Here is a 144,179-nt window from a genome sequence, read left to right on the forward strand (position 1 = left end):
TTTGAGACATAGGCCACCAACCTGGCGGAGATGGTGGAGTAACATGCCCAGAGATTCAACTTCATCGTGGGAGATTTCAATGATTTTGAAGGCGTTGGTCTCAAGGGCATCAATATATGCAAAGGATGAGGTGCCAGCCCAAAGGGTTCAGTAATACTCAAATGAGCTACGGATGAAGGCCTTGTAAGTTGATAAAAGTTTAGATGTGCCAAGTATATACTTGGCACGACAAAGGACACCCAGATGGCGGCTGGCTTTGAAGGCCAACTTGATTATGTTGTCTTACCAAGAGAGATCATGGCTGATGGTGAAGCCCAGAAATTTGAGAGACTAAAATTATTCAAGAGGTTTGTAAAGGAAGTAGATGGGAAGGTTCTCCCGACAGTCTTTTCGGAGAGAGAGAGAGAGAGAGAGAGAGAGAGAGAGAGAGAGAGAGAGAGAGAGAGAGATAGAGATAGAGATAGAGAGAGAGAGAGAGAGAGAGAGAGTGTTAGAGTGACAGAGAGAGACAGACAGACAGAGAGAGAGAGAGAGAGACAGACAGACAGAGAGAGAGACAGAGACAGAGAGACAGACAGAGAGACAGACAGGGAGACAGACAGAGACAGAGAGACAGACAGAGACAGAGAGACAGACAGAGAGGCAGAGAGACAGACAGAGAGGCAGAGAGACAGACAGACAGAGACAGACAGAGAGACAGACATAGAGACAGACAGAGAGAGAGGCAGAGAGACAGACAGAGAGAGAGACAGAGAGGCAGAGAGACAGACAGACAGAGAGACAGACAGACAGAGAGACAGAGAGGCAGAGAGAGAGACAGAGAGGCGGAGAGACAGACAGAGAGGCACAGAGACAGGCAGAGAGGCAGAGAGACAGACAGAGAGACAGAGAGGCAGAGAGACAGACAGAGAGGCAGAGAGACAGAGAGACAGAGAGAGACAGACAGAGAGAGAGAGAGAGAGACAGACAGACATTCACCAGCATTGAAAGACATATTCCAAGTGTTGGAGCAGTTCATGATTCCATGAATGAGATTAAGAAAGGATTCCAAGACTTTTCTTATATTTTGAACGAAGCTGATGGGCTTGTATTTAAGAGGATCTGATTTTGTACCATTTTGTTTAAGGTAGTGATGTTTGCCGACTTCCAAGTACACGGGCGCACGGTGATCGAGGGCAAATGATAGTCAAGGGTTGCCAGAAACTTCTCTACCTTTGCTCAGGTGAGAAAGAAGTGTCCAGGAGCAATTTGCTGTTCGTGCGCATGGTGGTACAGAGAGTGAGGGGTTGGGTCGTCCAAATATAGAAACAAACACAGAATTGAGGCATTCGCCCTTCTCGCGAGTGGTGTCGGCTGTGGTGCCATTTGAAGAAAGGGAAGGGATGTAAGGGGGAGAACACACCAGAGACAGATTTAACAAGGTACCACCAGGTTTCATTTCACAAACTGTCTGATCTCCAGAGGACATTACTTTAGTATTTCAATTTCCCTGACTTTCCCAATATATTTCCTATTTATTGCCGACATCATTATTTGTGTGCATTTTGATCCCAACATTATTGAAATCTCACGAGGATGAGGCCAAATCATTAGGGTAGCTGCACATCGCAGGCAGGTCGGGCCCTCTCTGAGAAAACGTGGGGGGGGGGGGGGGGGTTAACCCCTCTGCTCTTTCTCCACTTTCCGACCCTCTCCAGTTCCTCCAGGATGCACGCGTTCTTCCAGTGACTCCTTTTTTCTTTTTTTTGTATACAAGATCGAGGCTCGTGTAAGAGCTAACATCAATCACAAAAAAACAAACTGACACATAAAACATACAATAAAGGGAGCGGGAGACAAGATGGGGGGGGGGGGAGGAGGGGGGAGGGAAGCACACAAGTACAACAAAACCCTAAAATCTGGCTCTTTAAACCCTAAAATCTTCTGGGTTAAACCCCTAAAATCCGGATTTCCGGACTCTTTTATTCCTCTTATCTAACATTTGCCTACCTGAAATGGTTCAATCCCACTCACCTTCAAGCAACAAGTGCACCACCATCTCCTGTCACCCAGCATCCTTAACCCCATTAACCCTCCCTAACCCAACCCTTTTACTAGCAGGTTGCTGCATTTTGTCCCCTCCTCTCTCCTGTTCTACTGTTTGTTCATTCCTGTGCTTGTTGGGTCTAAATTAAATCCCACTGCTTGCCTGACCCCATGTTGTTGCCTATGGCTGCTGGTTGCATCATTCCTGGAAGCGCGGCTGTGGCGATGATGCAGTGCCCCCTATTGCCAGTAAACTAGTACTCACTTTTCCGACCTCGAAAGGATGACGAGCTGAGTCAAACCCACCTGGTGTTATTTCAACGGTGCGACAGGGGCTCAAACTCAAGACCCAAAGGCCTCCAGCCGGCTACCTTAATCGTTAAGCGAACGCCAGGCTTGCGTGACCCCGTGAAAAATAGTAAGAAAACATTGCCTCCCATTTCGGTGTCAATAAAGTAATTAAAAGACACCAGGTAAAATGGTTGTCATACAACAGAGAAATAGTAAGATTTGATGGTGAAAAAAAAGATTATTGGCGAGATGGGTCAATCGAAGATTGGGGAAATGGACGAAAATCGAGCGAGGGCCTCCAGATAAGGAGGTGGAGCCTTCCAGACAAGGAGGCGGAGCCAGGCTGTCAAGGCGGAGCTAGAAAGAGCATGGGCGTGGCAACGAAGAGCATGGGCGTGGCAACGGTCCCGTTCATCTTCAGGACGCCAAAGACACCGTCTCAGTTCCGCACACTGGGGATTGTTTCCGCTGTCCGTCTCGCCAGATTTGTTTCCAATGTGTCTGTCTCCTCATATCTGTCCCATCCTCAACCGCTCGTTCCAGTGTTGCGAACTCCGTGTCGATCCCTCTTCTCAAGCACGCCTGACAGTGAGTTACTCCCACGTGTTGTATCTACATGTCTAACTGCTTGGTTCAGTTTGTCACGTGTACTTGTTTATTCTGTAAAATTGCAGACATTCCAAATCAAGAACATGCAATCTACCTGAGTAGAGCGTGCTTGTCTTTTTACTCTTTAGCTGTCTCCGCGACTTGATAATCCCTGGATTATCGTCTATACCCTGACAGATTACTGCATGGAGCTTTGCTGATTGTGTCCTTGTACTGGTCTGTGTGTATATATATATATATATATATATATATATTATATATATATATATATATATATATATATATATATATATATATATAAGTAGTGTATATATGTTGCTTCTGGGACACTCTCATTTTCCCATTGACTTACATGTTAATTTTTCCCCTCCCTCATTGCCCCTAAACACCTCTATTTCTCTCACCCTGTTCTTTACGAACCTTCTAACCTTTTGACATGTTATCCTTATTCATTAGACCACTTAAACAATGGTCCTTCTGTGTGAACCTGTGATCCTTCTGACCTTATGGACCTTTTAACCTTTTACTCTTAATATCATCTGGTGAATCATCTTTGACCCACTCACACAACGACCCTACAAATATTTGTTTATGTGTGGGAAATAATTTAATTCTCCTACAACTCTCCTCACCGTCTAATACATTAACAAAAAATATGTTTGAGTTTGGTTCTTTATCAAGATATTTTAACTGAGCTAAAATAAAATGATAAACCTCCCTCAATGTTCTTGTCTGAGCGCCTCCTCTCCCACATACCATTTTTAAATTAATGTATATATTTTCCTGACAACCATCAAAGTTTTCCGTCCACTCAAAAATATTTTTATCTTTTTTACCCAACTCACCGGTATTTAAATTAATTCTCTTATTTGTTTTGTGAACTTTTTTACCAGTTGCCTTTTCAATTATACCTATTTGATATTTTTCACATTCATTATGTTTTCCATTTATATACCAAGGTTGATTACACCTCCACTCTTTAGTCTGGTTGATACTTGGTTCTATCATTTATATAATAGTAAAAAAGGCGGCGGTAGCCCGTTAAAATCCCCAACCCCCCCTTTTTAACTTATCACTTATATATATCTTATCACTTATATATATCTTATCACTTATGTATATCTTATCACTTATATATATCTTATCACTTATATATATCTTATCACTTATATACTTATATAACCATAAGGGAGACTATCAATTCCATTTTCTAAAATAAACCTCTTATCATCAAAAGCCCCCAATGCTTTCTTATTTATCTCTTCTGAATATAATTGATGTTTATAACTTCTTATTCCATTAATCTTTCTAAACTCTTCTTTCTTTGTTGTTAAACAGTTATAATAATCCTTAAAGTTTATTGTTTCTTTAATAACATTTTTCTTTACACCTTTTAACTTCTTATCAGTCTTTTCAACGTTATTCACAATGTATTTATAAGCATAAGCCTTTGACCTCAATCCCACAAATTCACTCATAACATTTACTCCTAATTCATCCTTGAACTTTCCAATCACCTTTTTATTTTTAGAAGAGAACAACTCACTCTCTGGACTGTAATTACTCATGTCATAGATATTAATGTCTCTTTTCATGTCTGAATAAACATCGTTGGTATTAATTTTCAAAATAAAACTATCTGTATCCATATAAAGTAGATTAACATCATTTTGATATTTCTTCCTCAAGTTATTATAAAAGTAATCATACATTAATGACTTTGATAAATCAAGAATTGTTGTTCCAATATAAATAGGTTTGTTCATTTCAATACTCTCTTTAATCAAATGGATCGCACAAAAGTTCTCAGTAAAGACCTCAGCTCGAGTAAAACTCGGTCTATTAATTAATTTTGATGCTTGTTCCCAAGATGTTGATAGTCTGATATTTTGTCTTTTCCTCACATTCTCCATAGTCTTACCAAAGACCGCATTATTCATCAATTTATAAAAGTCTTTCTCAAAATCTGTTTTTGACTCTGTTCTTCTTTGTGTATTAAAATCAATGTACCCCTTTAACCAATGACTTTGATTGAACTTTAGAACCCTATGGATCTTCTCTACTCATAGACCTTTTGATAAATATTGTCGCAAATTTCTTTGGTGTAGAACATAATTTTTCTTGTTATATAATGTAGTAAGTAATTTTTCTGTTGATTCACCTATATCAAACGATCGTTGATAATCACTCAACCATTCTTTCTTTGGACTTTCTTTCTCACAAGCAAATGGGAGATCTTTGTGTAGGTTATGGAGTTCCTCTGGATATTTTAAATCAATTTCAAAATAATAACCAACTTTTTCTTCATCCAATTCTTTTTGTGTAGAGATACATACATCTTGTAAAACGTTGTTGTAGTCTTTTTCCTTTACCCATCTAAGTTTTCCATAAGGAAGAGCCTGAGACATTGCCCAGCCATACAGGTTGTTCGCGTCATAGTACATCAAGTAAGAACTCTCTTTCGTTGGATCATAATTTGGAAGATATTTGTTATTTGCTTTTGCGTATCTACTCGAGCAGACTTGTGAAATTCCACCTCTTTTTGCCTTTTCAATCATCAAAAGCATATCAACATCGGTTATCAAATCCAAAACTTGTTTTGTCATTTTCAACATCGCACTCCAGGCCAATTCAGGTGCTGTGTAGTAGTGAGCAGGATCCAATCCATATCCAGTGCGACAAACAGATCTAAAGGCTTCAAATACATCGGCCAATAAAAAGCACATCAGTTTTGAGATACAAATCGTGATACTCGCCAAGATTCTTGATGTTATATTTTTCCCAAACATTTTGTGCGTGTACATAATCTTTATCAGATATATTACTGTTGTTTAATTTGTTATAGAAATTTTCTTTTGAAGGAAGTTGTGTTTCATTGAATCTCTCAAATGAGTCCATATAGTCATAGGGGTAAATTCCCTTTTGTGTTAGAAAATCTTTATCTAAAAAATACTCTGAAAGACATGGAAACTCTTTTAGATTTTGAACCAAGTTAGCCAATGGACTTGCCATGAATTTAAATGTATCAAGAAATCTGATATGAGTAATAGGAGATGTGTGAATTGTTTTTGTGAATGAAATGTATTTCTGATCCGTGTTTGGAATTGCTGAGATACTTCCAGAAGTCTTTGAGAGTTCCTTGATAAATAGATGTGTATCATAATGAGCGTTGTTATGAAGAAAGACAGGAATGAAAGAGGGGAGGTGATAATTAATATTACAACTTTGATGAGCCGGACCTCTATATTTACCAGTGAGATGACAATGGTCTCTAACCTTTAGACCTTTACCAATTTTCTCCTCACAAATATGACAGACATTGTTTTTTATAAATTCCCTTTTTTCTTTACTTGTTAAGGACATTGGTTTATTGGTTTCTCTCATTATCTTGGTTAATCGAACACAGTCTTTTTCTAGTTGTTTCACAAACTCCTCTGGGGTATTTGAGCCTCTATACATCTCTAACTTGTTATATTTATCACCAACGGATGATTTGATATAATAACAAAAACCACAAGGAGTATGTTTTTGATATTTATTTGTGTATGATTCTTTTGGATCTGGAGAAGCAGTATCAATTTTTTCTAAAATACTTTCAAAATCAGCATATATAACAAATGGATGTTTTATTGTTTTCTTTTCATCTTTGAATGTGATCTTTGAGTCTTTTTTAGGCATGTTGATTACCGTTGATTTATGTTCACCACAATAATTTGAATGTTTATCTAATCTTTCTTGTGTATGGAAGAAGTTAAGACAACGCATACAAATATATATTTTATTTGTTCTTTTACATACTTGTGGTTTTATTAATTTAGCAATATCTTTGATGTATGTATAATGTGAATTTTCCTCTGAATTAAAATATAGAAGATTAATATGAGTTTGTTTACAATTGTCAGAAAGCTTTAAAACCTGAATGTTGTTTGTTTCTGTTAGACCATAAACATTAACTGATAAATTATTCATCTTTTCAAATTTAGGAATATCATTTAAAGTCATCGGAAACTTTAGATCTTTCGTATTTAATGTATTCTCATATTTTTTATAATGAGATACTCTTTCATCATGAAAATGTGGAGGATGTAAGTGTGCTAAAATAGACCAGAGAAAACATTTATTGTCTTTATTTTTGATATTGATAACTGCTTTTCTATTTTTGATAACACTGGGTAAATCAATGTAAGAAGAAGCTTTTAGAGGATCTGATTTAAGAATATGAATGTCTATGTAAATAATTTTTCCTATATTGAATCCACTTCCTACGATTGAATTATCCACATCTTGCTCTTGTTTAATAAGTTCATCATAGACTCCTGATGTTTTAAAATCTTGATATGAAGATATAAAGTGTGGCTCAGTTCTCATGTATGGTGTATCTATAACTCCTTTATCCTTTGTCATTTCTAATTTTACCCCCATATAAAATTTAAGTGGTTTCATTTCTTTTAGTGTTTTTTCAATCAATGTTTGAACAGCAGGTTTGACTATTTCTACAGCATCAACTATAGACTTTGGTTCAGGAGGTTTGAAGTTAAAGATTCGAATCCTGATATGTCTTTTGAAAGCACCATCAGTATTTTTAATAGTAAACAATTTTGACAAGTGTTTGTTAGTTTTAAGATGGGCTTTAAACCCCTTCTTGAGGATGGTTGTTTTACAGACCTTACAATGTTTTGTTTTAGGTGGAAGAGGGGAAAGTTTGTTAAGAATGTTGTATGTATGTTTTGCGGTGAGAATATGTTGTTTATAATATTTTACTTCCTTCTCGCAAGTATCACAATAAACCATATTTATAGCGTGAGAAAACGTGGTGTTTTATATATATCACTGTGCTTAAAATAAAACACTTTTGAGCTTTACAGCTCCGTTTTATATATATCGCTGGGCTTAAAATAAAACACTTTTGAGCTTTACAGCTCCGTTTTATATATATCGCTGTGCTTAAACTAAAACACTTTTTCACTCAGAATCATCTAAGTCATAACTATCACATGAATACTCAGAATCATACTCAGAGTCATCAATAAAGCTACTCTCATAACTATCATTTGAGCACAAACTATTCGTATCATAACTATCATCTGTGTTCAATGAAATACTATCATAACCATCGTCCGAGTTCAATGAAATACTATCATCACTATCGTCCGAGTTCAATGAAATAGTAAAATCTTCACTGCTGTAATGACTCATATTTAATTAGCAGAAAAAACCTTTCCATCTATACCAATATACTTTCTTTCATTAACGGATTCAATCTCTACATTTTTAATATCAAAAGTTATCTTTAAATAATCTCTAACTATCATAGAACAAAATGACATTTCACCAGAAATATTAACATCATTCATTTTACTTAGATCTACACCCTTTGGATTATTAAAGTAAATACAAATTTCTCCACGAGTATTGTTGATGGTCTTATCATTCTTTTTCAAAGTATCGTGATCAATCACTTTTTCAAGCTTTGAATAAATTGCCAGGAGTAGAGGAGAAACTTTTGTTAGATTTACTTTAATGGATGTCTTTCCAGGTATAGTTAGAGCTCTTCCTTTAAATGAAATAGAGGGGCTCATGTTATTTTCCATAACTGGTTTTACCCAAAAATTTCCATATTTATCTTTGTTCAATTTAACATCTTTGACATATTTTTCTATATCTTTCACCGAAGTAGAGATTGATTGAAATTTGTCTTTTGTGCTTTGAAACATTGTATTTATTAATGAATAAACTTGCGTTTAGTTTAAGTAAAAATTTACCATATAAATATGATAAGTTCTGAAGGATATTTAGAATTTCCAGACTCTCCATATGATAAATTAGAGAATTGTCCGGCTTGTGATAGAATAGGGCTTAATAATGAGGGTTCATATAAACAATGTATTTTCTGTGATTTAATTTTAATTAATGATAATAAAAAATATAAAAATATATATAACTCTTTTAAATTAGAACCAAAAATGAATTACTTTACAAGATTAATAAGAGAGATGAATGTTAAGTATTGTGATGATAATACACCATTTCTTTCAAGGGAAGAGACTATTTGTATTGAGGAAATGTATAAGGGTTTAATGATATTTATTATTCAAAATAATTTTAATGGAAATGTTAATACAAGATACTATATAAATAAAATAATGAATTATTTTGAAATTAAACCCGAACTCAGGATAAAATATAGAGTTTCTAAAATAGCTCAAAAAAAGTTAGATGACTTGTTTTCCAAATATATAAATGAATGATTTTTTACCCGTTTGGGAAAATAAGATAAAATTTAATAACCATAAAAACATTCCAAATTCATTGAGATGTCTAATAGTTGGTTCAAGCGGATGTGGAAAAACCTGTTTACTTTTAAAGATGCTCCTTGGTCCTAATTTTTTAGATTATGATAATTTAATAATTTTTACAAAGTCTAGTTTTCAACCCGAGTATCAACTACTCTCACAGGGTTTTAATGCAGGTCTTAAAAAGGAAGACATTATCGGTTTATTTAAACTTCAAAACAAACTAAATGATTATAATATTGAAGATATAATACAATTATTTTGTGATACACAGAAATCAAAATCGAAACCAAAACCCATAACTTGTATTCTCAGTGATAATACGGATGATATACCTTCACCTCAAGATTTAGATAAATCAAAAAAGAACCTCGTCATCTTTGATGATTGTGTTAATGAGAGAAACCAAACAGTAATGGATAGCTACTATACAAGAGGGAGACATTCTTCTTGTAATTGTATATATCTTAGTCAATCATATTTTCAACTCCCTCGACGCTCAATAAGAAACAATGCCAATACTTTTATTTTATTTAAGTTAATGATGAATAAATGATGAATTTATGTTATGATGAATGTTATGATGAAAAAAAGTTATGATGAATAAATCCTCAATCAATAGATGTAAATAATTTTTGGAGAGATAATTGCTCTACGTTATGTAGTAAAAAAGAATTTGAAAATTATATGAAACACACGATTGAAAAATATAAATATATTGTTGTGAAACAAGATAAGATATTAAAGGATGTATTTTTATTTTAAACATAATTACATATATAAATGATAACTATTATTATTAATGTTGTGGGTAAATCTGCTTCAGGAAAGAACTTTCATAAATCTAAACTCTTGAATAGTAAAAATGAAAAGATTGTAAGTTTTTTTAAAAAACACCCTATGATTCGTTTTGTGAGTACTACAACCAGAGCAAAGCGACCAGGAGAAGTAGAAGGGAAAGATTATTACTACATTTCAATGGAGGAACATATGCGATTGAGGAACGAAGGTCAAATATTTGAGGAGGTCTCTCTTGGTTCTACAAAATATTCACATTGTAAGAGTGAGTTAAATAAAGTAAAATCTAATGGTCTTGGGATTTTAGAAACTAATCCTGAAGGAATGAGACAAATTATTAAACAATTGTGTGGTGATGGAGTTAAGATTTTATCATTCGGTTTTGATATCGATGAGGAGACTCAACGCAAACGTATGAAAAGCAGAGATACAAGTATTAGTGAAGAAGAAATAACAACTCGTATTAATACCAATAAAGAATTTGATGAAATATTTAAAGAAAAGGATTTATTTCAACACATTTACTATAATGACAAAGAAAAGGAAAATTTTCCCATTGACCTTTACAATTCATTAAATGATATTTTTCAATAAATAAATACAGAAAATGAATACCGAAGAAAGAGTAAGAAAGTTTAAAGAACATCAAGAGTTGGTTTCAAAAGTTGTAAAGCAACAGGAAGAGATAAAGAAGAAACGGAGACAGAAACTAACTGGTGAAGAAGCCTTTGAAAGAAAACAAGAGAAATTTTTTAAACCGCTTTTAAAAACTCAACACCCTACAGTTCCCACGGTAGAATTTACTCCGAAAAAACTTCAAATGCTCAAAGATTTTAGGCAGATAACAAAACAAGAACTTGGAAAATTAGAATATAATGATGAAGAATTATTTCAGAAACTTGAGGAGGTAAATCAACCCCCTAATTATGTAGTGGAAGCTCTTCAAAACAATGAATATTTGGCAGATTCAAAAACCAGAGCAGGTCTCATTCCAACAGAAGAACCAGCAGTGTTCCATCTTGTGAAAGAAAAGGTATTGATATTTAATGATGAATTGATGTTCTTGAGTTCTACTCAACCAAATGTTAAATTAACTCCAAGATTAATGTTTCTTCTAACAAACCCCGGATTCAGCGGTTCAAAATATTTTGAGGAACCACTTGATATGGAAAGAGAGGAAGATAGGGTATATATTGAGTTGCTAAATGCACTTGATTATGGAGTTTCTGTTGCTGGTAAAAGTAAGAAGAATGAGAAGGAGAAACATATTATTGATGCTTTAAGTAAGCTTGGTTCGGGTGTTAGTTTTCTTCCAAATGACCCATCACAATTAGTTAAAAGGCTATTATTGTTGTTAGGTAGTAAGAAGGCTGGAAACAACAATTGTTTTAATGAATCCTCAGCCATTTTAGATCAGTTGATGAATATGAAAATAATTAATAAATGTCAATACAAAGATATTTTATTAGATATTAAATAAGATGAGAAGCACAATTCTTAGTTTTAATTTCACAACGAGTGATTACACAGCTTCATTCCCTTACCCACTACAACTTGACCCCCTTACCTCATATGAGGCATCTTTGTTGTCAATGGAAACTTACAATACCCTTTTTAATATCACAGAGAAAAACAACAAGTTTAGTTATAATCCAGGAAGTGGATATAAAACTATAACCGTTTCACCTGGAGCTTACGAGATTTCTCAAATATCTTCAGAAGTCTCTCGCCTTATGAAAGAAAAAGGTGATGAACCAAAAAATATTGTAATAGATATTCAAAAACACACTTCAAAATCAACTATTAAACTTAAAAATAATTATAAAGTTGATTTCATGATTGAAAATTCGTTTAGAGAGCTATTGGGTTTCTCTTCAAAAAAGATTGAAAATAACGGGACGTTTTACAGTGATAATGTTATCCAAATATCCTCCGGTATAAATTCAGTATTAATTCATTGTGATTTGATTGATGGTGCTTATAACGATGGAATAAGAACAAATACAATATTTTCATTCAGTGCATACTCAACCCCGATTGGTTATAAATTTAATATGGAACCAAAAAACTTGTCTATTTACCTGTGTCAGGAAAAACCATATACAGAGTAAATTTTAGGATAACCGACCAAGATAATCGTATGATATCCTATAATGATGAAATTATATCCATCAGAATTCACCTACGTGAAGTTTTTCAATAAATAAATAATGGTTATTGTGAGAAAACATGAGTTGGGAAAATATAAAAAAATTACAGGGGAGGGCATGTACCTTTCACCATACTATACAAGGTATGTGGGTAAAGGATACTATAAACCTAAGAGACAACGAGGTGTAGGTCATCAATTTCGAAATAAAGGAGATGGGATAATTGATACTCTAATGGGTATTGGTTCAACCATCCTTAAACATAAAGACCTAATTGGTTCAACTGCTTCTGCCGTGGGCTCCGTTGCGGGTGCTATAAAGAGTATAAAAGATGCTCAAAAGGAGTCTCATAAATTACAAGCAATCAAAGAAATAAAAAAAGGTAAAACTCAACTATCTTCACAAGAACGACAAAAAATCATTAAAATACTTGGGTCAGGGTTTCAACGATTTTAATACTATATAAATACAAGTATGGAAGCGATTGATAGTATCTATGATTTGGATGATACAATTATCATTTCAAACTCCACAAAAAAGGAAGACTATTTTAAGGTAAATGCTATAACAGGAACAGACTGGAATTCAAACGGAACAAAAAGTTTTGAAATAAATAATCAACAAACTTACTTGAATATAGCTGATAGTTTCTTGCTGTGTAAATTTAAATTCACTAAGGCTGCGAATAATACTAATGCTACACTCGTAAATGATTTCTTCTGGAAAATGTTTGACAGTGTCCGCCTGTATATTGGAACACAAGAGGTTGAAGCGGTTGATTATGTCTCTGCTACATCTGAAATGATGAAATTTACACTATATTCGTTTAGTGATAGAATGGGTAAGGGAGCTGTTGAAGGTTTTATTCCTGATATGTCAACGGGAACAAATGCTGACCCCGGTTATAGTCAAAGGAAGGCAATGTATAATGATGACACAAAACCAGAGAATAGTTTTACCGTAGCAGTACCTCTGAAAGGTATATTTGGATTTTGTGATTATGACAAAGTTTTGTATGGTCTTAAAATTAGATTTCAACTACAAAGGAATGATAATGTAAATAGATTGCTTTTTGGGGCTCAAAATGCTTTTGGTGATAATAATAAATTTGTTATTAATGATTTGTGTTGGTATATTAGTGAATATACTCCTAATCTTAAAACGGAAGAGATGTTAAATAGAAGACTTAACTCAAAGAAACCACTAAATGTATCATACCTTAAAAGAAGATGTCAACACGTTAAACTGGAACACACTACCTACACTTGGAATTTAGGTGTTCTTCACGGAAAGCCACGATACCTATGGCTCATTTTTAAGAAACCAGATGGAGATGAAGGCACTGATAAGAATAATGCGCTGAGTGATAATGCTAAGGTGAAACAACTTCGGGTTTCTCTTGATGGCACATTTTATCCGCGAGATAGATTGGAAATTGATTGGGAAAAAAATGATTATGCGAAAGCCTACAAGTCCTACCAAAAGGTGTGTGAAAGTAATGGTAATAATGATCCTATTTTGGATATGGTTGCGTTTCAAAAACTTTATACAATCTACGCAATTGACCTGAGTTCTCAAAAGGAAACTATAAAGTCTAATCGAGTGGATACTTCTCTATACATTGAAAGAGGGGAGAGTGAAGAGGTTAATGCATATTGTTTGCTTTTGGAGGAAACAGAATTACAGATTAATACAGATAATGGTGTTATGATTAATATCACATAGGTTTTTTCTCATAAATAAATGGTTGGGGTATATGTTAATCAAATCAATCTTAATAAATTAACATCTTGTATTCAAAATCAAAAGCCTTGTATTATTAATGTTAATACAATTCAAAGAAAAGGAGCTGTAAGAATTAATGTTTTACTCACACACACACAAGTAAAAACACTAAATGATGTTGGATCTCTTAAAATTAAAATGACGAAACCTATGTTAAAGAAATATTCAATAGACGAGTCAAGAGGAGGATTTCTCCCATTTCTAATTCCTTTATTTGCTGGTTTAAGTGCGGCGGGAGCATTGACTGGTGGTATTTCAGCAGCGGTAAAAACTGCTAACGAAAGGAAGGCACAACTAAAAGCTCAAAAAGAATTGGAAAGACATAACAAGGAGTTGGAGAAACAAATTAGTGGAAGTGGTGTAATTGTAGATTTTGCTCAAAAACTTGAAAGTCTACCTGATAAAGCTAGATTGTTGGTTGGAGATATGCTTTCCTCTATCGCTCAAGCGGGTGTTAAACTAACTAAACGGGGTAATGGATTGTATCTTTCTCATAAATAAATGGATAAATGGTTTAAACAATTTGGAAAGAATACAACGTCAAATATAGAACTAGCTAAGTATTGTAAAACACTAAAAATTGATAATGTGGTTATTTGTATGAGAGATGAATTAATACATATAAATAAGAATACAAAGAATATTATTATGAATTTAGACACACAGAATGGTTCTCATTGGGTTTGTATTCATAATAGTCAGGATAAATATTATTTTGATAGTTATGGTATGCCACCACCTGTTGAAGTAATACAATTCTTACAGAATGGTGTTTATCAAACATTTCAAGTTCAAGAAATTAATTCTAAATGTTGTGGTCAATTATGTTTATATGTATTATTTCAACTCAACAATAATGAAAATTTTTATGATATCATTTTTAATCTAATATAAATGACTTATGTTGGAAAAGATGGTTCTATCTTTGGAAAATCCTCTCAGGATATTGATTTATCAAATTATTATACAAAGGCACAGGCTGAACGACAAAAATATAGTGTAAGTAAAAATATTAATATGAAGAATACTTATAAATTAATCAATTATCCAAACCCTACAGATGCGAATGACTTAATTAGATTAAGTGATTTATCACAATATATATATTTTTAAAGAAAACAGCATGTTTTGTTAAACAAGTAAAATTTACAACCACAACACCTGGTTATACTGACCATACACCTTTCCTCATTGAATTTAACTACCTGCTTACAATTGAATTTTATAAAGAAGGACATATAGTTAATATGCAAATTAATAAATGGGGGTATGATATGCCTGATTTAGGGTATAATTGGTCTTTTTCAATAAACATAGAAGACCTACATGATTTTAATCAGTCTCGTAAAGAAGAATATTATCCACTTGGTGAGGATAAGGATTTATGTGGAAGTACAATTAATAAACAACAAATACATGGTTTTAAGAAAAGAAAAATATATGATAGTATAGTGATGGTTAGCATGACAAAGAAGGAAGGTCATGAGATAAGGATAGAAAGCCAAGGAATACAAACCAATTTGGTAGTGGGAAGATGGGGTGGTATTACCTGTCATAATATTAATCTCACATATATTTCTGATACATAAATGGCAGGAAGAAGACTACAAGAGAATTATAATTTTTGTATTCAAGGATACCTACAAGAAAAGGGTGCTCGGTATTACATACCTTACGATTTGGAGCATATACATGGGAATTTTGTCATTAAAAACTGGCCTTATACTGATATTGTTAAACCCACAAATAGAGACATGTTTAAAATATTAAATAAAAATGAACTTCTCAAAGTTATGAAATATAAAACTCTTTTAGAAATCGTCAACAAATCTTATTGGTATCCTATTATGAGAAAAATAATTATAGATACAAGAATATCTCAAAATCCAGATGAGTATATGTATAATATTCTTTGGGGCTCAAACTCAAGGGTAGCAAGGGATGAGGAAGGAGTTGAAGAAGAGAAGGAGGAAAGAGAGAAAAGAGAGAAGGAGGAGAGGGAACAAAGAGAGAGGGAGGAGAGGGAGATGGAAATCAGAGCGATTCAAAAAAGAGTGGATGTATTACAGCAAGAAGATCAATCTCAACTCACCGAAGAGGAAAATAAAGAAAGAATGAATGCTGTGAAAATATTGATATCAAAAATTGCTAAGATAAATGAGGAAGGAGTTAAAGAAGAGAAGGAGGAAAGAGAGAAAAAGGAGGAGGAAAGGGAGAAAAAGGAGGAGGAGAGGGAGAAAAAGGAGAAGGAGGAGAGGGAGGAAAGGGAGCAAAGAGAGAGGGAGGAAAAATATAAAAAGATGGAAATCAGTGAGATTCGTAAAAGATTGAGTGTATTACAGCAAATAAATCAATCTCAACGCACCGAAGAGGAAATTAAAGAATTAACAACTCTTATGAAGATAATGGTTTCAAAAATAACAACGTCAATGTCTTCAATTTCAGGGAGGAGATTTAAACGAGAAAGTGGTGAAGAAGAAGAAGAAGAAGGAAAAGATTATGTGATTGATGATGTTGGTGTCATTGACTTTAGTTAGTTTTTATTTGTAAATAAATGGAGGAGAGAGTGAAGGCATTCCTTAGGATTCTTTATGTTTTAAAAATAAAGATTGAAATGTATATGTTGAAAACCAAAAAGGTTTTGATACTCTGTCGGAATTTTTCTGATAAATAAATATGAGTTATTGTCTCAAATGTAAAAAGAAAACTAAATCTAAAAATATCTCTTATGTTAAAGCTAAAAATAATAGAGTTTATCAAAAAGGAATATGTCAAGTATGTGGCTCTAAAAAGTGCCAATTCATCTCTCCTAAAAGAGGAGGAGACATACAAAAGTTTCTGTCAGGAAGTAAATTTACAACAACTGGAATTCCAGGGGAATTACACCTTCCAGGGTATTCTTTCTGTGGTCCAGGAACAAACTTGGATAAAAGATTAGATGAGGCTGACAATCCTAAACCTTGGTCTAAACCTACAAATAGGGTTGACGAAGTGTGTATGAAGCATGATATTGCTTATGGGAAAACCACTACGTTGACTGAAAAACATAAAGCCGACAGCGAAATGTTGTATAATTTGTCTTTGATACAAAATCCAACGTTGAGAGAGAAAGTTGATAGGTTTATTGTGAGAAATTTGATAAATGCTAAATTTAAACTTGGTCTTGGTTATTCCTCAAAAAACTATTAGGCTCTAATGATGTCATCAAGACTGAGGAGCTTTTGGCTGAAGAATTACACAAACCTATAATCACAAAGTTTAAAAGAAGGAAGGTTTATTCTAAATACACTGACCACATATGGTCCGCTGATTTAATTGAACTGAATAATGACAGGGGATACAGGTATGCTTTAACCGTTATTGATTTGAGGAGTAGATTTGCCTGGGTTGTCCCTTTAAAAAATAAAAGGAGTGATACTTTAATGTTAGCCTTTAAGCTAATATTTGATCGGGATAAAAGGAAACCAAAGAAGTTATGGACTGATGAGGGAACAGAGTTCTATAACAAAATATTCATGAAATTTCTTAAGGGGAAGGGTATTAAATTATACAGCACCTTTAATGAAGGAAAGGCAGTTGTTATTGAGCGTTTTAATCGTACTTTAAAAGAGAAATTATATAAAAAATTCACACAACTCGGTTCTCAAAAATGGGTGTATTTAATTCAGGATATTGTAGATAATTACAATAATACAGTTCATTCATCAACAAAATCAAAACCATCAGAAACATTTACAAAATTAGAATATGAAAAGGAGATTAATTTGAGAAAGCCCAAGTTCAAAGTTGGTGATATTGTAAGAATATACAAATGGAAAAGTCATTTTGAGAAAGGTTATACACAAAAATGGACTCGTGAATTATTTAAAATCATTGATGTAATGGATACAGTCCCTTGGACCTACAAATTATATGATTTAAATGGAGAAGAAATCTTGGGTTCATTTTACTCGCAAGAATTACAAAAAACACAAGTAAGCAGGTAATACCCTTGAAAATAATAAATAAATAAATAAAATGTAATGGGGATACGTTTTTAAATCTGTGAACCCCAAACACAGAATCCCACAACTTTTTAGTTGGGGCTTAACTTTTGTGTGTGTATAATGGGGATACGTTTTTAAATCTGTGAACCCCAAACACAGAATCCCACAACGTTTCAGTTGGGGCTTAACTTTTGTGTGTGTATAATGGGGATACGTTTTTAAATCTGTGAACCCCAAACACAGAATCCCTCAACTTTCCAGTTGGGGCTTAACTTTTGTGTGTGTGTGTATGTGTGAGTGAGTCATAATAATATACAAACCCTAACCCAACCCCATCCCTAACCCAACCCCATCCCTAACCCAAACCCATCCCTAACCCAACCCCATCCCTAACCCAACCCATCCCATACCCAATCCCATCCCTAACCCAACCCCATCCCTAACCCAACCCCATCCCTAACCCAACCCCATCCCTAACCCAACCCTAACCCAACCCCATCCCTAACCCAACCCATCCCTAACCCTCACATTCAAAATCCCAACCCTAACCCAATCCCATCCCTAACCCAACCCCAACCCTAACCCTCACATTCAAAATCCCAACCCTAACCCAACCCCATCCCTAACTCAACCCCATCCCTAACCCTCACATTCAAAATCCCACCCTAACCCAATCCCATCCCTAACCCAACCCCATCCCTAACCCAACCCTAACCCAACCCCATCCCTAACCCTCACATTCAAAATCCCACCCAAACCCTAACATAATCTTTCTTTTCTTCTTTTTTTAAATACGTATTTCTTTTTTTTTTTTTTCCTCTTCTTCCAATTCTGTCTTTCAAGGCTTTCAAGTTTGAAGAAGTAGAAATGGGAAGAAAGAATTTTCCAGCATTTTCTTCCTCGAACTTTCTTGATATTGCTTAAATCAAGCGTCATTAAATAAAGAACATTGTTCATTGCTTTAGAATCCAAAGAGTCTCCAAGAGGAACCCCACAGGTAGAGTCTCCAAAATAAAACCAACTTTCCAAGTTCCCAAGGTATAACCACATTCCTGTTGAGCCTCCAAGATAGGTATCACATTCCGAGTCATCAAAACAAAACCCCCATTCCGAGTCTCCAAAAATATAACCATCTTTCCAAGTCCCCAAGGTAGAACCACAATTTTCAGAAATATTGGGGGTTTCCATGATAAGTCTCACATAGTATAACTGCGGACCATCAGGGAAAACTTCCCTTTCCCAATTTTTTAGGGTTTCTATGATGTGTCTCACATAGTATAACTGCGGACCATCAGGGAGAACTCTCCTTGCCCAATTTTTTAGGGTTTCTATGATGTGTCTCACATAGTATAACTGCGGACCATCAGGGAGAACTCTCCTTGCCCAATTTTTTAGGGTTTCTATGATGTGTCTCACATAGTATAACTGCGGACCATCAGGGAGAATTCCCATTTCACAATTTTTTAGGGTTTCTATGATGTGTCTCACATAGTATAACTGCGGACCATCAGGGAGAACTCCCCTTTCCCAATTTTCAGAAATTTATGGGTCTCCAATGTATGACTTGTATTCTGGCTCATCAAGGTAGAACTTGTTCAGTGGGTTTTGTTTTGATAACTCACAACAAGTATCATCATGGTAAAACTCTTTTTCAGGATTTTGTGGATCTCCAAGGTATAACTCTTTGGCTGGGTCATCAAGGTAGAACTCGTTCTGGGGGTCTTGGTTGTTCAAAATGTCTTCAAACAAAAAAATAACTTCATCCCAAGTTGTGTTAAAAGCAGAATTTTCATTTCGTATCTCAGATACAATTTCCTGTGAAAGAAAATAACAATGTATTAATTTAATACAATATTTATATTTGTATAAATCAAGCTCTATGAATATTAAAATAAACTTTGTTAACTCTTACACGAGTCTCATCTAAAAAAAAAAAAATTAAAATAAATAATTAAATTAATAATTAATTAAATAAATAAATAAATAAACAAACTTACCTCCATTGATAAGAGGTTCGAGTCCAGTTCATCAATCTGAAGGTTGAGTTCTACACAGGTAGTAGGACTCCAAGCAATAGCAAAGTTATCCCATTCCATTTCGGCATAGTAGTCCATTCTCAAGTGAAGCAGAAAGCGTGTTTGAAAAAGCCTGTGTGGTCGGTGCCTTTTATAAGGACTGGGTGTGTCATTTCCTGTGGAAATTCCCTGGGCGTGTCTTAACTGGAAATGATGTGATGGGAATTCCCTGAAAATGATGTAATGTATTACCTGGAAATGATACAATGCCAAAGAGTTTATAAAGTGGGTGGGGCTTAGCAAAAGTGGGTGGGGCTTAGCAAAAGTGGGCGGGGCTTCGCAAAAGTGGGCGTGGCTTAACAAAAAGGGGCGGGTTTACCAAAAAGTGAACGGAGCTTAACAAAAGGTGGACAGAGCCTACCAAAAAGTGTGTGGCACTGGAGGCACTCAAACAAGACCATTGAGGGAGGTTTACCATTTTATCTTAGCTCAGTTAAAATATCTTAATAAAGAACCAAACTCAAACATCTTTTTTGTTAATATATTAGATGGTGAAGGGGAGTGGCAAGAGAATTAAATTATTTCCCACGCATAAACAAATATTTGTAGGGTCGTTGTGTGAGTGGGTCAAAGATGATTCACCAGATGATATTAAGAGTAAAAGGTTAAAAGGTCCATAAGGTCAGAAGGATCACAGGTTCACACAGAAGGACCATTGTTTAAGTGGTCTAATGAATAAGGATAACATGTCAAAAGGTTAGAAGGTTCGTAAAGAACAGGGTGAGAGAAATAGAGGTGTTTAGGGGCAATGAGGGAGGGGAAAAATTAACATGTAAGTCAATGGGAAAATGAGAGTGTCCCAGAAGCAACATATATACACTACTTATATATATATATATATATATATATATATATATATATATATATATATATATATATATATATATATATATATATATATATATATGTCAAGGGTTGCCAGATATATGTCAATCCCGTCCCATATATATATATATACAGCGCGTATCAAAAAAAAAGTAATCCGAATTCAAGGGATTAATATGCAAAGGTTATTTATTTTGGCAATTTACATGTGGTTTTCCAATTATGAGGAGATCCTCAGCTTTCCATTGATGCCTTTCATGCATCATTGCTGTCACACATGACCGAGTACATGTTCATTGAAAATGACAAGTTCAAATCGCATTTTTACAAGTTTGGCTAATCGATGCAAGTCAGGATAATTGGTGCAAAATAAACGTCAGATGTGAACTTTTCTCAGGAACGATTGGCCTTTATGCACCCACACATTCAACATGTCCACCTCCCCTTTCAACACAAAGCTCACAGCGGCGGAGCATGCCCTGAACTGCTCGTCTCACCATAGCCGGGTCATTGCGCAAAGCATCCACTTCATGTCGAATATGGCCCTGCAATTCGTCAAGATCACAGGGAGGAGTTACGAACACCTTGTGCTTTAAATGTCCCCAAAGGAAATAATCACATGGTGTGAGGTCAGGTGACCTTGGCGGCCATTCCACTGCATGGTTGAGGGCGATGACTCGGTCTCCAAAGAGTTCCCTCAGTCGATCTTGGACAGCAATAAGACGATGTGCTGGGGCGCCATCTTGGGCCCACCAGAGATATCTGAAGACACCACGAACCTGTCGCTCAAAGTTCTCCTCCAGCTGCGGTAAAACTTCATCATTGATCATCTGCAGATACAGTCACGTGAAAAAGTAAGTACACCCCTTGTAAAGTTTTGACTTTTTCAACATATTTCAACATACAGCTATTTGACCTTCATTTCAACAATATTGATAGATAAAGGTGATATAATACAACAAATATCATTAGTAGGGTCAATATACGAAAAAAACTCACCTAACCCCCAAAATATTGATACAAAAGGTTTTTGAATGGATTCTGGTACCATTGGGCATGCTAAATAACATACTAAAAATCTAGTAACATCTGACTTCCGGAAAGGGGTCATTTTCAACATGGCGTCCAAGATGGCCGCCGGGAGCTTAAAATGGCCATATCTCAATTATTATTCAACCTAGAAAGGTGGTTTTGGTGTCTAACCCTAGGTTTTAGGGCCCAAGGAATCCAATTGAATCAATACAATTACCATCAGTTAATTATTTATTGACAAGTCCAAGATGGCATCCCAAGGTGACATCCTGATCCACTAAAATGGCTCTGTCGAATAGTAGTCAACCTAGAGAGATTTTTTCAGTGTGTATACCTAGGTTTAAGGCACCCAATAAATCATCAAAATTACTTAAATAAGCACAAAGTAATCAGGTAATCCAGTAAGCCAGGTTTACCAGCCCATTAGGCATTTGTTGTCTTATACAGTTAGTCGCTATTCATCGTCTTTCCGGAGGTTGTCAGTGCATATCCAAGAACATTATGGGTATTGACCTTGCCGTCCATGGTGAAAGCAGCTTCATCGCCGATAACGAGATACCGCAGGAGATTGACATCTGCTTCGCAATGTGCTATCAACCATCTGGCAAGCACCAGCCTCCTGGCAAAATCCCCTGGCGTAAGTTGATGCCGGATGTGAATCCGATATGGATGTTGGTGGAGGTCCAGTCTTGTGATTCGGTTGAATGTTGCCAAAGGCAATCCCGTCCCATTTCGTCTTGCGCTGGTATCCCTAGGATGCTCCAAAACGTGCTGCCTTACTGCTGCAATGTTCATTTCCGATTGCCCAGTGCACCTCCGACCAGAATTCCCCTTGTTGTGGCCCAGCTAATGTCTTAATGTCCAATGAGGCTGGTGCCATGCTCTTGGTATTTTCTAACATTCGTCCAGATGGCTTTGGCTGCTGGAGGCTCCCGTTCTGGGAAACGTTCCCTGAACGCATCACGAGTTCACTGCAAACTTCAAGTTTGGTGAAAGGTTGGAACCACGAAGGTCTGCTGTTCAGTCGTATGTTGAACCATCTTTTCAATGACTCAGACTGTCTCTAAACCCATACACTGTAGGCCCCTCTTAAATACCCATCTTAAACAAAGGATGATGCAACCGACGATTGCCAGACCAGCTTAACAATTTTACGTAATCAACTTGGCAGTCGACAAGTAATGCGTCCATTTAAAACTGTCTTGCACCGATTAGCCAAACTTGTAAAAATGCGATTTGAACTTGTGATTTTCAATGAACATGTACTCGGTCATGTGTGACAGCAATGATGCATGAAAGGCATCAATGGAAAGCTGAGGATCTCCTCATAATTGGTAAACCACATGTAAATTGTCAAACTAAATAACCTTTGCATATTAACTCCTTGAATTCGGATTACCATTTTTTTGATACGCACTGTATATATATATTCCCAGTGTGTACCCTGGTTAGAATAGGTACACCGTATCCCTGCGTGTCGTAAGAGGCGACAAAGAGGGTTGGCGTCAGGAAGGGCATCCGGCCATCAAAACATTGCCTCAAAAAGAGAACCATGACAATTACAACTACATATGGGCAGGGTACAGCCCGAAGTGGAGATCGGTTTCTGAGGTTTGGGACATGGAATGTAGGGACAATGACAGGGACATCAGGAGAAATGGTGGAAGTATTGGTCAGAAGAAGAGTGGACATATGTTGTGTGCAAGAGACGAGATGGAAGGGAAGTGGTGTGAGAATGGTGAAGGGTAGGCAGGGACAGAAATTCAAGTTTGTGTGGCAAGGGTGCCCGGAGGGCGTGAATGGTGTTGGTGTCCTGTTTTCTGAGGAGTTTGTAGACAGTGTGGTGAGTGTGACTAGAGTGAGTGATAGGTTAATGATGGTGAAAATGATGATTGGAAAGCTCTTGGTGAACGTCATCTCGGGATATGCTCCGCAGGTTGGTCAGAGCGATGAAGAGCAGGACAAGTTCTGGTGTGCGATAGAGAAGCTGATGGAAAACGTGAAAGATGAGGAAGTTGTTGTTGTAGGAGGAGAGTAGTGTATATATGTTGCTTCTGGGACACTCTCATTTTCCCATTGACTTACATGTTAATTTTTCCCCTCCCTCATTGCCCCTAAACACCTCTATTTCTCTCACCCTGTTCTTTACGAACCTTCTAACCTTTTGACATGTTATCCTTATTCATTAGACCACTTAAACAATGGTCCTTCTGTGTGAACCTGTGATCCTTCTGACCTTATGGACCTTTTAACCTTTTACTCTTAATATCATCTGGTGAATCATCTTTGGCCCACTCAAACAACGACCCTACAAATATTTGTTTATGCGTGGGAAATAATTTAATTCTCTTGCCACTCCCTTCACCATCTAATATATTAACAAAAAAGATGTTTGAGTTTGGTTCTTTATTAAGATATTTTAACTGAGCTAAGATAAAATGGTAAACCTCCCTCAATGTTCTTGTTTGAGCGCCTCCAGTGCCACACACTTTTTGGTAGGCTCTGCCCACCTTTTGTTAAGCTCCGTCCACTTTTTGGTAAACCCCGCCCACTTTTTGGTAAACCACGCCCACTTTTTACTAAGCCACGCCCACTTTTTGCTATGCCCCGCCCACTTTTGCTAAGCTCCGCCCACTTTTGCTAAGTCCCACCCACTTTATAAACTCTTCAGCATTGTATCATTTCCAGGTAATACATTACAACATTTTCAGGGAATTTCCATCACATCATTTCCAGTTAAGACACGCCCAGGTTTGCCCAGGGAATTTCCACAGGAAATGACACACACCCAGCCAGCCCTTCTTATAAAAGGCACCGACCACACAGGCTTTTTCAAACACGCTTTCTGCTTCACTTGAGAATGGACTACTATTCCGAAATGGAATGGGATAACTTTGCTATTCCTTGGAGTCCTACTACCTGTGTAGAACTCAACCTTCAGATTGATGAACTGGACTCGAACCTCTTATCAATGGAGGTAAGTTTGTTTATTTATTTATTTATTTATTTAATTTTTTTTTTTTTTTTTTTTTTTTTAGATGAGACTCGTGTAAGAGTTAACAAAGTTTATTTTAATATTCATAGAGCTTGATTTATACAAATAAAAATATTGTATTAAATTAATACATTGTTATTTTCTTTCACAGGAAATTGTATCTGAGATACGAAATGAAAATTCTGCTTTTAACACAACTTGGGATGAAGTTATTTTTTTGTTTGAAGACATTTTGAACAACCAAGACCCCCAGAACGAGTTCTACCTTGATGACCCAGCCAAAGAGTTATACCTTGGAGATCCACAAAATCCTGAAAAAGAGTTTTACCATGATGATACTTGTTGTGAGTTATCAAAACAAAACCCACTGAACAAGTTCTACCTTGATGAGCCAGAATACAAGTCATACATTGGAGACCCACAAATTTCTGAAAATTGGGAAAGGGGAGTTCTCCCTGATGGTCCGCAGTTATACTATGTGAGACACATCATAGAAACCCTAAAAAATTGGGAAACGGGAATTCTCCCTGATGGTCCGCAGTTATACTATGTGAGACACATCATAGAAACCCTAAAAAATTGGGCAAGGAGAGTTCTCCCTGATGGTCCGCAGTTATACTATGTGAGACACATCATAGAAACCCTAAAAAATTGGGAAAGGGAAGTTTTCCCTGATGGTCCGCAGTTATACTATGTGAGACTTATCACGGAAACCCCCAATATTTCTGAAAATTGTGGTTCTACCTTGGGGACTTGGAAAGATGGTTATATTTTTGGAGACTCGGAATGGGGGTTTTGTTTTGATGACTCGGAATGTGATACCTATCTTGGAGGCTCAACAGGCATGTGGTTATACCTTGGGAACTTGGAAAGTTGGGTTTATTTTGGAGACTCTACCTGTGGGGTCCATCTTGGAGACTCTTTGGATTCTAAAGCAATGAACAATGTTCTTTGTTTAATGACGCTTGATTTAAGCAATATCAAGAAAGTTCGAGGAAGAAAATGCTGGAAAATTCTTTCTTCCCATTTCTACTTCTTCAAACTTGAAAGCCTTGAAAGACAGAATTGGAAGAAGCGGAAAAAAAATAAAATGAAATACATATTTTTAAAAAAGAAGAAAAAAAAGATTATGTTAGGGTTTGGGTGGGATTTTGAATGTGAGGGTTAGGGATGGGGTTGGGTGAGGGATGGGGTTGGGTTAGGGTTGGGATTTTGAATGTGAGGGTTAGGGTTGGGGTTGGGTTAGGGATGGGGTTGGGTTAGGGTTGGGATTTTGAATGTGAGGGTTAGGGTTGGGGTTGGGTTAGGGATGGGGTTGGGTTAGGGTTGGGTTAGGGATGGGGTTGGGTTAGGGATGGGATTGGGTTAGGGATGGGGTTGGGTTAGGGATGGGGTTGGGTTAGGGATGGGGTTGGGTTAGGGATGGGTTGGGTTAGGGATGGGGTTGGGTTAGGGATGGGTTTGGGTTAGGGATGGGTTTGGGTTAGGGATGGGGTTGGGTTAGGGATGGGGTTGGGTTAGGGTTTGTATATTATTATGACTCACTCACACATACACACAAAAGTTAAGCCCCAACTGAAAAGTTGTGGGATTCTGTGTTTGGGGTTCACAGATTTAAAAACGTATCCCCATTATACACACACAAAAGTTAAGCCCCAACTAAAAAGTTGTGGGATTCTGTGTTTGGGGTTCACAGATTTAAAAACGTATCCCCATTATACACACACAAAAGTTAAGCCCCAACTAAAAAGTTGTGGGATTCTGTGTTTGGGGTTCACAGATTTAAAAACGTATCCCCATTACATTTTATTTATTTATTTATTATTTTCAAGGGTATTACCTGCTTACTTGTGTTTTTTGTAATTCTTGCGAGTAAAATGAACCCAAGATTTCTTCTCCATTTAAATCATATAATTTGTAGGTCCAAGGGACTGTATCCATTACATCAATGATTTTAAATAATTCACGAGTCCATTTTTGTGTATAACCTTTCTCAAAATGACTTTTCCATTTGTATATTCTTACAATATCACCAACTTTAAACTTGGGCTTTCTCAAATTAATCTCCTTTTCATATTCTAATTTTGTAAATGTTTCCAATGGTTTTGATTTTGTTGATGAATGAACTGTATTATTGTAATTATCTACAATATCCTGAATTAAATACACCCATTTTTGAGAACCGAGTTGTGTGAATTTTTAATATAATTTCTCTTTTAAAGTACGATTAAAACGCTCAATAACAACTGCCTTTCCTTCATTAAAGGTGCTGTATAATTTAATACCCTTCCCCTTAAGAAATTTCATGAATATTTTGTTATAGAACTCTGTTCCCTCATCAGTCCATAACTTCTTTGGTTTCCTTTTATCCCGATCAAATATTAGCTTAAAGGCTAACATTAAAGTATCACCCCTTTTATTTTTTAAAGGGACAACCCAGGCAAAGCTACTCCTCAAATCAATAACGGTTAAAGCATACCTGTATCCCCTGTCATTATTCAATTCAATTAAATCAGCGGACCATATGTGGTCAGTGTATTTAGAATAAACCTTCCTTCTTTTAAACTTTGTGATTATAGGTTTGTGTAATTCTTCAGCCAAAAGCTCCTCAGTCTTGATGACATCATTAGAGCCTAATAGTTTTTTGAGGAATAACCAAGACCAAGTTTCAATTTAGCATTTATCAAATTTCTCACAATAAACCTATCAACTTTCTCTCTCAACGTTGGATTTTGTATCAAAGACAAATTATACAACATTTCGCTGTCGGCTTTATGTTTTTCAGTCAACGTAGTGGTTTTCCCATAAGCAATATCATGCTTCATACACACTTCGTCAACCCTATTTGTAGGTTTAGACCAAGGTTTAGGATTGTCAGCCTCATCTAATCTTTTATCCAGGTTTGTTCCTGGACCACAGAAAGAATACCCTGGAAGGTGTAATTCCCCTGGAATTCCAGTTGTTGTAAATTTACTTCCTGACAGAAACTTTTGTATGTCTCCTCCTCTTTTAGGAGAGATGAATTGGCACTTTTTAGAGCCACATACTTGACATATTCCTTTTTGATAAACTCTATTATTTTTAGCTTTAACATAAGAGATATTTTTAGATTTAGTTTTCTTTTTACATTTGAGACAATAACTCATATTTATTTATCAGAAAAATTCCGACAGAGTATCAAAACCTTTTTGGTTTTCAACATATACATTTCAATCTTTATTTTTAAAACATAAAGAATCCTAAGGAATGCCTTCACTCTCTCCTCCATTTATTTACAAATAAAAACTAACGAAAGTCAATGACACCAACATCATCAATCACATAATCTTTTCCTTCTTCTTCTTCTTCTTCACCACTTTCTCGTTTAAATCTCCTCCCTGAAATTGAAGACATTGACGTTGTTATTTTTGAAACCATTATCTTCATAAGAGTTGTTAATTCTTTAATTTCCTCTTCGGTGCGTTGAGATTGATTTATTTGCTGTAATACACTCAATCTTTTACGAATCTCACTGATTTCCATCTTTTTATATTTTTCCTCCCTCTCTCTTTGCTCCCTTTCCTCCCTCTCCTCCTTCTCCTTTTTCTCCCTCTCCTCCTCCTTTTTCTCCCTTTCCTCCTTCTCCTTTTTCTCTCTTTCCTCCTTCTCTTCTTTAACTCCTTCCTCATTTATCTTAGCAATTTTTGATATCAATATTTTCACAGCATTCATTCTTTCTTTATTTTCCTCTTCGGTGAGTTGAGATTGATCTTCTTGCTGTAATACATCCACTCTTTTTTGAATCGCTCTGATTTCCATCTCCCTCTCCTCCCTCTCTCTTTGTTCCCTCTCCTCCTTCTCTCTTTTCTCTCTTTTCTCCTTCTCTTCTTCAACTCCTTCCTCATCCCTTGCTACCCTTGAGTTTAAACCCCAAAGAATATTATACATATACTCATCTGGATTTTGAGATATTCTTGTATCTATAATTATTTTTCTCATAATAGGATACCAATAAGATTTGTTGACGATTTCTAAAAGAGTTTTATATTTCATAACTTTGAGAAGTTCATTTTTATTTAATACTTTAAACAAGTCTCTATTTGTGGGTTTAACAATATCAGTATAAGGCCAGTTTTTTATGACAAAATTCCCATGTATATGCTCCAAATCATAAGGTATGTAATACCGAGCACCCTTTTCTTGTAGGTATCCTTGAATACAAAAATTATAATTCTCTTGTAGTCTTCTTCCTGCCATTTATGTATCAGAAATATATGTGAGATTAATATTATGACAGGTAATACCACCCCATCTTCCCACTACCAAATCGGTTTGTATTCCTCGGCTTTCTATCCTTATCTCATGACCTTCCTTCTTTGTCATGCTAACCATCGCTATACGATCATATATTTTTCTTTTCTTAAAACCATGTATTTGTTGTTTATTAATTGTACTTCCACATAAATCCATATCCTCACCAAGTGGATAATATTCTTCTTTACGAGACTGATTCAAATCACGTAGGTCTTCTATGTTTATTGAAAAAGACCAATTATACCCTAAATCAGGCATATCGTACCCCCATTTATTAATTCGCATATTAACTATATGTCCTTCTTTATAAAATTCAATTGTAAGCAGGTAGTTAAATTCAATGAGGAAAGGTGTATGGTCAGTATAACCAGGTGTTGTGGTTGTAAATTTTACTTGTTTAACAAAACGTGCTGTTTTCTTTAAAAATATATATTGTGATAAATAACTAAATCTAATTAAGTCATTCGCATCTGTAGGGTTTGGATAATTGATTAATTTATAAGTATTCTTCATATTAATATTTTTACTTACACTATATTTTTGTCGTTCAGCCTGTGCCTTTGTATAATAATTTGATAAATCAATATCCTGAGAGGATTTTCCAAAGATAGAACCATCTTTTCCAACATAAGTCATTTATATTAGATTAAAAATGATATCATAAAAATTTTCATTATTGTTGAGTTGAAATAATACATATAAACATAATTGACCACAACATTTAGAATTAATTTCTTGAACTTGAAATGTGTGATAAACACCATTCTGTAAGAATTGTATTACTTCAACAGGTGGTGGCATACCATAACTATCAAAATAATATTTATCCTGACTATTATGAATACAAACCCAATGAGAACCATTCTGTGTGTCTAAATTCATAATAATATTCTTTGTATTCTTATTTATATGTATTAATTCATCTCTCATACAAATAACCACATTATCAATTTTTAGTGTTTTACAATACTTAGCTAGTTCTATATTTGATGTTGTATTCTTTCCAAATTGTTTAAACCATTTATCCATTTATTTATGAGAAAGATACAATCCATTACCCCGTTTAGTTAGTTTAACACCCGCTTGAGCGATAGAGGAAAGCATATCTCCAACCAACAATCTAGCTTTATCAGGTAGACTTTCAAGTTTTTGAGCAAAATCTACAATTACACCACTTCCACTAATTTGTTTCTCCAACTCCTTGTTATGTCTTTCCAATTCTTTTTGAGCTTTTAGTTGTGCCTTCCTTTCGTTAGCAGTTTTTACCGCTGCTGAAATACCACCAGTCAATGCTCCCGCCGCACTTAAACCAGCAAATAAAGGAATTAGAAACGGGAGAAATCCTCCTCTTGACTCGTCTATTGAATATTTCTTTAACATAGGTTTCGTCATTTTAATTTTAAGTGATCCAACATCATTTAGTGTTTTTACTTGTGTGTGTGTGAGTAAAACATCAATTCTTACAGCTCCTTTTCTTTGAATTGTATTAACATTAATAATACAAGGCTTTTGATTTTGAATACAAGATGTTAATTTATTAAGATTGATTTGATTAACATATACCCCAACCATTTATTTATGAGAAAAAACCTATGTGATATTAATCACAACACCATTATCTGTATTAATCTGTAATTCTGTTTCCTCCAAAAGCAAACAATATGCATTAACCTCTTCACTCTCCCCTCTTTCAATGTATAGAGAAGTACCCACTCGATTAGACTTTATAGTTTCCTTTTGAGAACTCAGGTCAATTGCATAGATTGTATAAAGTTTTTGAAACGCCACCATATCCAAAATAGGATCATTATTACCATTACTTTCACACACCTTTTGGTAGGACTTGTAGGCTTCCGCATAATCATTTTTTTCCCAATCAATTTCCAATCTATCTCGCGGATAAAATGTGCCATCAAGAGAAACCCGAAGTTGTTTCACCTTAGCATTATCACTCAGTGCATTATTCTTATTAGTACCGTCCTCTCCATCTGGTTTTTTAAAAATGAGCCAGAGGTATCGTGGCTTTCCTTGAAGAACACCCAAATTCCAAGTGTAGGTAGTGTGTTCCAGTTTAACGTGTTGACATCTTCTTTTAAGGTATGATACATTTAGCGGTTTCTTTGAGTTAAGTCTTCTATTTAACATCTCTTCCATTTTAAGATTAGGAGTATATTCACTGATATACCAACACAAATCATTAATAACAAATTTATTGTTGTCTCCAAAAGCATTTTCAACCCCAAAAAGCAACCTATTTACATTATCATTCCTTTGTAGTTGAAATCTAATTTTAAGACCATACAAAACTTTGTCATAATCACAAAATCCAAATATACCTTTCAGAGGTACTGCTACGGTAAAACTATTCTCTGGTTTTGTGTCATCATTATACATTGCCTTCCTTTGACTATAACCAGGGTCTGTGTTTGTACCCGTTGACATATCAGGAATAAAACCTTCAACAGCTCCCTTACCCATTCTATCACCAAACGAATATAGTGTAAATTTCATCATTTCAGATGTAGCAGAGACATAATCAACCGCTTCAACCTCTTGTGTTCCAATATACAGGCGAACACTATCAAACATTTTCCAGAAGAAATCATTTATGAGTGTAGCATTAGTATTATTCGCAGCCTTAGTGAATTTAAATTTACACAGCAAGAAACTATCAGCTATATTCAAGTAAGTTTGTTGATTATTTATTTCAAAACTTTTTGTTCCGTTTGAATTCCAGTCTGTTCCTGTTATAGCATTTACCTTAAAATAGTCTTCCTTTTTCGTGGAGTTTGAAATGATAATTGTATCATCCAAATCATAGATACTATCAATCGCTTCCATACTTGTATTTATATAGTATTAAAATCGTTGAAACCCTGACCCAAGTATTTTAATGATTTTTTGTCGTTCTTGTGAAGATAGTTGAGTTTTACCTTTTTTTATTTCTTTGATTGCTTGTAATTTATGAGACTCCTTTTGAGCATCTTTTATACTCTTTATAGCACCCGCAACGGAGCCCACGGCAGAAGCAGTTGAACCAATTAGGTCTTTATGTTTAAGGATGGTTGAACCAATACCCATTAGAGTATCAATTATCCCATCTCCTTTATTTCGAAATTGATGACCTACACCTCGTTGTCTCTTAGGTTTATAGTATCCTTTACCCACATACCTTGTATAGTATGGTGAAAGGTACATGCCCTCCCCTGTGATTATTTTATATTTTCCCAACTCATGTTTTCTCACAATAACCATTATTTATTTATTGAAAAACTTCACGTAGGTGAATTCTGATGGATATAATTTCATCATTAAAGGATATCATACGATTATCTTGGTCGGTTATCCTAAAATTTACTCTGTATATGGTTTTTCCTGACACAGGTAAATAGACAAGATTTTTTGGTTCCATATTAAATTTATAACCAATCGGGGTTGAGTATGCACTGAATGAAAATATTGTATTTGTTCTTATTCCATCGTTATAAGCACCATCAATCAAATCACAATGAATTAATACTGAATTTATACCGGAGGATATTTGGATAACATTATCACTGTAAAACGTCCCGTTATTTTCAATCTTTTTTGAAGAGAAACCCAATAGCTCTCTAAACGAATTTTCAATCGTGAAATCAACTTTATAATTATTTTTAAGTTTAATAGTTGATTTTGAAGTGTGTTTTTGAATATCTATTACAATATTTTTTGGTTCATCACCTTTTTCTTTCATAAGGCGAGAGACTTCTGAAGATATTTGAGAAATCTCGTAAGCTCCAGGTGAAACGGTTATAGTTTTATATCCACTTCCTGGATTATAACTAAACTTGTTGTTTTTCTCTGTGATATTAAAAAGGGTATTGTAAGTTTCCATCGACAATAAAGATGCCTCATATGAGGTAAGGGGGTCAAGTTGTAGTGGGTAAGGGAATGAAGCTGTGTAATCGCTCGTTGTGAAATTAAAACTAAGAATTGTGCTTCTCATCTTATTTAATATCTAATAAAATATCTTTGTATTGACATTTATTAATTATTTTCATATTCATCAACTGATCTAAAATGGCTGAGGATTCATTAAAACAATTGTTGTTTCCAGCCTTCTTACTACCTAACAACAATAATAGCCTATTAACTAATTGTGATGGGTCATTTGGAAGAAAACTAACACCTGAACCAAGCTTACTTAAAGCATCAATAATATGTTTCTCCTTCTCATTCTTCTTACTTTTACCAGCAACAGAAACTCCATAATCAAGTGCATTTAGCAACTCAATATATACCCTATCTTCCTCTCTTTCCATATCAAGTGGTTCCTCAAAATATTTTGAACCGCTGAATCCGGGGTTTGTTAGAAGAAACATTAATCTTGGAGTTAATTTAACATTTGGTTGAGTAGAACTCAAGAACATCAATTCATCATTAAATATCAATACCTTTTCTTCCACAAGATGGAACACTGCTGGTTCTTCTGTTGGAATGAGACCTGCTCTGGTTTTTGAATCTGCCAAATATTCATTGTTTTGAAGAGCTTCCACTACATAATTAGGGGGTTGATTTACCTCCTCAAGTTTCTGAAATAATTCTTCATCATTATATTCTAATTTTCCAAGTTCTTGTTTTGTTATCTGACTAAAATCTTTGAGCATTTGAAGTTTTTTCGGAGTAAATTCTACCGTGGGAACTGTAGGGTGTTGAGTTTTTAAAAGCGGTTTAAAAAATTTCTCTTGTTTTCTTTCAAAGGCTTCTTCACCAGTTAGTTTCTGTCTCCGTTTCTTCTTTATCTCTTCCTGTTGCTTTACAACTTTTGAAACCAACTCTTGATGTTCCTTAAACTTTCTTGCTCTTTCTTCAGCATTCATTTAGTATTGAAAAATATCATTTAATGAATTGTAAAGGTCAATGGGAAAATTTTCCTTTTCTTCATCATTATAGTAAATGTGTTGAAATAAATCCTTTTCTTTAAATATTTCATCAAATTCTTTATTGGTATAAATACGAGTTGTTATTTCTTCTTCACTAATACTTGTATCTCTGCTTTTCATACGTTTGCGTTGAGTCTCCTCATCGATATCAAAACCGAATGATAAAATCTTAACTCCATCACCACACAATTGCTTAATAATTTGTCTCATTCCTTCAGGATTAGGTTCTAAAATCCCAAGACCATTAGATTTTACTTTAATTAACTCACTCTTACAATGTGAATATTTTGTAGAACCAAGAGAGACCTCCTCAAATATTTGACCTTCGTTCCTCAATCGCATATGTTCCTCCATTGAAATGTAGTAATAATCTTTCCCTTCTACTTCTCCTGGTCACTTTGCTCTGGTTGTAGTACTCACAAAACGAATCATAGGGTGTTTTAAAAAAAAACTTACAATCTTTTCATTTTTACTATTCAAGAGTTTAGATTTATGAAAGTTCTTTCCAGAAGCAGATTTACCCACAAGGTTAATAATAATTGTTGTCATTTATATATGTAATTATGTTTAAAATAAAAATACCTCCTTTAATATCTCATCTTGTTTCACAACAATATATTTATATTTTCCAATCGTGTGTTTCATATAATTTTCAAATTCTTTTTTACTACATAACGTAGAGCAATTATCTCTCCAAAAATTATTTACATCTATTGAATTTAACTTAAATAAAATAAAAGTATTAGCATTATTTCTTATTGAGCGTCGAGGGAGTTGAAAATATGACTGACTAAGATAAATACAATTACAAGAAGAATGTCTCCCTCTTGTATAGTAGCTATCCATTACTGTTTGGTTTCTCTCATTAACACAATCATCAAAGATGACGAGGTTCTTTTTTGATTTATCTAAATCTTGAGGTGAAGGTATATCATCCGTATTATCACTGAGAATACAAGTTATGGGTTTTGGTTTAGGTTTCTGTGTATCACAAAATAGTTGTATTATATCCTCAATGTTATAATCATTTAGTTTGTTTTGAAGTTTAAATAAACCGATAATGTCTTCCTTTTTAAGACCTGCATTAAAACCCTGTGAGAGTAGTTGATACTCGGGTTGAAAACTTGACTTCGTAAAAATTATTAAATTATCATAATCTAAAAAGTTGGGGGTAAGGAGCATCTTTAAAAGCAAACAGGTTTTTCCACATCCGCTTGAACCAACTATTAGACATCTCAATGAATTTGGAATGTTTTTATGGTTATTAAATTTTATCTTATTTTCCCAAACGGGTAAAAAATCATTCATTTATATATTTGGAAAACAAGTCATCCAACTTTTTTTGAGCTATTTTAGAAACTCTATATTTTATCCTGAGTTCGGGTTTAATTTCAAAATAATTCATTATTTTATTTATGTAGTATCTTGTATTAACATTTCCATTAAAATTATTTTGAATAATAAATATCATTAAACCCTTATACATTTCCTCAATACAAAGAGTCTCTTTCCTTGTAAGAAATGGTGTACTATCACCATAATGCTTAACATTCATCTCTCTTATTAATCTTGTAAAGTAATTCATTTTTGGTTCTAATTTAAAAGAGTTATATGTTTTTTTATATTTCTTATTATCATTAATTAGAATATAATCACAGAATAAACATTGTTTATATGAATCCTCATCATTAAGCCCCACTCTATCACAAGCCGGACAATTCTCTAATTTATCATATGGAGAGTCTGGAAATTCTAAATATCCTTCAGAACTTATCATATTTATGTGGTAAATTTTTACTAAACTAAATGCAAGTTTATTCATTAATAAATACAATGTTTCAAAGCACAAAAGACAAATTTCAATCAATCTCTACTTCGGTGAAAGATATAGAAAAATATGTCAAAGATGTTAAATTGAACAAAGATAAATATGGAAATTTTTGGGTAAAACCAGTTATGGAAAATAACATGAGCCCCTCTATTTCATTTAAAGGAAGAGCTCTAACTATACCTGGAAAGACATCCATTAAAGTAAATCTAACAAAAGTTTCTCCTCTACTCCTGGCAATTTATTCAAAGCTTGAAAAAGTGATTGACCACGATACTTTGAAAAAGAATGATAAGACCATCAACAATACTCGTGGAGAAATTTGTATTTACTTTAATAATCCAAAGGGTGTAGATCTAAGTAAAATGAATGATGTTAATATTTCTGGTGAAATGTCATTTCGTTCTATGATAGTTAGAGATTATTTAAAGATAACTTTTGATATTAAAAATGTAGAGATTGAGTCCGTTAATGAAAGAAAGTATATTGGTATAGATGGAAAGGTTTTTTCTGCTAATTAAATGAGTCATTACAGCAGTGAAGATTTTACTATTTCATTGAACTCGGACGATAGTGATGATAGTATTTCATTGAACTCGGACGATGGTGATGATAGTATTTCATTGAACACAGATGATAGTTATGATACTAATAGTTTGTGCTCAAATGAAAGTTATGAGAGTAGCTTTATTGATGACTCTGAGTATGATTCTGAGTATTCATGTGATAGTTATGACTTAGATGATTCTGAGTGAAAAAGTGTTTTAGTTTAAGCACAGCGATATATATAAAACGGAGCTGTAAAGCTCAAAAGTGTTTTATTTTAAGCACAGTGATATATATAAAACACCACGTTTTCTCACACTATAAATATGGTTTATTGTGATACTTGCGAGAAGGAAGTAAAATATTATAAACAACATATTCTCACCGCAAAACATACATACAACATTCTTAACAAACTTTCCCCTCTTCCACCTAAAACAAAACATTGTAAGGTCTGTAAAACAACCATCCTCAAGAAGGGGTTTAAAGCCCATCTTAAAACTAACAAACACTTGTCAAAATTGTTTACTATTAAAAATACTGATGGTGCTTTCAAAAGACATATCAGGATTCGAATCTTTAACTTCAAACCTCCCGAACCAAAGTCTATAGTTGATGCTGTAGAAATAGTCAAACCTGCTGTTCAAACATTGATTGAAAAAACACTTAAAGAAATGAAACCACTTAAATTTTATATGGGGGTAAAATTAGAAATGACAAAGGATAAAGGAGTTATAGATACACCATACATGAGAACTGAGCCACACTTTATATCTTCATATCAAGATTTTAAAACATCAGGAGTCTATGATGAACTTATTAAACAAGAGCAAGATGTGGATAATTCATTCGTAGGAAGTGGATTCAATATAGGAAAAATTATTTACATAGACATTCATATTCTTAAATCAGATCCTCTAAAAGCTTCTTCTTACATTGATTTACCTAGTGTTATCAAAAATAGAAAAGCAGTTATCAATATCAAAAATAAAGACAATAAATGTTTTCTCTGGTCTATTTTAGCACACTTACATCCTCCACATTTTCATGATGAAAGAGTATCTCATTATAAAAAATATGAGAATACATTAAATACGAAAGATCTAAAGTTTCCGATGACTTTAAATGATATTCCTAAATTTGAAAAGATGAATAATTTATCAGTTAATGTTTATGGTCTAACAGAAACAAACAACATTCAGGTTTTAAAGCTTTCTGACAATTGTAAACAAACTCATATTAATCTTCTATATTTTAATTCAGAGGAAAATTCACATTATACATACATCAAAGATATTGCTAAATTAATAAAACCACAAGTATGTAAAAGAACAAATAAAATATATATTTGTATGCGTTGTCTTAACTTCTTCCATTCACAAGAAAGATTAGATAAACATTCAAATTATTGTGGTGAACATAAATCAACGGTAATCAACATGCCTAAAGAAGGCTCAAAGATCACATTCAAAGATAAAAATAAAAAGATCAAACATCCATTTGTTATATATGCTGATTTTGAAAGTATTTTAGAAAAAATTGATACTGCTTCTCCAGATCCAAAAGAATCATACACAAATAAATATCAAAAACATACTCCTTGTGGTTTTTGTTATTATATCAAATCATCCGTTGGTGATAAATATAACAAGTTAGAGATGTATAGAGGCTCAAATACCCCAGAGGAGTTTGTGAAACGACTAGAAAAAGACTGTGTTCGATTAACCAAGATAATGAGAGAAACCAATAAACCAATGTCCTTAACAAGTAAAGAAAAAAGGGAATTTATAAAAAACAATGTCTGTCATATTTGTGAGGAGAAAATTGGTAAAGGTCGAAAGGTTAGAGACCATTGTCATCTCACTGGTAAATATAGAGGTCCGGCTCATCAAAGTTGTAATATTAATTATCAACTCCCCTCTTTCATTCCTGTCTTTCTTCATAACAACGCTCATTATGATACACATCTATTTATCAAGGAACTCTCAAAGACTTCTGGAAGTATCTCAGCAATTCCAAACACGGATCAGAAATACATTTCATTCACAAAAACAATTCACACATCTCCTATTACTCATATCAGATTTCTTGATACATTTAAATTCATGGCAAGTCCATTGGCTAACTTGGTTCAAAATCTAAAAGAGTTTCCATGTCTTTCAGAGTATTTTTTAGATAAAGATTTTCTAACACAAAAGGGAATTTACCCCTATGACTATATGGACTCATTTGAGAGATTCAATGAAACACAACTTCCTTCAAAAGAAAATTTCTATAACAAATTAAACAACAGTAATATATCTGATAAAGATTATGTACACGCACAAAATGTTTGGGAAAAATATAACATCAAGAATCTTGGCGAGTATCACGATTTGTATCTCAAAACTGATGTGCTTTTATTGGCCGATGTATTTGAAGCCTTTAGATCTGTTTGTCGCACTGGATATGGATTGGATCCTGCTCACTACTACACAGCACCTGGATTGGCCTGGAGTGCGATGTTGAAAATGACAAAACAAGCTTTGGATTTGATAACCGATGTTGATATGCTTTTGATGATTGAAAAGGCAAAAAGAGGTGGAATTTCACAAGTCTGCTCGAGTAGATACGCAAAAGCAAATAACAAATATCTTCCAAATTATGATCCAACGAAAGAGAGTTCTTACTTGATGTACTATGACGCGAACAACCTGTATGGCTGGGCAATGTCTCAGGCTCTTCCTTATGGAAAACTTAGATGGGTAAAGGAAAAAGACTACAAAAACGTTTTACAAGATGTATGTATCTCTACACAAAAAGAATTGGATGAAGAAAAAGTTGGTTATTATTTTGAAATTGATTTAAAATATCCAGAGGAACTCCATAACCTACACAAAGATCTCCCATTTGCTTGTGAGAAAGAAAGTCCAAAGAAAGAATGGTTGAGTGATTATCAACGATCGTTTGATATACTAGGTGAATCAACAGAAAAATTACTTACTACATTATATAACAAGAAAAATTATGTTCTACACCAAAGAAATTTGCGACAATATTTATCAAAAGGTCTAAGAGTAGAGAAGATCCATAGGGTTCTAAAGTTCAATCAAAGTCATTGGTTAAAGGGGTACATTGATTTTAATACACAAAGAAGAACAGAGTCAAAAACAGATTTTGAGAAAGACTTTTATAAATTGATGAATAATGCGGTCTTTGGTAAGACTATGGAGAATGTGAGGAAAAGACAAAATATCAGACTATCAACATCTTGGGAACAAGCATCAAAATTAATTAATAGACCGAGTTTTACTCGAGCTGAGGTCTTTACTGAGAACTTTTGTGCGATCCATTTGATTAAAGAGAGTATTGAAATGAACAAACCTATTTATATTGGAACAACAATTCTTGATTTATCAAAGTCATTAATGTATGATTACTTTTATAATAACTTGAGGAAGAAATATCAAAATGATGTTAATCTACTTTATATGGATACAGATAGTTTTATTTTGAAAATTAATACCAACGATGTTTATTCAGACATGAAAAGAGACATTAATATCTATGACACGAGTAATTACAGTCCAGAGAGTGAGTTGTTCTCTTCTAAAAACAAGAGAATCCTCTTGGATTGCGCTGAGGTTCGGGCATGGAATTTCTAGGAGGAAGTATAATTTGTATGCAATGAAAGTACATGTAATATGGGATCGAGTAAGATCGAGTAAGCTTCACCAGTGCGCGTGCGCGAATTTACGTCACGTCGGCAGCGAGAAGGCGTTCCCCAACACGAACCAATCAGGAACTGCCACGCCCACTTATATGATCTCAGAATTCCTGTGACAGGAATTAGCGTTACACTGGCTGGAAGTCATTCGCTAGAGGCGCTTCCTCAGCGCCAATCACCAGTGCGCGTGCGCGAATTTACATCACGTCGGCAGCGAGAAGGCGTTCCCCAACACGAACCAATCAGGAACTGCCACGCCCACTTATATGATCTCAGAATTCCTGTGACAGGAATTAGCGTTACACTGGCTGGAAGTCAATCGCTAGAGGCGCTTCCTCAGCGCCAATAAAAAGGTGATTGGAAAGTTCAAGGATGAATTAGGAGGAAATGTTATGAGTGAATTTGTGGGATTGAGGTCAAAGGCTTATGCTTATAAATACATTGTGAATAACGTTGAAAAGACTGATAAGAAGTTAAAAGGTGTAAAGAAAAATGTTATTAAAGAAACAATAAACTTTAAGGATTATTATAACTGTTTAACAACAAAGAAAGAAGAGTTTAGAAAGATTAATGGAATAAGAAGTTATAAACATCAATTATATTCAGAAGAGATAAATAAGAAAGCATTGGGGGCTTTTGATGATAAGAGGTTTATTTTAGAAAATGGAATTGATAGTCTCCCTTATGGTTATATAAGTATATAAGTGATAAGATATGTATAAGTGATAAGATATATATAAGTGATAAGATATACATAAGTGATAAGATATATATAAGTGATAAGATATATATAAGTGATAAGTTAAAAAGGGGGGGTTGGGGATTTTAACGGGCTACCGCCGCCTTTTTTACTATTATATAAATGATAGAACCAAGTACCAACCAGACTAAAGAGTGGAGGTGTAATCAACCTTGGTATATAAATGGTAAACATAACGAATGTGAAAAATATCAAATAGGTATAGTTGAAAAGACAACTGGTAAAACAATTTACAAAACAAATAAGAGAATTAATTTAAATACCGGTGAATTGGGTAAAAAAGATGGAAATATTTTTGACTGGACGGAAAACTTTGATGGTTGTCAGGAAAATATATACTTTAATTTAAAAATGGTATGTGGCACTGGAGGCGTTCAAACAAGAACATTGAGGGAGGTTTACCATTTTATCTTAGCTCAGTTAAAATATCTTAATAAAGAACCAAACTCAAACATATTTTTTGTTAATATATTAGATGGTGAAGAGAGTGGCAAGAGAATTAAATTATTTCCCACACATAAACAAATATTTGTAGGGTCGTTGTGTGAGTGGGCCAAAGATGATTCACCAGATGATATTAAGAGTAAAAGGTTAAAAGGTCCATAAGGTCAGAAGGATCACAGGTTCACACAGAAGGACCATTGTTTAAGTGGTCTAATGAATAAGGATAACATGTCAAAAGGTTAGAAGGTTCGTAAAGAACAGGGTGAGAGAAATAGAGGTGTTTAGGGGCAATGAGGGAGGGGAAAAATTAACATGTAAGTCAATGGGAAAATGAGAGTGTCCCAGAAGCAACATATATACACTACTGAGGAGACCTAAATGGACATGTGGGAAGGAGTATGGATGGTTTTGAGGGAGTTCATGGGGGTTACGGATTTGGTGTAAGAAATGGAGAAGGTGAAAGGATTTTGGAGTTTGCTGATGGAGCTGATTTGTTGATTTGTAATACTCAGTTCCAGAAAGGGGATAATAAGCTTGTTACATACACGTCAGGTGGGTCGACGACAACCATTGACTACCTGATGGTGCGGAGGCGAGATAGGGGGCACCTCTGGGACACAAAGGTGATCCCGGGGGAGGAGGCTGTTTCGCAGCACCACTTGGTTGTCTGCGACATAAGGGTGAAAGGTGTGAGGAGAGCTCGGCGGGTGAAGTACCAACCGAGAATGAAGGTGTGGAGGCTGAAAGAAGTGTCAGTAAGGGAGGCATTAAAAGAGAGGCTGAGTAGGGTAGAGGATGATGTGGTTGAGCTTGTTGTTGAGCTGGTTGGATGTCAATGAAAGATAGTCTGTTGGGAGCCGTTGGTGAGGTATGTGGATGGACAAAAGGACCTCCGAGGCACTCGGAAACATGGTGGTGGGATGATGAAGTTGCAAAGAGGATTGACGAGAAGAGGAAGAAGTTCAAGGAGTGGCAGAAGGCGAAGGGTACGGGAGCAGAAAAAGCAGTGCATGAAAGTTATAAGGCAGCCAAGAAGGCTGCAAAGAAAGAGGTAGCAAAGGCGCAGGAGGCATGTAGGAAAATGTTCGGAGAACGCTTGGATTCGGAAGAGGGTCAGAGAGCGGTATTCAGGATTGCAAAGCAGATAGCGAAAGAGAGGTGTGATGTGATGAGGATGAGTTGCTTGAAGGATGAAGTGGGACAAATCGTTGTGGACCCAGATGGAATTAAAGGAAGATGGAAAAGATATATGGAAATGCTGTTGAATACAGAGAATGAATGGGATGGCAACATAGAGAGTAACCCAGTTTTAGGACCGGCAGAGAAGATAACTGAGAAGGAAGTTGAGGAAGCGATAAAAGCAATGAAGAGTAGAAAAGCGGGAGGGCCGACGGGAGTTGTGGGAGATATGTTGTGAAGAGAATGACAGAGATCTGTAATCTGGTGGTGAAAGAAGGCCGCATTCCAGTGAATTGGGAACTGAGTACCCTCGTCCCTCTATACAAGGGGAAAGGTGACCCTCTGGAGTGTGGCTCGTACCGAGCGATAAAGTTATTGGAGCATGGAATGAAGGTATTGGAAAGGGTGTTGGAGAGGAGGATAAGGAAGAAGGTGAAGATCGACGAAATGCAGCTTGGATTTATGCCAGGAAGAGGAACGACAGACGCGCTCTTTATTGTGAGGCAGTTGCAGGAGAAGTACATGGAGAAGAGGAAGAAGTTGTTTCTTGGGTTTGTTGATCTGGAGAAAGCATTCGATAGGGTTCCACGCGAAGTATTGACATGGGCATTGAGGAAGTTAGAAGTGGAAGAATGGTTGATCAGAGTAGTGATGGCAATGTACAAAAGAGCACGCACTGCTGTAAGGACGAAGGACGGGAACAGTGGTGAGTTCGAGGTGAAGGTGGGAGTGCATCAGGGGTCGGTACTAAGTCCACTACTATTTGTAGCTGTGATGGAAGTGCTGGCTCAGAACGTAAAGGAGGGTTTACCATGGGAGTTGTTGTATGCAGATGATCTGGTGTTGATTGCGGAAAGTATGGATGGAATGAAGGAAAAGATGAACAAGTGGAAGGAATATATGGAGACAAAAGGTCTGAAGGTGAATATAGGAAAGACGAAGGTGATGGCAAGTGGTAAAGCATGTGGTGAGGTGGAAAGAACTGGTAAGTGGCCATGTGCTGTGTGCAGGAAGGGTGTCGGAGTGAACTCCATTCAATGTACAATGTGCGCTGAGTGGGTTCATCAAAAATGTAGTGGTCTGAGAGGGTCATTAACCAGTGTGGCAGCTACATTGAAATGTAAGGTGTGCACAGAGGGAGCTGCAGATGGAGGAAATGTTGAGTTGGATCTTGGAGACGGCGTGAAGCTGGAAGGTGTGAAAACATTTTGCTACCTCGGAGACATGCTGAATGGAGAAGGTGGATCAGACTCGGCAACGGTTGCTGGAGTGAGATGTGCATGGAAGAAGTTTCGGGAACTGAGTGGCGTGCTGATGAGGAGGGGAGTGTCGTTGAAGCTGAAGGAAAAGGTGTATGCTGCATGTGTGAGAAGTGTTATGATTTATGGGAGCGAGACATGGGTCATGAATGTAGAGCAGCAACGAAGGCTGGAAAGGGTGGAAATGCGAATGGTTCGGTGGATGTGCGGAGTATCGTTGAGAGAGAGGAAGACAAATGATGAATTGCGAAAGATGATGGGAATAGAGCCTGTGATGGATGCTGTGAAGAGAAACAGTTTGAGGTGGTTTGGTCATGTGTTGAGAAAGACCGAGAAAGACTTGGCTAAAGATGGTGGAAGAAGAAATGCAGGCAAGGGGGTTAACAAGGAGAGATGCAGAAAATAGGGCAAAATGAAGAAGATTGTCATGGGGACCGCAAGGCTAACCCCCGCTCTAGCAGGGAAAATGGCCTTAAAATGCATGTTGTTGTTGTTGTTGTATATATATATATATATATATGTGTATATATACATGTGTATATATATATATATATGTGTGTATAGATTATATATATATATATATATATATATATATATATATATATATATATATATATATATATACACAAAGAATTAAGTTAAGCACCCCTACACAACGAATTAAGGTAAGCACCCCCTAATATATATTCTTTGTGTATATGTATACATTGGCATATATTCTAAGGTATGTGAGATCAAATAATGATTGGTATGACATTAGCAATTATCCATTGATGAAATGCAGATGAGTGCACTCATCTGTGACGCCCATCGCTCGTGCAGCACGTGTTATCATCCACGTGGTCGTGATTTTCTGTAAATGCACTATCATCACGGGTTATTGCAAGTCACGCCTGAGCTCGTGTGGGGGTTACATGGTCATTTTCTCGTAATGGTGGCTCGTAGACGGTTGTCGGACGGAGAACGATGGCGGATAATAGGCATGATCGAGTCCGGAATGTCCAGAAAAGCTGTAGCTCGAACGTTTGGTTACCACCATTCGATGATCAGTCGGTTGGTGCAGAAACACCAGGAAACGGATGCGGTGAAGGACCGCTCAAGGTCTGGAAGACCTCGCGTGACAACAGTCCGCCAAGATAGAGCGCTTTTGAGACTGGTGCGACGATATCCCTTCGCCTCGAGCCATTTCCTGAAGGACAACTGGCTGCCCAACAGAAGGCTATGTCACCGTACCGTGAGGAACCGCCTGAAATCGGCCGGTTTAAGGTCAAGACGAGTGATCAAGCGTCCAAGGCTACTCGAACGACATCAGAGGGAGCGTTTGGCATGGTGCCTAGCGCGACGTGGATGGAACATCCGGTCTTGGAGGCGAGTTCATTGGTCGGATGAAAGCCGGTTCTTGCTGTACGTGACAGATGGGCGTGTTCGGGTGTGGCGCCACAAAAACACCGCGTATGCACCTAAAAACATTCAACCAACGGTACCCTTTGGTGGTGGCTCGATTATGGTCTGGGGATGCTTCTCCCATGACTGTAAGTTGGACCTGATAACTGTGCGAGGTAACCTCAACGGAGAGCGATATGCCGAGGAAATCCTGAATACCACCGTAATCCCGCACTTCGATGACCACACCCTCGCCAGCAGACCCATCTTCATGGATGACAACGCCAGGCCTCACCGTGCGAGACGCGTCCGAGCCTTGCTGGAGCAAGGTGCTGTGACAACCATCCCCTGGCCTGCGTACAGTCCTGACCTGAACCCCCTCGAGCACGTTTGGGACATGTTGGGACGACAAATTGCGAAGATGGTCCCTCCAATAGCCAATCTGGATGAATTGGAACGTGCATTACATCGGGAATGGAACAACCTGCCACAGCAACGCATACGACGGCTTACAGGGTCTATGAGACGTAGGGTTGAGTCAGTGATCCGATCACGTGGGTCCTACACACGTTATTGACGCAAAGATCGCTAGAGGTCTTCTCAGAACAATGACTGTACGTTAGAAAACATAAACGTCATCCACACTGTCCGTGATGGACCTATAGCTCCATACTTAAATTGAGGTGCAAATATGCCTAAAATTCCCAAAAAATTTCACCTTTAATTATTCAGAATAAAATATTGAAAACGGCATGATTGTTATGTTTTTATGTGACCATAATATCACTTCTCCAGAAAATATAGCAATATCATGGGTATATTACACTGTTTTGACGACAACAAACTTGTAATGTGCGAGGTTGTAAAAAAACGGGGGGGGGGGGGTGCTTAACTTAATTCTTTGTGTATATATATATATATATATATATATATATATATATATATATATATATATATATATATATATATATATACAGTATATATATATATATATATATACATTGTTGCAGTTTTGAGAACCCACACTTGTTGTAAATATCACATCATTAAAGGTTAAAGGTAGCACCCCATAGATCGGCCACACGCAACACGTAGGTCACCATAGGACATCAGTTATTCCTTAGTATGTGTTTAGATAAGGCATTTTCCAATAGTTGAATCTGCGTTGTATCAATCAAATAAGAAGTAGGCCCTTTCGTCCATTTTGCAGCCTCGCTCCAAGTGACGCCATTAGGCGTGCTCCAGTCTGTGCCCCATGGCCCTTCCCAATTTGTTACGCGCCTTTGTTAGCAACGTTCGCTGCCCTTGAGCGTGAGCTCGCTAAACGCCGCCATAAGCCACGAGGTGAAGCCCGGAAAAAGGGGGCGGAGCACCAAGGAGGAGGTGTGGCCACGTCACCCAGCCGTCAGGGCGGGGCCGGTAAGCGATAAACAGCCAACCAGGGCTGGAGTGACATCGCCTGACAGGGCGTGGTTGGGCTCGCGGAGCGTTCGCTGGCTTCACTTATAAAAGCCAGCGCACAAAGCCCTTTTGCAGGACTTATGCAGCGGCACTCGTTAAAGAGGACTTACAGCGGAAGCTTGTGCTAAAAGGACTCGAGTAAAACATTGGTGGCATTGAAAGGACTTACTTGCTGGCGCTGATTACCAAAGAACTCTCACTGAGGACTGTCCAGGACTGCTGCAATTTGGAGGACTTATGCAGCGGCACTCGTTAAAGACGACTTATGCAGCGGCGCTCGTTAAAGAGGACTTACAGCGGAAGCTTGTGCTAAAAGGACTCGAGTAAAAGATTGGCATTGAAAGGACTTACTCGCTGGCGCTGATTACCAAAGAACTCTCGCTGAGGACTGTCCAGGACTGCTGCGATTTGGAGGACTGTGCGAAGGTCGACCTTAGGACGGTGCGGAGAGGACAGGACTTGCACAATTGGCGCTTGCATTCAGGACATTGGGGAGGCGGCGTTTGGCGCAAGTCGTGCGCAAAGTACGTACGCAATATACCAGCCTTCCCCCGTGATATAATTGTCCGTTCGCGTTGCGTTGCGCTATACGAAGAGCTGCCTGCCGGGTTTTTCATCGCCTGGACCGGAGCCGGACTGGGGCCTAGACGCGCTGGTGACCTTCCAACCTACCATCTGCAATTCCCCGTGTGAGTGACTGTGTGTGAGACGGGCCCGTTTGTCCAGGGAATAAGATAAGACTGTAATTAGGGCTGCCCTGTGTGCTTTTACTTCCTCTTTCTTTCTTGTATATTCCTTTCGTTTCATCCTCTTCTTGTACATTTGTAATAAATTGCTCTGTTCTTCCTATTTTCCTGGTTTCCTCTTATCCGATCGCATCCGTCTTTTCTCTCATTGGGTAAGCGTGGCACGATCGCAACCGCTTAGAATCAGGTCTAGTTATTTGTTAACAGCTCGGATCGCGGATTGCTATCCGCTCGGCATATCCCATCAATATCCGTGGTTCGAGCGGGAGTTATTCCCTCGTTCCCGGTCGGCGTTAGTACTTAGGTAGTAGCGAATCCCTAGGCCTAACAAACCCTACCTAACGCCACGCCGGGAAGGACGTTATAACTTCCAGGACTCGCGTCGGCCAGATAAAAAGACAAGGGGATTAATCCCCCCTTGATAAGGGGAGAGACGACGTCGGAGATCTGCAACAATTGGTCGTCAGGAGTGGGGATTTGGAACCTGGGACTCAATTTTTAGACCAAATTTTGGACACCAATTGTGCAATTGGCCGCAACAATTGGTGTCGGGGAGTGGGATTTGGAACCCGAACCAAATTTTCTATCTTTTGGACAATTTGGTCAAAATTACGAGCGGCCGAAATTTTATTTCACACTTAAATTTTGAGCCGTGCCATGGATAGCCAAGGCGATCGGATGCCGGTGGGGGTAGATGAGGAGGAGTTAGAGTTAACCCAGGACCCCCGGGAAGAAGTGGGACAATTGGGAGAGATGGAGGAGGAAATTAATGAGGATGTAGGAGTAGGGGTTGCGGGCGCACAAAATGGCGGCGCCTCGCACATGGCGACGAGGGCCGTGCCTGCTGCGCAAATGGGAGGGATGGATATGCAGGCCCTCATGGCGCAGCTACAGGTAGTCATACGAATGGAGATGGGAGAAATGAGGGCCGATAGTAAGCAAATGGAAAATAGAATGGGGGAGCAATTGGAAAACTAAATTGGGGGATTGAGAAATGATTGGAAAACCAAATTAGGGGGATTGAAAATTGAGATGGATGCGCAAAGTAACCAAACCAAATGAAAGACAGGCTAAGTAAATTTGGAAACAGAATGGGTGACCGCATACAAAAATTTGGGGAGAACATAGACCGCATGGCGGGCGGGAAAGGCACAATGGTATGCGACGGGGTAGCGCGGCTTGAGGAGCGCGGGTTAAGCGAGGCTGAGCAGAGCCCAGTCAATTTGACCGGAATAGAAATCGCGACTCGGGGGATAGAGAAGCCGACGACCGCTGAATTAGAGAATTTTATTTTATTAGCACCAGTGCTCGTCGAGCTTAAGAAGGAAAAAGAAATTAAAGAAAAAGAAATAGTTGAAATTGGGTTTGAAGAGACGGCGGACTTAGAAGAGCAATCGCGGGAGGAAAAAATGGAATGCGCTCAAAGTCTGTATCCACATCATGATGCCGTACTTGTTAACCCCAATGAAAGTTTGCAGCTGCGTGTGGAGAAAAGGATCCCGAAGGTAAGCCGGGCTGTATATGGTGCGAAAAGGTTTGGCGCGAAAAGATTTTTCGCGCGCTTGGGATCCCGGCATCACCCGGGCGCTTGTGGAAGGTCCGTGGTGCGCTGTGTGAAAGGAAATGGCGCAAGTGTGAGGAAAAAGTGTGCGCCGAAGAGCGAGTGTGAAACAGAGTGTGATAGTGAGGGAGAGTGTGATACAGAGTGTGAGTTGGTTGTGGAGAGTGTGCGAGAATGCACACCAGAGTTGGTTGTGGAGAATGTGCGGGGATGCACACCAGAGCACGTGATTGGGTGTGCAGCAGGAGATTGCACACCCGTGGGTAGGTGTGCGCTGAGTGGGTGGATGCAAGAGTGCACGCCCGTGGTGGTTATGGAGTACGTAACGGGGGAGAGTGCATGGGAGGAGTGCGTGGAAGAGAGGTGTGTAACAGAGGAGTGTGTGATAATGGAGTGTATGGGATGTGCGAGTGAGAAAAGGGTCGCGTGTGAAGGTGAGAATGCGACTCGAGCATCGACGCTGACCGGGGCAGCGCTTAGGCCGACGTATAACCGACGCGAGCTCTCAGGGCGTGGTGTTCTTTGTGTGCTGCGGGGGCCGGCGGGGATCGTTGCTGCGGCGCTCTTGCAAGGAGCGCCATGCATGATTCGTGCCGGGTCCCGCCCTGCATGGTCGGTGCCGTGTCGTAGCGGCGAACGGCACGATTTCGGGGGAGAAAGGCCAGGTTGGACCTTCGCCCCCTGGCGGGCGTGGTGCTCCGACCGGGGCAGGTTGGGTGATCGGGCCGGAGACCGAAGGGCTCCACGCCGAGATGGACCTTGGAACCTCGGCCCGAGTATGCCTCCTCCCCAGAATCGAAAATGCCGGACGGACACAACCTACAGGAGACCAACCACCAGTATGCATTGCTCGGTTTTTCAAAGCCGAGCTGTGAGAATGTATTTCCACCCCGAGAGGCTCAGAGTAGTGGACTAGTAGCAGTGATGATAGCGAATGGTAGTTGTACCATTCCTTCTTGTTGGGGGCAGAGGAGCTATAGGATTATGGGGTTTGGCGGTGAAAGCTAGCCAGGGTTGGCTTGGATAATCGTTAGGGATCTAGAGATGACTTTAGGAGACTTGAGATTTAAGTAGTGACATTGTACAAGTAGTGGGGACGTAGAGAGTTTAGATGGATGATAACGACGAGGGAGTGCTTAGTATAAGGGATGACGGGAAGCACTAGTATTAGAAGGGAGTAGATAGCTAGATGGTGCTGTGTGTATGAGCTTGAGGTTTAGGCGGAAATGAGGCATTGTGAATGGAAGTCCTTGTAGTGCTGGTGAGCAAATGAGGCAATGCTCGAGAGGGATTTGTGTGTGTGTGTGAAAGTGTATGAGTGGAGTATTGAGGATGTGTGTCATTGTGTTGAGTGATTGACTTGCATGGTGTGCAAGTAGAGAATGGTTGTGTGGAATAAATGGTGTGGAGTGAATGGAGAGTGGAAAGAGTGGAGTGGAGTGCATAGTGTGAAGGAGTGAATGGGGGAAGGATGGACCCCTTCACGAATACCCGGGGAGGGTAGTTTAAAGTTAGGTAGAGGGAGTAGGTAAATTGTTTGGATATTGACATCTGTGGTGCGTGTAGTTGCAAATTAGTGTTTTGTTGGGTGCATAAGTGAAGTGGAATGGCTGGGCGTGTGAGCCTGTTAGTGCGTGTGGTTATTGAGCACTCTACCACTGGTAGTCTGTCAGCCAGGTGAGGCTGCAGGTAGGCTCTGGGAGCCAGTTAGAGTCCAGTTCAGTGGTGTTCAGCGGCGCCCGAGGATCCGAGGAGGAGGACCCGGGTAGCCCAATGCCAGAGGGGGCATAGAGGGGGTAAGTGCCAGGGAGGGCCTTCCCCAGTTAGGTAGTCGCGAGGAGCAGGCAAGCTCGGGTGGCGACGTTCAGTGGCGGAGGTGCGCAGGTAAGTAGACCTGCTGGGAGAGCCACACGGCCCAGCCCCGAAATTGTGCGAGGGCACAGATGGAAAAATGGGGGGAGTGAGACCCCAAATTGGGAGAGCACCACAGTATGGTCGATGGGAATTGGTTTCGAGAACCACATAGTATAAGGTGGCCAATGGATTGGCAGGGCAAGACCCCGGGTAGAGTAACTGTGTTCATGTCAATCAGAGAATAGTTAGGAGAAAATCTCTTCGCACCATCCGCATCCACTCACCGAGGTGACAGGACTCCACACCAGGTTTTTGCAAGTATTATGGAATGTAAGACGCATCTTGACGTGGGTGAGACATTGTGGTTATTCCATCCCTTCCTTCTTGGGAGGGATTGGTAACGAATTTGGTTTAGGGGAGATATTGGGGATGAGACAGTAGAGACGGATTTGTAAATTGCGTAAATACGGGGAAGGGCAAGGGTAGTGTAGGCTGACATGGGGGGTGACGTACGAGTAGGGACGAGCTTTCTCAGCTCGCTCTCCCGCGCCCTTCATGTCGCATTGCCTTGTTCTGATGTGTACCCTTGCGCCCTTGCCCCCGCTAACCTCTGCTTTGTCTTCCTTCCCCACTCATGGACCATGGTCTTTTGTGCGAGGGGAGTGTGCAGGTGTCCTGAATTGTGCGGCCGCACTCTTGCTGCCTGCCCGCCTGCCTGCCTGCACTGATACACCATATGGACCACACGTTTTGTGGCCTGGCACCTATGGACCACATGTTCTGTGGCCTGGCACCTATGGACCACACGTTCTGTGGCCTGGCACCTTTGTTGGGACAGACCATTATTGCCAGCAGTATCTGGCTTGTGGACCACTGTTTTAAGTGGCATCGATGCCATGCAGGCGGACCACCTGAGTTGGCCCTGCTGGCCATAAATAAAGAAGCAGACGCGGTTTGTGCCCTTTTTATTAAATTGATCCATCAAGCAAGAAGATCAAGCCAAGATCCATCGGCCCAGCAGATAAGCACAAGACGTCATCATTTATAATAATTATTGAAATGTTTTTGTGCATTTTGATGATGGTGCTTTGTGTGCATTTTATTATTTAGGTGCATATGGGTGTATGGTGTATCGGTGCAGTGCAGTGCAATGGTATTTCCTCTTATCAAAATCTTTCTTCTTTTTCCCACAAAAGACAGGTCCAGGGTTGTAGTTTTGTAAATAATTAACTGGTAGTGTCTTGTAAATAATGCTCCCCACCGGCTTAAATGTTTAGTTTGAAAACCATTCCGTAATTCGGTTAATTGTGGGTGTGAGTCAGTTAGGTAGGACACAACGCAGCAGGGGGGACATATCTAGTGTTAAAACTGTCGCACTCAGGGTAGTAGGTTAAAAGTAGAGGGTAACCACACCTAAGTGTCACATGTAGATGTAAAAGATAGTCCTGATGTTTCGGCTTGGGCCGAGCCTGGCAAAAGGAGGGGTGCAGTGTTGCGGTTTTGAGAACCAACACTTGTTGTAAATATCACATCATTAAAGGTAGCACCCCATAGATAGGCCACACGCAACACGTAGGTCACCATAGGACATCAGTTATTCCTTAGTATGTGTTTAGATAAGGCATTTTCCAATAGTTGAATCTGCGTTGTGTCAATCAAATAAGAAGTAGGCTCTTTCGTCCATTTTGCAGCCTCCCTCCAAGCGACGCCATTAGGCACACTCCAGTCTGTGCCCCATGGCCCTTCCCAATTTGTTACGCGCCTTTGTTAGCAGCGTTCGCTGCCCTTGAGCGTGAGCTCGCTAAACGCCGCCATAAGCCACGAGGTGAAGCCCGGAAAAAGGGGGTGGAGCACCAAGGAGGAGGTGTGGCCACGTCACCCAGCCGTCAGGGCGGGGCCGGTAAGCGATAACTAGCCAACCAGGGCTGGAGTGACATCGCCTGACAGGGCGTGTTTGGGGCTCGCGGAGCGTTCGCTGGCTTCACTTATAAAAGCCAGCGCACAAAGCCCTTTTACAGGACTTATGCAGCGGCGCTCGTTAAAGAGGACTTACAGTGGAAGCTTGTGCTAAAAGGACTCGAGTAAAAGATTGGCATTGAAAGGACTTACTCGCTGGTGCTGATTACCAAAGAACTCTCGCTGAGGACTGCCCAGGACTGCTGCGATTTGGAGGACTTATGCAGCGGCGCTCGTTAAAGAAGACTTATGCAGCGGCGCTCGTGAAAGAGGACTTACAGCGGAAGCTTGTGCTAAAAGGACTCGAGTAAAAGATTGGCATTGAAAGGACTTACTCGCTGGCGCTGATTACCAAAGAACTCTCGCTGAGGACTGTCCAGGACTGCTGCGATTTGGAGGACTGTGCGAAGGTCGACCTTAGGACAGTGCGGAGAGGACAGGACTTGCACAATTGGCGCTTGCGTACAGGCATTGGGGAGGCGGCGTTTGGCGCAAGTCGTGCGCAAAGTTCGTACGCAATATGCCAGCCTTCCCACGTGATATAATTGTCCGTTTGCGTTACCTGGACGCGCTGGTGACCTTCCAACCTACCATCTGCAATTCCCCGTGTGAGTGACTGTGTGTGAGATGGGCCCATTTGTCCAGGCAATAAGATAAGACTGTAATTAAGGCTGCCCTGTGTGCTTCTCCTTCCTCTTTCTTTCTTGTATATTCCTTTCGTTTCCACTTCTTCTTGTACATTTGTAATAAATTGCTCTGTTCTTCCTATTTTCCTGGTTTCCTCTTATCTGATCACATCAGTCTTTTCTCTCATTGGGTAAGCATGGCACGATCGCAACCGCTTAGAATCGGGTCTAGTCATTTGTCAACAGCTCGGATCGCGGATTGCTATCCGCTCGGCATATCCCATCAATATCCGTGGTTCGAGCGGGAGTTATTCCCTCGTTCCCGGTCGGCGTTAGTACTTAGGTCGTAGCGAATCCCTAGGCCTAACAAACCCTACCTAACGCCGTGCCGGGAAGGAGGTTATAACTTCCAGGACTCGCGTCGGCCAGATAAAAAGACAAGGGGATTAATCCCCCCTTGATAAGGGGAGAGCCGACGTCGGAGATCCGCAACAATATATATATATATATATATATATATATATATATATATATATATATATATATATATATATATATATGTGTGTGTATATATACATGTGTATATATATATTAATTTATATATATATATATATACATATATATATATTAATTTATTTATTTATAAAGAATTATTGAGGCCACTGTGCTCTTGGGAACCTTCAATGCAGCAGAAATTTTTTTTGTAGGCTTTTTTTGTAGGCACATCTGTGCCTCGACACAATCCTGTCTCTGAGCTCTGCAGGCAGTTCCTTCGACCTCATGGCTTGGTTTTTGCTCTGATATGTATTGTCAGCTGTGAGACCTTATATAGACAGGTGTGTGCCTTTCCAAATCATGTCCAATCAATTGAATTTACCACCGTTGGACTCCAATCAAGGTGTAGAAATATCTCAAAGATGATCAAGAGAAATGGGAGGCACCTGAGCTAAATTTAAAGTGTCCTAGCAAAGGGTATGAATACTTATGTCAATGTGATATTTCAGTTTTTTCTTTTTAATAAATTTGCAAAACTTTCTGACATCCTGTTTTCTCTTTGTCATTATGGGGTATTGAGTGTAGATTGATGAGGGAAAAAATGAATTTAAACGATTTCAGCATAAGGCTGCAACATAACAAAATGTGAAAAAAGTGAAGGGGTCTGAATACTTTCTGAATGCACTGTATATACAGTCACGTGAAAAAGTAAGTACACCCCATGTAAAGTTTTGACCTTTTCAACATATTTCAACATACAGCTATTTGATCTTCATTTCAACAATATTGATAGATAAAGGAGACATAATCTATCTATAATTCCAGTAATCTCTGTGTGTGTGTCTGTGTGTTTGTCTGTGACCGCTGTTTCTCGACAACCACGGGTCCGATATACTTGAAACTTGCCAGGTATATTGCTGGGGACCTGAGGATGTGCCTTTTCAAGGTTTGAAATTAATCGGACAAGTGGTTCCCAAGGTATGGTCACCGTACTCGCAAGCCGTTCGCTTTGGCTTTGCGAATGGACCAAACCATTTCATGTAAATAGAGGGGGGGGGGGGGGGTTCTACCGTACTCGCAAGCCGTTCGCTTTGGCTTTGCGAATGGACCAAACCATTTCATGTAAATAGAGGGGGGGGTTCTGTGGTCGTTACTGCCACGTGGTTTCAAAGTTTTTTTTTGTTGTTGTTGTTTGCACACATGTTTTTTTGCACCCACCTACGGGCACGCCCTAATATAACAAATATCATGAAACATTTACATTTGCAGTCCATTGTATAATTTAAATAAACATAAATGCAAATTTCGCATGTGGAAAAAGTAAGTACACCCTTGGCTCTAATAGGTGGTATTGCCCCCTTTGGCAGAAACAACCTCAAGGAGGTGTTTCTTATAACTGTCTACCAGTCTCTGACATCGACTGGGAGAAATTTTTGCCCACTCCTCCATGCAGAATTCTTTCAGCTGTGGGATGTTTGAGGGGTTTCTTGCATGCACAGCTCGTTTCAAATCCCCCAAAACATCTCGATGGGATTTAGATCCGGGCTTTGACTTGGCCATTCCAGAACCCTCCATTTCTTTCTTTTCAGCCATTCCTTGGTGGATTTACTGGTATGTTTCCGGTCATTGTTATGTTGCAAGGTCCACCTTCGGTTGAGCTTCAACTCTCTGACAGATGGCCTCACATTATCCTCAAGCACCCTCTGATACAATGAAGAATTCATGGTGGATTCTATGATGGTGAGCTTCCCAGGCCCTGATGCAGCAAAGCTGCCCCAAACCATAATATTTCCACCACCATGCTTTACAGTTGGTATCAGGTTCTTGTGGTCAAATGCTGTCTTTGGTTTTCCCCAAACATGTCTTCTGGTACTGTGGCCAAATAGCTCTACCTTTGACTCATCTGTCCAGAGCACATTGTTCCAGAAGTGCTGGTCTTTGCCGAGGTGTTCATTGGCAAACGTTAGTCTTGCCCTGATGTTCTTTCTGGACAGCAAAGGTTTCCTCCTGGCACACCTCCCATGTAGATCAAATTTGTGCAGCCTCTTTCTAATGGTAGACTCGTGCACTTTGACATCAACAGTGGCAAGAGCTACCTGTAGGTCCCGTGATGACATTCTGGGGTTCTTAGAGACTTCTTTCAGCATCTTGCGGTCTGCTCTCGGGCTGAACCTGCTGGGGCGGCCTGGCCTGAACAAGTTGGCAGTTGTTTGGAATCTTCTCCACTTGTAGATGATCTTTTGGACAGTCGAATGATTGATTTCAAATTGTTTGGAGATCTTTTTAAATCCCTTCCCAGACTCGTAGGCATCTATAACCTTCTTTCTGAAGGCCTCAGAGAGATCTTTTGATATAGGCATGGTGACGCTGCACACTTCAACAACAAAGAGCAAACCAAACTAAATGTCTGAGGTTTAAATAAGACAGGTTCCTCCAAGATCCTCTCTAACGATGTTCTTGAAGGAGCTCGGGCTCCCACGTCGATCGGAAGAATGGACGCGACAAAAAGCTGGAATTCGTCCGAGTTGCTTTATTCAAACAAAACACTCAGGTACTCTCAAAAGCCCGTTTATCGGGCAGCAATATATATATACACATTATCCCGGAGCGTTTGCCCAGGAAAGGTGAGAGGGGGCGTGGCCGAGCGTCTCGACCGAGGCCTGGCAAGTTGAGCGCGGGCCTGCCCGGGCATCCTGGACGAGCCCGGCATGGTGATCGCTCCGCGTCCTTGATAGGTGCAAGGCGATTGTGAAAACCCAGCGGTAGCCGCTACACACGTCCCCCCAGAATCGACTTGCACCGGCAGGGTCAATTTGAGGGGGGTCCTGATGACCCGGCCGAAGCGACCCCTGGCGGGTCGTGGGGGGGGGGTCCGGTGTGGTGGTGGGCGGTCGAGTGGGGGGCACCGTGGACGGGGGGCGGCCTCGCCTCGGCGGAAGGGCCACCCATGGTGGTTGGTCGACGTCCACGTGCGCCGGCTTGAGGCGGTCCACCGCAATCCGGTCCGACCTGCCGCCGATGTCGATGACGAACGACATGTCGTCCCGAAGCAGGACCCGGAAGGGCCCATCGTACGGCGGCCGGAGTGGCCCCCGATGTGCGTCGTGACGCACAAAAACATACTCCGCTGTGCGAAGTGCTGGGGGGACGTAGGACTGGGGGTCACCGTGGTGGGATGCTGGCACGGGGACAAACCGTCGGGCGGCCTCCTGGAGGTCCGAGCGCTGGTGAGCTGCGGACCAGGGACTGGTAGCGTCGGGCACGAATTCGCCCGGGACGCGTAGCGCCTGGCCGTAGACAAGCTCGGCGGTGGATGCCTGGAGGTCCTCCTTGGGGGCCGTGCGGAGGCCCAAAAGGACCCATGGCAGCTGGTCGGCCCAACCGCCGTCTTGAAGGCCGGCCATGAGCGCGGCCTTCATGGAGCGGTGGAATCGCTCGCACAACCCGTTTGCTTGGGGGTGGTAGGCCGTAGTACGGTGGAGCTTGACCCCCAGGTTGCGGGCGACCGCACCCCACAGCTCGGAGGTGAACTGTGGTCCGCGGTCTGACGAGATGTCCGCCGGTGCGCCGAAGCGGGCGACCCAGGTGGCGATGAAAGCCTGCGCCACGTCGGCGGTGGTGGTGGAGATGAGGGGAACGGCCTCCGGCCACCTGGTGGTCCTGTCCACCATGGTGAGCAGGTGTGTGAACCCCCGTGACGGGGGTAGGGGGCCCACCAGATCCACGTTGACGTGGTCGAAACGTCGTTCGGGCACGGTGAAAGGTGCCAGCGGGGCCTGGGTGTGTCGGTGGACCTTGGCCCGTTGGCAGGCTGTGCAGGTGCTGGTCCAATCGCGGACATCCCGACGAAGGCCGTATCAGACGAATCGCGCCGACACCAGCTTCTGGGAAGCTTTCCGGCCTGGGTGGGAAAGGCCGTGGAGGGAGGCGAAGATGCGGCGTTGCCAGGTGATGGGCACGATGGGGCGAGGCTGGCCTTGGGAGACGTCGCAGAGCAGGACAGTGTCCGCGAAGGGGATGTCGGCCAGGCGGAGGCCCGTGTCTGCCGCCCGGAGGGCTTGCACCGTGGTGTCGGTGGTTTGGTCCGCCGCCATAAGCGCGAAGTCCACGCCCAGGTGGACCGCGTTCGCGCTGGCCCGGGAAAGACAGTCGGCCACGGCGCTGTTTTTGCCGGCGACGTGCCGGATGTCCGTGGTAAACTCCGACACGGCGGAGAGGTGGCGCTGTTGGCGGGCCGACCACGGCTCCTTGACCTTGGCCATTGCGTAAACCAACGGCTTGTGGTCGACGAACGCCATGAAAGGTCGGCCCTCCAGGAGGTGGCGGAAATGGCGGACGGCCAGGTGTAGACCGAGGAGCTCATGGTCAAACGTGCTGTATTTGAGCTCGTTCGGCCAGAGCTGCCGGCTGAAAAAAGCGAGTAGCTGCCAAACCCCGTTCACCCATTGCTCATGTACGGCGCCCACCGCGTAGTCGGAGGCATCCGTGGTGAGGGCGATGGGAGCGTTGAGCACCGGGTGAGCGAGCAGTGTTGCGTCGGCGAGGGCCCGCTTTGAGCTTTGAAAGGCCGCGTCCATTGCTGCGGACCAGGCGATGTCGTGCTTGGCCGGCTTGCCCCGGAGGGCTTCGTAGAGGGGCCGCATGAGTTGAGCAGCGCGGGGCACAAAGCGGTGATAAAAATTCACCATTCCCAGGAATTCCTGCAGGGCCTTTATGGTGCGGGGACGCGGGAACGTGGTGATGGCCTCGACCTTGGTTGGCAGTGGCACGGCCCCGTTCTTGGTGATGTGGTGGCCCAAAAAATCAACGGCCGTCGTGCCGAAGTGGCATTTGGCCGGGTTGACGATGAGGCCGTGCTCGCTGAGGTGCCCGAACAGTGTTCGGAGGTGGAGGAGGTGCTCAGCCCGGGACGTGCTGGCGACGAGGATGTCGTCCAGGTAAACGAAAAGGAACGGCAGGTCATGCAGCACGCCGTCCATCAAGCGCTGGAACGCCTGAGCCGCGTTCTTGAGACCAAACGGCATCCGTAAGAATTCGAATAAGCCGAACGGCGTGATGACTGCCGTTTTAGGGACGTCGGCCGCCCTGACAGGTACCTGGTGATATCCCCGTATGAGATCAATTTTCGAAAAAATGACCCGTCCCACCAGACGGGCGGAGAAGTCTTGGATGTGCGGGATCGGATACCTGTCGGGGGTGGTAGCATCATTAAGGCGGCGGTAGTTGCCACATGGGCGCCAGCCGCCCCCTGGCTTTGGGACGATGTGTAGTGGCGAAGCCCACGCGCTATCGGAGCGCCGCACGATGCCGAGGTGTTCTAAAGCGTCGAACTCGGCTTTGGCCACGGCGAGCTTGGCTGGGTCGAGGCGGCGGGCTCTGGCATAGACCGGCGGGCCCGTGGTTGGTATGTGGTGCTCGATCCCATGCCGTACTGCGACGGCTGAAAACGTCGGCCACGTGAGGGCCGGGAACTCCGTGAGCAGGCGAGCAAACTCGTTCACCGCCGGGAGGGCGCATGCCAGCTCGGTCGGTGCGGAGCTGCTCAATGTGCATACCAGGGAGCTGAAGGTTTCGGCGCTGATTAAACGACGCCGTTGGACGTCCACCAGCAGTCTGTGTGCGCAGAGGAAGTCGGCGCCTCGCAGAGCCATGGGCACGTTTGCGGTTACAAACGTCCAAGCAAAGCGTTGGCCGCCGAAGCAGAGGGTGACGTTGCGCGGGCCGAAGGTGCAGATGGCCGATCCGTTGGCCGCAACCAAGGAGGGGCCGCAAACCGCGGACTGCCTGTCCTGGTCAGAGGTGGGTATGATGCTCAGTTGGGCACCGGTGTCGCACAGGAAGCGCCGTCCGGACGCTTTATCCGTGATGAACAGTAAGTTGCCCGTGTGGCTGGCGCTCATGGCTGGTAATGAACGCCGGCCCGGCCGTTTCCCGGCCTGCCGAAGGTGCACGGGGGTCGGCATGTCCGGGCCTTCTGTCCGAACCTGGCATGATAGTAACACCACGCTTGGTCAGGTGGAGGCCCCGGTCGTCGTGCTGGAGGTGGTCGGCTCAGTGTAGCGGCCGCCAATTGCGTCGGCAGTTCGGTCGTCGACCGTGCCGGGTGCTCGAGTGCCATGGGTGTTGCGTCGGACGGCGGTGGGCCCCAGGTCGCTGCTGCGATGCGCTGGCCTGCGGCGGAGATCTTGTCGGCTTCCCTGGCAAGGGCACGGGGATCCGTGATCGTCGTGTTTGCCAGGGCGAGGCGTACTGGGCTAGGCAGCTGACGGAGGAACAGCTCCCGGAACAGGAATGCCGGAGAGTGCTCGCCGAGCAGCGAAAGCATGTAGTCCATTCGCTCGGAAGGGCGCGTGTCGCCGAGCTCGGGCAGGTCGAGCAGGCGCCGTGCGCGTTTCACCGATGGGAGGGCGAAAGCGTCGAGGAGGAGCTTTTTAATCGCGCCGTATTTGTCAGCGGCTGGCGGGCTCTCGAGGAAGCTCAGGGCGCGGGCCGCGGTGGCTGAACCGAGCGCTGCTACCACATGGTGGAAGCGGGTGTCGTCGGCCGTGATGCCTCGCAGGGCGAACAGGGAGTCCGCCTGTGCGAACCAAACCGCCGCGTGAGCCTCCCAGAAGGTAGGCAGTTTAAGGGCCACTGCCGTGTCCATGTCGGTAGGTCACCAATGAAGGAGCTTGGGCTCCCACGTCGATCGGAAGAATGGACGCGACAAAAAGCTGGAATTCGTCCGAGTTGCTTTATTCAAACAAAACACTCAGGTACTCTCAAAAGCCCGTTTATCGGGCAACAATATATATATACACATTATCCCGGAGCGTTTGCCCAGGAAAGGTGAGAGGGGGCGTGGCCGAGCGTCCTGGCTGCGGCCTGGCAAGTTGAGGGCGAGCCTGCCCGGGCGTCCTGGACGAGCCCGGCATGGTGATCGCTCCGCATCCTTGATAGGTGCAAGGCGATTGTGAAAACCCAGCGGTAGCCGCTACATTCTAATCATTTGCACCTGAGCTGGTGCACCTGATTCTAATTTTAGGTATTTGAAGTAGTGATAAATGTAGGGGTGTACTTACTTTTTCCACATGCGAAATTTGCATTTGTGTTTATTTAAATTTTACAATGGACTACAAAATGTAAATGTTTCATGATATTTGTTATATTATATCACCTTTATCTATCAATATTTTTGAAATGAGGATCAAATAGCTGTATGTTGAAATATGTTGAAAAAGTCAAAACTTTACATGGGGTGTACTTACTTTTTCACGTGACTGTACATAAATATATACATACATTATCATGTTTATATCCGTAGAAATACACATGATTACCCCTCTCCCTCATCGATCACAACGATCGAAGGATGCATGAAAATAAATATTAAAAACAGCAGGAAAGGCAAGCACCAGCACGTCGTGGGAAATGCAGGTTTGTTTAATAAAACACTAACTCAGTGATAGCAAATGTTTAACAGACTTCTGTTTGAAGAAAAATCTACTCTTGAATTGTAAAGATTTTCGATCAAAGTGCATGTTTTAAGAGTTCCTTATATGGTTTATACGTCAGTGCAAGAGAGGGATGAGGGGTTCATTGGATGAGGAGTATTCTCAGCGTCGAGATTGGCGGGGCCAGGGGAGGCAGTTCGACCCTACGTGCAAAGTGGAGCTTGGATGATGTACATGAAAAGCGAGTGTAGTGGGAGTCCTTGGGGGGCCATTGAAGACTTGGTTAGAGTTGATAGCTCAGCCCTAGGTGGTTCTAGGTGATAATTACTGTTGTTATGTTGAGCGAGTCCGAGGGGCATCTGGAGCATGGCAAAGGAACTCCAGGAGAAAGAACGCCAAGTTTTTCATTTTCCTACAAAGGGGATACTGAATCGCAAGGTATGTAAAGGTTCGAGCAATGGAAGGCTTAATAAACCGGAAAATGTTCGGGGATAATGGGATTCACACAGGCATGGTGTACACCAGGGTGTAGGCAAACGCGCTGCGTATAAGATATACAAGTTATATAGGTTTTTTTTATGTACAACCACAGAATGCTTTTGCTGCTATGTTCACCTTATCAGCGGCCGTGTTATGTCCGGGACCGTGCCGTGTTAATGACCGTGCGTATTACCAGCGCGCGACGTGTTCCTCTGTGCGCGAGAATCGAACGCCTTGAGCTCGCGTTTCGCATGGACGCGCATCCAGTATCCATGATCCGGGACCTTCCAGGAGGGGACGGGGAGTAGGGCCAATGATCTGAGACATTGTGGGGGAGGTGGGAAGTAGGGTCCTTGATCCAGGACTTTGTTGTGGGGAAGGAAGGGTCGGGATGGGTGATGACGGGCTGGAACGGGACAGGCAGCGTATGAAGGGCTGGGCTGGGAATGGGATTTAGGGGGCGGGGCTCAGAGCGCGTGGGAATCCACAGCGCTTTGTTCGTCCGTCCGGTACTGAGTATCGAACCTCAGAGAGACGCGAGTCTCGTCTCATCCTACCTGCCAACTGGTATTTTCTCTCTTCCCATAGGGTTTCCACGTTGGTGTGACGTCATGGTGCCTGATTGAGGGGTCTCCAGGCATGGGGCGCGAAAGCAGCAGCATGCGGTGGAGAGGGAAGGATGCGCACAGAGCCGCACGACCTGCTGTGCTCACTCGTCTATCCTACATTCTTCCCACGCCCGGCATAGTCAAACCGACTCCGTCAAGCCCAGCGAACGTCGGACTCCTCGAGTCCCGGTATTGATGAACGAGGGATGCGACCTCACAGCCCTGGCGTGCGACACTTCGTCACGTTCTGCTGTCGTATCGCCATCCTCTCGGTCTCGGTTACTGCCGACTGCTGGATCCTTGAGGGTGATAACGACGTGACACTTCGCGCCATCTGCAGCCAGAACATGCCTCCATACGAGGAGGTTCCCCGCACTATCAATGGCTCCATCTTAGACCTGCGCCTCAACCATAACCACATCAAGAAAATCAAGCAGGAGGAAATAATGCGGTTTTCCAACCTCTCTTACCTGGACCTAAGTCACAATCACATCGAATTCATCGAAGAAGGAGCTTTTTCCACTCAAGACTCGCTCCGTGTGCTGAGACTCGGTACAAACCGCCTCGCCACGATCGGAAACCTCACCTTTAGTGGTCTATTCTCACTCGAATATCTGTATCTCCAGTCAAATCATCTAAGGCGAATCTCTGCAAGTGCCCTCAGGGACTCTCCAAACCTCCATACCCTGGACCTCTCTGATAACAAACTCCGGAACCTCAACCCGAAGACCATACAACACCTGAGTCACCTCGAGTGGCTCCAGTTGTCTGCGAATCCTCTGCACTGCTCTTGTGATATGCTTCCGTTGCTCCGATGGATGGGGAGCTTTCGCGGTGCGGGGGTCCCGAGTCTGGACTTGCTACAGTGTCAAACCCCAGAGGATCTTATGGGTCAATTCCTGCTACGTCCTCAGAAAGGCTTCCCGCGCACCACCAGGGAAGAACTTTCCGAGTCCTGCAAAGGCTACACGCCTCCAGTGACACCCGAAAGCTCTTTCACTACTTCCACCGATGAGGGTGAAAGTGCCGAAACTCCCGCTGAAAGGTGCGAGACGTGCATGCTTGATGTAGACGACGTCCCACCCTTGATCAGAGAGGTCTTGCACGGCGAACAGGGGGGCATCACACAGCCCCCAAACACACGGCCGAGCCTAGAGTTGCTGCGGTCGTCGCTCGGCTCTGCCACAATCCGAGTGCGAATTCCAAGGCCGTTCGACCGCATGTATGCCCTCGCAAGTTACAACAACAGTGGTGAGCATGTTCTGCAGAACTTGCATGACCGGAGTGAGGATGTAACGATGCATGGGATTCCACCACGTGGCACACACATGGTATGCGTGGTCTCTATCCGGAACGGGCCCAACACTAACCATACGTGCCTGCAATTGTCTACTATAGAGGGAGAAAATAAACTTGGTGACTCAGCACAACTCGGATTAACCAGTTCAAGCACGTACCGTGCAGCCGCACTATTTGGCAGTGCAGGAGCTCTGGCCCTGGCCTTCGCGGCCGCATTCTGCTTCATACGACGCAAACATGACTTGGGGCGGCAGCAGAGTGATGGGGGGCAGCGAGTTAAGTCCCCCAGTAGCGTTGCAGGAGTTCCCAGAGCGGGGATCATGGAGCGAGGGAGTCCCCAAGAAAGCAAAAGTCCGAGGTTCGGATCACGATCCCCACAGAGCGGCTCGCTCAGCAAGAGTGAGTACATGGAGGTCCGGGCAGATGAGGAACACATGGAGCTCAGGCCACCTGGTGAGGACAGCGTTGAGATATCGACCATTGCTCGGGAAGTGGATCGTGTGAACCTCATCATTAACAGTTGCATCGACGTGCTTAAGTCTGATGCCAATGATCCAGTCAGCTCACTGTTGGACCAACAGCAGAATCTACAGGAGGCACGGTTGGAGGCACCTGTTCGATCGGAGAGAACTGCCCGAAGCCTCCCTGCTCTGGACAAGGCAATGTATATTCCACTTGGTTCCTGCAATCACGGAGCCCAGGGGGGCTGCACGAGCACTGACCATGGGGTGGCCAGCCCCGTAGTAGTGCAGGCTCACAGAGGTGCCGAGCGCAACCCCGTTCCTATAATCCTCACTCACCCCATCCTGCTTCCGTTGCATCCCGAGCCCCTTGACATTCCCCCTGCTCGTCACTGCTTCTCCTGTCCAGGACCAGCGAGCGGTGCGATTGAAGCTCCGCGCGGCTCTCCAAGCTCAGACCTCACTGCGGGCAGAATGGCTGTGCCTGCAGGGCGCGGATACGCATCCAGCCCTGAAGCAGCGGGATCGCGCGGGACGATGTCTTTGTTACGGAAGCTTCGACGTCCCCTTCGTCGCACCGTAGTTCATGTCCCCACAGAAGATGAACCACTGGCGGCGGGAAATGCGTTAAAGCGCAAGGTGCGTTTGGCACAACACGAGGATTTGCATGACATATTGGACTACTGGAAGGGTGTGGGAGCACAGAGACGCTTCTAGCCCCCCCCCCCCCCCCCCCGGGTAAGATGCGCAGGATCCACAAACTTTCCAGAATCCACCGATGCACAGTTCGTTTTATTTTGTGTATTCTAACAAATGCAGGGTGAAACCTCCAGCATTTCTACACCTATTGTGGGCAGCATGAAAAATAGACTCCATGTGTTTTGTGATCATAAAGCATTATCAATGCGATATACATTTGTGTTCGTATAGAAATCAGTCTCGGCGGTGAAATGCTTGGAGCGTCCGCTCAGCGTCTGGAAGGTCGGGATTTCAAACCACAGCCGAGTCATACCAAAGACTTAAAAAATGGTATGTGCTGCTTCCTTACTTGGCACTCGGCATCAAAAAAAAGAATAGAGCACGGACAAAGAACGCTAGGAAGACAATGGCAAACTACCCAGTATAACCCTTGCCAACAAACTGCTTCGGCCACACCAACACTCTGTAAAGACTACGGTGCATCAACAAAAAAAACAACGACACAAGCATTCGCACACACCAAAATTTCAAGATGTATGCGAGTGACACCACTCCCACAAAAAGTCCTAATTTAAACTTCATTTCCTCTCGAGTCACAGCTCAGAGGTAGCGTACTTGTCTTCGACTTGGGTTTGATACTCAGACTCATAAACTGCCACCATGGTCTTTCGCAGGCAAAGGGTGCCAGAGAGGAGTACGCCGTCCTTCGGAGTTAACATTACCTACCTTAACGTCTGTTGCTACCCACATTTGCTTTTCTTAACCGTTGTTTATATACCTCAAAGTCTTGACCATCCTGTGTAATATTAGCAAGTAGTACCTGCCTTTGTGAAAGTTATATACCGTCCTGAAACAATGAGTACTTGGGATCAAGTTGAATGGTACCATAAGCTCTATGGCACACGTTGTATTTCATGTGCATCAAACCATCTTGTTATTTTCCTTTAGTTTTGAGCCATTTCCTTTGGTTAGTTTCCAAGACCTTCCCGTTTCATGCCTCTGGCTGATGCGTATGCCCCCACTGGGCTTCCGTTTAACAAAATAAATAAAATAAACTTTTTATCAACTGCATTTGTCTGCGTCGTCTCTATCTAGCTCCGTGCTAGAATTATGATGAGGCAGCAGTTTCCCCTCCAGTTAAGGAGATCCAGCTGGATTTGATTCCCGATTCACAAGACATTCAGAGCGGTAGTGTTGCTATTTGTCTTATGAAATGAAAAGCCGATATTTCATCTCAAATGTGTCCTTGATCAGAGTGTAATATGGCAGGATAAAGTAACTGATGTACTCCTTCTTTCACGACTCTTCATCCTAATATTAATTTCCAATTGGTCACTGGCTTTGACACCAATATAAATTTTTATTTCGGACCCTAGGCATCAAGAAGCTGTATTTATCGAACAGTTTCAAATGGAGCACCTCGCAATAAATGCATATTGTTGCTTCCAGCTTGCCGGCTCGATGAAGGAAGACGCCATTTCTTTTTTTGCCCCCTTCATCCTACCCCGTTTAGAATGATGTGCGGGCACGGGTCAATTCCTCGTTCCGTATTCATATCCCGAATCTAGATCCTTACTCAAAACTACGTCGATATGTATTCAAATCAACTGAATGTCCTTAGTTAATGTTCATTGAATTCATTGATCATGAGCTGGAGTCTAAATCATTCAGGTCAGTTATTTACTCTGTGATGTTTGTGGGAATGCCGAGAGCATTTTGATGCTGACGAGGTACCGACGTGTCTCGAAACGTCCTCTTTCACTTTGCTACGAAGGCAGTTCATTCATACCATTACGTCATGGGTCAAATTTCCATACGAAACCCCCGCAGAGTGAAAGGGAAGACTCTCAATAGCTCCTTCCTTGAGTCTTCACCTGAGTTTTAACGGTGATTTTGCATTTGCAGTGCAGCCAGATTGTGAAAAGCCGATCATTTATATCATTTGTGATGTTTCGCTCCCCGGATGGGGCATTGGGGCATGGGGGGCATAGTTTTGGCATTGGGTCAGGATATATTATTTTCAGCTCCCCTGAGTCTTCACCTGAGTTTTAACGGTGATTTTGCATTTGCCGTGCAGCCAGATTGTGAAAAGCCGATCATTTATATCATTTGTGATGTTTCGCTCCCCGGATGGGGCATTGGGGCATGGGGGGCATAGTTTTGGCATTGGGTCAGGATATATTATTTTCAGCTCCCCTGAGTCTTCACCTGAGTTTTAACGGTGATTTTGCATTTGCCGTGCAGCCAGACTGTGAAAAGCCGATCATTTATATCATTTGTGATGTTTCGCTCCCCGGATGGGGCATGGGGGGCATAGTTTTGGCATTGGGTCAGGATATATTATTTTCAGCTCCCCTGAGTCTTCACCTGAGTTTTAACGGTGATTTTGCATTTGCCGTGCAGCCAGATTGTGAAAAGCCGATCATTTATATAGTTTGTGATGTTTCGCTCCCCGGATGGGGCATTGGGGCATGGGGGGCATAGTTTTGGCATTGGGTCAGGATATATTATTTTCAGCCAAGTGATGCCATTCCCCTATGCATACTTCATGCTCCCCTTCTTATAGGAAGTCACTCCATGATGGGATTCTCTCCATGAAGCCTTCCCATATCGACGTAGCACTGCTCACAGCACATTTAGAAGGTGCCTTTTTGTGTACATACAGTCGAGGCTCATGAACGGCCTTACCCAGAATCCCATCAATGGTGATTTTGCATTTGCAGTGCAGCCAGATTGTGAAAAGCCGATCATTTATATCGTTTGTGATGTTTCTCTCCCCGGGTGGGGCATGGGGGGCATAGTTTTGGCATTGGGTCAGGATATATTATTTTCAGCTCCCCTGAGTCTTCACCTGAGTTGTAACGGTTATTTTGCATTTGCCGTGCAGCCAGATTGTGAAAAGCCGATCATTTATATAGTTTGTGATGTTTCGCTCCCCGGATGGGGCATTGGGGCATGGGGGGCATAGTTTTGGCATTGGGTCAGGATATATTATTTTCAGCCAAGTGATGCCATTCCCCTATGCATACTTCATGCTCCCCTTCTAACAGGAAGTCACTCCATGATGGGATTCTCTCCATGACGCCTTCCCATATCGACGTAGCACTGCTCACAGCACATTTGGAAGGTGCCTTTTTGTGTACATACAATGTCGAGGCTCATGAAAGGCCTTACCCAGAATCCCATCACGTATACATAGTCGAGGCCTTATGTATCCATCGTCATAGTATACATAGCATGTACACATAGTCAAAGCCTTACCCAGAACCGAGCCGTGAGTTTCGGCTCAGCTTGCACGTGGAAAGAAACGAGGTAGCAGGAATTCCCTTGACCGCTGATCTGAATTTAAGTTCAACTAGAAAGAGCAATCGGAGATTGCACACCCTCGCCAAAGGCTTGTTTTGTGTGCTGGTGTGTAGACGATGCATTGACGATGTACATTTATGGTTATACAGTGGACAAACAGACATCTTCAGGTTTATTGTATAGATTTATGTTCCAATCGTATGTATTTTATAGATGTACTCACATTATTAATAGTATGTCCTTTATAGACAGACTCACATTCTTAATAGTATGTCCTTTATAGACATGCTCACATTCTTAATAGTATATACTTCATGGACATACTCACATTCTTAATAGTATATTGTGGCGGTTACCTTATGTGATTACCTTATTTGGGCATAATACACGTGCACGGGCCTGTTGGACTTGTGGTTGTGCGGACGTGACGCACGCGCGGTTGCCGGAGCCACGCCCTCCGAAGAGGGCTTTTGGCTTTATATAAGCGTGCTGACTTCCGTTCGAGTTTAGTGTGCTGGATCTTGCTGTTACAATAAACCATCTTCGAAGGGCGTGGCTCCGGCAACCGCGCGTGCGTCACGTCCGCACAACCACAAGTCCAACAGGCCCGTGCACGTGTATTATGCCCAAATAAGGTAATCACATAAGGTAACCGCCACATGCGGTTACCTGCACATAAGGTAACCGCCACAATACCCTTTATAGATGTACTCACATTCTTAATAGTATGTCATTTATAGACGTACTCACATTGTAGTGGTACATACTTTATAAATGTACTCATATTGTAGTGGTACGTACTTTATAGATGTGCTCATATTGTAGTGGTACGTACTTTATAGATGTACTCATATTGTAGTGGTACGTACTTTATAGATGTACTCATATTGTAGTGGTACGTACTTTATAGATGTACTCATATTGTAGTAGTACATACTTTATAGACATACTCACATTATTAATAGTATGTCCTTTATAGATATACTCACATTATTAATAGTACTAGGGCGTGCCCGTACGTGGGTGCAAAAAAACATGCGTGCAAACAACAACAACAAAAAAAAACTTTGAAACCACGTGGCAGTAACGACCACAGAACCCCCCCCTCTATTTACATGAAATGGTTTGGTCCATTCGCAAAGCCAAAGCGAACGGCTTGCGAGTACGGTAGAACCCCCCCCCCCCCCTCTATTTACATGAAATGGTTTGGTCCATTCGCAAAGCCAAAGCGAACGGCGAACGGCTAAATCGCCATAGCTCGGTAACTACTTCTCCGATTAATATGAAACCTTGAAAAGACACATCCTCAGGTCCCCAGCAATATACCTGGCAAGTTTCAAGTATATCGGACCCGTGGTTGTCGAGAAACAGCGGTCACAGACAAACAAACACACAGACACACACACAGACACACACACAGAGATTACTGGAATTATAGATAGATACTCATATTGTAGTAGTACATACTTTATAGACATACTCACATTATTAATAGTATGTCCTTTATAGATATACTCACATTATTAATAGTACTAGGGCGTGCCCGTACGTGGGTGCAAAAAAACATGCGTGCAAACAACAACAACAAAAAAAAACTTTGAAACCACGTGGCAGTAACGACCACAGAACCCCCCCCCCCCTCTATTTACATGAAATGGTTTGGTCCATTCGCAAAGCCAAAGCGAACGGCTTGCGAGTACGGTAGAACCCCCCCCCCCCCTCTATTTGCATGAAATGGTTTGGTCCATTCGCAAAGCCAAAGCGAACGGCGAACGGCTAAATCGCCATAGCTCGGTAACTACTTCTCCGATTAATATGAAACCTTGAAAAGGCACATCCTCAGGTCCCCAGCAATATACCTGGCAAGTTTCAAGTATATCGGACCCGTGGTTGTCGAGAAACAGCGGTCACAGACAAACAAACACACAGACACACACACAGACACACACACAGACACACACACAGAGATTACTGGAATTATAGATAGATGTCCTTTATAGACAGACTCACATTCTTAATAGTATGTCCTTCATGGATGTACTCACATTCTTAGTTGTATGTCCTTTATGGACATACTCACATTCTTAATAGTATGTCCTTTATAGACAGACTCACATTCTTAATGGTATGTCCTTTATGGATGGACTCGGTTGAAAAAAACTATAACGTGCAATACTGCCTACTGGCTACCACCAGGTGGCTTTGTTTCCTATGTCAGCACAGTATGTGCTGACGGACAGACGGACAAATGGCCTAACAAATGGCCTAACAAATGGACCCAAATGCATAATGCACTACCCTCTAGCGAGGGTGAAAACGGTTGTAGAAATGATTTTTGTGAAACACCACCACCGATGACCGTAACACTCGCTTTACAGTCATTACACTCATTCATTGAACCTGGGGTGGGTCGTGCCGAGTGAATGATGGCAAAAACACAAATACATTTAAACGGGAATTTGTTTTGAAAGTCAATGAGCACATCGGAGAGTAATCAATCAGTTATTGCGGAAACCGCAATACAATTGAGCTGTACCATGACGTCACAGGTTGCAGAGTTTTTCTAAAGAAATCATTTTGATGAAAAAAAGGAAGTCCACATTTAATTGTAAATGTTCAGGATGGAAAAACTCATGTTCATTGTCCCCACCTGAGACGGTGGCGCTGACAGAGAGTCAACAGAGGCTGCAGGTTTCTGAGAACATCTGGATCAGGAGGATTGCGGGAGTGAAGAGGGTGGATAGAAGGAGGATGTATGAACTGAGGGAGGAGATTGGTGTGCAGATCAGCTTGATGGGGAGATTGGTGAAATGCCTGCTGAGATGGTCTGGACATTTGGTGCGGATGGAGGAAGAGAAAATGGCAAAGAGAGCGGATAGGTTGAGGGAACAAGGTAGGAGGAAAAGAGGTAGACCACGGTTGAGATGGAAGCATTGTGTGAAGAGGGGATGATCAGTAAGGGGTGGTTGGAGAGTGGAGAGAGTTGGCCGAGGCCAGAGGGAAGTGGAGGAGTATTGTGGTCAAGGCAGGCAAAGAACTGGTACCATTGGACCTCACCCCTTCGGCCCTTATAAAGGGAAGAGGAGGAGAAGAAATAATGTTTCTTTACTATTAAACAGCCATGCATGACGTGCTGGTACACAATTACATCTCCAACTACCATGGACTAGTACGAGGAAGTATCAAATTAAGTGCAATTATATTTTGAAGTGTACTGTCATAAAAGACTTGGAATGGTGCACGTCTCCCAAACTTTGAATGTTTTCTGTTAGGGCTCCGTATATTTATTAGGTACGCAAAATGGCGGAATTTTGGACCCCCACCACCCTCCAAACTCATTTCCTTTCTTCCTTTCTCTCTGCAATCCCAACCCATTTATCTATCCTAACATCCTGCCTTGTCATCATTTTCTCAATTTTATTCCCTCTTGAGTCTCGCTCTGCCCCCTGGCAGAGGGACTGTACGCGGTCAGGCGTAATAAGTACGTAATAAGTACGCGGTACGTAATAAGTAAATGCCCCCTTAAAACCCACATGGAAAATTAATGAAACGGTGCTGAACATGGCATGTGCATGATGAATTTATGCAGATTCGTCACGAATTAAAAATGCAACGAATTAACTCGGATCCCAGTGACCACCATTGGACATGGTCATTCAACCTGCCTTACACTCACTTTAATGAAGGGAATTGTATACCGGTCCCAATAGAAATAGACATGAGCCATTTGCCTTTTAATAGTGACATCACAATGGAAATTGTTTAATGGAGGGTGTCTGGTTACCTCCGCCACCGAAGGTGAATGGAGGTTGTGTTTTCACCCCTGTCTGTTTCTTTATCTGTTTGTTTGTTTGTGAACAGGATCTCAAAAAGGTGGACAGATTCGGACGAAATTTGGTGGACGGGTTGCGTATGTGACAAGGATAAAATGATTCGATTTTGATGAAGATCCGGATCTGGATCTGAGAATTTTTTATGTGAAGCTTCACCATCCAGGAATAGGGCAAAAACTGATATATGGCACGGTATCTCAAAAAGTTGTCGACGGATTCGGACCTAACTTGGTGGACCGGGTGTGTGTGTGACAAGGAAGAATTGAGTTAATTTTGGTTAAGATCCGAATACGGATCCAGATCAGAGTTTTTAAATTTATTTTACAGTGATTTTTTTCACCATTGAGTGATGTGGACGCCAAACACGATATATGACTTGATATCTCAAAAAGTTGTAGACAGATTGTGTCAAAACGTAGTGGATGAGTTGGGTCGGTGATAAGAACAAGCCGATTCGAATTTGGTTGAGGTCTGAATCCAGATCCGGCCTATCAGTGGATACAAAACTTAAACTGTTCAGCCTGGCGGAGGTTTGCGCTCTACCAAGTGACGTTCCAGTTACCTCCGCCACCAAAGGTGGATGGAGGTTATGTTTTCACCCCTGTCTGTTTTTCTCTGTTTGTTTGTTTGTGAACAAAATATCTCAAAAAGTTGTGGACGGATGTGGACGAAATTTGGCAGCGATGTAGCGTATGTGACAAGGACGAAATGATTAATTTTGGTGAAGATCCGGATTCGGATCCGACTACTAGAATTTGTTAAGTGATTCTTCACCATTGGGAGATAGGGCCAAAAACGATACATAGCAGGATATCTCAAAAAGTTATGGATGGATTTGTACGAAACTTGGTGGAGAGGTTGTGTGTGTGACGGGGAAGAATTAATTCGATTTTGGTGAAGATCTGAATATGGATTCGGATATGAGAATTATTTAATTTTTAAGTGATTCTTCACCATTGAGTGATATGGCCAACCAGGCGGAGGTTTGCTCTCTACTGAGTGCCGTTCGAGTTAGGGATTGCATTAACCCCCCAAATCATAGACCAACATGTAACACTGATTGCTAAAGAACCAAGTTTGGGTTTTCTTTACAACCAAAGCACTTTTTAAATGCTCTATCACACACACATTCTCATTTTGTCTTTTGATCAATAACCACCATGAATGAAGAGACATTATCCACGCATTATCTTTCCCTCGGTGTGGATAAAGCCACGGTACGAACCAGCATGGGCTGGCAGGATGACCTAGAGGTGGGCCTTTATCATGGCCTTCATGCACACTCACCTCCAAGCAGTCTAGCCTAGGCTTGCATCCCGACCCAGCTTTAAATTGACATCCCAGTGTTTCACAGGCAGGGAGGTGATCCATCAATGTGTCCCTTTGCTCTCATCGAATGGAAGTAAAAATGGGCATCCCGTCTGAACGGATTAGTTGGTGGACATTAAAGATACCACGGGGTCCTTCACAAAGAGTTGGTGAACTATCACCGGCATCCTGAACAAATTCCTGCCCCAACCTACTAAGGGCACTGCATCAAAAGCACAGACACACCCTCAGCCAATGATGCTACCCCGCAGTCTTGTGCTGCATACAAAATACGTTTTTGCCATCACATAGGTGAGGGGGCCTCTTCTTCTTTTTTAATATACTAGGGCATTGCCCGTACGTGGGTGCCCGTTCCTTGCCAATGCCCGTACTATATATATATCTAAAATTATATCCCCCCCCCCCCCCCCTCTATTTACATGAAATGGTTTGGTCCAAAGCGAACGGCTTGCGAGTACGGTGACAATCCCCCCCCTCTATTTACATGAAATGGTTTGGTCCAAAGCGAACGGCTTGCGAGTACGGTGACAATCCCCCCCCCTCTATTTACATGCAATGGTTTGGTCCAAAGCGAACGGCTTGCGAGTCCGGTGACAATCCCCCCCCTCTATTTACATGCAATGGTTTGGTCCAAAGCGAACGGCTTGCGAGTCCGGTGACAATCCCCCCCCTCTATTTACATGCAATGGTTTGGTCCAAAGCGAACGGCTTGCGGAGTTTGGTAAAGAAATCGCCATAGCGCGGTAACTACTCCTCCGATTAATATGAAACCTTGAAAAGGCACGTAATGGCGCACACGCTCGCTCTGACATCGGCCACGCCTACGCAACAAAGCGTTCTGTGATTGGCTGCCGGAAGTGAAGTCTTCACTGTCCGGAAGTTCGCAAATCGCAGTTAGGATGAATCGTTTTAATTTAATCGCAGTTTGAATTCGTTTTAAAACATAGTTTAACGGCAACATAGTTTTCCAACGTGAAACAAATGAATACGCTGTCAAATGTGCCGTCCGAGGCAGAGTCTGATCGCCACGTTCGGCACACGTGATAGCTCGCTGCTCTCTGATTGGTTGAAGCGTTTTTTGGACATAGCTCGGTAAGTACTTGTCCGATTAATTTCAAACCTTGAAAAGGCACATCCTCGGGTCCCCAGCAATATACCTGGCAAGTTTCAAGTATATCGGACCCGTGGTTGTCGAGAAACAGCGGTCACAGACACACAGACACACAGACACACAGACACACAGACACACAGACACACAGAGATTGCTGGAATTATAGATAGATAACACATGGCTGGGGGTGAGGGGGGGGGGGCAACTTTCCCTTTCAACTTCTGGGCCAGGAGGACTGCGAGAGTGAAGATGGTGGATATCGATGGAGGATGGATGAACAGAGGAAGGAGATTTGTGTGCAGGTAAGCTTGACAAGGAGATTGGTAAGAAGCCGGCTGAAGTGGGTTGGTCACTTGGTACAGATGGAAGATGATATACTCCCGAAGAGATCAGATGTGTTGAAAGAGCGTGACAAAGAGGTTAACCGTGGTGGAGATGCGAGGACTGTGTGAAGAGTGATGTCAGAAAGGTGGAGGTGGTTGAACAGTGGAGAGAGTTGCCTGGTGATAGAGGATGGTGGAGGAGTGTTCTGGACAGAGCAGGAACCAACTTCCACATTCTCTTCAATTTCATTCTTCCCTCCAGATCTTCAAGACAGCAGCTCATCACCATCTCATGTCAGATCATCCTCCATCCAAAAACCATGATCATTTCTACCCTTGTTAAACTGCAGCCACCACAAATTTTGCTTTTGTATCCATCTTGTCCTCCCCCACCCCACCTCCACCCCTTGCATTCTCCCCTTCATAATTACCCGCATCCCTTGTTTGTCCATCTCCATCTGTTTTCCCCTTCCGCCCTGTTTTTGATATTTACTGAACATTAGCATTGTTGTTGTCTGTATCCCTTCTCCTTCTGCTGAACATTACTTTTGTTATATTGCATGCATCCTAATGCTTTCTCTGTGGTCTAGCACTTTCATGAGTCTGAGTCGGCCTCGCCTTACAAAAAGTGATTTTGAGGAAGGATATATATATATATACACACACACTACCGGTCAAAAGCTTTAGAACACCTCAATATCTATATATTGTTGTGGATATGAGGACTGTATATATATATTTTTTATTGTGTGCTGTATGATTATTATTATTGTTGTTGTGCTGTGCCTCCTGCCTCCGGAGCTGTGTAAGATCAAAAGGGCGTCCCATAGTCCACAAGCATACACGTCAGCCAATCATAGGATATTCATGTTCGATAGTTATATCTTATTCTGTGTTTTAGGATAAGGCTGTGTCTCCCATTAATTGAAATACTCCATTGCACCAGTGAAAGAGATAGATTCCCTTCCATTCCCCCCTTTCCGTCAATTGCAATTCGAAGCGCCTTCCGCATTTTGGTCGGTTTTTTCCCTTCATCCGCCATTGACCACGAGGCTCGAGTCAGGGAAGAAAGGCGTGTCTCCACCTCGTCAGAGGAGGGGAGGGGCGCGCCCGCCCGTCGTCGTCCGGGGCGGAGCCCGAGGGTCGTGCGACCAGCCAGGGCCGAGGTGAGCGCCCCGATGGGCGTGTCCAAAGCGCCGGGGGCGTGATCGCTGGGGGCGCTATAAAAGGGCGCAACCAGAAGTGAGAAGAAGAAGAAAGGGAGATGCACTCTGGGTTGGTCGGAGAAAGAGAGAGAGAGAGGAGGAGTTGGTTGCACCGAGAAAGAAAGAGAGAGAGAAGAGTTGGTCTGAGTCGGGTGCCAAAAAGGAGGGTCAGTGGTCACAGTTGGTTGCGGTGGTGAGAAGTCGGTGGTGAGAAGCGAGTAAGACAAGGCCTGGCAAGGCAACTGCAGGCCGCCGCAGCAGCGACACCCGGCAACCGCAAAAGGGGGCAGGAACGGCGGCTGCTGAACGCGCCGGTTGTGCGGCGGGACCCCCCCTTGGACCTCTCCCTCTCCCTCCAGCCATCCACATCCTGCGATTCCTGCAATTCCCCGTGTGAGTCGTTTTTGTTTGTTCTGTCCTGGGTAATAAGTTAAGTCTGTAGATAAGCTAAATTTGCACTGTGTCACCTGCGTCTTGTACTTGTAAATAAACTGAATTGCTTTTTGTTGCTTGTGTGTAAATAGTAGAAATAAATTCAGTAGTAATATTTCAAACCTTTTTTTGTCTCCGTTTTCCTCTTGCATTGCGTCGCTTTTGTCTTTTCCCTCATTGAGCAGCTAGGGTGCGATACAACCAACGTTCGGGTGGAATCGGGTGAGTTTTGTTAGGTCGCGGTTTTAAACCACCGCTCGGTCTATAACATCCTAACCGCGATCTATAACAATTGGTTGTCAGGAGTTGGATTCGAACCTGGGACTAAATTTATTTAGCCCAAATTTTGGAACACCAATTGTACTATTAGAATAACAATTGGTGTCGGGGAGTGAGATCGACCCGGAGCGCGCTTCACGCGCTCAAAATTATAAAGTACGAAATTTGTTTTGTTTTAAAGGAAAAGCCCGAATTTTGAAATCGCGCCATGGCTGTCCAAGGCGACGGGATGCCGGTGGGAGAGATAGAGGGGTTAGAAGTAACCCAGGACTTCGGGGAAGAAAGGGAGGAGGAAAATGGCAATGTGGTTGCGGGAATATCAGGCGCGCAAAATGGCGCGCTCGCTCACGTGGTTGAAGGGTCCCAAAATAGCGGCGCCGCGGAGGGCGAGCCCGCGGTGGCGGCTGGGGACGCTGGGCAAACCGGGTTTGACCTCAGATTATTCTTGACCCAACTGAATGCAAAAATGGATCAAATGGGGAACCGGATGGAGGCTCAAAATAAGCAATTGGGGGTAATGGGAAACGAAATGGGGGTAATGGGAAACCAAATGGGGGTAATGAGGGACGAAGCGAGGGGTACCGGTGAGAAGTTAGACAATAATTTTGAGGGGTTAGACAACGGGATAAAAGAGGTGAGAAATGGGTTAATGGGGGTAGAAAATAGAATGGCTGCCCAGGAGAATCAGATAGAGGGGATGAAACATGGGTTAACGGGGGTGGAAAATAGAATGGCTGCCCAGGAGAATCAGTTAGAGGGGGTGAAAAATGGGTTAATGGGGTTAGAAAATAGGATGGAGGACAAATTGCGGGAAATAGGGGAACAATCCGCCCGGGAAATCGAACAGATGGGAAACCAGATGGAGGAAATACGACGAGGGGTGAGTGAGGAGGTCTCGGGGCTACGCGAGGAGGTAAAGCGAGGCGAAAAGCGTATAGAGAAAGAAGTGAGGAATAATACGGCTAAGTTACAAGGGGGAATAGAAGATCTGACGGAGGAGGTGGAGCAGCTGACAGAGGGACAAACTAAGTTAGTGGAGCAGGTTCAAAAGAACACTGCGGTACTAGGAGGGTTAAAGGCGACACAAAAAGAAATTAAAAACGAATTAATAGCGACGCAGAGGCAATGTCAGATGGTACGGGAGGAACTGACAATGAGGGTGGAAGAGGTGACAGAAGCAATGGAGACGAAGGACCGGGAGGTAAGGACGCACGTAGAAACGGTCACGGTAGCCTTAGAGGACGAACTTGAGGAGACGCACCGAGAAATAAAAGAGGTTAAACAAAAATTAGAGGAAGTGGGAGAAGAGGTGAGTGAAATTAAGAAGGGACGGACAGAAACTAAGAGGGAGATAAAGGAGGAAGTCATGGAATATGTACAAGGTCTGTGTTCAAATCATGATGTGATGCTCACTAACCAAATAAAAAGTTTGCAGGTGGCAGAGGAGGTGAGACGAAGTACGGAGGTGAGTGGCAATGTATATGATGTGAGGAAAGCTTCAGTCGGCTTGGGGATTGGTTTGGATCCGGGTGTTCGTGAGAGGCCGTTGGTGAAGTGTGCGACAGGTCTGGTGTGCGAAAAAAGAGGTGTGCGAGAATGTCCGACCATGGGGTGTGTGAGGAAAAAGTGCACGCCGAGGAGTGAGTGTGCCGTCAAGAGTGAGTTGGTCGAAGCGCGTGTGCGAGGGAGCACAGGGAAGCGCGGTGTGGTGAGTGTTACGGAGGAAGTAACGAAAAAGTGTGCGCGGGAGGACGCGCGAGAAAGGTGTGTAACGGACGGGTGCATGAGGAAAGAGTGTGCTGTCGAGAGTAAGGGTGAGTGCGCGACCGAGAGTGGAGGTGAGAGTAGTGAGAGTGAAACGGAGCGTGAGTTGGTTGTGACAGGTGAGCGAGGATGTACACCTGGAATGGAAGGAAGCACACCTGGGATGGTAGAGCGTGTGTGGGAAGGCACATTTGAGTTGGTAGTGAGGCACGTGGATGGGTGTGCGAATGAGATCACACCTGTGATTGTCACAGAGGAAGTGACCGAGGAGGGGGCGCGAAAAGGTGTGTTAGTGAGGTGTGCGAGCGACGAATGTGTGCCAAAGTGTTCGGTGGTCAGGTGTGTGACCAAGTCGGTGAGCGGAGTGAGTGTACCGAGGTGTGAAAGAAAAGGTACGAGGAGAATGGGAACGGCTGCATGTATGAGCAAGAAAGAGGTAGCGTATGCATGTAAGCCTGCAGGTGAAGCGTCGACGGTAACCGGGTTAAAGGTTAGGTCGACTTTTAGCCGGATCGGGCCCTCGGTGCGTGCCGGGCTTCGCGTGCCGCGAGAACCAGCGGAGATCCGAGCCACGGCGGGTTCGAAAGGACCGCCGTGCGCGATCCACGCTGGGCCTCGCGTGGAGCGGCCGCGTCCGGGCTCCACTAGGCGGAGCGGGCAGCCCGATAGGAAGGGTCGTCATGGCGACCACTTTCTATTGAGACGTGCCGGCAGGTCGAGATCGGGACATTGGATGGCTCCACGCCGAGGTGGTGCATGGGATCTCGGCCCGGGTAAGCCTCCGTCCCTGCCCCGAATGCGGGACGTATCCAGCCGCGGACACAAAACGACCCGCGTTCATTGCTCGGCTGTACGAAGCCGGGATGTAGATGTGAATTGGCGCACCGAGAGGACCTAATAAGTAGACGGGTAATGGTGATAGTGATAGTAGTGATTTGATACAAAATTTAGAAAAGTGAATAGAATTGGCAGTAAATGGAAAATTTTTGATTTGTTGAATCTGGACGAACAAAATTGATAGTGAGAGACCCCCGATGTGGTGGGATGGCAAATCCACCATCCCTCACAGAGTGGGGGCAAAGGAGCAATAGCTTATGGGGTGTATGGCGGTGAAAACTAGCCCGGGTGGGTTAGGTTATATTGTTAGGGATCTAGAGATTGACATTAGGTGACGTTAAGGTTAGTTAGTGACTGATACCTGTAGTGGGGACGCAGGTAGATTAGTGTGGATTATAATGACGGGGGAGCGCAATAGTTTAAAAGGACGACTGGGAAGCGCAAGTTTCAGAGGGGAGTAGTTAGCTGAGATGATGCCGTGTGTGTGAGAATTGAACAGGTGTGATTGCACAGGTGTGCAACTGAACAGGTGTGTGGAGCAGTGTATGAGGGAGTAGTGGTGATTGTGTGTTGTGTTGACCAACTGGTCCAGGAAGAGGAGGAGGGTGCAGGTGGCACCAGGTAGGATTGCACAGGTGTGCAACGACAGGTGAATGAAAGACAGGTGTATGGAATAAATGGTATGGAGTAGTGGAATGGATGGTCGTGGAGTGAGAATGGTGGAAATTGTGGAGTGGAGTGGATGGTGCGAAGGTGTGAATGGGGGAAGAGTGGACCCCCATCACGGATACCCGGGGCGGGTAGTGTAAGTGTTAGGTAGAGGGTACAGGTAAATTGTGGTTGGATATTGGCAGCTGTGGTGCGGGTGACAGAATGGTATGTGGATGGGTGCGTTGGTGTTGTGGAAATGGCTGGGCGTGTAGCCTGTTAGTGTGTGTAGTTGGTTTGGGCACTCCACCACTGTAAGGATGTCGGCCAGGTGAGGCCGCAGGTGGGCTCTGGGAGCCGGTAGTAGTTGTTGTGGATGGGGCCCGAGGATCCGGAGGACGGACCCGGGTGGCCCAGTGCCAGAGGGCACCATGGGGTGACAGAGCCAGGAGAGGGGCTGCCCCCAGTTAGATAGGTTAGGGTGAGGAGCTAGGTAAGCTCGGGTGGCAACTACAGTGGTGGAGGTGTGCAGGTGGGTAGACCTGTTGGGAGAGCTACACGTCGCGGCCCAGAAATTGTGCGAGGGCACCGGGAGATGAATCGGGGGAGTGAGACCCCAAATTGAAAAGCACCACAGTTTGGCCAATGGGAATTGGTTTTTAGAACCCATAGTGTAAGAGGGCCAATGGTTTGGCCGGAGAAAGACCCCAGGTAGTGTAAAGTGTGTTAAAGTCATTTAGAGGATAGTTAGGATGAAGGATCTCCTCGCACCATCTGCACCCACTCACCGGAGGTGACAGGTAACTCCACACCATGCCATGTTTTATTATTTTTTATTGTGCAAATGTTTGGAATGTGAGACGCATCATGACGTGGGTGTGACATTGTGCTTTGATGTTCCATCTCTGCCTCCTTATGAGGATTGATGATGAATTGATGATGGCAAATTTTTGAAGTAGAGGGATTGTGGTGACGAATTTGATATAGGGGAAATATGGGGAAGACGTGACAGTAGTGACGAATTGGTAATGTGTAGGTTTTGTACATATGGGGTAAGGGCAAGGGTGGGCTAGGTAACAGGGGGGTGACGTACGGTAGGGACGAGCTTTCTCACTGCGCCCTCCGTACGCATTTCGCCTTGCATTGCCTTTTTGATGTGTACCCTTGAGACCTTACCCCTCGCTCATTTGTCTTGTCCCCCTTTTGTCTCCCACATGACCTGTGCGCCGTTGGGCGCCGAGGGGAGCGTGCGTGGGTCGGCCATTGTGCGCCCGAAATTCCCAGAACCAGCTGTCTGCATCGATGCACCACATTATGGACCACATGTCAGTGGCCGAGCACCACTTATGGACCCCATGGGTTGGGGCATGGCCCCTCTGCTGGAACCGGCCATGAGGGCCCGAAATCTTGCTGGCGGACCTTGGCCACAGGGCACCAATGCCCCACAGGTGAACCATACACATAGTCGGCCTGGTGGGCCATAAATAAATAAAAAGGACACATTGGGTGCAAGTTCTATTGAAAATAGGCCGCCAGTAAGCAAAGCAAAGGAAATGACAACATCTGGAAGAGAAATATTAATAACCAGCAGAGGGAGCCGAAGAGCCAGAGACACCTGCAGGGTTAGGGGTTGTTGGTTTTATTTTATTCATTGAACAATGGTGACTGCACCGATTGGTGCTTGGGTGTGTATTGGTGCGTTTTTGGGTGCTTTAATGGTGCATTGATGCAGAGCAGACTGTCCTCCCCCCAGAAAGAACAATTACAGGTCCTGGGTTAGTTTTGTAAATAAAAGCAGAGTCATTGTAAATAATGCTCCCCACCGTCAGTGTATAGTTTGAAGACCATTCCGCAATTCGGTTAACTGTGGGCGAAAGTCTGTTAGGCAGGGTGCAATGGAGCAGCGGGACACATTTATTTATGTTTAAACTGTCGCACTCAGGGTCAGGTTAAAAATAGAGGGAACTACACCTACGTGTCACGCTAAAGCTAAAAGTTGTAGGCCCGGGACGTGCCTAAGAGGAGGAGAGTGCAGTGTTGTGGATATGAGGACTGTATATATATATTTTTTATTGTGTGCTGTATGATTATTATTATTGTTGTTGTGCTGTGCCTCCTGCCTCTGGAGCTGTGTAAGATCAAAAGGGCGTCCCATAGTCCACAAGCATACACGTCAGCCAATCATAGGATATTCATGTTCGATAGTTATATCTTATTCTGTGTTTTAGGATAAGGCTGTGTCTCCCATTAATTGAAATACTCCATTGCACCAGTGAAAGAGATAGATTCCATTCCATTCCCCCCTTTCCGTCAATTGCAATTCGAAGCGCCTTCCGCATTTTGGTCGGTTTTTTCCCTTCATCCGCCATTGACCACGAGGCTCGAGTCAGGGAAGAAAGGCGTGTCTCCACCTCGTCAGAGGAGGGGAGGGGCGCGCCCGCCCATCGTCGTCCGGGGCGGAGCCCGAGGGTCGTGCGACCAGCCAGGGCCGAGGTGAGCGCCCCGATGGGCGTGTCCAAAGCGCCGGGGGCGTGATCGCTGGGGGCGCTATAAAAGGGCGCAACCAGAAGTGAGAAGAAGAAGAAAGGGAGATGCACTCTGGGTTGGTCGGAGAAAGAGAGAGAGAGGAGGAGTTGGTTGCACCGAGAAAGAAAGAGAGAGAGAAGAGTTGGTCTGAGTCGGGTGCCAAAAAGGAGGGTCAGTGGTCACAGTTGGTTGCGGTGGTGAGAAGTCGGTGGTGAGAAGCGAGTAAGACAAGGCCTGGCAAGGCAACTGCAGGCCGCCGCAGCAGCGACACCCGGCAACCGCAAAAGGGGGCAGGAACGGCGGCTGCTGAACGCGCCGGTTGTGCGGCGGGACCCCCCCTTGGACCTCTCCCTCTCCCTCCAGCCATCCACATCCTGCGATTCCTGCAATTCCCCGTGTGAGTCGTCTTTGTTTGTTCTGTCCTGGGTAATAAGTTAAGTCTGTAGATAAGCTAAATTTGCACTGTGTCACCTGCGTCTTGTACTTGTAAATAAACTGAATTGCTTTTTGTTGCTTGTGTGTAAATAGTAGAAATAAATTCAGTAGTAATATTTCAAACCTTTTTTTGTCTCCGTTTTCCTCTTGCATTGCGTCGCTTTTGTCTTTTCCCTCATTGAGCAGCTAGGGTGCGATACAACCAACGTTCGGGTGGAATCGGGTGAGTTTTGTTAGGTCGCGGTTTTAAACCACCGCTCGGTCTATAACATCCTAACCGCGATCTATAACAATATATATCTGTGCAGCGTCTGTCCTGTCCTGTGTTGTGTTGTCTCGTCACTGAACTACTTTCTCAAACGTTTGTGAAATCGTACCAAACTTCTGGTATGCACATATCTCTCCCGTCGGTATGTCCTAAGGGTATTTTTTTTTGAAAAATTTTCCAATATATATATATATTTTGGGGGATTTTTTGGGGAAATTTTTTTTCCCAACTTCAATTGTTTATAAAATGTGATATCACGTATATTACAAATACATTTGTGCAAAATAATTGTTTGAATTATGATTGGTGTAAACCTTGACAAAACGGCAACTCGGGTACAGTCATTTATCTATATATCTACACATCTGGGCAGTCTGTGTTGTCACTTAACGACTCCCTCAAACTTTTGTTTCTGTGGTTGTGAAGTGTTTTTAATAACGTTGTGGTGAGGTGTTTTTAATTTCGTGGTGGTGAGGTGTTTTTAATTTCGTGGTGGTGAGGTGTTTTTAATTTCGTGGTGGTGAGGTGTTTTTAATTTCGTGGTGGTGAGGTGTTTTTAATTTCGTGGTGGTGAGGTGTTTTCAATTTCGTGGTGGTGAGGTGTTTTCAATTTCGTGGTGGTGAGGTGTTTTCAATTTCGTGGTGGTGAGGTGTTTTGAATTACTTGGTGGTGACGTGTTTTCAATTTCGTGGTGGTGAGGTGTTTTTATTACGTGTTTTATGCCTGTGAGGTGTTTTGAATTACGTGGTGGTGAGGTGTTTTGAATTACGTGGTGGTGAGGTGTTTTCAATTTCGTGGTGGTGAGGTCTTTTTAATACGTGTTTTATGCCTGTGAGGTGTTTTTAATTTCGTGGTGGTGAGGTGTTTTTAATTTTGTGGTGGTGAGGTCTTTTTAATACGTGTTTTATGCCTGTGAGGTGTTTTTAATTTCGTGGTGGTGAGGTGTTTTTATTACGTGTTTTATGGCTGTGAGGTGTTTTTATTACGTGTTTGATGGCTGTGAGGTGTTTTTATTACGTTTTATGGCTGTGAGGTGTTTTTATTACGTTTTATGGCTGTGAGGTGTTTTGAATTACTTGGTGGTGATGTGTTTTAAGTTACTTTGTGGTGAGGTGTTTTTAAATGACGTGGTGGTGAGGTGTTTTCAATTTCGTGGTGGTGAGGTGTTTTCAATTTCGTGGTGGTGAGGTGTTTTGAATTACTTGGTGGTGACGTGTTTTCAATTTCGTGGTGGTGAGGTGTTTTTATTACGTGTTTTATGGCTGTGAGGTGTTTTAAATTACTTGGTGGTGAGGTGTTTTCAATTTCGTGGTGGTGAGGTCTTTTTAATACGTGTTTTATGCCTGTGAGGTGTTTTTAATTACGTGGTGGTGAGGTGTTTTTAATTTTGTGGTGGTGAGGTCTTTTTAATACGTGTTTTATGCCTGTGCGGTGTTTTTAATTTCGTGGTGGTGAGGTGTTTTTATTTCGTGTTTTATGGCTGTGAGGTGTTTTTATTTCGTGTTTTATGGCTGTGAGGTGTTTTTATTACGTTTTATGGCTGTGAGGTGTTTTTATTACGTTTTATGGCTGTGAGGTGTTTTTATTTCGTGTTTTATGGCTGTGAGGTGTTTTTATTTCGTTTTATGGCTGTGAGGTGTTTTTATTTCGTTTTATGGCTGTGAGGTGTTTTTATTTCGTGTTTTATGGCTGTGAGGTGTTTTTATTACGTGTTTGATGGCTGAGGTGTTTTTATTACGTTTTATGGCTGTGAGGTGTTTTTATTTCGTGTTTGATGGCGGTGAGGTGTTTTTATTACGTGTTTGATGGCTGTGAGGTGTTTTTATTACGTTTTATGGCTGTGAGGTGTTTTTATTTCGTGTTTTATGGCGGTGAGGTGTTTTTATTACGTGTTTGATGGCTGTGAGGTGTTTTTATTACGTGTTTTATGGCTGTGAGGTGTTTTTATTACGTGTTTTATGGCTGTGAGGTGTTTTTATTTCGTGTTTGATGGCTGTGAGGTGTTTTTATTACGTGTTTGATGGCTGTGAGGTGTTTTTATTACGTTTTATGGCTGTGAGGTGTTTTTATTACGTGTTTTATGGCTGTGAGGTGTTTTTATTACGTGTTTGATGGCTGTGAGGTGTTTTTATTACGTGTTTGATGGCTGTGAGGTGTTTTTATTACGTTTTATGGCTGTGAGGTGTTTTTATTACGTGTTTTATGGCTGTGAGGTGTTTTTATTACGTTTTATGGCTGTGAGGTGTTTTTATTACGTTTTATGGCTGTGAGGTGTTTTTATTACGTTTTATGGCTGTGAGGTGTTTTTATTTCGTGTTTTATGGCTGTGAGGTGTTTTTATTTCGTTTTATGGCTGTGAGGTGTTTTTATTTCGTTTTATGGCTGTGAGGTGTTTTTATTTCGTGTTTTATGGCTGTGAGGTGTTTTTATTACGTGTTTGATGGCTGAGGTGTTTTTATTACGTTTTATGGCTGTGAGGTGTTTTTATTTCGTGTTTGATGGCGGTGAGGTGTTTTTATTACGTGTTTGATGGCTGTGAGGTGTTTTTATTACGTTTTATGGCTGTGAGGTGTTTTTATTTCGTGTTTTATGGCGGTGAGGTGTTTTTATTACGTGTTTGATGGCTGTGAGGTGTTTTTATTACGTGTTTTATGGCTGTGAGGTGTTTTTATTACGTGTTTTATGGCTGTGAGGTGTTTTTATTTCGTGTTTGATGGCTGTGAGGTGTTTTTATTACGTGTTTGATGGCTGTGAGGTGTTTTTATTACGTTTTATGGCTGTGAGGTGTTTTTATTACGTGTTTTATGGCTGTGAGGTGTTTTTATTACGTGTTTGATGGCTGTGAGGTGTTTTTATTACGTGTTTGATGGCTGTGAGGTGTTTTTATTACGTTTTATGGCTGTGAGGTGTTTTTATTACGTGTTTTATGGCTGTGAGGTGTTTTTATTACGTGTTTGATGGCTGTGAGGTGTTTTTATTACGTTTTATGGCTGTGAGGTGTTTTTATTACGTTTTATGGCTGTGAGGTGTTTTTATTACGTTTTATGGCTGTGAGGTGTTTTTATTACGTTTTATGGCTGTGAGGTGTTTTTATTACGTTTTATGGCTGTGAGGTGTTTTTATTACGTGTTTTATGGCTGTGAGGTGTTTTTATTACGTTTTATGGCTGTGAGGTGTTTTTATTACGTTTTATGGCTGTGAGGTGTTTTTATTACGTTTTATGGCTGTGAGGTGTTTTTATTACGTGTTTTATGGCTGTGAGGTGTTTTTATTACGTTTTATGGCTGTGAGGTGTTTTTATTACGTTTTATGGCTGTGAGGTGTTTTTATTACGTTTTATGGCTGTGAGGTGTTTTTATTTCGTTTTATGGCTGTGAGGTGTTTTTATTACGTGTTTTATGGCTTTGAGGTGTTTTTATTACGTGTTTGATGGCTGTGAGGTGTTTTTATTACGTGTTTGATGGCTGTGAGGTGTTTTTATTACGTGTTTGATGGCTGTGAGGTGTTTTTATTACGTTTTATGGCTGTGAGGTGTTTTTATTACGTTTTATGGCTGTGAGGTGTTTTTATTTCGTGTTTTATGGCTGTGAGGTGTTTTTATTACGTTTTATGGCTGTGAGGTGTTTTTATTATGTGTTTTATGGCTGTGAGGTGTTTTGAATTACTTTGTGGTGAGGTGTTTTGAATTACTTTGTGGTGAGGTGTTTTAAATTACGTGGTGGTGAGGTGTTTTGAATTACTTTGTGGTGAGGTGTTTTGAATTACGTGGTGGTGAGGTGTTTTGAATTACGTGGTGGTGAGGTGTTTTGAATTACGTGGTGGTGAGGTGTTTTGAATTACGTGGTGGTGAGGTGTAATCGTCTCGAACTTCCAATCTGCACCTACCCCTCCCCTATGTATGTGCTGAGGGGTTCTTTCTTGAAAAAAAAATACATTCAACCTGAATCATCAACCTAAATTGCCTATAAAAATGTAATATCACAAACACAACAAATACATTTGTGCAAAATAATTGTTTGTATTATGATTGGTGTAAATCATGACAACACAGCATCTCAGGTACAGTCATTATTCTCAGCTAAAATAAGGCCGTTCCTCAGTAACGACGCTTGGTGAGGCGAGCGCAGCGAGCCGAGCCAAGCTAGTATATATATATATATATATGAACAGTATTTTAAAGTGATTCTTCACCATTGGGAGATAGGGCCAAAAACGATACATTGCAGGATATCTCAAAAAGTTATGGATGGATTTGTGACGTTTCTTTTCTTTTCAAAGAAATACACAATATATATTTTATTTGTTTGCAATATATACAATATATAAATACACAATATATACCCTTGTATACGTGCCATGCCAATATATATATTTATATATATACAGACTTGGCATTTAATATGGCATATTTTTTTTGTGTGGGTGAACTTACTTTTCAAGATGTCTTAGAACCAAAAGTTCATTGGAATTATGTTGAAATTATTCTAGATTTTGTTAATGTGACCTTTAAAAGAAACAAAAACCACATTTGACATTTCGAAACAAATAAATTGATCCTTGAAAGTGATGTGAACTGATATCGAACTCAATTCATTGACAGTACTGTGTTAAACTTCTGTACGTTTTCCAAGAGTATCTCTTTATTTTGCACATTAGCCAAAAAGTTTTTTAACAAAAACAAAAGTTAAATTACGACTGGGATTACGGACAGCAAAATTACAGTTCAGTACTTCGTGTAACCCCCACGAGCATTCAGGAGAGCACATGCACGTTGAGGCATGCTGTTCACGAGATTTGCCAAGGTTTGGACAGGAATCGCTTGCCATGCAGTGACAATAGTCTGCTGCAATTCACGCACAGAGGTCGGCTGCTGGTCCAAGTGGTCGATTTGACACGTTAATTCTGCCCACAAGTTCTCTATCGGATTCATATCCGGGGACATGGCAGGCCACTCCATATGCTCTACACCACGGTCAGCAAGAAAGTGTTGGATCATGCGAGCACGATGAGGCCGTGCATTGTCATCTTGGAAGACAAAGTTTCCTCGAAAGGTTGCACGAGCAAATGGAAGCAATGTTTCTTCCAGAATGGCCCTGTACTTGAACTGGTTCAGGTTTCCATTCAGAACAATCAGGTCAGTTTTGCCCCCTGCATGAAAAGCAGCCCAAACGGTCTCCCCACCAGCTCCAGCTTGGATTCTTGGCACTATACAATCTTTGTTGTAGGCTTCATGCACTTGTCTGCACACTCGGACGCGGCGATCTTGACGATAGACCAGAAATCTAGACTCGTCACTGAAGATCACATGATTCCAGTGTCCTGGCTGCCATTGACGGAGCTCTCTGGCCCACTGCAATCGGCGCTGGCGGTGTTGTCTGGTCAGCTTTCTCAAAGCCACGGCTTTCTCATGGGACGCCTGGCACGATAGCCTGCTTGAACCAGTCGTTGGTTGACTAGCCTTCTGGATACAGGCACATTTGTCAGTTGCTGCCACTCAGCCCTAAGCCGATTAGCTGACTTGGAACGGCCATTGCGGACTAACCGGTGCAGCTGGCGATCATCCCTCCTTGTGGTTCTGCGGGGACGTCCTGGCCTCGGAATTGGAGTAGGGACACCCCTCTGAGCATTTCTTTTCAGGATCTTTGACACCTGACCTTGAGTGATGCCATACTGCCGAGCAATAGCACGCTGTTTCATGCCGTAATTTCGTAAAGCCACCACTCCATGACAAACAGCATTGTCGAGTTGACGGACCATCTCCAGAGGAAGCGGCAATAACTTTTGGAGACGTGCAGCAGTTGTTTTCCACTAATACAGAACGCAACAACCCTTGTATACCCGACTGTGAAGCCAATCATCAAATGCACCTGTCCGTACATTTTGCCACGCCACCTGTGATATAATCCTGTTGTTGACTTCTTGCTGCGACAGACAATCAGTGACATCGTTCTTTTTACAAATAAATCACCAAAGTGTAAAAGAAACTCACCAGATTGATATACTGAGTTAAGGAAGTAAACCCAAGTCAAGAAAAAAAAAAAATTCCATATTAAATGCCAAGTCTGTATATATATATATATATATATATATATATATATATATATATATATATATATATATATATATATATGTATATATATATATATATATATATATATATATATATATACATACATACATACATACATATATATATATATATATATATATATATATATATATATATATATATATATACATATATGTATATATGTATATACTCCAGCACAGTATGTACATATATATATATATACTCTCCCACGCTCTAGCAGGGAAAATGGCTTTAAAATGCCTGTTGTTGTTGTTGTTGTATACACACACACACACACACACACACACACACACACATATATATATATATATATATATATATATATATATATATATATATATACTGTATATATATATATATATATATATATATATATATTGTTGCGGATCTCAAAACGTCAGCCTTCCCCTTATCAAGGGGGGATTAATCCCCTTGTCCTTTATCTGACCGACGCGATCCCGAGGCTATCACGTTCCTTCCGGTCGGTGTTAAATAGGGTTGTTGGTCGAATTTAGTCCTATTACCTAAATACTAACACCGACCGTGAAGCAAGGAGATAACCCCACCCGAACCACGGCGTTAGTGGACACGCCGAGCGAAGCGAGCCGCGATCCGGGCCGTTAACAGGTGCCAGACCTGATTCTAAGCGGTTCCTAATCATGCCACGCTTACCCAATTGAGGAAAAGACTAATACGGTCGAATCAGGAAAACAGGAAGAACAGATTGGTTTATTAATTATGTACAAATAAGAGGAGGTTAAATTATCCCTGGTGTTGGCTTAGCGGTTAGGGTGCCGGATTGGGATCCTAGGATCCTGGGTTCGAATCCCGGTCGATCGCTGAATTAACACCAGGGGGGGTTGACTCAGCCTGTCATCCTTCCGAGGTCGGCAAATTGAGTACCAGCTTTCTGGGATCAATGATCACGGTGTGTACCCCGGTTTAGAATAGGTGCACCATATCTCTGCGCATCGTAAGAACGTGACCAAGGCTTGGCATCAGGAAGGGCATCCGGCCATAAAAACATTGCCTCAAACAGAGAACCATGATTGTCATGGGGCCCGCAAGGCTCACCCCCGCTCTAGCGGGGAAAATGGCCTTAAAACGGACATTCATATTTCATTCAAGAAGAGGAAGGAAAGGAAGAGAATGTACAGGGAAGAGGAAGAAGCAGATACACAGGGCAGCCTTAATAACAGTCTTAACTTATCCCTGGACACGGGCCCGTTCACTCTCAGACTCACTCTCAGGGTCACTCACACGGGGTTTGAAGATGGTCGGGTTGAGGGTCCAAAGCTCGTCCGGTCCCCAACTCATACCGTGCAGATGGTGGAATACGGCAGGCAGCTCTCCCCATGGCGTAGACGCGATGCAGACAATTATATCTCGGGGGATCAGTTGGCGATTAGATTTGGCGTACGTAATACTTGTACCGGCGCCTTTATACGCGCGCCCGGTATTGTTAGGATCGATGCGCCACTTCCCCAATGTCCTTCTGCACGCTGCACTCCTCTGCAATGCGTGCCGCGCGCCCGCCCTCTGTAAAGCTTGTTGCCACAGCGTGTCTCTCCCGTAACTCAACTCCGATCAGGTCAAGCGCCTCTCTCTCCCCGCTCATAACTGAGGTGGGGGCCTCGCGCAAGGGGTTATATTGCCACGCCCCGCGAACCCTCTCGAATCTCGAGCCAGACCCTGTCAGGCGATCTCGCCTCAGCCCTGATTGGCTGTTTAGGGCTTACCGGCTCCGCCTTGATGGCTGCTTGATGTGGCCGCACCTCCACCCTTGCGCTCCGCCCCCTTTCCGGGCCTTACCTCGTGGCCTTTGGGCTGGTTTGAGCGGAAGCCCAACGAGTTCGCGAAGGCTGCTGGCAGCCTAAATGGCGAGGGCGATGTACAGACTGGTTAGCGTTTAATGGCGTCGATTGAAGGGAGGCTGTAAAATGGACGATGGGGCCTACTCTTATTTGTTCTACACAATGCAGATGCAACTATTGGGAATGGCCTTATCCTAAACACATTCTAAGAAATAACTAACGTCCTAAGGTGACTACGTGTTGCATATGGCCTATCTATGGGGTGCAACCGTTAATCTTTAATGATGTTCCCTGTGTGGGTTCTCAAAACCACAACAATATATATATATATATATATATATATATATATATATATATATATATATATATATAAAAGCGAAATGTCCGTTGTTTATTTGTTTCTTTGTGAACCTACTCCTCTGAGCTCCCAAGGTTAATCGGCCCGAAACTTTACAGGATAATATATTTTACCACCCTGCACCTAAATAGGGGGTTTAAAACAGTTATTTTCACATAATTCATAAATTATAACCATCTGAGCCGCTACCTGTCACCATGATCTCTGGCGATCCACATATACAAATATTTATTAAAATCCCAATTTTAAAAAATCTGATTTCAACACGGATATCGATATAATTAGTTTGATGGTGAGCTCCGATCATCAAATATGTTATCATTTGTGAGAAACAACTCTTAATTAAGACGTTACCATAATCGGTAAGTTCAGCGAAGGAGTCACGTGACCTCCCAAATGCGCTAATTATTTAAAAAACCGAAAATAGTACAAACACAACCTATTCGTCGTTTTTAAGGTAATTTTACTGCTCATCTAACATCACTCTCAAGTGTAAAAAATAGTTTGTCGAAAAAAGGACCCACGTGACACCAACTCCAAACCGCCACTTGACAACGGGTGAAGAACCTCCAATGATTACCTCATCATCACAACAGGGTGAGTTGTTGTTTTGCTGTTTGTTTGTGATCATACCCAAGGTTAATTACAACGAAACTTTCTACCATCAGATTTTTAACCACGATGTACCTGAATAGGGGTTTTATACCGTGATGAGGAGGTCATTTGGTCCGTTATTGCCATGTTACACTCCCAAGTTAATTTATTTACGAACCCGAGGAAATTTCTTTACTACAGCTTCACTACTTTACACCCTGTATAGTGTAGCAGCATAGCAAACCTGTTGTGCATTTTGTGATACAAGCACCAAATTTGGTACACTAGTAGACTATCATATTATGAAAAGATCTGGATATTGGGCCATCTCAGATTCAGAGATTTGATTTTTGCAAGATTTCGATTCGATTGGGATCGAAGAGAACACCTTCTTCGTCTTCTGTACAGTGAAGTTGCCAGCCCTGAATTCTCTGGCTACATCTGGGTGCTTCATTGGGAGTGCAACCGTGTCCCTCAGGTGAACAGGGACCCACCTGGCATAGTGTGTGTGGTCTAAGGCATGGAACCATGGGACCAGTTCCGTCAGGGCATCAAGGTACGTCGTGAATGAAGCCTGCCGCAGAGAACGCACGTAGACCAGTACCAACATCTCTAGTTCCAGCACAGTTGCCCAGTACTGAAAGTTGAGAATGTCTTCTCCTCTCTGGTGACACCAGTCTTCGAACTCAGGCAGGTCTTCTGCATCATCAGCATATGTCATACAGTGGCGTTCATACGCACGGTGTTGCAGGATGTGCAGTGCCGCTGCAGTGATTTGATGAGCTCTTCTTGTGCGGGTGACGTGGGCAGCTCGTAGGAAGGAGTCGGCCGTCCCTGGCATTGCAATCTCAGCTTGCAAAATCTGCAAATCTTGCAAAAATCAAATCTCTGAATCTGAGATGGCCCAATATCCAGATCTTTTCATAATATGATAGTCTACTAGTGTGCCAAATTTGGTGCTTGTATCACAAAATGCACAATTCTTTTGAATATTTGGGCTAAGCCGCCCCACTAGTAGACCCCTTTAGACCCTTTACAGCCCTTAGACCCTTTAAACTCCTTTAGACCCTTTATACCCCTGAGACCCCTTTGACCTTTTATACCCCTTGTGGAAGTGTAACTCAGTGTAACTTATTGATTGGCACTGGTAACTCATTGATTAAAGACTGGTAACGATTTCGTAAATGGATGCCAAGAATGTGCACGAACATGGTAATCTCTTGTCCACCTGGTCACAGCCCCAGGCTGGAGCACCCCCCTATCGTTTGGTAAACGGAACTCGCAGCAGGAGGGGAGCGAGCTGATGCCAGGACTCGGTGCATGCATGACCTCGGGGCATTAGCGGAGAAAGGATTAGCGCGACAAGGCCGATAAAAACCAGAGCAAACGATGAGTCAGGAGACTTGTGACCAGAAGCTCTGACCTACGGAACGGAACGGAACCCTGTGAGCAGCGCTGAGAGAGAGCACTCATACTCAGAACCTCTGCCCGACGGGAATGGCGGAGGAACATCGGCCGAACGAGAAGGACCATGCGGATAGAGTGACCTGGTCCATTGAGTTAAACGGTAGTTATTTGGTATTGGAATGAAAGTGAACAACCAGTTAATAATAAAGTCATGACCTTTTGTAAAACCTGTGTCCGGTCATTGGAGTCTTGAGTCTCCCGTACCATTTCCCTTACACCCTCTATACCCCTGAGACCTGTTAGACCCTTATACCCTTTAATACCCTATACACCCCTTAGACCCTTTACACCCCTTAGATCCCTTTTGACCCTTAACCCTTTGAGTACGGGATTTTTTTTGGATAAAAATACCCCCGGTACGGGATTAATTTGGCATTACGGGAATGCAACCATGTACCGACGATCTATTTATAGGTATAGCTGATGACGTGTAGTAACGTCATCCGTACACAAAACCTTTTCGCGGGTTGCGGCACTGGACGTCATTCGTACTCAAAGGGTTAACACCCCTGAGACCTTTTACAACCTTTCATACCAATTTCGACCCTTTTGAGAAATATACACCTTCTTCAACACTTTTCAGACCTATTGACCTTTCAAGACTCTTTGGCCAATTTAAGACCCAGTAAACAGATGTCGCTAATTCAAGACCCTTTGGACGATTTACGACCATTTGGACACTTTTTCGCTTTCGTCCTTATACACATTTAGACCCCATTTGGTCCTTTTAAGAGCCTTGATTCTTTAAACACTTTAGACCCCTGTATGATGCTAAAAAAAAAACTTTAAACCCCTTCGATAATTGTAAAAAAAATCCTCCCCAAATCGGTTTGGATGACCTTTTCTGTGCACTATTCATGTCGCATCACAAGTTGCAATGACAAATCTAAACTGATATCTCAAAGCGAAACTGATGTTGAAAAGTGAAACTGAAACTACTGATCTATGGATCATCGAATGGGAAACCAGAGTGAAATGCGATGGGAAATTGCTGAAATCAAAACGATGGGGAGTACAGAGAGAGGGGGAAGGTCGGAGCTGAAGAAACAATGTGGAGAGGGATAGGTGCCTCGAGGTGGTCGGTTGGTATGGAAAGAACTTTGGTGATCTTCCATCAGGCTGTAGACCCAAAACATGCCTAAACCCGTTTCCCAGCTGAGCTTTCATAATATCACCCTCACTCCCAAGCAGTACTTCGGAGGTACAACAAGCATGGATTGGAAATCTTAGCTGGTAGAATGGAACGAGGTTGTCGAAGTTACCAGCTGCACCCATTGCGACATCTGTTTGCTGAATATTTACACTGAATTCCCGTTTCTACCAATACACACTCCAACGGAAATTACTCTTTTCAGGTGAGACATGTATGAACCCCTGTCATTGATGGGTAGTTTGCTAGTATATATATATATATGTGTGTATTTCCTTCAAAAGAAAAGAAACGTCGCAAATTGCCATTCTGTGGTGATGCATCCTAGTGAGCCATTGCGAAATGTTGACGATAGCATTAATCATATTAGTGCAATAACTTAATAAAATGTAAAGCCATTTCCAAGGCAATCCTATATCTCAGTTCAGATCGAGCAGCTGAGCGATGTACAGGGTGGATCGGACGTCCAGTTAACCCTAGATTTTAGAACTAATGGTGCGTTTGTTTTTGGCAGGAGAGCAATGTATCCAATATATGGCACTACTGTGGAAGAATCAAACGTGCTCCTCCATAAGGATGAACTACAAGCTCATATTTGGTTGTGAATATTTTGTTATGGATGAACACACGACATTTCGCCAAACATGGGATGACGCCTGTCATTTCAGCTTTTTGCTGCCACCAACTGAAATTTAAACTAGAATGAAGTCGATGGCACGTTATCGCGAATCCCCTCACTTCCACCAGGAATGACCCAATATCAAATTCGGAGTTTTAAAAATCCAGTTTTAACCACTGTAACCCTAAGTCAACACCCCCTGGGGCATGAATCTAGAGTCAAATCCCAAAAATCGGCACATATTTCATGCATCCCATAATGTTGTTTGCACATACAAAGTTTCATTTGAAAATGTTTTAAAATTTACCCGTAATTGCATTTTTTTGTGTTTGACCTTTTGATCCCGTCCCAGAGGGCAATGCTAAAATGATACTGCTGTTGCACCTTCTTGCCATGTGGTGAGCATAACTACCAAGTTTGGTGAATTTCCGCACAACCATTTAGGAGGAGATAGCGTGACGGACAGACAGACAGAAGTAGCCACATTTGTGGTAAAAGGTCACCAAGTCTCCCCCACAATTCAATATTTTAAATCTTTCTCTTCCTAAAAATTTTGATTTCCTTGGTACTTGTCAGCTACTCATGATCCGCATGAAGGTTTTTGTTTGTGCAATAAATGGAGCCTTCCTCTACATGTATACATACATGTGCTCTCTAACCCTTCTTTTCCTCCTCGGAAGCAGGGGCATCCAAAGCCTTACACACCACCAAAGGTTCCAGGTGAGCTGAGGCACAGGATTTCTTTTTCTACCATTAACTAGTACGTCCTCGTCTCTGCATTTTCATTGGCTTTCTGCTGGCCTCCCTTACTCTGCATTGTGGCCTCCATCCTCCCATACCCCTTCTCCCCACCCCACCCCCAAACCATCCTCACTGTTCACCGCCATCCCTCATTTATTTCCTCCCACATCTACAACTACCCTCTCTATCTATATACAGTTCTACATCCTCCCAAACCCTTCTCTTCCAATCCTTCATCTGATCATATGCTTATTAAAGTGGACATCTCCCTGTCTGTGCTCAGAGAGACTCCTCGGCACCAACGAGTCTGGCATTTCACTCAGGCTGACTGGCACGGTCTGCAAGCAGCCATCAAATTTCTAGACTGGTCTCTCATTTCTACTGTCTCTGACGTCAACACATCCTGGGAATTCTTCCAAATAAATTTGCTCTCTCTCATGCACTTTTTTCCTGCCTCTGAAACAAACTCCCACACTCTCGTCATTCCCACTCCTCCCTCAAGGTCTTCAAAACAGCTGTTCACCACCATCGCATCTGTCTTCCCCCATCCAAAACCTTGATCTTTTCTACCCCCTCTAATACACCCCAAATCCACCTCCTTCAAATTCCCTTTTTTCTTTCCTGAAATCCCCTGAAGTGTCCATCCTGTTTATCCCGTGTACCCTGCCCCAGCCCTCTGCCTTCCACGGATCTCCTGATGTCCCTGTTTCCTACCGTTGTTGTGCTCCCCTCTCTCTCCCCCTGTTGCCTCCGGCCCTCTTTATTATATGTTGTATGTGTTAGCTCTCATATGAGCTGAGAATAAGTATACAAAAAAAATCCTTTAAAATTGGCTGTTTACCAACCTTTCGTGACTTCCCACAGTTATCCATGACCTTTACTACTCTTACTTAACATGTACGTTGTTACCCCCACGCACGTGAAGCAAAAAGCGAGGTTAAGCAATTGGTTCATGTCCGTCCGTTCGTTCGTCCATCTGTCTGTCTACTAACGTAGGTTTATGATCGAGGAACAACTTATTTAAAAACGAATTGGAACAAGAATAGGAAAACCAGTTTGCCGTTTTACCGTACCTTGGCTCTAAATTTGTCCCGATCGCACATGCGCAGAGAGGAGTGAGATTGTTTTTACTCCGTTTGCCTGCCTGGGAATCAAACAAAATTGAAAATCATTCCAAACAGGAAATCACGTTTTAAGGATGTCATAAAGGACACAAACAACAAGCATGAAGAACTGATGTAACGTGTCAAATAGGGTGGTGTAATAGGCACTGGGTAAAATGGCGGTAAAACCCAGAATTATTTTATTTATATGCTTTTAAACCATTTCAAAGCTTTATTTAAATTTAATTACATACTTCAAGACTGAAGAACACAAAATCTCCATCATACTTCCAAGAACCTCCAGTTTTGCAGTACATGTTCCATTGGGTCGTGTATGAGGGTGGTGCACAAGACTGCTTCAATATCGCTAAACTTCCGGATTTTTTTTAACGATGTTTAAAATCATTACTTCATGAAAACCGAGGCATGTTTGTCCCACACCTTCGACCCTCTCATTCACGAGCCAAGACACTGTATATAAAATAAATAAATAAAACGATGCAGATCTTCACCCTCATGTGGAACTGTTATGTGCTTGCAAGGCCGTATGTAAGATGGCCAGAGGTTGAAAATCCCATGAAGGGCTTTTGAATATTACATTACGTGAGAGAAACCAGAATCAAGAAGAAAACCAATAAACCGCAGGTGCGGTGGGAATGGAATGTTTGGGGAAAAAATCGTTATCGGAAATAAAAATGCACAATTTATTTCGGCACATTTTGCTCACAAATCCAAATAGGTGAGCGACATTTTAAAAAGTGCATTTAACGAGTTATTTAAGAGCAAAACATCTGTCAAGGCGAACGACAGCATGGGCTGATGTGGGATTGTCAACAATCTCTACTCGTTATCTGGCAAATACTTTATTCTGCTAAGCCTTTCTCAAAGGAATTTAATGTAATTGGATTCAGAGATGGATATATAATAATGTACTAATGTACATTAAATCAAGGTTGTCATAATTTAATGATCAAATAAGGGTTCACCCTGAATCTGCACAGCGAAACCGATGGCAAAAGCAATTGGTTCAGAAGGATTTAATTAAACATGACACATAGTTCATTTTAAAAAGTAAACCTGTACATTCTATTTTATACATATAGTCACGTGAAAAAGTAAGTACACCCTGTGTAAAGTTTTGACTTTTTCAACATATTTCAACATATAGCTATTTGATCTTCATTTCAACAATATTGATAGATAAAGGTTGATATAATATAACAAATATCATGAAACATTTACATTTTTGTAGTCCATAAAATCCAATCTCACCCCTCCCCTCCTAATCTTCCTCATCACCCCTCCCCTCCAAAACTTCCCCATCACCCCTACCCTCCAAATCTCCCCCCTCCCCCTCCCCTCCAAATCTTTCCCATCACCCATCTCTTTCAAATCTTCCCCCTCCCCTCCAAATCTTCCCCATTACCCATCCCTTTCTAATCTTCCCCCTTGCCCCTCCCCTCCAAATCCTCCCCATCACCCATCCCTTTCAAATCTTCACCCTTGCCCCTTCCCTCCGAAACTCCCCCCACACCCCTCCCCTCCTAGACTCCCCCTCGCCCCTCCGCTCCTAGACTCCCCCCTCACCCTCCCCTCCAAATCTCCCCCATCTCACATCCCTTTCAAATCCCACCCCCCTTGTCCCTTCCCTCCTAAACTCCCCCCTCGCCCCTCCCCTTCAAATCGCCCCACCCTCATTTCTTCTTCATTTCCCCCCTCTCAGCCCTCCTCCTCAAAGCGTCCTCCCCGCTTCTTCCCCCTTCCAACTCTCACCTCCATCTGCCCCAACCTTCTGCCTCGCTCTTCCCCCTCCTCAAATAACACCTCACTGTGCCTCACCCAATCACCATCAAACCTTTTGTCCGCCCCATCCTTCTTTCTCCGAGCTATTCTGAAATCTCTGACACACCTTCAACAGCTCTTCCTACCTCTTCCTCCTCTTCCACATCTTACCCTACCCGTCCCCCCCCCCCCCCGCCCCCTGTTCTGTATCCGATGCTCCCCCTTCCTCTTCATCAACGGTATGGACCTCAAACATCCGGGGCCTTCGCTCAAACTTGACTGATCTCTCCATACAGGTTGCTTCTGACAAACCAGACGTGATCTGCTTAACAGAAACTTTCCTCCTTCATGATGTCTCTGATTCCTTAGTATCTCTCCCGGGTTACTCCCTCCTCCGGTATGATAGACCTGAGCCTCGTCCTGGAGGTGGGATTGCTATCTTTATCAGAAACTCTCTTCCTCACTCGCCCTGCACTGCCCTCTCTCCACCTCACCCCCAGGAATACCTCTGGCTACGGCTTCCCCTTCGCTCCCACCTTTTGTTCATATGTGTGTTGTACCGTCCACCAAACAGTGATGACTCCATCTACATCTCGCTGTCTGATAATATGGACCAACTTCTATCTACTCATCCCAACTCTCTCTTCCTCATATGTGGTGATTTCAATTGTCACCATGCCAGTTGGCTGGGTGTGGGTACTTCTCTCACCAGCCATGGCTCCTCAGCAAAGGACTTCTGCGACTCACAGGGACTGACACAATCTGTCAATTTCCCGACCCGGATCTCAGTCAACGGAGGATCTTCTCTTCTGGACTTGGTTCTGACTAACTTCCCTGAAAATGTCTGCTGCTCTTCTTCTGCTCCAATCGGCTCATCTGATCATGTGCTTGTTAAAGTGGACATCTCTCTGACCATTCTCAGAGAACCTCCTCAGCGTCGACGAGTCTGGCATTTCACCCAGGCCAACTGGCACGGTCTTCAAGCAGCCATCAATCATCTGGGCTGGTCTCCCATCTCGACCGCCTCTGACATCGACTCATCCTGGGAATTCTTCCAAAGTAAATTGCTCTCTCTCATGCACAGATTTATCCCATCTCGTCTTCAGTTGTCATACCCTTCCTCCCGTCCATGGTACACAGAATCTTGTGGTGAGGCTGTTGCCCAGAAACAACTTGCCTTCGTCTCCTGGAAAGCAAATCCAACAGAAGGAAATCTCATTTCCTTTCACAAAGCCCGAAACAAGTGTGTGTCCACCCTCAGGAGAGCCAGGAAACAATATCTCTCCGTTCTCAAGACCGAACTCTCTTATCTGTCTCCCTCTTCCAAATCCTGGTGGTGTTTGGTCAAATCTGTTTCTGGTGTTTGTTCCCCTTCCATCCCCTCCCTTACCTCAAACGGCTACACAGCTGACTCCGCACGTGAAAAAGCTGAATGCCTCATCTCTGTGTTTGCCTCTAAATCTTGTGTCCCAAACCCATCCCTCTCTGTACCCACCGTACCCAGTCATACCCAGCTGCTCCTGGACTATGTGTCCTTTCCTCCTGACAAGGTGGAAAAGTTTCCGTCAACCCTCGAATCTGATTCTGCAACTGGACCTGACGGCATCAGCCCACGGGTTCTAAAAGCCTGTTCTTCCACTCTTTCACTCCCTCTCTCTGTTCTCTTTTCCCCCTCTCTTTTGCTCAAGGTCATCTGCCATCTGCTTGGAAATCAGCCAACATCACCGCTTTACACGAAAAGGTGCAAAAACAGATCCTTAAAACTTCAGACCAATCAGCTTTCTCCCAATTATCAGCAAAGTCATGGAATCCATCATTGCTTCGGATATGAAATCTTTCCTCTTCTCCAATGGCTTGATCTCTGATCATCAATTTGGTTTCAGACCAGGTCACTCTACTCTGGACATGCTGCTTCTGCTGTCTCAACAATGGATGGAGGTACTCAATGCCAAACAGGAAATTAGAGCCGTCTCCCTTGACATATCACGTGCCTTCGATACGGTCTGGCACCCCGCTCTGCTCACCAAACTCTCCTCCTTTGGTATCCATGGAAATCTCCACGCATGGCTGGCGGACTTCCTCTCTCGTCGCAGTCATCGTGTGGCCCTGAATGGGTTTCTCTAATCTCCTCTTCCTGTTCAGGCTGGAGTTCCCCAAGGCAGTGTTCTGGGCCCTGTGCTTTTTCTCGTCTTCATCAATGATCTCTGACTCTCTTGAAAATCCTCTCTATCTCTTTGCTGATGACTCCACTCTCTGCCGCTCCATTCCTCATCCCTCAGATCGGCAGTCTGCAGCCTCCTCACTCTCTGCAGACCTGGACAAAATCACAGACTGGGCAAACAAGAAGAACATGTCTTTCAATCCTGACAAATCTCACACTCTTACGATGTCTCTCCGAAAATACCGACTGGACAACCCTCCCATCCACTTTCTGAATAATATTCTCCAAGAAGTTCTGTCACTCAAGCTTTTGGGTCTCACTATCTGCCATGATCTTTCCTGGAAAAACCACATTTCCAAGCTGGCCTCCAAAGCCAGTCGCCGACTGGGCATCCTCCGTCGTGCGAAGTCCTGCCTTGGCACACCTGAGCTCCTCACCACATACAAGGCTTTCATACGCTGTTCAATGTAGTACTGCTCTCCCCTCTGGGCTGGTGCTCCTGCCTCACACCTAGCTCGGCTTCACGCTGTTGAAACCAAAGCGTTTAGAATCATTTGAATCTCCCGTGATGAAGCTATCTCCGAGGGCCTTTCACTTACTCACCGCAGGCAGGTTGGTGGTCTTTCCGTCTTCTACCGACTCCTCTCCGGCCTTGCTCCCCCAGCTCTCTCTGGGCTCTGTCCCCAAAATATTCCTACAGGTCACACAATATCTCCCTGCAACCCTCTTATGGTTAAACTGCCAAAATCAAGACTCTCTGCTCACCTTCACTCCTTCATTCCTCTTTTCTCCCACCTCTGGAACAAACTCCCTCACTCTCTTAAATCCCACTCCTCCCTCCAGGTCTTTAAAACAGCAGTTCACCACCATTTCTTATCTTCCCCCATCCAAAACCTTGATCTTTTCTACCCCCGCTAATTTCACCCCAAATCCACTTTTTTGAAATACCAACTTCTTTCCTGGAAGTCCTTGGTGTCCTTGTGTTTTATACTTCTCCCACCCACTCCCCCTTCCCACGCCTCCTCCCCCCAAGCCCTCTCACTCCCACACATCTCCCGATGTCCCTGCTCTCAAATGTTGTGTTTGTGTGCTTCCCCTTCTCTCCCCATCTTGTCTACCCCTCCCTCTTTTTAAATATTTTGTTTGTCTGTTTGATTTTTTTTTGTGATAAATGTTAGCTCTTTCACGAGCCTCGATTCTGTATCCCAAAAAAAAAAAAAAAAAAAAAACAAAGTATAATTTAAATAAACATAAATGCAAATTTCACATGTGGAAAAAGTAAGTACACCCCTACATTTATCACTACTTCAAATACCTAAAATTAGAATCAGGTGCACCAGCTCAGGTGCAAATGATTAGAACATCGTTAGAGAGGATCTTGGAGGAACCTGTCATATTTAAATCTCTGTACCGGTACAGAATACCGGAGGAATCTGTACCGGTACAGAATCGCCCCCGGCGAATCTGTACCGGTATAAACTCGCCCCCCGGCGGATACGTTTCTCGCCCCCATCAGAATAGAATCGCCCCCCCATTCTCGTTTGCGGATATATAAATATACATTAGTTGCCACCGGCATTAGTTGCCACGAGATCCTTCACGCACGAGCTAACGTCGGCACCCTGAACAAATTCCAAATTCCTGTCCAAACCTATAGAGGACCTCACATCAGTGGCATAGCTGTACTCCAGCAATGATGCAACCAGCAGCCATCGTCTGCATACGAAATAAAGAACAAGAAAAGCTAAATAATATTTTTAGCCGTCCTCCTATAGATATGGTTTGGGTTTTGGGATGATGGATGGCACATAGAGTGTAAATGTTTGTGGCGTCACTGCCAGGATGTTTCTGAACCACCAGGATCACCTGCAACTTTCCCTTTTGCTTTCTGCTCAGCACTCTTGGCCATACAGCAGTGGTTCCCAAACATTTTTTGGTGGTGACCATGAATACAATCTTGTCCTTGCCTTGGCGACCCTTACCGCTGTACATGCAGTGTTAATGACCTATCATTTTGATACGTTGTGTTTATTCATATAGTTTTATTTAATTAATTACCAACACATAATGATTTTCAAAGAGTTTTTAATTGGACAAAATGAAAAACAAATTTACATGAAAATGAGACTCTATTACACAAAGATTTTCTCAGCAGCTACCGTGATACTGCTTCATTTTGTGGGTAAGCTCCTCTAAGTTTGGTTTTATGGTGATAGACAGAGCACAACGCAAGTCATGCTGAGGATCCATTTGGTTTCCTGCTTTAGTCTTGATTCCAATAAGACCTGAAAATCCTTGTTCACAGAGATATATTGTTGGAAAAGGGAGAAGAGCTTTTTCAGCCTCCCGAGTCAGAATGGGCTTATTCTCAAGTTGAGTCCAAAATTTTGAATACGGGAGCTTTTCAAAGCGCTTCTGCACTTGATTTTCCTGGAGTTCTATTTGTTCTTCTTGAAATCCCAGAATATCTTCTCCAACTTCACTGACATCCACATTGAACGCATTTCTCAAACAACTATGCTTCTTGAGGTCGACGTTTTCTGGAAAATACCTGTCGATTTCTTTCTGAAGGTTCTTCAGATGATCTTCGAAAATACTTTTGATGTCAACAAGGGATATTCCGACGCATCTTCGAGCACAGCACTCAGTTCAGGAAAGGCAGACGTTTTTCCTTTGCCAGTTTTCTCTCCAAAGAGCAAGCTTTTTCTTGAATCGGGAATTTTTTTCACTTATGGCCACCATGGTATGATTATGGCCCTGCATGTCTGAATTCAGTTCATTCAGATGCATGAAGATGTCACCCAAATAGGCAAGCTTTGCCAGCCAAGCAGCATCTTTAAGGCAGTCAAAACTTCGATTTCCGTTTTTAGTTCAATAACTCTTCTGAGAATCTTCCCTCGAGAGAGAGCCAACAAACATCAGAGTGGAACAGCAAGACCTGGTGATGTGATCCCATCTCTTCACACGTTTTATGGAAAATGGGTGAGTTTAAAGCCCTGGCCTTGACGAAATTCACAACTTGGATAGCACGATTGAGAACTACATGGAGGTTCGGTTGCAAATATTGAGAGGCAAGGTTTTCCCGATGTAAGAAACAGTGAATTATTATGATATCAGGGTTTTCTGCTTTAACACGAGTAACAAAACCCATACGACTTCCCATCATAGATGGAGCTCCGTCAGTCCACAAAGCCAAACAATTAAACCAGTCTAGATCATGTTTCTTGAAAAAGTTGTTCATCATATTAAAGACGTCCTCTCCAGTGGTGGTATATGACAGGGCATTGCAGAAAATAAATTCTTCCAGAATGTCGTCTTCTCCTGTGTACCTTACAAAAACCAAGAGTTGAGCATCATCTGCAATGTCTACTGATTCATCCGTCTGCAACGAAAATTTTTCCTGCTTTTTTCAGTGCCACAATCAGTTGAGCCAAAATATCATCTGAAATGAGATCAAGTCGACATTTGATGCTATTGTCAGAAAGTGGTACCGATTCACTCTTCTTGCCAACATCTGCTCCGCAAACAGTTTTCACCATTGCCACTGCTGCTGTCTTCACCAGCTCCTCTCCATTGTTATGGGGCTTTTTTCATCTTGCAGTATACCACGCCACTTCAAAGGACACCAAGGATGCTTTCTCTAGAGAAAAGGCTGAACTCGAGGGAGCATCAATCCGACTTCGTTTTACCTGTTCTTCTTTGTCCTCCCAGTAACTCAGTGGCTTTTCGACAAAGTTTAGATGAACTGAATCTAAATGACGCTTCGATTTGTTTTCCTTCATAGATTCATTGGCGAGGACTTGCAGGCACTGAACAAACTGCAGTCGGACATTCCCAGATTTTTCTCTCATCTCGGTGAAGCCATATTTCAAAAACTCAGGCTTATGCAGCAGTTGTGTTTTGCGCTGGGCTATTTTTCCAGTTAAAGACCAGACCTGGAATTAAAAGTTATAAATTATAACATTTTTAGAAAACATTGGAAATTGTTCAAAAAGTTTAAAAAATAAAAAAATTGTAAAGTTTATTATTATTGATTATTATATTATTCGACTCCACACACTAACATTCATCAAAAACTGCACGTAAATAAAGATAAGTAAGATGCAGGCAATACTTACTTTGTTTGTAGTAACTAGATCTCAGCCTCCAGTAAACAAGTGAAAGCACGACTGTCAGATTGTGAACTGTCGACACATGCGAAAATATAATTTCTAACTCCAATGATAAAACTCATCTGGAACAGTTATGAATGTATAAAAATCAAACATTTTTAATTAAAATAAAAACGTTTAACAAATAAAAACAGTGCATTCGATAATTAAGCTCAAAACACTAAAATTACAGCGCCATTTATAATATCGCATTCAGATAAGAGTGATACTTAACAACAGGCCCCTCACTGGTCTGCTTGATGAACAAGTATTGGACATGAACGGACTCGAACATTATTATATTAAGCGTATATTGATGCTGGTATCGAGCAATTACCCGAAATGTACTTGACGGTAACGTCAACGGTTTAATCCGAAATATCAACATAGCACAGCATGCTAATTAGGCCTCCAAAAACCCCGTGTTTCCTTAACTCCTCCCACTCTCCAAAACCAACCGTCACTTCCGTTTCCCATACTAGTGTAGCAGCATAGCAAACCTGTTGTGCATTTTGTGATACAAGCACCAAATTTGGCACAAATGTACATTAATATGTTGCGAACATTTTCAGATATTGGGCCACTTGAAATTCCGTAATTTTTTTTTTCAAATTTTTTCAAATTTCGTAATTTCAAATTTTTCGGGTGACACCGTCACAATTTCGGTCTTCAAGGCCGGCCGATATAGTGGGGCGGCTTAGACCAAATATTCAAAAGAATTGTGCATTTTGTGATACAAGCACCAAATTTGGCACAAATGTACATTAATATGTTGCGAACATTGTGTGGTCAGCAATGAAGACGAGAGTCTGAATTACATGTATGCAAAAGACCTTGTGAACCAGTGAAGCAAATACACGGGTAAGCATGAATTAAATCTAGGGCATGATATAATTTCCATGATGTTTACCTCTACACTCAATGGTGGAAGGAGGTAATGTTTTGATCCCAGCTTGTCTGTATGTCTGTTTGTCTGTTAGTCCACAAAATTCCAGACAAAGCTTGTAGTAGTGGTAGTTGTAGTGGTAGTGGTGATAACAGAAATTGTTATATAGAACTGAACTTATATTATTATTATATGCAGAAAATAACTTCATTTCTATATGCCCTGCAGTGGACAGGTTAATTGGTTTATGCACTGAAGGGGTCACCCTGGTGTGCACTGCTGTGTTCTGCCTCACTGAGTTGTTCAGGTATGATGTACTCAGCACAAGCTTCCGGTCGGCCCGGAGGTGGGGGTGCGGGGCCTGTCACGGAACGTCAAAACAAACGGCCTGCCGGGGCCGCCCAAAAGTCGGGCGTGAGGGGCGCGTCCACTAATGGAACGCCTCTCGCTTCCCAGATCGAGGGCCACGTGGTCAGGAGAACCTCGTCCCTTCCGGTCACACTTTGCCTATCGGCCGGCCTCGAAGACCGAAATTGTGACGGTGTCACCCGAAAAATTTGAAATTACGAAATTTGAAAAAATTTGAAAAAAATAATTACGGAATTTCAAGTGGCCCAATATCTGAAAATGTTCGCAACATATTAATGTACATTTGTGCCAAATTTGGTGCTTGTATCACAAAATGCACAATTCTTTTGAATATTTGGGCTAAGCCGCCCCACTATACATATGAACGAGAACATGTGAATTCCAAACATAAATTACATGTGGATTATAACACGTGAATTCCAAACATAACAGATACTATATTATCCACAACTATTCTACTTTAATTACTATTTCAATAATCCTTCAAATTGTGCCAGTGAAGTAATCCCCTTATAACACTAATATTTCTTTTTTTGAGACCGCCCCGCAACCCTCAGGAACACCCTTGCGACCCTCATTTGGGTCGCGACCATGGGTTTGGGAACCACTGCAATACAGGATGGCAAAGGGCACTGTATATCTCAAGTCATTAAGCACAAGCCTTCATCTAGATCCCAGACGACTATGCTTGCTTCATGGTATTTATCAGTTTGTGTGTTGCAGGTTTCAACGGTGAAGAATTTTGTGACCACGATAAAGCATCACTATGCATATACGTTAAAATTGATTATAATGGAAACTATGGACATTCTATTCTGGGGAAGGTGACAGTGGTACGAAATAGACTGGCATCTCTGAGGTTATGGGTTCAAATCTGGCTGCCACTGCAGGCGGCTGTTTTAAGGAATTCTGAAGTTGATCAGCCAGACTCAGGAGACTTATCGCATCGCTACTGGACGATCAATGTAAATACAGCTGGTTCATTAATGATATTCAAGGAGGTAATCTGCCTCCGCTTTACGGGCGAGTGAGTGAGCAGCCTCCTTTATGGGTGACAAGCCCCTGCAGCGAGTACATGAGTTAGACATACTCGGAGTCAGGTTCTCCCGGAGATTGGGAACAACATTGCCATTAGAAATAGACAAAGAGTGAGTGTCCGTAGTATTGCTTCGTATTTGGATCCATATGGCCGAGCCCGAGTGTACAAGACTATGTCTGGAGCACAATGGAGTATGCTCCTCTCGCATGGATGTCTGCAAGTATCATGCACCTTAAGAAGCTGGACGATGTGCAACGTCGTGCGTCGTGCTGTACGTATCATCAAAGCTCTTCCACAGGAATTGAATATTGACCCCCTACCACACAGGAGAATTGTAACAGGTCTTGGTCTGAAGTACAGAATATACACAGAGGAAGCTCCAGCACCACTGAAGTCCATGCTACCTCCATCATGGACTCCATTAAGGTGCACCAGAGCAAGTGTCTCCTTTGGAAGCTATGCTGTGCACGGACTTACTGGCAAGAAGGAAAGTGGTCACTGGTCACTTGCTCAGTATGGTCGTTCTTATATGTTCACGATAATACCTGTGTGAAACAACCTACCAGATGCCACTGTCGGTCAGGCAACAACATCAGGGACTAGAGCTTTTTGCTCCAGAACACACAAATATTTTCAAGCCTAATATATTTATGATATTGTTGTTATACATATAATATTGTTGGTTGTTTCTTTCGTTTGCACTTTTGATATTTTGTTTTCATGCTGTAAGAAGGGAACTGATTTCTGTTTTTCAATGCTTAATCGTAAATATAAAATAAACAAGAAAGAGCGATCAGAGATGGGAGACACTCGCCAGGAACGGTTTTCAGTGGTTTTTAAGGCTTTTGTGTTAAAACAAATATAGCGGCCGAACCACATGACCGATGACGTCATTATTTTTTTCCTCCACAAATTTATCCCCAGATGATGCTCAACAAATTTCATCTTGATAGGATGAAGTTTTGTACTTGTCGAATTATGACATCATAATGGAGGCACCAATGACATCATCATTAACATATTTTATTCCCCAATGGAGAGTTCTTTACAATGAGCCATGTCTCAATGTTTTCTTTGCAGCGCTTTTGGAGATATAGAGGAGAAAAGATTTTCGTTTTTTCCAATATGGCGCCCGTACTACATGACGTCATACTACATGACGTATGACGTCATAATAATCATTAAAAAAAATCTACAGGTGGAGTTGCACTTGTGGTGAAAATTTCCTGTCAATCGGACCAACGGTTGCAGAGAAAATCATATTTATTATGTGCGGTCAAACAGACAAACAAACAAACAAAACAAACAAACAAATGAAAAATAGGTCAGAGACCAAGGACATGCCAGAATGTACTTTATTCATAATAAATATGTGTGTAAAGTATGGCGATGCTATGTGCAACGATATAGACGTAGTACTGCACACAAACAGACAGACAGAAAATATGGCGGCTGAACCACGTGACCGATGACGTCATCATTATTTGTTTTCTAAACTAATTTATTCCTCGATTATGCTCAAGAAATTTCATCTTGATCGGATGAAGTTTTGTACTTGTCGAATTATGATGTCATAATGGAGGCACCTATGACATCATCATTAACATATTTTATTCCCCATGGAGAGTTGTTTACAATGAGCCATGTCTCAATTTTTTCTACTAGCAACGGTACCTGCCCTATGGGTGGGGCTTCAATTGTGAGGCCCAATTGAAAAGGCAAAATATCAGAAATTGAAGGTTTTTTTTATTTTAAACGATTTATACAGTACTAGGGCATGCCCGTACTATATATATATATCTAAAATTATATCCCCCCCCTCTATTTACATGAAATGGTTTGGTCCAAAGCGAACGGCTTGCGAGTGGTGACAATCCCCCCCCCTCTATTTACATGCAATGGTTCGGTCCAAAGCGAACGGCTTCCGGAGTTTGGTAAAGAAATCGCCATCGCGTACACAAACGCGCAGGAAAGCGAATGAATCGCAAATTCGTTTTTATTAGTTGTAAAACATAGTTTAACGCCAACATAGTTTGCAAACGTGAAATAAATGAATACGCTCTCAAATGTGCCATCCGAGGCAGAGTGTGTCCTCCACGTTCGGCACACGCGATCGTTCGCTGCTCTCTGATTGGTTGAATCGTTTTTTGGACATAGCTCGGTAAGTAATTGTCCGATTAATATGAAACCTTGAAAAGGCACATCCTCGGGTCCCCAGCAATATACCTGGCAAGTTTCAAGTATATCGGACCGGTAGTTGTCGAGAAACAGCGGTCACAGACAAACAAACAAACGTACAGACAGACAGACAGAGATTACTGGAATTATAGATAGATAAACATCCGTTAAATCATATCACACGCAAATCATCAAAATCTAAACGGTATTTGTAGAATTTCAATAAAAGCCACATCACTGTTCATATCGGTAAATATTATTCCATCGTGTTTCAAATCGTGATCGCGATCTGTTAGCGTATTCACCGCCCAAATAGCTATGTGGAATTCTCTCATGTAGAGATTAAATGTCGTTTGAACTTTGGCCGAGGTCATTATTTACTTTTAATGATGTTTATATACGAATGATGTTTAATGATGTTTATATTGGTTTTGGGTCGTCCTTTCCGCATACCTCGTGGGATTGTGAGTTGGAGAGATGGCGGGGAGGGGGTTGGAATTCTCTCAAGCAGGGATTCAACCCGTGTCCTTATAAAAGATCTTTGTCCGAGGTCACCGAGTCCGATCGGTGCAGCCGTTTGTGCGGCACCCGGGAAAACAACATCGTCACAATGAAAACATCGTCACAATGAACGTTATGCGAACGCGAATGTTGTGCGGGAGTCCAAACCTGAGAATGCTGGAGACTAAAGCTGAAATTGGAAAAACTAAATAGCCTATTTTACTCCTGGAGATCCCACGATTACCTACCCAAAATATTGTTGCGATCGGTTCAGCAGTTTTTACAGTACCTTCAAACGGACAGACAGACGGATGGACATTTGGTGAATTATAGTAAGATGCAGCGCTTTTGGAGATATAGAGGTGCAAAGTTTTTCGGTTTTTCCAAGATGGCGGCCGAACCACGTGACCGATGACGTCATCATTATTATTTTTTCTCCACCAGTTTATGCCAACATGGCACTCAAGAAATTGCATCTTGATTGGATGAAGTTTTGTACTTGTCGAATTATGACGTCATAATGGAGGCACCTATAACATCATCATTAACATATTTTATTCCCCATGGAGAGTTTTTTTCAATGAGCCATGTCTCCATTTTTTCTATTCAGCACTTTCGGAGATATTTTTGTTCTTGTCGAATTATGACATCATAATGGAGGCATTGGGCCGAGAGAGTTTTTTTAAAATTGGGCACAGTCTATTCCAGGGCAAGGCAAATATGTATGTAAAGTATGGCGATGTTATGTGCAATGATGTAGACATAGTACTGCGCACAAACAGACAGACAGACAAACAGGCAGACAGATGAAAAATCGGTCAGAGACCGAGGACTTGCCGGAATGTACTTTTTTTATCGGCCATTTTGGATCAAAATGGCGGGAAATCTATACATGTATATACGCTAAGCAATGGAAGGTAACTGAGTAAGTGTATGCATATCTCTTGTCCTTTCAGAATTATAGTGGTTTGAAATATATTTTCAATGAAAACATGCCCCCCTGACCTTTGGCCCCAAAAAATAATTACAACTAAGCATTTTTGTCCATTTTATACCACATGTTTTTTTCGGGAATTGAATAATGAACATTTTGGTGTTGGTGAGAAGGGAATCGGATAATGTTTGACAGAGTTATTAGTTAAAACAAGTACAAAAAGTTTTAATTGAAACAAAAGCCGCGTCGATGTTACACAATGCCTAGATGCAGCTGTGCCTATAACGTCGATGTTATAGGCACAGGACATTCCTATTGATTCGATTACTTGATGTTATTTTTGTGCAAAGTGAAAATATATCTCGGCAATTTCCCGTGTGTGGCGACGAATTTTTAATATATCTCGGCATTTTCCCGTCTGTTATTTCAGGCGGTGTATGACTGACCATGCCGCGATTTAAAAAAAATATATCTCGGCAATTTCCCGTGTGTGGCGACACGTGAACGAAGCTATGCTCCTCTCTCCACATTATTGTGACGACGTATAAATTAAATATTTCATCGTGACGATTGTCATCAAATGGACGAATTTTTAATATACCTCGGCATTTTCCCGTCTGTTATTTTGGGCGGTGTATGACTGACCATGCCGCGATTTAAACAAAATATATATATCTCGGCATTTTCCCGTCTCTTATTTCGGGCGGTGTATGACTGACCATGCCGCGATTTAAAAAAAAAATATCTCAATGGACTTGAAGTTACAGGCCTTTGAGAATTCATTTCGTTCTATAAAGGGCAACTTTCATCGGATTTTCTTCCCGTTTTTTTTCAACCGAGTCTAAAACTATGTTAGCGACTGTGAAAAATGGAATGATATATCGAATTTGATTTGAAATAAAACTGTGTGAGAGAGGAAGACACCATGGGCCTACAAAACAGGCCTCAAAGCTATGCGAGTTAATAAAATGGTGGATATTTGTTTATATGAAGCCTCTCCCAAAATGGGTGGAGCTATGGTTCCCAGAATGGGTGGAGCTTTGAGGTTTTGTCTTCTCTGCAAGACCAAGAACAAGAAGAACAAGAAGAACAACAACAACAGCAGAGGGCACTCTATTAGCAGCGTCTGCGACGCGGCTAAAAACAATTTTTGACCTTGAGTTTGACCTTTCAAGGTCACTCAAGGTCAAAGGTCATGGTGCCAAATTAAATGTCGTATGCGACTTCCTATATGTCAGTCACTAAGTGTATGCATATCTCTTGTACTTTTAGAGTTATAGTGGTTTGAAATATATTTTAAATGAAAACTCGACCCCCCTGATTTCACGTTTTGGGTGACCTTGAGCTTGACCTTGGGCGTAGAGAGTTAAAAATTGGGCACAGTCTATTCCAGGGCAAGGCAAATATGTGTGTAAAGTATGGCGATGCTGTGTGCAACGATGTAGACGTAGTACTGAGCACAAACAGACAAAGACAAACAGACAGACAGACTAGAAATTGGTCAGAGACCGAGGACTTGCCGGAATGTACTTTTTTATCGGTCATTTTGGATCATTAAGAGTAAATAATGACCTCTGCCAAAGTTCAAACGACGTGGGTTTCATCTCTACGTGAGAGAATTCTACATAGCTATTTGGGCGGTGTATAAGCTAACAGATCGCTGTCTCCATCGATCTTGCCAATGCCGGGCTCAAAATCCTTTTAACTGTTGACTTGTTAGTTTTTACAATGAAGGAATCACGTACGTATCGGGAGTACATACGACATACTCAACATAGTGATAATGAATGTGACAGCTCTGAGGCGTCTTTCGCTTTGCATCGCAGTGACGGCGAGCACCAACATGGCGGCTGTAAGATTAATATCTGGCTTCAAGCCCCCTCACCACCCAAAGCCTTCAACCAGACATATTAACACACTCCTCCCCCTTCATTCCCGTTCTTCAAAGCAAAGCGGTAAAAATTGTTGTATCGCCATTACATATTACTAGCAACGGTACCCGCCCTAAGGGCGGGGCTTCAATTGGGGGGCGGGGCTTCAATTGGGAGGTGCAAATGATTGGGTGACCATCGCTTTGGGTGACCTTGAGCTTGGCCTTGGGCCTAGAGAGTTAAAAATTGGGCAGTCTATTCCAGGGCAAGGCAAATATGTGTATGAAGTATGGCGATGCTATGTGCAACGATGTAGACGTAGTACTGCGCACAAACAGACAGACAGACGGATAGACAAACCAACCAACCAACTTACTTGCCGGAATGTATTCCGGCAAGTAACAAACAAACAGAGAAATAAGCAAATGGACTCAAATGCAATAAACTAGAGAGCGTTTGCTCGGTAGAGCACATACCTCCGCCAGGCTGAACAGTTTACATTTTGTATCCCACTGATTGGCCGGATCTGCATCCAGACCTGAACCAAAATCTAATCGGCTTGTTATTCTCACCCAACCAACTCCTCCACCAAGTTTTGCATTAACTCGTCCACAACCTTTTGACATATCCTGCTATAATCTCGTTTTGGCCTTCTCTCTCAATAGTGAAGAATCACTGATAAAAATTCTCTTATCCGGATTCGGATCTTCAGGAATATCTAATCAAGTCGTCCTTGACACACACACAACCTGTCCACCATGGTGGCGGAGGTAAAACCCCCTGTTTGATCCAACAACATCAGCAACACGCTGAAAGAGTGGATAGGTTGAGGGAGCAAGGTAGGAGGAAAAGAGGTAGACGTTGAGATGTTGAGATGGGAGGTGAGATGAGACGTTGGATGAGTGAGTGAGTATTGGATGAGTGGATGATGAGTATTTTGGTTAAGGTAAGGCAAGAGCTTGGTGTCATCGCACCTCACCCCTTATACAGGGAAAAGGAGGAGGACACAAAGTCCAAATTTTAAGGATTATTAAATGTCAAAGTACCACCAAAACACAATTATTGGCACAGTTGCACCATCTGCAGACCGATAACTTGAAAGTCCCCCTGATACATTGACACCACGCATGACTTTAATTTGGATCAAATTTCTATATCTGATAAATCGATCAAAGAAAGGTGAAATTCAGAAATCTTTGCTCTGTTCTTGCCTCACGGGTTAATTTGCATTTCCACTACGCGATGCAAAAATGAGGCACACCATGGTACCGTGTGTGTTAAACTTAATGGTCCATGTGGCATATCTTTATGTGCTCTGGAGCAGGTTTAACGAAAGATACCTGTCTTTTACGGACATTAATTAGTCAATTTAAGCATCGTAAACATAATCGGATGGCTTCCTGCTTCTCTAATCCATCGGCAATACGTGCCATGAAAAATGGGTTTCCATGACATTAAGAACAGAATTCTCAATTGCTCTACTCGGTTAGAAGTTTTCAAAAGTTCTAAATTACAATCACGACTATTTCCAAAAAGGTGACTTCAACAGCTCGAATGTAAAGTGTGCACAAGGTGTATATTATTGAGTTTATATAAAGATTGTACCATATCCTGATGCCGTGTGGATTCTGCTTCCCTGCTGACGGATGCCTGATGGTAGCTTGTAACTGTTGCTGCGTTTTTGCCTGATAGTCAGGTTCAGTATGTCCAGATTTAAAGTTTCGTTGGATTTTTTGGGGGATTTGGAAAACTATATATTTTTGGAAACCATATTGTATAGTCAGTCAGAAAACCAATGTTGCTATTTGCACAGACTACTGTATGGCGGCCATCTTGGATTTTCAAAATTGCCGCCGTAGAACTAATTTTTCTCAATATCTCAGCTTCTAAACAACATAAAGCTTTGATTCTAACGGCTAAACATACATTTTCAAGGGCCCCGAATCCAATGGTAACAAGTTCGATAAGCTAGACATGACCATAGAGCTCCTATGTGGCGGCCATCTTGGATTTTTCAAACTGGCCGCCGTAAAATTGATGTTTCTCAGGATCTCATCTTCTAAATAAGACGGAGCTTTGATTTTTCTAAATCCCAAAAACAATCCAACGAAATCTAAAATCTGGACATGCTGAACCTGACTGTGTTGACTGTAATGAGAAATACTATTCTACTGCGAGTGTTTTGCCCTTTGTGGGCCTTTGTGGCATACTGCCAAATAACACACAGATCCCAGACGAGTATGTACCACAGATCTTGAACATTGATGTCACTGGTCAGAAGTTGTATGAAGACTCCGTGTCGGAGCGTATCAATGGAGATGTTAGCCTCTGGGCACCAGTCAAGAAGGAGAACAACAAGATGTTCACGTCTGGGAACAAGAGAACCACAGTGAAACTCAGAGACAGGACTGTGGATCTGAAGGAGACTAAGGAACTGTACGGAAGGCTCATGGTCCTTGCCAAGTCAAACAGAGACGTCAACCAGAAATGTGCCATCGGAAATTACGAGTTCACTGTGACACCAAGAGCACTGTTCACTCCAGATGGGACAATTCTTCCATGCACTGACAAGTCGAAGTTAATTCATCTCCTCGACAAGTTAGCAAGAGCAGAAATTCACCCCGAAGATCAGCAGCAGACACCAGCTGCAAGTGTTCTACAAGAAGATCCAATGGACACAAGAACTATGGCATCCACATCTAGTAAACCTACAAGTCGGAAGATTGCACTGGTGGATGGGATGGTACTTGTGCATAAGCTGACAAAGAAACCAGCCACTGTAGTGAAAGTCAACGATCTGGGTGAATGCTTCAATGACAGACTCATGTCTCTAACAAAAGATTGTGATGAGATCATACTGGTCTTTGACACGTACAAAAACGATTCTCTGAAGAGTGCTACCAGGGCTAAAAGAAGGCAAGGAAAGGATGCAGTACAGTATCAAGTCAGAGAAGACACCAACATCAAATACATCCCAATGAGCAGATTCCTTTCTCATGACAAAACAAAGGCTGATCTGACTGACTATCTGGCAGCGAAAACTCTAGAATACAACAGTCACTCATCCAAGTTGATCATCACGTCTGCTTCAGGGCGTACTAGGAGCAACAGTGACCTGCTCTTCGAGGACAACAACCATGAAGAAGCTGACACCCTGTTGATCCACCAGGCCGTGCTGGCATCCCAGCGAAACCCACATGATGCGCAGTTGGTGTTCTTCTCTCCCGACACAGATGTCCTGGTACTAGTCATAGCAAACTATGACCTACTGCTGAGGAATACATCCATTTCCATGGCCTCTGGAATACTTCAAATAGAGCCACTGTGGACAGCTCTAGGGGTCGAAAGAGCAAAGGCGTTGCCAGCCTTTCATGCTTTCATAGGGGCAGACAACACTGGGAGGTTCTCTCGAATAGGCAAAGCAACCTGGCTGCATGTCTACCTCAAAGCAAGTGAAGATGTCATAGACACCGTGCGAATGCTTTCAGATGCAACTGAAGTGACGGAGGACATGTTGTCCACACTAGCTAACTTTGTATGCGCTGCTTACTCTCCAAATGGCATCCACATCGACAGCATCCCCGAACTACGATGGTATCTCTTTTGCAAACACATGGCAGAAAGTGACAGGCTTCCTCCTACTCTTGGAGCTCTCAAGCAGCACATCCTTAGAGTCCATATCCAAGCCAGAGTGTGGGGTCAGGCAAGCATTGCTCAACATGATCCTCAGCTGAATCCCCTGCAAAACGGCTTTTACAAAGACACGGATGGACAAGTGAAACCAACCACAACTGAGGAGCCTCCAGCCCCCAAGGCCATCATTCAAATGGTTAGATGTCAGTGCAAAACAGACTGTTCTTCATCTAGATGTTCCTGCAGAACAAACAACTTGGCTTGTACAGACCTTTGTCAGTGTGACATCCAGTGCCAAAATGATGACTCTCAAGATGTGATGAACGAAAGCGATGAGGATGATGATGACTTTACTCAATGATGAATCAAAGCTCTGTGCTCTTTAGAAGGTGAGTTACATCAGTTTTACGGCGGCCAGTTTGAAAAATCCAAGATGGCCGCCACATAGGAGCTCTATGGTCATGTCTAGCTTATCGAACTTGTTACCATTGGATTCGGGGCCCTTGAAAATGTATGTTTAGCCGTTAGAATCAAAGCTCTATGTTATTTAGAAGCTGAGATATTGAGAAAAATTAGTTCTACGGCGGCAATTTTGAAAATCCAAGATGGCCGCCATACAGGAGTCTGTGCAAATAGCAACATTGGTTTTCTGACTGACTATACAATATAGTTTCCAAAAATATATCGTTTTCCAAATCCCCCAAAAATTCCAACGAAATTACATAGTGAACCTGACTATGAGGATGAACTGCTGAAATCTATCTGGGCTCTTCCCAAGATCTTTGTAGGGCTAGGAGCTAGTGCTAGGAGTTAGGGCTAGGAGCTAGTGCTAGGAGTTAGGGCTAGGAGCTAGAGCTAGGAGCTAGGGCTAGATCCTAGGGCTAGGAGTTAGGGCTAGGAGCTAGGGCTAGGAGCTAGATCCTAGGGCTAGGAGTTAGGGCTAGGAGCTAGTGCTAGGAGTTAGGGCTAGGAGCTAGTGCTAGGAGTTAGGGCTAGGAGCTAGAGCTAGGAGCTAGGGCTAGATCCTAGGGCTAGGAGCTAGAGCTAGATCCTAGGACTAGGAGTTAGGGCTAGGGCTAGGGCTAGGAGTTAGGGCTAGGAGCTAGGGCTAGGAGTTAGGGCTAGGAGCTAGGGCTAGGAGCTAGAGCTAGATCCTAGGGCTAGGAGTTAGGGCTAGGAGCTAGAGCTAGAACCTAGGGCTAGGAGCTCGTGCTCGGAGCTAGAGCTAGATGCTAGGGCTAGGAGTTAGGGCTAGGAGCTAGTGCTAGGAGTTAGGGCTAGGAGCTAGTGCTAGGAGTTAGAGCTAGGAGCTAGGGCTAGATCCTAGGGCTAGGAGTTAGGGCTAGGAGCTAGAGCTAGGAGCTAGGGCTAGGAGTTAGGGCTAGGAGCTAGAGCTAGATCCTAGGGCTAGGAGTTCGGGCTAGGAGTTAGTGCTAGGAGTTAGGGCTAGGAGCTAGTGCTAGGAGTTAGGGCAAGGAGCTAGAGCTAGGAGCTAGGGCTAGATCCTAGGGCTAGGAGCTAGGGCTGGGAGCTAGATCCTAGGACTAGGAGTTAGGGCTAGGGCTAGGGCTAGGAGTTAGGGCTAGGAGCTAGGGCTAGGAGTTATGGCTAGGAGCTAGGGCTAGGAGCTAGAGCTAGATCCTAGGGCTAGGAGCTAGGGCTAGGAGCTAGAGCTAGAGCTGCTGAAATCTATCTGGGCTCTTCCCAAGATCTTTGTAGGGCTAGGAGCTAGGGCTAGGATCTAGAGCTAGATCCTAGGGCTAGGAGTTAGGGCTAGGAGCTAGAACCTAGGGCTAGTGCTCGGAGCTAGAGCTAGATCCGAGGGCTAGAACCTAGGGCTAGGAGTTAGGGCTAGGAGCTAGAGCTAGATCATAGGGCTAGGAGTTAGGGCTAGGAGCTAGTGCTAGGAGTTAGGGCTAGGAGCTAGAGCTAGAACCTAGGGCTAGGGCTAGGAGCTTGTGCTAGGAGTTAGGGCTAGGAGCTTGAGCTACAACATAGGGCTAGAACCTAGGGCTAGGAGCTAGTGCTAGGAGTTAGGGTGAGGAGCTGGAGCTAGAACCTAGGGCTAGGAGCTAGTGCTAGGAGTTAGAGCTAGGAGCTGGAGCTAGATCATAGGGCTAGGAGTTAGGGCTAGGAGCTAGTGCTAGGAGTTAGGGTGAGGAGCTGGAGCTAGAACCTAGGGCTAGGAGCTAGTGCTAGGAGTTAGGGCTAGGAGCTAGAGCTAGAACCTAGGGCTAGGAGCTAGTGCTAGGAGTTAGGGCTAGGAGCTAGTGCTAGGAGTTAGGGCTAGGAGCTAGAGCTAGAACCTAAGGCTAGGAGCTAGTGCTAGGAGTTAGGGCTAGGAGCTAGAGCTAGAACCTAGGGCTAGGAGCTAGTGCTAGGAGTTAGGGCTAGGAGGTAGAGCTAGAACCTAGGGCTAGGAGCTAGTGCTAGGAGTTAGGGCTAGGAGCTAGAGCTAGAAGCCAGGTCTAGGGGGCTAGGGCTAAGAGCTAGATGCCAGGGCTAGGAGTTAGGGCTAGAAGCTAGGGCTAGGAGCTAGAGCTAGAAGCCAGGGCTTGGAGCTAGAAGCCAGGGCTAGGAGCTAGAAGCCAGGGCTAGGAGCTAGAAGTTATGGCAAGGAGTTATGACTAATAGTTATGGGAAGGAGCTAGGGCTAGGAGTTAGGGCTAGGAGTTAGGGCTAGAAGTTAGGGAAAGGAGCTAGGGCTAGGAGTTAAGGCTAGGAGTTAGGGCTAGGAGTTAGGGCTAGAAGTTAAGGAAAGGAGCTAGGGCTAGGAGTTATGGGAAGGAGCTAGGGCTAGGAGTTAAGGCTAGGAGTTAGGGCTAGGAGTTAGGGCTAGAAGTTAAGGAAAGGAGCTAGGGCTAGGAGTTAAGGCTAGAAGTTATGGGAAGGAGCTAGGGCTAGGAGTTAGGGATCTTTGTTCCTTTCACATTTCTTTCTACTTTTTCATATTTCGCTTTATTCATTCTAATTCTTGCTTCTTCTTTATTTCTCTCTTTCTTTATCTGTCTGTCTTCAGAGAAGTGAATTCTTGCAGAATTTATTTTTCTGGAAGGTTCACTTGGCTGTGCTTGGATGGATTTGAGGGTAGAGGAGTAGCGGCTGAAACCCGAATCCTATCCAGGTTCCATAGGCGTAGTTTGACTTCTCTATTGGGGGGCGGGGGGTGGGGGAGGGCAAGGGCTTCATATTAATAATGGGTGGAGCTCGGGCTAGGTCTGACTTCCAAAATTACCGTTTGTTATTGTAGTTACAGTGTACGTGAAATCACAAATACAGTTTACGTTCATTATTGTTACTCACATTTAAATACGGAATGTTTTTATCTTAATTGTAAACTACTGAAAAAAATTAAGCTGGGGCCATTGCCCCTTCTGCCCCCTCCCAAACTCTGCCGGTGCCAGGTTCCTCCTGATCACTCCATCTTTGCTCTTTACCTTTTTGGGGGGGGGTTCCTTCTGATAAGTCCAATGCAGTATTTGGTTTTCTGTTTAATTTTGAGAACGCACTCCCTTTTCCTCTACCCGATCTTCAGCCTGCCCCCGAGCACTCAGTCCATCAAAATACTCTTCTAATTCCGACAATTGGGTAACGGACTCTGGAACGCAACTCCAGGTTTACCGTAACCTGATAAACTTCAGACCATGAGCGAGACGTTGTTGCTTTAGCCACATTATCTGCCAATAAGCTTCCTTTTTAACCCTACACCATCCCTGCTGTACTTTGCAGTACCATTTACTCTTTCATACAACTCCTTCGCACTCCTTGTCCGTATAATTAATCGGGAAACACTGGAGAAGCGATGGATGCAATGATTGCGGCACAAAAGATGGGTCAAGGCAGACGGTGAAATAGGCACACAGGGGGGAAAAAAACCTTTCATAAGATAGGCAGGCCTTGATTTAAAACAAAATTGTAAATCTCACTGGACATAATGTCAACCATTTTGTTGTACATTAACGTTTTCCAGTCACTTGTGGTGAAGACGTAATCCGTTGCTGCGATCACCTCTTGATGACATATCCGCATTTAGGACATGGAAGGAGCAAATGGGAAAGTAAGATGGAGGTGAGGATGAAGGGTTGGGGTTGACTCCAAATTTGCCATCTTTGCAAAAATGGATGACTGAATATTTGGTGTATTGGTTATTAGTTCGTTTGCATCCTGTGGCTGCTGGTCGCATCATTGCTTGGAGTCATTTCCCGGCACTGCAGGGAATCAAACTCAAGACCCTAAGATCAAGATGTCCGGGAGGCGAGGTACTGGTAACAGCAGTGCAAGTGGGTGGTAACCCAGTGATTGGTGTTCCTCATTGCCATCTTGCACCTGCCATCTTCTCTCCCTGTTGTTCATCCAATTTCTCGATGCAACATCACCTGGACACGAATCTTTCGACGACGCCTACTCCTGTCCGTACGAACCGCTGCTCCTCATCACCGCGGCGTTGAAAAGCACGCCAGCAGGACACGCTTTGAAAGCCATAAACAACAACCTCGATCTTTCTCCCATTGCGAGCACGACACTTCACCGTGTCAGAGTCGGGCTCGCTGCTTTGTTATTTAGCGCCATTAAGAGACCATCTTGCGGTGATGGATGCCAGGGGCGCGCGATGGGGTGGCTCGGTGCGCGGCCTAAGAATAGAGACCTCTGTGGAATTGAAAATGAGGTGTTGGATGAGAAAAAGAAGCGAAATATAAACCCATGGACGATTCAAAAAATGAACAACTCCACACCGGTGTGAAGGGATCCTGTAGACTTGGGATGGAAAACCTGTTCTTGAGGGGGCAAATGTAACAGTTCAACAAAAGTCTAATTAAGTATTTTGTCTCTTTTTCTATCTCTATTTCCATCTCGATCTCTATGCTATGACATGCTTGCTCAGCCATAAGAGATTGTATTATCTGTTGAAGCCATTTTATGATGTTTGTACTCTGCTACCTGCCTCTGTTAATGTCGAAGTTCTGCTACCTACTTGTGCCCAGCAGACTGTAGATATGAAGGTGTGCTGAGAGATGTTAGGGTAAGATTCGGTCCCTTTCTGTAACGTACCTGCCCTCATGTTACCAGACAAGCACAACTAACCACCGTTTGATCCAGTTTCAGAATCACAATGATTTGCACTCTCTCTCTGTCACATTTCCTACTATTCCTGCAATTACCTCCGCCACCGAAGGTGGATGCAGGTTATGTTTTCACCCCTGTCTGCCTGTCTCTCTGTTTGTGAGCAGGAGATCTCAAAAAGGGAGTGGATGGATTCGGACGAAATTTGGTGGAGAGGTTGGGTAGGTGACAAGAACGAAATGATTCGATTTTGGTGAAGATTTGAATCCAGATCCAGATACAAGAGTTTTTTTTATAAATGTGTCACTGTTGGAACCCATCTGTGGATCGGTCCCATCGGCCGATGGGTCTGACCCATCTGTGGATGCACGAGAAATGACAATGCAGACCGATCGGCCGATGGGTCTGCGCCATCTGCGGATGCACGAGAAATGACAATGCAGACCCATCGGCCGATGGGTCTGCGCCATCTGCGGATGTGTTGTTCACCTTGAATGAATGTGTTGACAGAATGGTGCTCTTCAATCAGGTACACAGTCATTGGAATTACATGTGGTAGGAATTTAACAGAGATGATTTTTAAATGTTTTATTTAACTTTTATTTTTAAAATTTAAATTTTATTATTTTATTTAATTTAAATTTTATTTAATTTAATTTAATATAAAGGAATTTAACATTCCCCTCCGCCTTTATCAGAAGAACACCTAATGTTTTGTATGAATGTTGAGTATGTTATGTAAATCTTTACTAAAACTGCCATGTATCTGTTAATTACAAAATGTATTGACAAAATGTATAAATAGATGGGTAGAAATAGATAATAAATCTATTGAAGATTCTGCCAATGTGTGTACCTGATTGAAGAGCACCATTCTGTCAACACATTCCTTCAAGGTGAACAACACATCTGCAGATGGCGCAGACCCATCGGCCGATGGGACCGATCCACAGATGGGTTCCAACATCACCATTGAGTGATGGGGCCAAAAACGATATCTTGCACGATATGTCAAAAGGTTATGGACGAGTTATGACAAAATTGGTGGAGGAGTTGATTGGGTGAGAATAACAACACTCGGTAGAGCGCATACCTCCGCCAGGTTGAACAGTTTACGTTCTGTATCCCAATGATAGGCCGGACCTGGATTCGGACCTCAACCAAAATCTAATCGGCTTGTTCTCGTCACCTAACCAACTCATCCACCTAGTTTAGTCATAACTCATCTATAAAGTTGTAAAATATCATGTTATTTATCGCTTTTCACCCAATCTATCAATTGTGAAGAATCACTTGATAATTAAATAATTATCGTATCCGAATCCATATTCAGATCTTCACCAAAATCGAATAGAATCGTCCTCGTCAGACACCCAACCTGTCCAGTGTCCACCAGGTTTCGTCCAAATCCTTCCACAACTTTTTGAGATATCCTGCTATGTATCGTTTTTGTCCCCATTTCCCAATGGTGAAGAATCACTTTAACATTCTAGTAGCCGGATCCGGATCTTCACCAAAATCTAATCATTTCGTCCTTGTCACATACGCTACATCTCTGACAAATTTCGTCCGAATCCGTCCACAACGTTTTGAGACTTTTGTTCACAGACAGACAAACAGACAGACAGACTGGGGTGAAAACATAACCTCCATCCACCTTCGGTGGCGCAGGTAAAAACACATCAGATTACTTCATCCATTTCCTTTTCATGATCATGACATCGGTGTTCTGATTCTCAACCACAAGTCCTGTTACGTCCTCTGCAGTATTTATTCCTTTATTTGACATAAACACTCGGGTTATTATCTCCGCCACCGACGGTGGACGGAGGTTATGTTTTCACCCCAAGTCTGTCTGTCTGTTTGTTATGATATGACGGTCTGTCTCGTTTATATGTATGGATGTTTGTCTGTGAGTGCGATAACTCCGAATGATTTCAACTATCTTCGTCAAACTTTACCAGAGGATTCCGAAGGACAAAAGTAAGTCTGTCAATGTTTTTGGACTATATAGGTCAAAGGTCAAGGGTCAAGGTTCGCTCGTTTATTTGTCTGGGCGATATCTCAGCCATGCTTTGAGCTAGGAAGCTGAAATTCTGGCACAATAGTGGATAAGTGCTTTGAGAAAAACACATTTTTATATTTTTTTATTAATCAATTAATTGATTAATTACTTAATTATTATCGATGTATTAAGTACTTATTTATTTCCTTTCTCATCTGGGCAATATCTCAGGAACCTGTTGAGCTAGGAAGCTGAAATTCTGGCACAATAGTGGATAAGTGCTTTGAGAAAAACACATTTTTATATATTTTTATTAATCAATTATTTGATTAATTGCTTAATTATTCATCGATGTATTAGGTACTTATTTATTTCCTTTCTCATCTGGGCAATATCTCAGGAACCTGTTGAGCTAGGGAGCTGATATTTGGCCACAACATTGACCAATTGATTTGGCTGTAAAGGGTATCTTTGATTTATTAATTAATCGATTAATATAATAATAATAATAATAATAATAATAATAATAATAAAGGTTTACATCTATTTATTTAATTATTAATTATTCGATTAATTACTTCCAGATTTAGTTCATATCATTTGGTCACCATTAATAAGTTACAGATTTGGATGAAACATTGGTGGTTTAGCTGTAGTATTAGCCAATAATTGATTAAGAAATTAATTACTTTACGATTATTATTTATTTATTTAAATTGCACAATTAATCAATCAATTATTATTGATTCTCTCGATTTTCGTCGTACCTGTCAGGCTATCGCCTGACGCCTTCTTCATTGTTTGTTTGTCTGGCTATCTGTTTTCTGTGAGAAGGATATCACAAAAAGTTTTCTATGGATCGAGACGAAATTTGGTGGACATGCTGGGTGTGTGATAAGTTGATAAGGACGAAATTATTAGAATTTGGTGAAGATCTGGATCCAGATATGAGAATTTCTTAAGTGCATGATTCTTCACCATTGAGAGATAGGGCCAAAAACTATATATAGCACAATATCTCAAACATTGTGGACGGCTTATGGCAAAACTAGATGAATGAATTGGTTTGGTGACAAGAACAAGCCGATTAGATTTTGGTTCAGGTCCGAATCCAGATCCGACCTAACGGTAGATACAAAACATAAACTGTTCACCCTGGAGAATGTATGCACTCCATGAGTACAGTTATAGTGCCAATTCTGAGCAATCGGGGATGACATCACCATCTTATATGTGGTAATCATCACAACAGATGATTATGTGTTTTTCACTATTCCTGACATCCCATCAGTCTCGATGGGAACGTCACACTTGAGCATGTCGTCTTAAAAACAGTTGTGAATGGAGATATCACATGTTGGTCCCAAAAAGTTCCAAACCGTGGCCATAAAAAGGGAAGCATGGAATTCACGTCCAAAAAAAAAAAAAGAGTTCAATTTGCATTGGTTTTTCATTTACTCTATCATTTCAGAGAGCTATTTAACACCCCCCAGAGTCATATCCCTGCACATCCACAATAATCTTTACTCGAAACATAAATAATTCATTTTGATCGTGTTAACTAACAAAGCTGGAGCACGGCACGGATGTTCAGCGGCACAAAGTACAACAATGTTCTGGATGATGATGCTCTCAGGAGCCTAACGAATTAGTCATGAAAAATGTATGGGTTTATGTTGAATTTCTTCAACACGAGGTACTTAAACGTGTTTGCACAACATGTACAATGTGTCAAATCTTACACCCACCATGCTCGCCGATAGTATCAACCAAATGTCCATTTGTAAATATACACCCATTCTCTGGAAATGTACGATGGCTTTCTTTCATTCTCAATGTAGGCCCAAGGGCGACCGTGAGATTCGTTACTTTTGTCGACCCCATCAAGAATCTACTTAATACGAGCTGGATATATATATATATATATATATATATATATATATATATATATATATATATATATATACACATATATATATACATATACATATATATATATATATATATATATATATATATATATATATATATATATATATATATATATATATATATATATTGTTACGGGACCGCGGCGAGGATGTTGTTTGCCGAGCGGATGGCCGCCGCGCCCGAACAGTTACCCCGACTAACCCGATTCCTGAACGTTGGCCGAATCGCGCCACAGATATTCAATGGGGAAAAGACTAAAGCGAAGGATGTGAAGAAGAAGAACACCATAGCAAAAAGGTTGGAAATGCTACTAAATTTATTCCTACTATTTTCCTATTCCTATTTGCACTCTGTCAAAGCGTCTTTGGGCTTCCTGAAAAGCGCTATATAAAATAAATGCATTATTATTATTATTATTATTATTTACACAATCAAAGAAACCAAGGAGAAGGAAGGATAATAAAATAAAAACAGAAGAAGAAGAAGCGGACACAGTGAACCTTAGCTTATCTATGGCAGTCTTACTTAGAACCCTGGACAGAACAAACGAAAGACGGACTCACACGAATTGGGAATTTGCAGGCAGGAAGGATCGGAAGGAGGAATGGCTTGGTAGCGGAGGAAGGTTCAGCGGGGATCGGTCGGGCCGGAAACGGATAGCCGCCGTCAATACCCGAGCTGGGATCGCCAAAACAGCCGCGGTTCCAATACTGCACGGCGAAGCCCCTCCGGTGCACCGTGCGCTCGACAAAGCTGCTCCTTAGACCTCTCTTGCGCTTGGCACTGCACACTCGGCACTTGCCCTACTTGGCACTTCGCACTTCGCCGCTCTGACTCGCTTGCACTTGATCGTCGAACGTATCTCTGCAAGTATCTCTTTGGATGTATATCTTAGGACGTATCTCTCTCAGGACGTTCCTCTTTTGCTTCGCCCTTGTGCGCACTTCTTTTCCACGGCTTCCGCGCGCGCTCTTTATAACGCCGCGGGCAAATCAAGCCGCCGGCCTCCAGAACACGCCCATCGATGAGCTCGCCTCGGCCCTGATTGGTCGGCACGGCCCTCTGGCTCCGCCCTTGATGACGATGGGCGGGCACGCCCAGGATTCGGCAGCTCCTCCCCCTTCTTCTCCGAGCCGACCTCGTGGCGAATGGAGTCGCGGAGGGAACAGTTGGCAATTGTTGGAAGGGGAAGGTGAAGGGAATCTACTCTTATTTCACTTGGTGCAATGGAATATTTAAATTAATGGAAGATACAGCCTTACACTAATACACATAATAAGGATATAACTACTGAACAGGGAGATATGGTGTCCTGCGTGTATGCTTTAAGGAATTAACTACGGGAACGCCCTTTGACCTTTATACACCAACAAATGCAGGAAGGAGGGTGACATTTTACAACAATTCATTACACAACAATAATAAATAACAACATTCTCATATCCACAACACTGCACCCTCCTCCTCTTAGGCACGTCCCGGGCCTATTACTTTAGCTTTTAGTGTGGCACGTAGGTGTAGTTCCCTCTACATTTAACCTGACCCTGAGTGCGACAGTTTTAAAACATAAATAAATATGTCCCGCTGCTCCATTGCACCCTGCCTAACAGATTCACGCCCACAGCTAACCGAATTGCGGAATGGTCTTCAAACTATACATTTACGGTGGGGGCACATTATTTACAATGGCTCTGCTTTTATTTACAATACTAACCCAGGACCTGTGATCGTTCTTTTTGGGGGGGGGGGGGGGAGACAGTCTGCCCTGCATCGATGCACCATGAAGCACCCAAAACGCACCAAAACACCCTCAAGCACCAATCGGTGCACAGTCATTGCAGTTCAATAAAAAATAAAAACAACAAACCCTGGTGCTGGTCTTCCTCTTCGGCCCCCTCTGCTGGCTATTGCTTTCTTCCAGTTGTTGTCATCTTCTTTGCTGGCGGCCTATTTGCAATAAAATTTGCACAAAACGTGTCCATTTTTTTTTGATTTATTTATGGCCCATAGGGCCGACTACGTGTGGTTCACCTGTGGGGCATCGGTGCCCTGTGACCAAGGTCCGCCAGCAAGATCTCGGGCCTTCATGGCCGGTTCCAGCAGAGGGGCCATGCCCCAACCCATGGGGTCCATAAGTGGTGCTCAGCCACGGATATGTGGTCCATAATGTGGTGCCTCGATGCAGACAGCTGGTTCTGGGAGTTCCGGGCGCACAATGGTGGACTCCCGCACGCTCCCCTCGGCGCCCAGTGGCGCACAGTCCTCATGTGGGAGACAAGGGGGGAAAAGACAGATGAGCGAGGGGTAAGGTCACAAAGGTACACATCAATCAAGGCAATGCAAGGTGAGGTGCGTATGGAGACGGAGCGGAGAAAAGCTCGTCCCTACCGTACGTCACCCCCCCCCTGTCACCTACTCTACCCTTGCCCTTACCCCATATTTACAAAAATCTACACGTTTACAAATTCGTCACTACTGTCACGTCTTCCCCATATTTCCCCTATACCAAATTCGTCTCCACAATCCCTCTAACCAAAATTTGCCATCACCCAATTCATCATCAATCCTCATAAGGAGGGAGAGATGGAACAACAAAGCACAATGTCACACCCACGTCATGGTGCGTCTCACAATCCAAACATTTGCATCAAAATAAAATAATAAAAACAACCTGGCATGGTGTGGAGGTACGTCATCCCAGGTGAGTGGATGCAGATGGTGCGAGGAGATTCTTAATCCTAACTACCTTCTAAATGACTTTAACACACTTTACACTACCCGCGGTCTTTCCCTGCCAAACCATTGGCCATCTTGCACTCTATGCGGTTTTAAGAACCAAATTCCCATTGACCAAACTGTGGTGCTTCATCAATTTGGGGTCTCACTCCCCCGATTCATCTCCCTGTGCCCTTGCACAATTTCCGGGCTGGGTCATGTAGCTCTCCCAGCAGGTCTACCCACCTGCACACCTCCACCACTGTAGTTGCCTCCGAGCTTACCTGCTCCTCACCTAACCTATCTAACTGGGGAAGGCCCCTCCTGGCTCTGTCACCCCTTGGTGCCCTCTGGCACTGGGCTACCCGGGTCCGTCCTCCGGATCCTCGGGCCCCATCCACAACAACTACCGGCTACCAGAGCCCACCTGCGGCCTCACCTGGCCGACATCCTCACAGTGGTGGAGTGCCAACCAACTACACACACTAACAGGCGACAAGCCCAGCCATTTCCACAACACTAATGCACCCATTCAATCACCATTCTTCCACCACGCACCACAGATGCCAATATCCAACCACAATTTACCTGTACCCTCTACCTAACACTTACACTACCCTCCCCGGGTATTCGTGATGGGGTCCATCCTCCTTTTCCCCATCCACACCTTCGCACCATCCACTCCACTCCACAGTTTCCACCATACTCACTCCACGACCATCCATTCCAATACTCCATATACTAAAAAAAAAAAAAAAACACATTTAGAGGCCATTTTTCCCCGCAAAGCGGGGGTTGGCCTTTTTCGGGAACCGTGGTTGTTGTTGTTTTTTTGGTCCCCTTTTTGAAGCAATGTTTTACGGCCGGATGCCCTTCCTGACGCCAACCCTTTTTGCCGCCTTTAACGACAAACAGGGAATTACCAGTGAGCTGGTACTCAATTAGCCGACCTCGGAAGGATGACAGGCTGAGTCAACCCCCCTGGCGTTAATTCAGCCATGGACCGGGATTCGAACCCAGGATCCTAGGTATCCTAAAGCCGGCACCCTAGCCGCTAGCCCAACACCAGGGTTCAATTAGGACCAGGGTCCTAATACTCCATATACTCCAGAACATTTATTCCATACACCTGTTCTCCATTCACCTGGTGTTGCACACCTGTGCAATCACACCTGGTGCCACCTGCACCCTCCTTCCTCCCTGGACCATTTGGTCAGCACAACACACTTCACTATCACTCACTCAAACACTGCTCCATACACCTGTTCAGTTGCACACCTGTGCAATCACAATACAACTCACAATCACAATCATTTACTCATACCCTGCTCAATACACTTTTCGATCCTCAATACAATTCACAATACATTTTTACACACACACACGGCATCATCTCATCTACCTGTTGCCCTGCTAACTTAGTGCTCCCCGTCTTCCCTTTAAACTAAGCACATACCACGTCATTATCATCCAAACTAATCTACCTGCGTCCCCACTACAGGTATCATTGTCACTACCTAATCTTACCGTTACCTAAGGTCATCTTCTCTAGATCCCTACACACAATATCCTAACCCTCCCGGGCTAGTTTTCACTGCCAAACCCCATAAGACTAGTGCTCCTTTGCCCCTTTTGTGAGAGATGGCAGAGTTGCCATCCCATCACATCGGGTATCTTCCACTATCAATTTTGCTCTCCAAATTCCAGCCAATTAAAAATTTGCCAATCACTCTACCAATCATCTGCCAATCATCAATCTGCCAATCCTTTGCCAATCATCAAATTTTTGCTTTTTAATTTCGGGTCCAAAACACTATCAGTATCACCATCATCACAGTCCGCTATATCCCAGCCTCGGTGCGTCATGACATCATTAAACTCGGCTTCGCAAAGCCGAGCAATGAACGCGGGTGGTTTGGTCGCCTGCAGGTTGAATCCGTTCGGCTTTCGGTTCAAGGGAGGTGGTTTGGTCGGGCCGAGATTCCACGCACCATCTCGGCACGGTACCTTGCGGTCCCGGGCTCGATGACCGAGGCTCGCCCTGTCGGAACCCCGCCCCCGCCAGGGGGCACCGTTCCGCTTCCTCCCACTCACCCTTGAACCGGACCGGTCGCCTCGCCCGACAAGGCCCGGACTCGACCGTGCAGGGCGGGGCCAAGCCCGAATCGGCAACAACGCTTCGAAGAGAAGCGACGCAGCATCGATCCGCGCCGGGCTTGGCATCCAACAAAGCGCACCGCGCCCCGAGTGCTCGCATCGGCTAACCGTCGCCCTAAACGCTGCCCCGTTAAACTTCGATGCTTTACTCGCATGCCCACATGCACACGCGACCCTTTTGACACTCACAAAACCCGGCGTTCCAACGCCGTCCGTACATTCCACACACTCCGTCCATTCCACCAACGCACTCCCTGTTACACACCACACCTCCCGCGCACCTTCTTGCGCACACTCGCCGTTCGCACACTTCGGTCCACACCTCTCCTCCGTTACGTCCTCCATAACACTCACCATGGGCGTGCACTCTTGCATCCACCCACTAACGCACTCAGATGGGCTCTCCCACACCCGCGCCACGACCAACTCAGGTGTGCTTCCTCGCACACGTTCCACCACCACCTTACTCTCCGTGTCACACTCACCCTCGCACGTACACTCCGTATCGCTCTCACTCCCTGTGTCATACTCCGTACACCCCGACGTGCATTCTCGCTCGCACTCGGTATCACTCCCACACTTTATAACACGCTCAGTCTTTGACGCACACTTTTTCCTCACACGCGTGCCATTTTTACTCACACGGGACCCTTCACCAACGCCCGGGTGCCATATCGATCCCAATCGCGTGACAATCCTGTTGTCGCCAAACATCCTTCCACTAAATCGCCCCGCACAATACACAGCACGACTCACCTGGGGGATCCTTTTCTCCACGCGCACCTGCATACTTCCATTTGGGTTAAGCACAGCATCGTGATGTGAGCAGGGACTTTGTACAAAATCCATTTCTCCCTGCAATTCCCGGGCTACCTCCGTCTCTTCAATGTTAATTCCCAGCACTTTTTCTTTATTCACCTCGACGACCGCTGGCTTTATTAAAATTCCCTCTTCTACCTCAGCGGTTGCCGGCTGCCCCATACCCTGGGTCGCGATCTCTACACCCGTCATTGTACCCGCGCTTTCCTCCGCCTCGCTCAACCAGCGCTTCTCGACCCGCGTTACCTCCTCGTGCACCCCTGGGACCTGCTCGCTCAACCCGCGGTCTCTGTCCCTCTCCAACTCCTCATTAATTTCTTTGGCTTGGCCAACCATGCCCCCCAGTTTGTCCCCTAATCTGCTTCCGAATCCCTCAAATTTGCTTCTGAGTCCCTTCAATTTGCTTCCGAGTCCCTCCAATTTGCTTCCGAGACCCTCAAATTTATTGTTCAACCCCTCTCTTAATTGCTCACTGTCAGCCCTTCTTCTGTCTTCCATTTCTTCACCCGACTTAACCATAAAGGCCTTTATTTGTTCCATAAATAGCCCCCAATCCATCGGCGGCGCTGCTACGGTCGCGGCCGCGGCGACATTTGGTGCCGCCGTAACCACGTGCGCGAGGGCGCCATTTTGCGCGCCTGAAACCCCCTCAACCACGTCATCATTGCTCTCCTTCATTTCTTCCCTCTCGTCCTGGGTTACCCCTAACCCCTTTTCTAGCTCACCCACCTGCATCCGATCGCCTTGACTAGCCATGGCGCGATTTCAAAGTTCGGGTTTTTCTAAAACAAAACAAATTTCGGCCGCTCGTAATTTTGAGCGCGTTAAGCGCGCTTCGGGTCCAATCTCGCTCCCGACACCAATTGTTACGGGACCGCGGCGAGGATGTTGTTTGCTGAGCGGATGGCCGCCGTGCCCGAACAGTTACCCCGACTAACCCGATTCCTGAACGTTGGCCGAATCGCGCCACAGATATTCAATGGGGAAAAGACTAAAGCGAAGGATGTGAAGAAGAAGAACACCAAAGCAAAAAGGTTGGAAATGCTACTAAATTTATTCCTACTATTTACACAATCAAAGAAACCAAGGAGAAGGAAGGATAATAAAATAAAAACAGAAGAAGAAGAAGCGGACACAGTGAACCTTAGCTTATCTATGGCAGTCTTACTTAGAACCCTGGACAGAACAAACGAAAGACGGACTCACACGAATTGGGAATTTGCAGGCAGGAAGGATCGGAAGGAGGAATGGCTTGGCGGGGGAGGAAGGTTCAGCAGGGATCGGTCGGGCCGGAAGCGGATAGCCGCCGTCAATACCCGAGCTGGGATCGCCAAAACAGCCGCGGTTCCAATACTGCACGGCGAAGCCCCTCCGGTGCACCGTGCGCTCGACAAAGCTGCTCCTTAGAACTCTCTTGCGCTTGGCACTGCACACTCAGCACTTGCCCTACTTGGCACTTCGCACTTCGCCGCTCTGACTCGCTTGCACTTGATCGTCGCACGTATCTCTGCATGTATCTCTTCGGACGTATATCTTAGGACGTATCTCTCTCAGGACGTTCCTCTCATGCTTCGCCCTCGTGCGCACTTCTTTTCCACGGCTTCCGCGCGCGCTCTTTATAACGCCGCGGGCAAATCAAGCCGCCGGCCTCTAGAACACGCCCATCGGTGAGCTCGCCTCGGCCCTGATTGGTCGGCACGGCCCTCTGGCTCCGCCCTTGATGACGATGGGCGGGCACGCCCAGGATTCGGCAGCTCCTCCCACTTCTTCTCCGAGCCGACCTCGTGACGAATGGAGTCACGGAGGGAACAGTTGGCAATTGTTGGAAGGGGAAGGTGAAGGGAATCTACTCTTATTTCTCTTGGTGCAATGGAGTATTTAAATTAATGGAAGACACAGCCTTACACTAGTACACATAATAAGGATATAACTACTGAACAGGGAGATGAGATATGGTGTCCTGCGTGTATGCTTTATGGAATTAACTACGGGAGCGCCCTTTGACCTTTATACAACAACAAATGCAGGAAGGAGGGTGACATTTTACAACAATTCATTACACAACAATAATAAATAACAACATTCTCATATCCACAACAATATATATATATATATATATATATATATATGCACAACATGTACAATGCACAACATTAATCGATTAATTAATCGATTAATATAATAATAATAATAAAGGTTTATATCGATTTATTTAATTATTAATTATTCGATTAATTACTTCCAGATTTGGTTCATATCATTTGGTCACGATTAATAAGTTACAGATTTGGATGAAACGTTGGTGGTTTAGCTATACTATTAGCCAATTGATTAAGAAATTAATTACTTTACGATTATTATTTATTTATTTAAATTGCACAATTAATCAATCAATTATTATTGATTCTCTCGATTGTACGATGTCTGGCAGGGGACAGACGAGGTCAGTGGTCTCCCGAGGGCAGTATATATATATATATATATATATATATATATATATATATATATATATATATATATATATATATATATATATGTATATATATGTGTGTGTGTGTGTGTGTGTCACGCTACCAGATTCTTGTACCAGATGCTCAAATTATGGATTTAGAGTTATACCTGCAGCATTAAAGTACCAACCCTGTACCTCCATAAAATATCAGGGTTGGTCAAATTCGGCAATTACAAATACATGAAAACAAAAATGTAAATATTCATGTGTTCCCCAAAATGTAAAGTTTTTCAACTTTTCATGCCAGGAAATCTAGAAAATTTCGCAAAAAATACCAACCAGTAATTTACAATCAGAATCAATTTCTAGGGTTCTAAAGGTTTTTTTCAAGCATGATGTTGGACAAGTAAAGTAAATAAAAGTACCGTAAGAGTTATTGGCCGAGTGCCAATTTTTTTTGGCACCTTGCCAATATTCTGTATTTTTCACTTTTTCCTAGCAAATAAGTTGTGACCAGCACTGATTTTAATTGGAATTTATGGGAAACAAACACGCTCATGTTTCTTCTACTACTGCTGTATTTATTATGTGCAGCATAATCTGCATTGAATCTTCAAACATAATCTGCATTGAATCTTCAAGCATAATCTGCATTGCAACTGTGCACAAATACTGTAAATCCTCGCCCCCCCCATCTGTACGCTAGCCCAAGCTGTCATGCCAAAATATCAAGGCAAAATGACGAGTAGGCCTACATGTATAGAATTTTCACACACGTTTGGTGAAGCACCATTTACAAGAAGTATGTACACAAGGCTTGACTTATCCATATAAAATAACCACCTTTAGAGGCCATTTTTCCCCACAAAGCGGGGGTTGGCCTTTTTCGGGAACCGTGGTTGTTGTTTTTCGGGAACCGTGGTTGTTGTTTTTTCGGTCCCCTTTTTGAAGCAATGTTTTACGGCCGGATGCCCTTCCTGACGCCAACCCTTTTTTGCCGCCTTTAACGACAAACAGGGAATTACCAGTGAACTGGTACTCAATTAGCCGACCTCGGAAGGATGACAGGCTGAGTCAACCCCCCTGGCGTTAATTCAGCGATCGACTGGGATTCGAACCCAGGATCCTAGGATCCTAAGCCGGCACCCTAGCCGTTAGCCCAACACCAGGGATTTATCTAGCTTGACTTATCCATGAAGGACAATAAATGCATGTGGCATCATACTACTTACACTTGAAAACCCCACGGGATATTAAGTTGGCCGCCAGAAGTGTGATTCAAAGGTCAATTCATTGTCTTGTGAGCCTAATTCACAAAGTACATACAAGTACAGCATTGTTCAGTAAACGATATTCTTTGTCTAGTATATGAATAAAATATCATGCACACTGGATGCACAGCACTGAGCAGCATGCACAGGTCTTATCAATTGCACAAACTATAATGACTGTCTCAATCATTTCAGTCATGAGTCAACAAAATGAATCAGATTGTCATATAAGTAGTGGACAGGTCACAACACCCCTGTTGCTTCTGCGATGGCCGGCCGGCTTACAGTGAGAGCAGGTTGGCCTGGCACGCTTGCCACCAACAGCAGCAAAGTCACCAGATGGCCCTGGTTGCTGTGCAGCAGCAGCAGGCTTTGGCTCCGTGGCAGGGGACAGACGAGGTCAGCGGTCTCCCGAAGGCAGTATGGCCACACTTTTTCATAGAGGCACCACTGCCGATCAAGCGGGATCCCTTTGTTGATCGGTTTCACTCTCGGGGTCAGTGTCAGCATAATCGAAATAGGTTTTCACCGTCTCCTCGAGGTCCTCGATGTCATTTTCCACATACAATTTGGGTGCGGGTAGAATCAAATCAAGCCAGTCACGTCCAGATGCAGAAACCACTGAAGAAACTGAGCCTTGCGAATCCATAGTCAACTGAAGTCATAAATTCGATAAATTTCCCGACAATGTACCCAACCAAGGTCAACACCGGCCCAAACTTCCCGGAAATCCAAAACAAACACGTGTAGCGACTAGCGCGTCACCAGGCGACTGTTGCCGCGGAATCGCAGAAAATGACCGTCGAGTCCGAAGCAAAATTCAGGCTTCAACGGTCATAACAGGTAATGCCACTGTCATAGAATGAAAGATCGCATATTTTTACGTCGGTGGGTGAAATATAAGACGAAACTGTGTCCAATAAAGGTATATTTCCGCGGTTTATTGCTGATAAACGATCAATCCGGAAGCGAAAAAGGTGAAACACGCGGCGCCGCCTTTCAACGGCGTTTATACGCAGGAGATGTTTAGCGCATCTGGTACAAGAATCTGGTAGCGTGATATATATATATATATATATATATATATATATATATATATATATATATATATATATATATATATATATATATATATATATATATATACATATATATATATATATATATATATATATACAACAACAACACCAACAGGCATTTGAAGGCCATTTTCCCTGCTAGAGCGGGGGTTAGCCTTGCGGTCCCCATGACAATCTTCTCCATTTTGCCCTATTTTCTGCATCTCCCCTTGTTAACCCCCTTGCCCGCATTTCTTCTTCGACCATCTTTAGCCAAGTCTTTCTCGGTCTTCCCAGTCCTCTACTTCCTCCTACATTCATTTCCATCACTCTTCTCAACCAGTCACTTTCATCCTTCCTCAACACATGACCAAACCATCTCAACCTGTTTCTCTTCGCAGCATCAATCACAGGCTCTATTCCCATCATCTTTCGCAATTCATCATTTGTCTTCCTCTCTCTCAACGATACACCACACATCCACCGAACCATTCGCATTTCCACCCTTTCCAGCCTTCGTTGCTGCTCTACATTCATTACCCATGTCTCGCTCCCATAAATCATAACACTTCTCACACATGCAGCATACACCTTTCCCTTCAGCTTCAACGACACTCACCTCCTCGTCAGCATGCCACTCAGTTCCCCGAAACTTCTTCCATGCACATCTCACTCCAGCAACCGTTGCCGAGTCTGATCCACCTTCTCCATTCAGTATGTCTCCTAGGTAGCAAAATGTTTTCACACCTTCCAGTTTCACACCGTCTCCAAGATCCAACTCAACATTTCCTCCATCTGCAGCTCCCTCTGTGCACACCTTACATTTGAATGTAGCTGCCACACAGGTTAATGACCCTCTCAGACCACTACATTTTTGATTGATATATATATATATATATATATAGTTATTTATTTAAACGAATGACAACTAGTTAATCACAAAAGTTGCACATTAATCCAAAAAAAAGAAAAAACTTCCAAAACAAACGAGATTTCCATCTTCGCACTTTGTCCAATCGCAGCACGTCTCCCATGCACCAAGATAGATGTGACATAGATGTGACCCTTGGCCAATCACATGCTTTGCATCAAACACTGTTGATCATGGCAGTGTGCATGTCGTCTGACACCAGCATATCTGCCAATTATTCTTTCTTTCTTTTTTTTTCCAAAGATTTTCAAAGATTTTCGCTTAGATCCAATATGGCTACCCAACCATGTGACATATGACATCATAAATTCACACTCTGGCTCCAATTGGGTAGGGGATAAGCACATAAAGTGTGGGAAGTTTAGTGTTGATCGGATAAGGTTCGTTTTTTATATCCAAGATAGCTGCCAAACCAGTGACCTATTACATCATAATTTTCACACTATATGTAGCAATGCAATGGCGTTACATGATATTTGGAAAGTTTCGCTTCGATAGGTTCAGCTGTTTCAGTGACGTTTTTTCCCCTTTGATCCAACATGGCTTCCCTTCCAGACCATGTGACCTACAGTCATGTGAAAAAGTAAGTAGACCCCATGTAAAGTTTTGACTTTTTCAACATATTTCAACATACAGCTATTTGATCTTCATTTCAACAATATTGACAGATAAAGGTGATATAATATAACAAATATCATGAAACATTTACATTTTGTAGTCCATTGTATAATTTAAATAAACATAAATGCAAATTTCACATGTGGAAAAAGTAAGTACACCCTTGGCTCAAATAGGTGGTATTGCCCCTTTGGCAGAAACAACCTCAAGTCGGCGTTTCTTATAACTGTCTACCAGTCTCTGACATCGACTGGGAGAAATTTTTGCCCACTCCTCCATGCAGAAATATTTCAGCTGTGCGATGTTTGAGGGGTTTCTTGCATGCACAGCTCGTTTCAAATCCCCCACAACACCTCGATGGGATTTAGATCCGGGCTTTGACTTGGCCATTCCAGAACCCTCTATATATTTCTTTTCAGCCATTCCTTGGTGGATTTACTGGTATGTTTAGGGTCATTGTAATGTTGCAAGGTCCACTTTCGGTTGAGCTTCAACTTTTCGACAGATGGCCTCACATTATCCTCAAGCACCCTCTGGTACAATGAAGAATTCATAGTGGATTCTATGATGGTGAGCTGCCCAGGCCCTGATGCAGCAAAGCTGCCCCAAACCATAATATTTCCACCACCATGCTTTACAGTTGGTATCAGGTTCTTGTGGTCAAATGCTGTCTTTGGTTTTCACCAAACATGTCTTCTGGTACTGTGGCCAAATAGCTCTACCTTTGACTCATCTGTCCAGAGCACATTGTTCCAGAAGTGCTGGTCTTTGCCCAGGTGTTCATTGGCAAACTTTAGTCTTGCCCTGATGTTCTTTCTGGACATCAAAGGTTTCCTCCTGGCACACCTCCCATGTAGATCAAATTTGTGCAGCCTCTTTCTAATGGTAGACTCGTGCACTTTGACATCAACAGTGGCAAGAGCTACTTGTAGGGCCCGTGATGACATTCTGGGGTTCTTAGAGACTTCTTTCAACATCTTGCAGTCTGCTCTCGGGCTGAACTTGCTGGGGCGGCCTGGCCTGAACAAGTTGGCAGTTGTTTGGAATCTTCTCAACTTGTAGATGATCTTCCGGACAGTCGAATGATTGATTTCAAATTGTTTGGAGATCTTTTTATATTCCTTCCTAAACTCGTCGGCATCTATAACCTTCTTTCTGAAGGCCTCAGAGAGCTCTTTTGATCTAGGCATGGTGACGCCGCACACTTCAACAACAAAGAGCAAACCAAACGAAATGCCTGAGGTTTAAATAAGACAGATTCCTCCAAAATCCTCTCTAACGATGTTCTAATCATTTGCACCTGAGCTGGTGCACCTGATTCTAATTTTAGGTATTTGAAGTAGTGATAAATTTCGGGGTGTACTTACTTTTTCCATATGCGAAATTTGCATTTATGTTTATTTAAATTATACAATGGACTACAAAATGTAAATGTTTCATGATATTTGTTATATTATATCACCTTTATCTATCAATATTGTTGAAATGAAGATCAAATAGCTGTATGTTGAAATATGTTGAAAAAGTCAAAACTTTACATGGGGTGTACTTACTTTTTCACGTCACTGTATGATTTATTCATGAACACCATGGTATCCCTCAGCCTTGGGGAACATGTGTGTGAACGTTCCCCTCGATCTGTCCAGCCATTCTGGAAAGAAGATTTTAAAAGGTTTTAGGTTAAATCTAAAATGGCTGCCATACCATGTGACCTTTAATATATTCTTGGAACATGCTATATTCCAAGGCTAGTAGATCATGTGCATAAAATTTTGCTTCGGTCTGGTCAGCCCTTCTGGAGAAGATTTTAAAAGTTTTTTATGTTCAATTCAACATGGCTTCCAAACCATGTGACACCTGTAATGTCATCAATTTAATTCTGTCGATCAAATTATCCCTATATGACCCTTAAAAAATTTTCATACTAATCGGATCAAGCGTTATACTTGTCAAATTATGATGTCATAATGAAGGCACCGGTGAAATCATCATTGACATATGTTATTCCTCTTGGGGAGCACTTGACAATGAGCCATGTTTCAAGTTTTTCCATGGAGAGGTATCGGAGATATAGAGGTGCAAAGGTTTTTCAAGATGGCGCCTATGCCACGTGATCTATAACGTCATAATTAGCATTAAAATGTTTTACATGAGGTGGTGCTCCTTTGACGAAACTTTGTGTCTATCGGACCAACAGTTGGAGAGAAAACGATTTCATACCGGTACTGATCGGATCACCCGTTGTACTTGTCAAATTATGACATCATACTGAAGGTACCGGAGACATCATCATTAACATATCTTATGACATGGGGAGTACTTGACAATGAGCCATGTTTCAATTTTTTACTTGGAGCGGTTTTGGATATATAGATGTGCAAAGTTTTTCAAGATGGCGCCCGTACCACGTGATCGATGACATCACAATTATTGATATAAAGAATTCTACAGGAGGAGGTACTCCTATGTTGAACATTTTGTGTCAATCAGACCAACAGTTGCCGAGAAAGTGAATTTTTAAAATGCAGACACGTACGTACATACGTACGACATACATACACCGTACGACATATGTACGACACCTAACCAACTCATCCACCTAGATTTTTCATAACTCATCCACACCTTTTTGAAATATGATGCTATATATAGTTTTTGTCCGTATCTCTCAATGGTGAAAAATCACTTGAAGTTTTAAAAAATTATCGTATCTGGATACAGCTTCAGATCTTCACCAACGGCTTCGGTTGGAGTGAAATAAGCATAGAAATTTGGGGATGAGGATGACGCTGAAATTTTTGAGCAGATGGAAGAGCAGCAACCCAAAGGCTAAAATGGCGTTATATAACCAGACCTTCAACCAGACTCAGTGGGTGGGTCTGAGAGGTCAGCGTGTTAGTTTTGACCCTGACCCAGTGATACCAAAAAGTTTTAAAATGACCTGCACAACTTCCTCACTTGACGCTCAGCATTTACAGGATAGAGCATGGATAAGCTCCATGAAGGGAGGAGGGGGGGGGGGGGGGTTGCTTCTCAAATGTCCTGCTGAGTATAGAGAGAAAAGCGACATTACAAGGTGGTGGCAGAAAGTTACGTCAACCAAGAGGCCAAAGAAACAAGAGGCCAAGGAAACAACCAAGAGGCCAAGGTTAAGCTTGGTGTGTATGTGTATGTGGGGAGGAGGGGGGTGGCAAGAGGAGGGGGGGGGGGGGGAGGTGGAAGCTCTTACACAAGCTGAAGACCCTGTGAAAACCATCCTCATCGTTTGTAGAGTCCATACTCAATATTTCCATAACTTGTTGTAAGTAATGCAACCTTCACATACACGGATTATTCTTACGAGTCCTTACGGATCGCCAACTCGTAGTCAATCACAAGCATCCGTAAATAACTCGCTGGTATCCGTAGATAACTCGTCACAACTCGCAACAACTTTTGACATGTCAAAAATCATCTTCCGTTATTTACGGATGCTTGCGATTGACTACGAGTTGGCGATCCGTAAGGACTCGTAAGAATAATCCGTGTATGTGAAGGCACCCTTAGTCTGTCAATTTCCAGACCCGGATCTCAGTCAATGGAGTATCTTCTTGGTTATGACCAACTTCCCTGCAAATGTCTGCTGCTCTTCTTCTGCTCCAAACTTCTCCTGCTCAGCCCTTCAAATAGATCTCCCGATGTCCCTGTTCTCTACTGTTGTGCTTGCGTGCTTCCCCCTCTCTCCCCATCTTGTCTCCCCCTCTCCTTATTGTTTTACGTGTCCGTTTATGTTTTTGTGTTTTATGTGCTTATATGTGTTTGAAGTGCTCGCTCTTAAACGAGCCTGGATCTTGTATACAAAAAAAAAAAAAAAAAAAAAAATTTCGAATGCGGACTTTAAGGTAAGTAATGTATGAAATTTTTCTAGTCTTGGTAAAACTTTTCCTGAAGTACAGCTGATGAACAAAAAGGACATATTGTGTCATATATAGTAAGAGGGCAAAGCGAGACAGCCACGCTGATAAGTTTGTGAAGTTTTCTGGGGCAGTTTACCATTACCTACCCACTAGGCCCAGGCCCAAGGGTAAGGAAATAAACCTTCGATGACAAGATTACAATACTGGAGTTCAAACCGATCAAAACAACCCGATATGAAATATTAATGGTTGAACCACCTTTAGAGGCCATTTTTCCCCGCAGAGCATGGGTTTTTTTTTTTTTTTTTTTTGTATACAAGATCGAGGCTAGTGAAAGAGCGAACATTAATCACACAGAAAGACAAACAGACACATAAAACAAATAACATCGGGAGCGGTAGACAAGATGGGGAGAGAGGGGGAAGGACACAAACACAACATTTGAGAGCAGGGACCGAGAGACATGGAGACATCGAGAGATCTGTGGGAGGGAGAGGGCTTTGGGGGGGAGGCATGTGAAGGGGGGGGGGGGGGTGGGAGAGGTATAAACATATGGACACTGCCAGGATTTCCAGGAAAGAAGTTGGAATTTCAAACAAGGTGGATCTGGGGTGAATTAGTGGGGGTAGAAAAGATCAAGGTTATGGATGGGGGAAGATAAGAGATGGTGGTGAACAGCTGTTTTAAAGACCTGGAGGGAGGAGAGGGATTGAAGGGAGTGTGGGAGTTTGTTCCACAGGTGGGAGAAAAGAGGAATGAAAGAGTGAAGGTGAGCAGAGAGCCGAGATTTCGGCAGTTTAACCATCAGAGGGTTGCTGGCAGATCTTGTGCGACCTGTAGGAATATTTGGGGGACAGAGCACAGAGAGAGCTGGGGGAGCAAGGCCGGAGAGGAGTCGGTAGAAGACAGAAAGACCACCTACCTGCCTGCGGTGAGTGAGTGAAAGGCCCTCAGAGATAGCTTCATCGCGGGAGATTCCAATGATTTTGAAAGCTTTGGATTCAACAGCGTGAAGCCGAGCCAGGTGTGAGGCAGGAGCACCAGCCCATAGGGGAGAACAGTATTCCATTGTTCTCCATTAAGCTTGGGGTATTGTTCCATTGTTCTCCACTTGAGAACGACTAACAGGGTTGGCCTTTTTCAGGCACCATGGTCCCCTTTTTGAAGCGATGCTTGATGCCCTTCCTGCCGCCAACCCTGTTAGTCGCCTCTTGCAACACACAGGGAATAAATAACCAGTGAACTGGTACTCAATTTGCCGACTTCGGAAGGTTGACAGGTTGAGTCAACCCCCCTGGTGTTAATTCAGCGATCGACCGGGATTCGAACCCAGGATCTTAGGATCCCAAGCCGGCACCCGAACCGCTAAGCCAACACCAGGCTTGAAATCCTAATGGTTGTCAAATATAATATAATTTATTGCAAAATAAGGGCAACTTTAAAATGGCAAATGATCAGACCATCTGGCATGAAGCCGAAGCATCACGGGAGATTCATTATGGAATTGGTGGAGCGAAGATTCATGATGTTAGCATTCATAAAGTTACTTTATAGCTTTAACTCAAATAGGAAAGCTGATGCAGGAAAAATACGAAAACAAAACATGTTGTTCAGCGCATCTCGTATCACCTTCCTTTCCTCCACTATAACGGGATGATGCAACTTTTTATGGTAATACAGCAACATGTGCTGCAAATAGATATTGAAACTCAGTTGGAAACTAGAGAGGAAATGCGCAGTAAAGGAAACTATGGAAGTCATGCTGTTGACATTAAAGAAGGACTTCGAGACTGCATCATTCTGATTTAGCCACTGAACATCCGACGGATGTAAACGATGATGCTAATTGCAGCGGATTTGTTGGGCCATCCCAATTTGTCATCATCCTGTCCGAACGTTGAAGGATTTTATGGATACCCTTTTTATAAAGTTTCGATTGGAAGAAAACAGGTGTTAAACTGGCTGCTAACCATAACAGCTCGGGCGAGGCAGGGGGAGGGAGCGTGAGGTTGGGTATGGTAAATGAGGAGGAGAAGGAAAAGTTGTTAAGCAGAGGATAGCAGAGTGGGCAGTGCCTCATTAGGAATTCCTGTTTTATTCGCACAAACTTATCTTCTGCCAATATTTATCTTTCACACAAGTCTTCTGCGACTTGTCGAATCAGGAAATTACAAGTGATGAAGAAGAAGTGGGGTGGGGGTATTGAGGGAGGAAATTATAGTCAAATCATTTTGGACATACAGTGCATTTAGAAAGTATTCAGACCCCTTCACATTTTTCACATTTTGTTATGTTGCAGCCTTATGCTGAAATCGTTTAAATTCATTTTTTCCCTCATCAATCTACACTCAATACCCCATAATGACAAAGAGAAAACAGGATTTTAGAAAGTTTTGCAAATTTATTAAAAAGAAAAAACTAAAATATCACATTGACGTAAGTATTCCGACCCTTTGCGAAGACACCTGAAATTTAGCTCAGGTTCCTCCCATTTCTCTTGATCATCCTTGAGATGTTTCTACACCTTGATTGGAGTCCACCTGTGGTAAATTCAATTGATTGGGCATGATTTGGAAAGGCACACACCTGTCTCTATAAGGTCTCACAGCTGACAATGCATATCACAGTAAAAACCAAGCCATGAGGTCGAAGGAACTGCCTG

At 42.7% G+C, this 144,179-nt stretch overlaps 1 protein-coding gene across 2 annotated transcripts; it reads left to right on the forward strand.

The window, feature by feature from the left end:
* Positions 1-2,776: 2,776 nt before the first annotated feature.
* LOC137428345 (protein ELFN1-like) lies at positions 2,777-65,929 on the forward strand. Of its 2 annotated transcripts, none has more exons than XM_078778975.1 (2): positions 2,777-2,904; positions 62,385-65,929. In XM_078778975.1, exon 2 carries the CDS (start codon positions 62,611-62,613, stop codon positions 64,879-64,881), a length of 2,271 nt encoding a protein of 756 aa, XP_078635101.1. In that variant the 5' UTR covers positions 2,777-2,904; positions 62,385-62,610; the 3' UTR covers positions 64,882-65,929. The 2 variants fall into 2 exon arrangements, with proteins under 2 accessions (XP_078635101.1, XP_067974371.2); XM_068118270.2 differs by lacking the exon at positions 2,777-2,904 and adding an exon at positions 61,436-61,754.
* Positions 65,930-144,179: the final 78,250 nt, after the last annotated feature.

Source organism: Myxine glutinosa, chromosome 5 (assembly GCF_964187855.1).
Source record: "Myxine glutinosa chromosome 5, kmMyxGlut1.1, whole genome shotgun sequence".
NCBI lineage: Eukaryota > Metazoa > Chordata > Myxini > Myxiniformes > Myxinidae > Myxine > Myxine glutinosa.

Coding starts and splice junctions, on each gene's coding strand:
- LOC137428345 (XM_078778975.1), top strand. CDS start 62,611: ATGCGACCTCACAGCCCTGGCGTGCGACACTTCGTCACGTTCTGCTGT.